The sequence below is a fragment of the Buteo buteo genome, chromosome 26, assembly GCF_964188355.1.
Source record: "Buteo buteo chromosome 26, bButBut1.hap1.1, whole genome shotgun sequence".
NCBI classification, from domain to species: domain Eukaryota; kingdom Metazoa; phylum Chordata; class Aves; order Accipitriformes; family Accipitridae; genus Buteo; species Buteo buteo.
Genome location: NC_134196.1, coordinates 6,130,260 through 6,252,155, shown reverse-complemented (window position 1 = coordinate 6,252,155; position 121,896 = coordinate 6,130,260). Strand labels below are relative to the sequence as shown.

General features: G+C 40.4%; 1 protein-coding gene across 4 annotated transcripts; it reads right to left on the bottom strand.

The window, feature by feature from the left end:
* Positions 1-541: 541 nt before the first annotated feature.
* On the bottom strand, positions 542-62,795 carry ATP2B1 (ATPase plasma membrane Ca2+ transporting 1). 4 transcript variants are annotated; one of them, XM_075058169.1, is made up of 22 exons: positions 62,689-62,795; positions 34,922-35,332; positions 29,769-29,966; positions 28,649-28,903; positions 28,437-28,562; positions 27,922-28,065; positions 24,937-24,975; positions 23,720-23,881; positions 21,812-22,026; positions 20,450-20,692; positions 17,739-17,980; positions 14,700-14,937; positions 13,724-13,903; positions 13,553-13,640; positions 13,107-13,213; positions 11,031-11,222; positions 10,616-10,829; positions 10,274-10,485; positions 8,261-8,368; positions 6,166-6,348; positions 5,762-5,848; positions 542-1,528 (listed from the first exon to the last, which is right to left on the bottom strand). In XM_075058169.1, the coding sequence occupies exons 2-22, from the start codon at positions 35,124-35,126 to the stop codon at positions 1,217-1,219; spliced, it is 3,750 nt and encodes a 1,249-aa protein (XP_074914270.1). In that variant the 5' UTR covers positions 35,127-35,332; positions 62,689-62,795; the 3' UTR covers positions 542-1,216. The 4 variants fall into 4 exon arrangements, with proteins under 4 accessions (XP_074914270.1, XP_074914269.1, XP_074914271.1 ...); XM_075058168.1 differs by lacking the exon at positions 62,689-62,795 and adding an exon at positions 62,364-62,583; XM_075058171.1 differs by lacking the exon at positions 62,689-62,795 and adding an exon at positions 62,364-62,586 and having other exon boundaries at positions 1,293-1,528; positions 5,695-5,848.
* Positions 62,796-121,896: the final 59,101 nt, after the last annotated feature.

The window sequence follows — 121,896 nt, the reverse complement described above, 5'->3', positions numbered from 1 at the left end:
AAAAGAGTACTTTTCAGTGTTTCCAGTGAAGGAGCTGAGAAAAAAATCTGTAAGAAACCATTGCTGCAATTTTATTTTAACAAAAGGGCAGATTTATTCATGTTTACAAACAAGTTTCAAAAACAAAAAGGAGAACATGTATGCTACCCACTAACAACCTTTCAAAATGCCAACAGCCCTCATGCTGCATGAAGGATTCTATAGATTAGAAAAAAGAAAAAAAAAAAAATCACAGTTCCACTCACAGTTCACCAAGACAGCACTAAACTAACATGTTCAGACAAAAACAAAGGACTAAGATTCTGATGTATTTTGATTTAATCCATTTTGCCCGAGATAACAGAAATATTTCAAGCAAGTTCCATCACATATTGATGTCCTGCATTAAACAATCCTACTAAGTTCTGAACAAAAGTTATTCAGTAAGTTTCTCAAAATTTTTAAAAATTAAACAGTTGTTTCAAAACCATTAAGTAGTAAATGTATTTAAGAAACTAATTAGGACAGAGGCCATAACTTCATTAGAACACCACTGCTCATGTTTTTACAAAGCATTAGTGTTATCTATTTGGCTATTAGTATTAGCAATTTATCTACAATATTTAACAAGGTAAATTGCAGGCAAAATTTAGTACAGTTTCAATAGAAACACCCTTTTCCTGAAAATACAGCAGTATTTGAAGGACTAGTTTTTTTGTTGTTTTTTTTTTTTTTTCTCTGCATCATTTATAAGGAAGCTTCCCATCTATGAACAGGAACAAAAAAAGTATCTACAAACCTTGTAAACAGATCTGTATCATTTATAAACATAAATAATCCAAATTATTAACAGCCAACAGCAGAAATTAAAGTATCAATTCAACGATCCAGGGCCTCCTTGCCCTTCCCAGCCTTCCCCTCAGAAAAGGATCATGATAAACTAAAGCTCTGCTAACACACTGTTCAGGACCATTCTTAAGTACAACAGATGATCCACAGGTCACTTATGCTGAGTTACTGTTTATCTGTCAGAGTTCATTATTACTCCCACCCCCAGAAAAGCACCCTCCAGTCTGGCAGAAAGCTTTTTTTTTTAAAAAAATAAATCTACATTCGTACAAGTGTGTCTTCTGTTGAAGTCCAAGACAAGAATATCATCTTGTCCATCATAATGTGTGAAGAGACCCAGTTTCAATTTCTTTACAATGCAGCTAGTGTGTTAACATTCAGCTTACAATCAGAGTGATGTTTCCAAACTATGTAGCGGGCTCCCTGGGGATGAAGAGGTAGCAGACTTGTTCATGTCTGTTGTAAGGTGAATTCCACTGTCAACCGCATTGTTATTTTTATTGGGAGAGGGTGGGGGAGTAGAGTTGCGTTTTGTTGGAGCATCGTCTTCAGCATCAGTATCATCAATAAGGGGAATATGAGGCTCGGAGTCTTCTATTCTAAACTCAGGATGCGTCATAAAATTGTGAATTGAACTTCGTGTCTCAGGTTTCTCTAGCCCCTCGTACAAGGAGCTACGAAATGCATTCACCACTCGGATCTGTAAACAAAGAAAAAAGGTTGTTAAAATGCTGCAGATTTACCGGTAATGGCATGGTTCTTATGAGTTTGAATCCACAAACAGCTAGACATGAGTGAATCGAATTTGTATGTGATGCAGTGGAACTTGCAATAAACTGTAAAAAATGAAGAGCGTTTCAGTAGAGCACTGCCAGTCTACACAGTAGGAATAAAAATTGTAAAAGTACTGCAAAAAGCTGAAGGGCCTAAAAATTCAGACGTGGCACTAGAATGGTTCGATTATTTAACATGGGCTAAGCATTTTTCAGAAGTGAGGCCAACAATTATTTACTTATTCACATATTAAATAAATCTCAGTGAGGGCTTTATTGAATACTTGGGGGAGGTGGGGGGTGGGAGAAGGGGGGGAGAGGCTGAAAATAAGTTAGAGGATAAAAGGGTTACTAATTCTCATGCTAGGAATTAGGATGTCAACTGACTATGAAAAAGCCAAGCAAGTGTAAGCCAATGTCACAATGACTGGACATTTACAGAGAGTCATGCAAAAAAGGATACCACTGTAACAGCTGTAAATATTCGAGTATATACCCATTTACCACACTAGAGAAAGTTCCTTACTGAATAGTGCTTTGGAAACTTAAGACCAGAACTAGGAAATTTAATACTGTATTGTACAATTAAGTAGCCACGACAGGTTGTAACTTTGAAGAGACTATTCAAGTAGCACAAAGTATGAGAAAAGCAGGTGATCAGCCTTTGCTTGAGTCTTCAATTTACATTGAATTCATGGACAAAATTCCCAGGCTGAGTATTATTTCAAGTCCTTTCATCGTTTAACTAACATTTTTCAAATCAGAAAGCTAAGTTTATAGAATTCAAAAATAAACATTTCAGAGTGAAATTAGATAAAGTACAGCTTCATTTTGCAAGTTGTGCATGTTCAGGTTGCCTTGAATTTAAGCTTTCCACGTTGTAATTTGAATGATGAAACCACCCGCCCGCACCCCCTTCTCCTCCCATGCCCCACACGTTTCCCTGATCAACTACACAAATTCAGGATTTGTTCTTGAACTGATAAAACAAATAGGGTTAGGCAGAAGTCAGTGACCCCTTTGTCCAACACTTTCGTCAAGACACAGTTTCACCCTTCTGTTAGGTCCCTATTCAATTCTCAACACCTCTACTCTGAGTAAGTCTCCAGCAAAGCAGTTTCAATCCCAAAGCTCCTCTGTTGTGTAGTAAGCAGCAGAGCAACTCTGTAGTAAACAAGAGCTTACTGTTACAAACAGTAAGTTCAATTTTAAAAAAAATTTTTTAGCACATCCAAGATGACTTGTTTCAAGCTGAGAAATAAGTCATGACTAGTGCTTCCGTAGAGTTCCTTGATAGTAAAAATAAAGCAACTTCTAGGTGAAGGAATGAAGCTGGAAGGTCAAGCAGATCAAGAGCACAGACTCTGAAACAGCTAAAATACACCAAACCACCTCACTCTAAACACAGAGAAGGGCTCCCCCAAAGCAACGCATTATCAGATTTGTTACCGCAGAACCACTGCACGTGATAAAGTCCTGACTGTGTTCCTCGACCTCTAGAAATAGCATTGCTCCCCCACCCCTACCCCCTCAGAGCACTTGCACAAAGAATTTTACTCAAAAGCTATCATGTCCCCATTTTTATACTGCAGGTACACAGCTAAGCCCCATTAACCATGGAAATGGGGGGAGTGGGGGGACACGCACGCAAGGGGAAGGACCTGACTGCTGATAAAGGGAGGACAGGGAAGAGCGTGAATGTGCTTGAGAAGTAAAAGACTACAACAGCAGCTAGTACTTTACTGTTCATCACATGAAAAAATTGAGCACGCTGTTACGGACTTGGCATGTTACATGGGCTTTAAACGAGTCCAGCAAGCTGCCTAAACTGTCTTGGCACTTACCAAGAAAATCGGTGGTGACAATGCTAGACTGAAAGTTTGCGATGCCTTTATTTGGCATGTTGCATCCCACTGTGCCACTGATTTATGTGGCAAAATGGAATATGACTGCCTCGTGGGACTGGTTTTTCATTGCTTACAGATGGTGAGTTAGAACATAAGCGGTAATGGAAAACAATTTTTGGCTTCACAGGACAGCTGTAATTATCATAGGAATATAAGCATACCCACAATAAAGGCTTGATTCCCATGCAGAATGCATACTAAACAAGTAGTCTAGACGCTCCTATGAACCCAAGACCCTCAAAGAGCCCGGCTATGAAGGCAGAATTCAGACTATCAGCATTTTAAGTATAACTTAAAAAAGGGAAAATCTAGCGTTTTGATGGTTTTATTTTCAACTACTCAAGATAATTAGACGAGAGAGGCAACTATAAATAAATTGCATAAGTGAGGAGCAAACAAGACAATTTGTTACGTGTAATTTATACTGTCAACAGGCCTTCCTCATATTAGTACCAGAATAGCAAGGAATGCAGTAAGCACTCCAAATCCTCCTAGCCAGATGGCTGCTTAAGAGTTGTAACCTCACTTCATAGGAACAGCTGAACTATTTTCCAACAAACAGCTCTGAAAGAGAGACACAATGAAATAACACATCTGCTTCCCATTAATACATATTGGTTATCAAAAGTTGTTCTCCTGGAGGGTGTAGCAGAAGGCTGTACTACTTAGTGAGGATCAAAAACTCGTTCTCTGCTATTGTAGCTCCATGTCTGCATTGGTCATTTGATGCAATGAGATGCTGCAGCGCCCATTAGATTCTGCTGAAATGGCAGCATGGCATGAAGTTGCTCTCTAGAGAATTCTGAATGTCTAATTAACGTTCTTGAGTGTAGTTAGGGATACAGGTTACCAATTAGCATTTTAACTAGGAGATGCAATCCTGTGCATCCTTACTGTTAAATCTACTTTTCATTTCTTGTTCTTGAGGCACGCGAATTTGTGAGCCGAGCTTCTCAATACTACTGCAAGGTAGGGAAATACCTGTCTCACCAATGGAGAACAAGTACAGGGCTAAATACTTGTGCAAGCTCACACAGGAATTCTGGCCAAGCCAAAAAAAAAAAAAAAAAATCAGAAGAGAATATTTCATTTAAGACAGCTCCTGAAATTAAGGGTCTTCATCCATCTGGTAATCTGAAAATTTAAAAAGTAGCAGGGGAAAAGCAGCCCTCTCAGAGTTATTGTAAAAAACCAATTATTTAACCAGTGTCTAGGAAGTTAGAGAAGGAAGTGAAACATGTAATATATAATTAAGATGGAAAACTCTTTCAACAATAGATATTAGCTATCAGTATTCAACTACAACTGTTATGCATCTCCAGGGTCCAGAATTTAAGCCTACATACACGAGTGATTAAGTCTCTAGACTCTACAGAGAGGAAGGCTGAAACTGAAATGCCACTTAGAGCACAATATAAAAAGGGCAGAATTAAGGCGAGACAAACTTTACTTTCACTGATGGCTTATGAACTGTTGCCAGAAGAACCTAGAGAGGAAAAAAAACCCTTCAGATTTGAATGAAAGTTTCACCATTCAATGCTTAAACCTTTGTTTTCCTTTTTATATTAGCTAATTGAATGTTTCTTCTGACTTGTACGCGTTTTAGAAGCCTTGTTTCGCCACCTGAATCCTGATGTTGAGAAAGTTGTGTTATTCAGTAAAAAAAGTCCAACAAAAGCCGAGATTCAGAAGTTCCTTACAGGCTACAAAGAAAATGCATTTAGTGCTCTATGTTCTAACTACATTCATATTTTTAACATACCATTTGCTTTCCCGTCAGCTTGTTTACCTTAAGTATCATTTGTGCTGCAGTGCAAGACATCTATTTTTGTCGACCTGGGTCCATGATTATACAGTTAATTCACTTATTCAATGTAAGTCACCCTGAGAGGCATATACTCGAAAATTTACAACAGTTTTCCCGTTTTATCTTAAACATCCCTCTGTACACGAATGGATGAAGGCACAGGATGTGCAGGCTCACAGCTTTCACATTAAGGTCTTTTGTTGAAACTGTTCCACCTGTTCTCAGCCCTCTAAGAAAAAAAAGTCTTGAGGACTCCACTTTGTGGAAGAGCTCTATAAAAGCCTGAACGATGATTTTAAGTACTAAGGAGAAAATGAGAAACGTTAGGTACGTGAATTAGGAAATGTTAATTTCATGCACTTTAGGAACACACACTCACACCCCACAGTAGTAGAAGCAGTAGTAGAGGAAAACACTACATGTGTAGGGGTAGAAATATTTGTTACATCATGGTGCTGGCTGGCGATGGAGGGTTGCCGCCTTAGAGCCCCCTGAATGGTACTTCCACTCTGGAAAGCATTCACTACATCCATCTGCAAGGAATCAGAGATTGTGACAGCTTGCTCAGCAAGAGAGAGAGAGAACAAGAGAAAGGACCATCCCATCTATAACACACAAAGAGTAAAGAAAAAAAGGCACTTTTTTTTTTTATAGAGCAGATACACAGGCAAGAGTTGCTTGCATTTAGAGCTGAAGAAAACAGAGGACCCTGAGGGATTACACATCCAGCCATACCCCCTTTTGACAGCCTCAGCCACACCAGTTAGAACTGCCACCTTAGTCAAAGGACTGGAGATGGAGAGATTTCCCTCATAACACCCACTGCGTCCTACCTTTTTCAAGACCATACCTGAGTTTGTATCCTGTTTAGGCCCCTAAACCACAAGATCTGACCGCGACGTAATTCTCTCTCGGCATGATCGATCTCCTCTACATCTTCTGCTAGTTCTTCTTCAGGAATCTCTTCCTTTTGTGTTCCATGACCAGCTTCTTTAAGGAATTTCAGACGGCTGGTTGGAATTGTTGAAATCAACTAACGGTGAATGAAAAATATGAATCAGGATTATTCTTTTTTTTAAAAAAAATAATAAATGTAATACCAGGCTTAAGGCTTAACATAATATCCTGCATACGAATAGCAAAGTTGAAAAAATAATTATGTAAATGAGATGAGTGCACCAATGTAGAGCAATCACTCCAGCTGAATAGCTGCAAAGCTGTGAATATCCTTACCACCCTATCTGAGGTGTGGAAATTCAACTTGGACTACAAACCTAGAAAACAAAACACCCTTGCCAGGGCAAAAGAACTCCACTTATAGTTTACTTGACTATGCCAGGAAGGAGCGGTACCGAAGCTACAAGAGCCATTAATTCTGTAGACTGTGCTTGTATCTAGAGCTTTCAGAGTTCCCTCAGTTTGACAAGCATGACGTATTACCTCAAGTGAGAACCACATCATTTAATTAAAGCAGCCACAGTTAATTCAGAAGTACAGAACAGACATGCATTCTTTCGTGACCTGGAAGGTATCAATCCATTTGCAAGACCAGTGATGTTTCCAAAACCCTCAGCCCAGACTGTTACTTTGCTACTTGGTGTACAGTAGTTCATCTATCTTAAGCTAAACAAAAGCTACATATGGCTGTTCCAGCTTTCCTTTTCATCCCCACCTTCAGGGCTATTCTGGTGAACTATGTAGTTAAGGGGAGTCATCGTTTGATACGTCCCATCTAGCAGCTCCAGATCAGTTCCAAGACTGCTTTCCTTGATCATCACAAACCTAGAAGACCACTTCAGCAGCTGCAGAGGAAAAAGACTGCTCCAAAAGCAAGATAAACAGCCCTTTATGCTGAAATTGCTACTGTGAATGCTCCCAGATCACACTTCAGTTTCTACTATTCTCAGGAAGTCAAAAGCTCTTTGACTTTAATGAGATGCTAAAGCAGCATGAACTGCAGCAGGGAAGCTTTGCCCTTGCAGGACACTTTGGGTCAAAGGTATTTCAAGCCATCTCGATTCTCTTCTAGTCTACTTCCAACCTCAGAGTGACTCTATTTGATTTTTTTTAAATAATTAATTTTCCAGACAACCTTATTAAAAAGCTTATACCCACTTCGAGAATATGCATCTATGTATATTTACAACTAAAATTCACCCTACCAATTTTATACTGAAACCTGAAGTGTCTTTTACAAAACAGAAGGAAAGAAACTGCAATGGAAAACTCTTCATGTGGTATGAAAAGTTTAGACAACTATGTCATTAAATAATGGAAAACTCCATAGCTCGAAAGTTTCATGTAAATAAGCTTGCTGCTTACAAGCACTGTTGTGCATGCAATAGTATTGAAACCTTAAGGGGGGGGGGGGGGGGGGGATAAAAATCAAAATGCAATAGCTCAATAGATGGGAGAACTTTCCAATTATTTCATAATTATGCAAATGAAGATTAAAGAGAAAGTTGTTTTGAGTTTCGCTGCATTTCTTGCTACTCCAGGAAGTTTTTAAATCAAGAAAATACTACCAAGTTTAACAATTCTGATTTTTCAAGAAAGCCATTCAACACTAAGGTAATTATATTTCAACATTAACATGTTCATTGCATCCGTATTCTTACAGAACTTCTTCTAGTACTTATCTGGCTAAAGATAATTTCATATTTAAAAGGTACCTATGCCTGCTTCTAGTTAACTTACTAAACATAAACCAGCCATAGCATCTAGTTATGAAATGTAACTAATGGACCAAGTCAGAGTAAGGAATATCCAACTAAGGACTTTCTAGCTATTGAGCTAGTCAGTTTTAATCAGTACCTACTGTTAATCTCCATATATAAGTATAGTCCACTTGAAAGATCTGAATGCTAAAGTTATTGTATTTGTATTTTCTGCATAAAGTATTCTGATGCAAGTAGATATTTAGCATTTTGAAAAAGCTAGTTTACCTGGCCCCAGAGTAGTGTTCCCATGCCCAGGAAAATGGACCACAGCCACTGTTCAATCGAGAGTTCTGAGCAACTGAAAGGCTTCCCACCAAACTGCACAATAATTATCTGTGAAGAGCAACATCGTTAAACAACATGTATCAGTGACCTGTTACTAGAAAATGCCCTAATGCTTCAAGATCACTACAGACAACTCTGCATTAGAACATAGCATTTCCCATCTTACTAAGCACACACCTCCACTGTCTCAGCAGTTTGAGCAAGTTTCCAAGACTAAGTCATCTTCTTATGGCTTTCAGCATTTCAAGAACTACCTATTTATTCTTTGAATGTCACACTCTCAAAAACCTGTTGACTCCTTCAGTTTGTTTGCAGTTCTTTCCCTTCATTTCACAATTACAGCATGTATTTGATGCTCCAAGTTTACAGCGATTATTTATCATATGAGCACCCATCTCAGAACAAAGTTTATTAATCAACTTCTATTAAGTCATAGATCAACAAGACATGAAACATTTCAGAAATAATTCAACAGAATATTACTACGTATCCCACCACTGTTAAATGTCAAGACTTAAATCATGACAGTGTAACACCTATGTAGTAAGTCTTGGGGGGAGGAGGCAGAGAGCTCAAAAGCTGAATTAAATGAGCTCCTACTGACTTACCTATTACAACAAGCTGTACAGGCCCTAATGAGCAAGGTATCCCTCTGCATAGGAATTATATGCATGAAAGTCTGCCCTGGAGAATCAACAATTCAAGTAGCAGGGCAGGTGTGAAAAGGAGACAGTATTGACCATTAAGTAGGACACCTGACAGCTGAAAAGCCCAAGGGTATCTTCTTTTATTAACACAGAATAAAACACTGAGATGACAACCCAGGAGTTACTTATTTGGGAAGGCATTCAGTCCGCCGAGTTTATAAAGGGAACACAGTTGCAGTCAGGAGTAATTTCTACATATTTGGCTTTGTTGCACAACAGTCGGTCTGCTGCATATGCAACCCTAAAAATAACAGTAGCTTCTGAAGAAGTGTCATCTAAAAGACCCTAAACCTGGGAGAATAAGTGAACTAACTTTACGTGAAGCAGAGGTGCATACATTTGCATTGCTCGAACCACTATGAATGTGGTCAACTTCACAGAATCCCGAGTCTAAGGAGAAGCTTAAGGCATAGGTTATATCTTAAGTCCAAAATAACTTAAGTCAAAATGAAAGAGTTCTGAAAAGAAAGTAGTTTACTGATTTGTTAGTTATTTCTTGTGATGAATTAAAACTAAGGCCATTTAGAAGGTAAAACTATTTCATGTAAACCATTTCCTTTAGATTAAATTTTGACTCGGTGTTTCTCAACACCAGTGTGTTAACCCAATCAATTTCAGATCATTTCATTTGTTAGCATATACTGAGGTAACTATCTAGCTTTTACAAATCTGCCTAGATGCACCAACAGAAGGTCCCTAGACATCAGTGTTTTTCACCTAAAACAGCAGCATCTATATACAGATAACTGTAAAATATATACCAACACAAATAACTGGTCTATGCATCAGGAATATAAAAACTGATACTTAAGTTTCTAAACTTTATTCATGTCCTAATCGCATTAAGAAGATATGAGACATTGTAACTTTTTTGGTAATTGTTTAAATGGGCTCTCCTTCAGAGGCACAGGCACATACTATGAGGAAGGGTTCCGACTTGGGAGGGAACATACAACTTCACATTTTGTTATGAGACTAGAACACTAAGATCAAATTGAAGGACTAGAAAATTCAAAAGGTAAAATACAAGTACTTCTACATTCCAATTTTACCAATTTCAAAGAGGTCTTACCTGAAAACCCTGTCAAGCAGCACTTCCAAGTCATTTATAGCGTGTTTGACACTGAAGGTTTTTCCACATTGCAGAAATGAGATGCCTGGCACTACCTGATTAGCATTTCCAAGGTAAGCAAGTACATCAGTGTACTAAGTGCATTTTCCCCCCACCCTCCAAGAATTTTCTTACCTGCACAACAAATGTCCCCAGAACAATAGAACAGAAGATAGCGTTGTTAAAGATTCCTTCAAAAACGTTTCTTTCACCATGAATTTTTCGGGCATTAATTTCATTAAAAAGCTGCATCATCACAAATGTGTTAAATACAATAGTATAATGCTCTGAAGGAGGAGCATGCAGAGGTGCATTTCTTCCACTATCGATATCAAAAATTTTCTCACCTGTGTATAGAAGGCATTTATCAGAAGCTTAATTGGTGTCTTTACATATACACTACAACAAAAAACTAGTTAGAAGATCACATCTTGGTACAACATTTAGAAAAACTTTGTAAAGCCTCAGTGTTCTTACCAGCAAACAGGAGCGTGAAGACCACTACGAGTTGGTAGAACGCATGACCCAAAATGTTCTTCATCATTGTACGAGAAATCAAAGGTTTGTTTCTACCATAAGGCTTTCGCAACAGAAGAGCTTCAGTGGGTGGTTCTGTTGCCAGGGCAAGAGAAGCTAATGTGTCCATTATGAGATTTACCCACAGCATCTGCACAGCTTTAAGCGGAGAATCCTATAAAGATAGATACATAAACCCTCCAATATAAGTGAACAAACTGCAGCTATTAAAGGCATTTATTACACAACATGGGCATGTTCTGAAGAGCATTATGTTCTTTGGACTAGTATTTAACTGGAAGTTTGAATTCAAGAGTTAATCAGTCACGACATTTTCAACCTTTATTAGCTGAAACAATCCACCACCAGTACGTACTTGTGTTATGCATGCTCCTGTAAAAGCAACAATTACTGCTACTACATTGACAGTAAGCTGGAACTGAAGAAATTTGGAGATGCTGTCATACACATTTCGTCCCCACATAACTGCTTTAACAATACTTGTGAAGTTGTCGTCTGTAAGGATAATGTCAGAAGCTTCTTTAGCTACGTCTGTTCCAGCAATACCCTGGTAGAAAAAGAAAACCACTATGAAATATAACAGGACACACTGACTTATGTAATAGAAGCTATTAGTACATCCTTGGTCAGCACTGACTTTGATGTACCATGCCTGAAGGACCATTTTAATGTAAGCACCTAAAGTTCTACTGAATCAAGTTTCGCTTGCAAGTTCTACTCAAGCATGGGAAAAATATAAACAACAACAACAAAAAAGGTAATGTTGCCTTTAAAATAAAGACCTTAATAAAAATCCTCAATTAAGACAATAAAGACTGTGTAAGTTCTCCCACCAAAGAAATGTTACTGAACCCTGTTCAAGTTAAAGGCCACCAGATGGTGCAGTACCTACAGGTTAGTCTATGTCCTAAGCCTTTGCTATATGGGTTCCCGCAGCAGCGCAATGCATGTGTTCATAACACAGTAGAACGATACACATTACCAAAAACCTTTTGCAGAAGAGCATTGACATTGAACAGTAGAATATGTAATATGACATTCTTAAGTTTTAAGCACCTGTAGTCTCCTACAGTATCCAAACAGTTAATCTGAGGTCTGTGTAACACCTACTTCCAAAATACTTATTTTGCTTTCAGCATTTCAAAAACACTAACTCAAGAGCAAATTTAATGATCCTTATTCTTGATGCATTATTTTGCCAAGGAAATGAGTCACCTGCACAGTATGTGTATACCTTAAAAGGTACCTTTAAATATCACGTAGTAGGTGGTATATTATAAGTGCTATTTAGATAAGAAGTTAGAGAAATTAGTTTCTTGCACAGATGAACATAGACAGCAACTGCAGGAAACATTTAAGTTCTGGAAGATAAAAATAAATCTGCCCCTGATAACACCAACTACAGCAGCTATACAACAGCAGAAAACAGATACTCGTTAAAACAAGACTGTTACAGTCTAGAGAACATTTCATGTGTAGCTGTCAAATTTGTAAGTTATGCTTTTGGAAAATGCTCCTTGAGAATGACAAAAGCTCTTCCCATTTTTTCCTTCAAGATTAGCATCTGAGTCAGTGCATCTGCATGTGGTGTAGGAGGAGTGTGGTCTTCATTTTTTTTTTTTTCTTTCAAATGCTTAGCACCAAACTGTACCTTTTCAGCTTAAGGCTGAGGAGGAATCTATATCAGTGTTTTGAAAGAGACAAGAGAAAGCTGAAGCCTGCATACTTAAGGCATGAGTCTGTCTAGTATTAGCACTTAAAGCCAAGACTTGGTTTGGCTAACCATTTGAAAGGGTAGTTGAGAATTTAAACTGAGAACACCAAGTAATCCAAGGAACCATCCAGACAAATGCAGATCCTAGATTCCCATTAAATGCTGTTACTTCAGTTGTACTAGAGGTGTCCCCTAGTATAGCCTCCGAAGCCATTTTAAACATTAACTGGCAGTCTCTCTTATTATAATCTCCCTGTTCCTATGCATCGTTTCATGGAGAACAGATGAATAAGCTCATTCCATATTGCATATAAGCTTTACTCAAAATCAACATAGCATGCTATTTACCACCTAAAGTCATCTTGCCTTATGTTGAACAGATCTCACTTCAGAAATCTTCAGTATCAGTAATTCTGTTCCTACATTTTGCAACAAGCCTTTGTGTAAAAAGGTTTTGATTTACAAGTAACTGGGGATCTGTGTTGAAGTTCTATTCAATGGCAAATGCCACAAGGACATTTTCCATCAAATAAAAACATGGAAGACTAAGGAAGGAGGAAAAAGTAATTGGTATTAAGTGAGAGAGATGTTGACTCCATTAACTTAGTTGTATATTAGGCTCATGAAACAAGCAAGGTTGTTTAATATTCTTAAGTGATAAGTTATTTTATCAAAATAGGTCTCCAAAATACTGAAGATTAAAGAAAAAAATCATACCATAGCAAATCCAACATCTGCCTTCTTCAGAGCTGGACCGTCATTGGTACCATCACCAGTTACTGCTACAACCTGCCTCTGTTCAAAGACAGTGCTGTCAATTATACCTAAAATAAAATGATATCTGTGTTACAGTTCAAAATTGACAACACAGCACATTAAACCTGCAAAAGAAACCCAGTTTTTGTCTTCCTCAGTCATAAAAAAAAAATTAAAACAAAATTCACAACAGATAGTTCTACTTGGCTCCATTTCCAAGCAGGGGAAACCAAACCAAAACAAAAAACCCCAACAAAACCACCCCCCCCCCCCCCCCCCAAAAAAAAACCCAGTTGGCAAATGAAGACATCCTCATAGGTATTACCCACTACTCAGTCCTAGATTTTTCTCTAGGAGCAGAAAAAAACCAACAACCTAGCTTACTTAGAAGCTCAGTTTTTACTTACCTTTTACTAGAGTGTGTTTGTCAGTGGGAGAAGATCTTGCAAGAACACGAAGCTTTGGCCAAATTTTATCTATTCGCTCTTGCTCTATCTGCAAAAAGAGCACTGGTTATATTTTACAGTTAGGAGACCTAGAATATCTGCTGATCTACTTTACATAGTCAGTATGCTTACCTCTCCTTTTTCATTGCGTATTCTCCTGTTAAAGTCTTTGCCCTCTAAACACAAGAAGTCTTCGCCAGGATTCAGAATACCACATTTTAATGCAATAGCACGAGCAGTGTTAATGTTATCGCCAGTGACCATACGTACAGTTATGCCTGCACGTTGACACTTTTTTATTGCATCAGGTACCTATAAGGAAAAAAAAAAACAACCAAACACCTCAAGACTGTGTACGATTCTTTTCCTGCAAAACACACACATGAGAATTCTGGCAAAGAGGCTTTGTTGTTGTTAAGTCATGTCCGTCTGTGTCCCGCCATCCCCCACGCTTCATTTTTCAAATACTGCAGTATTCAAAAATACCACAAAAATCCTCCGTAGGCTGTAGTATTCAAAGGTACTGAGTACTGGCTTCTTATTTATGATTATGTGAAATAAACTACAGCTCACACTCTACTACTACACCCATGACTTTCAGTGTGAAGTGATGATAGCGCAGGTCAGACTGGAGTTCCACTTACATGTGGTGTAAAAGCTTTCACTATTGAAAAATACAGCCCTCCTTAGACCTCAACTGCAAGCTGGACTCCTTCCCTCAGTCCTCAGGTGACAAACCCTCCTCTCCACCATTCCCTATAAGAAGCTGGCAACAAGCACAATGGCTAATATTATCCTAAACAATACTCCTAATATTCCAAGTGGTAAAAAAATGACAAGTTCCATCTACTGAGACCCTGCACAGTAAGCGCCTTAAGTCATTAGTTTGTACAGAGCTTCAGTAACACAGCATAAATGACCTTAAGAAGTTTTAATCTGCTTTTACAGCACCATTAACTCTCCCCCCCAATAAAATAGATTTTCATTCATCAACTATGCTTAAGGCATACAATAGCAATTCAGTTTCTTGTACTTTCTGCATGATGAACAAGAACAAGAATCAAGATCCACTGTAACAGAATCACTGCAGTTTAGTCAGTGACCCTACCTCAGGTCTCACAGGATCTTCAATCCCAACAACAGCAATGCACGTCAGACCAGTAACAATATCATTTTCATTGTCCCATTCCGGCTCAGGTTCCCCTGCTGGGAAGTCTCTGAACGCCAGGCAGATGGTTCTGAGCCCTTCAGAAGCCATTGGCTCAATTACAGTTTTCACGATATCGTCGCGGTCCCTAGGTCTAAACACCTTTGGTTCTCCATTAGCACTCAGTATTTTGAAGCACCTGAAAAGGAAAGTTTAAAGAGTTATCAAATTTTAACCAGAAGTTCAGCCCATTCAATGGCTCATCAGTAAAATCCAGTAAGTTTCCAGAAGGTTTGTTTTCACTAGACCCACACACGCAAAAAAAAAGCCAGTAGCAGCACCTCTAAGGTAACCTCCTCCATGTACACTTAATCTCTTCCCAATTGCAAAACATACTAGCTGTAGAAAGTTAACTGAGCCCGTCATCCTAGGATGAACATAGTGCCCAATGAATGTAGGACACGAACATTAGTTACCTCCTAGAAGTATCCATTTCTCCACTGCATGTAAACAGACTGGTGTCTGTGCTGGTTGAGTCAGTCCGGTTTCAAGTTCAACAAAATAATCCCACCTTGTTAACAGTTATACAAGTCTCAGAAGTACGGTATGCTGCCAGAACATGCACGTGGTGCTTAAACAGCTGCAACTTATGGCACTAAAAGCAAACTCTGGTACTGCTATACTTTAAAGTAGTAAGGCTTGTCATCCATTCCACCCCGCCCCAATCTAAGTCCAGAAAATTCAGAGAGCAATAGAGTTCTTAATGTAAAGTATTAAAATAAAAACAAATACTTAAATTGGATTTAAATGTTTGTATAAGAGATTAGATTCAACACAATGTACTCTAGCATTGCAACACATGCTCTTTTAGTTATGTTTCTTCATGCCAAAGATGACACTGCTTTCCTAGACGGCATACATAATTAACCAATATTGATGCCATGAATATAATGCTACCAAATATTTTGAACAATAAATTTAGTCTTGTTCATCTTAGCAAAGTTTTTCCATAAAGCAATGCCATAAGCATTTGTTTTACAAATTAGTACTAAAGTGGCACTGAAGAAAATATAAGAATTTATGACTCTCTTTAAAATATCAAGTTCAGACCTGGCAGATCTGCTAAGATGACTACTGCTACATTTAAGTGTTTAGTCCAAGGGTTTAGGGAATTCCCAGTTGCAATACATATAAAAAAGTTTCCACTTCAGCCAGGCAATGGAAAGGAAGCAGTCCCTTAAAGCTTCATAGTATTCATCACAGCTGAAATTTGAAGTCTATCTGAATTTCCTGATTTTGGTTATCTTTTCAAATGTCAGCAACCACTAAGGATATCTTGTGTTACCTGCAATCATAGGGCTTGTGATAAATTCAAAGCATTCAAAAATGACTTAAATGGAAGCCAGTAAGCTTTATGCAAAGATTTCATTGAAACTCACTTCAAACATTTGACTTGATGGCAAGGAAAGAAGAATAAAACTGCTCTGCTTGAAAAATTTTACTGCATTTCTTCTATACTTATTAGTGACTTGTTTGTGTCTTATAAATATTCATGTTTAAGCTTTCAGTGCTCAAGAATAGTCATACATGTTATAACAAAGACTGAGCAGCACAACTGACAAAACAGGTTACAGGCTCTGAGATTAATTTCTGGCACTGCATAGGTAGTGGCTAAGGAAAGTGGCTTATGACGCCGAGACTTTTTCCTAGTCGGTGCATACTCTGAGATAGTTTTGGAATTACAACTATTCCAATAGTATCCAAATCAGTCTAGGCTTTCTTATTCTTTGCCAAATGCCCTTATTATTTATTTTCTTATCTCAGTTATGAAGCCAAGTGGACCACATGAGTCTGGGCTGAATGAGTTCCAGTAACTTCTACAGTTCAATTGCTCAACAAGATAATAAGGTACAAAATACTTCTGAAGGTAGAAGTAATGCAAATATAGGCATACTTGTTCACTGACGAGACTTGGCTTAAAATCTAGCTCTGAAAAAAATGGCATCTAAATCTAAGTTCTGTATCAAAAGGAACAAGAGTCCTTTAACAATTGACCCTTTGTTGTCAGCACTAAGTTGAGGAGAAGGAAGATTTCATCTTTTTTTTTTTCTTTAGTGCATTAGTACTTTCCTAGATAATAATTTGGGGGGCTAGTAGTGAGCAAAAAGGTAAACTGAACTGATGAACATTATCTATGCACTACTCGGACTAGAAATAGTCTGACATTAGAACCAAAACCAGACTGGCTACCACTGCTGTTCCTAGAGAACATGACACATACATGCTTGACTTCTCTCCTCACCTAGTTAGGAGTTACCACAGCCTTCTTTACACCTAAAGGTTTGTCCCAGTGGTGACTAATCTCCCGCTTACAGTCTAATCTCATTCTAATAAATCCTCTATAGATGGGCAGGTGGATAAGGAAGCAATTTCCTTTGTCACATTAAAAACCCTCAAGTTTCTCCATGGGCCAAGTTCAAGCTCCTGTTAAAATGATCAACTTGGACACCAACTTGCACAGTCTTTTGAAGCTAAAAAGTAATCACTTTTCAAAGGCAGGTCCTTCCTGGAATTTAGGCATATCACCTGGTGGGACATTACTGGAAGATGGGTGCCCATTTTGACCAACCACACCTAAACCATCAAATAGCTTAACTAGAGAATAGATCAATTCATAGATGCTTTCCTGTGTCAGAGCAGAGTTTGCAAGTTGAAATTAATCACAACCAACTCTTTTTTGGAGGGCGGGGCTGGGGTGTGGGAATTAAAGTAACTGAAATGTTAATTGCCCATCTTACTCTAGAAAGTCAAACAATTGAGGGAGGCAAGCTGGGAAGCTGGCTGCATCACAAGAGTATAGGACTGCTGCTCTTGTTGGTGAAAAGGGGACAGAAATATATCACAGATTATGGCACAATGTTGTTTAGCACTTCAGTCTCCTCACCTATCACAACATTTAGCCAAATTTAAGTGCTGAATTACAATAGTAGTTGTTCTTACTTTTTAAGAACTATCTCAGAGGCACCTTTACTGAATATCCGGAAACTGCCATCGGAGTTTTTTAACACGGTACTCATAGATTTTCTAACAGAGTTGAAGGTGTACACTTTGTACAAATCCTCTTCTGGTATCTCATTTCTTACGTCCTGATAATCACGTTTTAAATCCAAGAGCAATCCCAGCAAGGCACATTCAGTTTTATTTCCAACATGACGTGGTAGGCCACCTTCTTTTTCAGGAGGCTGCAAGAAACACAAGAACCTTCACTGATTAGGAGGTTAACTCACGAACCACTAAAGTTCAGCATTTAGAAAACAAGGAAGCTAAGGCCAAGCTTAGCTCTGGGATGGGGAAGTTTCACTTTCACAATGATTACTCTACAAATTCCTATGAGTCATGAGCCAAATTCATACTGCTGGCTTTTGTAAGTAACAACTTCTGTACCTATTTAGGATCTTTCAGTCGCCTTCTCAGACTCAAAAATCACCCATTAAGTTGTATCAAAACCCAACATGACCTTTCTAAAAGGCATTTTCCATTGTTTGAAATATTTATCTGACCAATTGAGTGCAGTCCCTGAATAATTATTTTGCATTTTAAAAGTACAGACAAGTTTATTTAAACTGATTTAAAGCAAGCTAAATGGCATTATTTCTGCTAAATTAAAGTATCCTCTCCTGTAATAACTCTTCCTCAATGACTTAGACTACGATCACATCACCTGTTAGCCTTCTACTGAACAAACTAAGTCTTTAAGCTTCTTAAGTCTCACTAGAAGTTCCGTTTTCCAGGCCATGGCCTATTTAACTGGAAAGAATTCAGAAACAAGTTTCCAACCCTTCAATACCAGGACAAGTTTCTTATTTCAGCAATGTGGAATATGCACGTACTAGTGCTATAAGTAAAGGAGTATTTCTCTCAAGATTTTTCTGAGCTTATATAGCTATAATATTGCAATGTAGTCTGTAGCAAAAAAGGCAGAAGCCCTTAACTCAGCCTGATGTGCCTCAAGCAGCTACAGGTGAACTATATTGATCAGAAGTCAGTGATCCATTTTCATCATTCAGAGCTGGAAGATCTTGGATTTGGCTGTTCTGAATATTCACACTTTCAAAATATTCACTTTAATGTGCAGTTTCAGATGTCCAGTTCTGGGCTTCCCAGTACAAGAGACATGGGCATCCAGGAGCAAATCCAGCCACGGGCCACCAAGATGATAAAGGGACACCACAAAGATGATAAAGGGACTGGAGCACCTGACATGAAGAGAGGCTGAGAAAGCCGGGACTGGGCAGCCTAGAGAAGAGAAAGCTCTGTGGGGAGAAACTTATCAGTATGTATTAAATGCCCGAATGGGGCAGGCGGTGGAGCAATGGTACAGAACGCCAAGCCACACTTCTTAGTGGTGCCCAGTGAGAGGACAAGCAGCAATGGCTAAAAACCGAAACTCTGGAAATTCCATTTGAACAGAAGGAAACACCTTTTCACTGTAAGGGTGGTCAACTACTTGACCAGGTTGCCCAGAATTTGCAGAGTCTCCATCCTTTGAGATTCTTAAACCCTGGCTGGACATAGCCCTGAGCAATGTGCTCTGGCTGACCCTGCTTTGAGCAGGGGGGGTGGACCAGAGGATCTCAAGAGGTCCCTTTATGCCCTCTGAGATTCTGTAAAACAGACTCATTCTGCCTGCATTGGAAGCAATTTGATCAAAATTGTAGTAGTAAGGGACCTGGTCAGTTTACATGGAGCTACTTTTTTTTATTTCTATAAAAAGTTCTTTAGAAAATAGACTGTGAAACTCCTCACATACTATAACTCATTAGTAGTGTTTCAGAGAAATCAGTGCTGGTGATCTTGATGTGCCACCTCAAGTACTGCTATCGAGGAAATTCTTGCAGAGGTACCATCTTTGTTGGCTGAAAAGTAGTTTTTGGACTGAAGTTTTACTGCTATTCCTCTACAAAGCATTTGTAGTGGAGGCTTCTATTAAATCTTGAAGTGCTGATTTATTTATTTTTTAAAGCTAAATCCTAATTATTATTTTTACTGCCTTAAAGAATATAAGTTATGCAACACATTGGAATAACTACAGCAAGGAATCTATGTTTGGAGTTACAGAAAATGATGCACAGAGAAGTGCTAAATAGCCCAGTATTTAAAATGCATAACAGTCCATTATTCTTTTTATTTCAAAATATTTTGGAAGTCTCAAAGAAGGTATGAGGAAAGATGTTACAGTTCTAAAGGCTACAAACTCATACAACAGTATCTGGAATAAAAATCCATCAAAATCCTCATCTGTACTTGCATTTATTTTCTCATTGCATTCTAGCTAATGTTATGCTACTCTTGCATGTTTACTTTGAAGTAGCACTCAAATCGAGCCAAGATGCTCTTCAAGTAAGGTAAACAGCCCCACTTATAAAAATAAATTTAGACACAACTGTGAACTTAAAGGAAGTTATCTTCCTGAGATTGTATCTTTGAACTATCAGTTCAAAACCTAAATTATCAGTTCTAACTGAAATAAGTTATTTTTGAAATTTAGTCTCAAATGAACGCTTGAGCAATTTACAGTAGGTACAAAATACCTTACACTGCATTTTGCCACACACTTACACTTAACTGCCTACCATGTGGCCACCAGACAATTTGCATCTTTTGAGGAAGTTGTTGAGTTATCTTGATTCAAATGGAAAAAATCCACTTACCAGTATTTTGGAAGTATAAGCACAATTAACAGAAATTCCTGTCACAAGGTAAGCCATAGTTTTTTCTGGAATAGCTTCTGGTTCTGGAATTTTTTTATAATGTTTTTCATTGATGTAGGCTTGGACCACTGTCATTCTGTTCATGGTCAACGTTCCCGTTTTATCTGAGCAAATAGCTGTTGCGTTACCCATTGTTTCACATGCATCCAGATGTCTCACCAAGTTATTATCTTTCATCATTTTCTAGGGAAATAAAAGCAGTCAACAGCTATCCATGACCATTACATCACATTTCAGAAATTCTAATTTAGGATGTCCGGTCTTACACAGCAGTTTCAGAAGATATTCAGCCTTTATCTGGCATCTTACAGAGGAAGAATTTGTAGCTGCCACATTGTTTATTATGTCACAGGAAACTTTATTTTGAACAAGGTTCATAAATACATACTTAATCTCCTGTATCTGCCTGTCACACTGACTACTGATACTATTCAGACTGTTACGAGCAAATGATTTATCGTGATGTTTTGAAAGAGAGGAGAGGTACACGCTGAGCTTTACCAGACACAACATTAAAAAAAGTCTTTCTGCTTACAAGAAAGATCAGTTAACATCAGATGATATATATTTCAAAGATGCTAGAGTCAGACTTAAAATCAAATACAAACTGGGAAACTAGTGTTTCAGCTAAGGTAGTGAGGACTACACAAGTTTCATAAGTCAAATATTGCTTTAAATTCTTTACTTAACAGGTTTGGATAGTATTTTAACCTCAAAGAGGCAGAGTAACTTCAAATGATACAATCCTAAGGCCACTACCAGTTAGTGCTGTAAGTTATTAAGTTTTAGAAAACAACCTAAACAGCCATTGTCTTTACAAATAGATTTTCAGATCAATAACCAGTCCCAGCATGCTGAAGCAATAAGAAAATTAAGAGAACAAAGAGCATGAGTTAAAAAAACATGCTGTGTAATAAATAGGAAGCTATATGTTCTACAATAATCAGCCCTCAAGGAGAATCAATCTGGAAACTTTTGTGGTAGTTGCTTAACACACCAGTTAGGTAGAAGTTCAGGTTTACGGAAGAGTTCGTTATTTGCAAACTCTAACACATCTATTTATAACAAGCAAATGCTACAATGTTATGAGCTAAACCCTTTCATCTTTAGTTGGTGACAACAGGCTGTCACTGCTCACTGTTCGAGTTAGTGTGTATTCAGAGACTAAGAAAAATACTGTGGCAGGAAGGGCTTCTCCCCAGTCTGTTACATATATGTCACACAACATATCTCAACTGAGATTTTACAGCTGATGAGTATGCCCACCCGCCTTTAAAATCTGTTCCCCATCTATCCACTTACCTTAACAGAGTAAGCCAGAGATATAGTGACTGCAAGTGGAAGACCTTCTGGTACTGCCACCACCAAGACTGTAACTCCAATAATGAAGAACTTCACAAAATACTGAATATAAATTGGTGTACATTCAGCAAGCCAAGGTCTCTTCTGAACCCAGAAGGTATCAATTACAAAATATAACACAAGGATAATGACTGTGATTGCAGACATCAACAAACCTTGTTAAAAAGAGAACAAACAGTTTTCAGAAATTAATCTCAAGTATTTGGCAATACAGACTGTGGATAAATCAAGTGCAAATACTTCTGCCTTTATAGCAGATAGTTCTTAACTAAGACTTTAAACAGGCAAGTCAGAAACATTTAGGTAGTTCTCAAAGGTGTTCCAACTTCCAAAGCAAGTACTCCCTCATGCATTTCACCTAGAAACTTCTAAATTTTTTATTTTAATTCCCATTTAATTGAAAAGTGTAGATCTAATTATGAATAGGGCAAACCAATATGTAAAGTCAATTGACTAAGGCAGAATAAGAACTGAAATAATTCAGCAGGCCTTCAATGACTGTACTACTGACTTACTCAGTAGAAAAAGCTGCTGACAGCCTGTACCCTGCTTCCTGCTGAAGGTGGGATTGAATATGGCAGCTAAGCACAGTGTTAATGAACTGGGAGTAACTGGGAAGACAAATCAGAACTGCTGTGAGCAAGCTGAGTGGCAAATTTAAGACACCACTGAAGGAAAATGGACCTGGCTGGAATAAAGGAAGAGAAGTCACTGAAGTGTCAGCCTTTTACAGAAGGACGCTGCAGTACGTGTACTGTCCCAAAGCAGCAGGACAGAAAAATGCATGCATGATGTAGATGAGCATTAAGGGTGCGTGGGGAATTACAATGGGTCAAATGGTGCATAAACGAAAGCAAGACCTCTTACTTATGAAAGATGTGAAAAAAATTGTTCAATAACAACAGTATTTTACACTAAACATACCATGGAAGCTTTATTCAACATTTGTTAGTACAAGTTTCTCTGAAAAAAATAACATTGCTATACATAACTATGGAGTGCTAAAGCTAAAAGTTTAATAGCTTTGTCCTCACACTGTAACTGTCTTATGACACAGATGCTGAAGTCAGCACTTTTTGAGCTGTGGGCTGGGCTACAAGACTTCTAGAAGTCCCTTCTAGCCTAAATCTTTCAACATTTCTACATGGACCAAAATAAATCCTGAAATATTTGAATTAAACCTCTACAAATGAGATGATAGTATGATACCTAGTATGATATAGTATGCTATCTACATACTAGGTTATAACTAGATGTAGCCTAAAATTTACACTGAACTTCACTGTTGTTTTAGTCTGCTTTCAAGAAGCAACTGTTTACCAAAAGTTTTGACAAGACAGCTGAGTATTAGCTGATAGAAGAGTAACAGAAGCTAAAGTATAGTAGAAAAGTCAATAAAAATGTTACGTATCAGTGAGGCATGTTAAGTGGAAATTCCTAAGCCTCTGGAAGTACCAGAGATAACCTGGTCAACCCTACCACATTTTCCAGACTTAACTCAATTTATAGTTCTCTAGGTACATCACTAAACACCATATCTTATCTAAAAATATCTTTCATAACAGTTGTCCAGTGTTTGAAGTTGGAATTTGCTCTCCCAGAGCCTGACACTCTAAAGCCTGAATCTATTTAAATCAAGGAAAAATAAAAGCCATCCACATGACACAGTCTGAGAAGCCATGAGCACACTCAGGCACAAAGGCATACTTGCACGCATTGGAATTTTGCACTTAAAATAATCAAACCGGTCAAGGCTAGCTACTTAACTTACCCCCTCACAAACCATGCATGTTCCAACTTTATTCAAACACGTTGCATCAACATAAGGAGGGTACTGATGCATCATACCTGCTTTGCCAATCTGAACTGCGAGCTTTGTAAGTTTGCCTTGAAGAACCGACTTTTCTTTCTTTGGCAAATTTGCTCTCTTCTTGTCTTTCTCGTCTCCATCCCCACCATCCTCACTCTTCAGTGGTTGCATTTCCATGGCTGCACCATCCTGAGCTTTAGCTAGAAGTTAAGATTAAATGAAGTTTAGCCATTGGGGAGTCCCCAGAATCAATGACACTTGAAAAGCTTAACGCCAGGCTCCCCTAAACACCAGTACTCTGTAGTACCTTGTATCCAGAGATGCCATACTACACGTGAATGTTTAAATAAGTGTATTGGGTGTAGGTGCCCAGGTGCTGGCAGCAGGGGAGCTGCAACCTGTGGTGAAGACCACGGTGAGGCAGGCTGTCCCCCTGCAGCCCAGGGAGGACCACGGTGGAGCAGATCTCCACCTGCAGCCTGGGGACGACCCCATGGCACAGCACATGGATGTCTCCTGAAGAAAGCTGAAGCCTGTGAAGGCTCCGGGCAGGAGCTATGGCCCATGGGAGGGGGCTGCACACTTCTGCAGTTTGTTCCTGAAGGACTGTGTCCCGTGGGAGGGACCCCACGATGGAGCAGGGGAAGAGCGTGAGGACGAAGGAGCGGCAGAGACAAATATTATGAACTGACCAAAAAATCCTATTCCCCAATCCCGCTGTGCTCCTCAGAGGGAGGAGGTAGAGGAGTCAGGACTGAAGCTGAGCCTGGAAGGAAGGGGGGGAGGTGGGAAAGGTGGTTTTAGTTGGTTTTGTTTCTCACCATCCTACTCTATTTTTAATTGGTAATAAATTAATCTTCCCCCAAGTTGAGTCTGTTTTGCCTATGAAGATAATTAAGTGATCTCCCTGTCCTTATCTCAACCCACAAGATTTTCATCCTATTTTCTGCCCCATCCTGCTGAGGGGGAACAAGAGAGCAGTTGGGTGGGCATCTGGCAGCTGGACAAGGTTAACCCGCCTCAACAAGACAGCTTGAAAATCATTGGTAAAGTTTACTATTGTAGTATCTAGCTATGTTGAGACTACCAAGTTCATTTAAGCATTTGCTTTGTGCAGATTCACTTGTGCCATCTTTAGCATAAGCACTGTGGATTTAAGTATTCAATGTGCATTTTCAAGGGAAAGAACGTATTCATTACATACACTCTCAGAAAATAGGGACTTGCAAGAAAGTATTAGAGAACCTTCATTTACCTTTGTTACGGTTTTCAACAGCTCCATCTTGCTTTTTACCTGTCAGAGAGGGGAAAAAGTTGTGTTTTAAATTGCCAGTGCAGAATTCATTTCAGTGTTTATGTTTATATATAATGCATACATTACCATATGCTGAAACAAGCAACTGCCTTTTTAAAAAAAGTGTAGAACAAACTGGAGACAGAGGGCTGACATAACTGAGGCTTTAAAAACATGTCAACCCACAGAAACAGCTCCTATCAGTTTTTTGGACTTTACTTCTCCCATACAAGACTGCAGCAGTGTTATGCTACCATAGTTAAGTTTACACAAATTACTGATACAGACATTTATTGCCTGTGAGGAAAGCTTTTAAAAGGCTTGCCTAAACTTTTTTCTAGGAAAGAAATTCGTGACATTAAAGTGATTCTGGTGGCCCCAGTCCTGCTCTCTGTTCTTCCAACACTCAGCAACTGGATCTGACTACTACTGTAAATGAACTGTAGGATGTCACTTCCAGAATCTGTGCTTTTGCACAACACTGCAGAAGCTATTGTAGTATAAAATATTTATAAATCCACACCAAAGCTTAATGGAGGTACAGTGCTGGATTACTGGATCTATGCTAACCCTGTTTACGCAAGCATGAACATAATCTGTTGGCAACATACCAATATTACACCACTAAGAGAATAGTTCAAGTTCATAATGAAATATTGCTCCTACCTCTGTTCAGAAATGGGGTTCAACAAGAGATCATAAAGGACAGTGAAATAATGAAAGAAATCAATGAGCAAAACATTAAAGGTAACTAAAAGATTGACACATCATGTGTAGCTTATTGGGGCAGGGGGGCACACTACCTTTTTTTCTTTGTGTTTTCATGTAAAAAGGTTTAGATACTACCTTGGCAAGTGACAAACTTTTCTCCTAAGTAGAGGAAGCAAGGGTTATAGTTACTATTTGCAATGACCTGAAATAAAAGCACAAAACTGAGGAACTCAGAACAAAACCTAGAATTTTTCAGTATCACTGGAATTCGTTAAGTCTTCAGCCTTAGGTTATGTAGACTGAAATGTACAAGAATACTCAGGTAGAAGAAAATCAAATCATCAAGCAGCCTGTCTGGCATGACATTTAATACCTCCACTACATTATTACTGTGGACAGTGACACAGTCGGATTTCTATATATAAGATTTGTCCCCCTGCCGAGCATCCTCAGAACAGCCGAGGAGAAAAAAAACCACAAAAAACAAAAAACCACCACTACGTTTACCTTCTAGAGAAGATGCCACGCCACTTCAGACTTCTTAAAAACTCATCATTGTCTCCTAATTTGTTCTTTCCTAGCTCCCCTTTCCCTCTTACAAGAGCAAAGTTCTTTTGACACTTGAGTTACTTCTAACTCCTTGTACATACATTTGCTTTCACTCTGAACCAAGCCATACACAGCCAACTAAAAATAGCCACTTTAATCTCCTTAACATTCACAGAGAAGCTAATTTAGTTTAACCTGAGTTTTACCAAGGAGAATCTTATCAGACACCTAACTTAAGGGAAAGAGGAAGTATTCTATCTTGGCAGACAAAAAACCGACAAGTGTTCAGGCCCTAGGATACACCAAAACACTACTCGTCAAAAAGAATTCTGCTTATAGAATAATAAACACTGGCAGAATATTAATAAAAGCTATGATCTTCTCCATATATCCTGTAGCAGCTGGTACTGTTGCTTGCTTCCTTCTCCTTCCTCTGTAAGGGGAAGGGCAAAGGATGGAAACTGTTCCACACTAACCCCTGGAAGTGTTGCAGGTCAACTTTTACCCTTCACTACCAGGCTGGAGCTTAAAACTAATTTTGAAGTTTCAATTCTTCTTGTAACAATTCTTGTCACTTACTCCTGAAGGAACTTACTACTAAAAGTTTCAGGAAGGGTCAGAATTGTAAAGTATTTGTGGATTAGGACAAGACAAAAAGCACAGTTCAATCCTAGCTCCTGCACAGAGCACACATTTCAACAATTTCCTCTTTAGTTTGAGAGCCACTGAGATTCCTAAGCACATTTCTGTATGGCTTTCCATTATTGTTTCATATTCCTCTGATGAAAAAAAGTGTATTTTTCTGCCAGGAATCCTCAGGCTCACTCCCATCCAGTAGACCTCAATAGTTTCTAGAAAAGTTTTTGCTGTGGTGAAGCTCAGACCTGAACATGCCTTGTGAGAGCGAGTATCAAAACATTACTGGTTAACACTTCTAAGCTTTGATTCTCAGGATAGCGGCTGCAGCTTAGATGAGCGACCTTGTAATTCCAGCTACTGAGCAAGTCCTTCAGAATAAGGAAGACAGCCCATTTCACACTTCACAGAAAGGCCCCTCATCCCTCCAAAAATAAAGTTTACAGAAAAGTGCCACTAGGGATTTGGCTTGTGTATATCTCTGAGCATTCAAAGTTTCAGCTCTGGAAGAAAAGCAGTGGCAGAAGCAGCTGTCTGCTCATCTTTATCAAAGTCAGTTTAATATATGCTTAAGATATCCACAGACTCAGCAGTACCAATGACACAAGCTTTTCCCCTACAAGTGTCACAGAAGAACTCCCTACACAGGTCGTTTTCTATCTGTCAAAAGCAGAACTAGATATTATTAGGTTGAGTTATTGGTAATAACCTGTTTGCCGTAAACAAATATTTGCTATTAGACATGAACATACTTTGCAGTCATACAAGATGGCAGTTTAACAATTGGTATGGCTGGTTAGCAGTTGCAAACTTTCCAACCTCTAATTGATCAATGAGATCTGAAGTTTAATTAAAAATCGATGTGACAAGAGTCATTAGTAGTGGTGTACTCTTAGGTCACCAGACCCGAGTTTTTTTCCTGTGAAACCTACTGATAGTATGAGGTTTAAAAAACAATTTCTGGCTCCAGATGACTAGAACATGTTTTTACCCAGTATCATTCAGCACTTCACCCCTCCCTCCCCAGGGCTTTAAGATTATTACGCCTACTTTTCTTGTCCTTCTTCTCTTTTTCCTTCTCCTTCTCCTCTTCATCTCCTCCAGCCCCAAGTAAGGTAAAGATGATTCCAGTTTGAGAGTTCACACCTACAGCAGTAACTACCATTCTTCCAGAGCCTTCCATCACATGTGTACCTGAAAGATTGGATCAGGTTTTCCACTGAGACTTGAGCAGTTATATGGCAGGGCACAAAGGAAATGAGTTCTCAAACTTCACATTGACAAAACCTTAAGATGTGTATATATGTACCACTGTGTTCCCCTAGAGCTTTAATTGCCAAAACTATCTGGAAAATAAAGCTATAAGCAACTACACAAAATGTTTGTCAGTTTTAAGAGTCTGCTCATTTTGACAAAGTTTTGTAGTAGTTGCACGGGTTTTGGATACTTTTAGGAGTCAGCCTAGGTAAGGTCCAGCTTGCCAGATTTTAATCTCAAGATTTTAAATAACCAGCTTACCCCCAGAAACAAACCACTTCCTTCAAGAACTGTCAAAAGCTACACACCTGACAGCAGCATAGGATCTCTGTCCAGAGATTTCTTTACATGATCAGATTCTCCAGTCAGTGAGCTTTCATCAATTTTGAGGTCATTTCCTTGAATAAGTACACCATCAGCCGGTAAAAGATCACCTACGAGAGACAACTGGGTATGTTGATTGCAGTTCTTTTTTTTTTTTTTTAAGTACAAGAAAGTTCAACTTTAAAAATATGTTTACCATATTTCACTTGTGCAATATCTCCAACAATTATGTCAGCTACTGGTATTTGGATGACTTGGCCACCTCTGATGACTGTGAATTTTTGTTCTTGTTCAATACGGCTCTGCAGTCCCCGAAATTGTTTCTCTTTACTCCAGTCATTGAAAGCTGTTACTAATACCACACAAACTACAGATAGGAGGATTGCTGCTCCTTCAATCCAACCTGCTTCAGATTCCTCCTCTTCTTCACCAACATTTACTGATCCACATACTGTAGAAAACAGGTTTTAGCTTTAAGAAACTTCACACAGACAGTTATTTCAACAACAAAAAAGTTTTGCCAAACAGAAGAAACTACTAATAGTTGTAAACATTTTCCCTGCTAGCCTTCTTCGCAATTTTACGTTTATTTTCAGTACACACAAAGAAGCTAAAGAACCTGAAAGCTAGAGCAGCTCAGGGAAGTTAAACCACCTAGAATTTACACCCCTGCTTATCTGAACATAAGAGAAGTTGATATAGAAAGTTACCTGTCCTTATTATCTTGTTAAATGATGGCATAAGAATGCCAGACTAGACAATTAGTTAACCACCTTCTGCTTTCTCAACATTTCCCACTTTACCCTTATCTTAACAAGCCAGATATCATTGCAAAAATTCAGTTCAATGAAGGCCAGATCCCTTCGTTTTCCATTTAGAACTATAAATATAGTTTCATTTCTTAAATTAGAAAGTTACCAGTGTCATATTGCAAATCAAGGAAAATTTAAGACTTGCTGACTCCCCAAAGAAAGCACATGACCACAAATTATAAATTGCTTAAATATTTGAGGCAAAGCTAAAAAAACACTTGCACAGAAACACAACCGAGTCTAAGAGAAGTTCTTGTTCCTGCTGCTTGCGCTTTACCTTTGGCATTATTTTGGTCAGAATGAGACCAGATCATGACCAGGGAAATCTCATGTTGCCCTTTTAAGGCAAGCTAGAGTTTTAGTAGTGTTCTCTTAATAAGGAATAATAAGCTGCTTTTCCACTGACTTACTGTCTCCCACCAGATTTACAGTATAGGCATGTGGGACCAGGGAAGTCAGTAGTATAATACAGGTAGATACCTACTTTTTAAAAAGTTTACTTACATGATTCATTTCCTCCTGGAGGCTGGTAAAAAGAAAGGCCCAAGGATACTACGGCTGCAATTTCTAATATAATTAGTGTAACGTCCTGTAGTGCTTCCCATACTAACTGAAGAAATGTTTTTGGCTTTTTAGGAGGTATAAAGTTCTTCCCAAAAACTGCTTCTCTCCTTTCTATATCTGCTGGATTTCCACTTAAACCTATTTAATAATAAGACAAAGTTAGTGATGCTTATTTGCATTTCACCCTCACATTAGACATGATTGAGGTTTCCCGTTCACGGAGTCAAGTCCCACTCCATATTTCAGTAACAATACTGAAAAGCCATATCTCAAATATAATTACAGAAGTATTATGATTAAATCAGAGTCACTATAGAAAAACAGCTATATTTTATAATTCATACTTTGCCAGTATAAAGTAAGCTGACGGTCTACCTACTTGCACTTAATACGATATAGCAACAGAGTAATAGTAACAGACATACCTTTGTACAAAGTAAACAAGTTTGCAAGACAAGATCATTAGTAGAATTACTACTATCGAGACTGAGTAGCACCATGCAGCTTTAGCAAGACCACAGCCTGTGAAGCCAGCTCTGGTTCCCACTGTAGGGATTCTGTATTCAGAGATAACATCCTAGGATCCTACAATTAATGTAACATTTATAATGAAATATTTAATATAATTAATAATATAAAATACTATAAATATTGTATTTGTGTAGTAATTATTATATAAGAGACTATAAAAAGCTGGTGAAGCTCTCCAGGCGTCACGTGGAGATAGGCAGCCACTTAATGACGCTGCTTCCACCCGGACAGCAGTTGCTTGCTCTTCTGAAGCTTCACTTTCTATCTCTTCTCACACAGAGAGAGCCCATATTCAGCACTGCGCAGGGTCTGTCACCTCAGTTTCGTACCTATCTTCTTTCTTATATGGCATATTCCTCTTCTCTGTCTCAACTCTTGTACCATCCTTAAGAGACACTAGCAGGCAAGAGTGAGGGGCCTTCACTAAAAGGCACTGCATGCTTCAAGAGTTAGCCAAGTCCTTAAAAATAAAGGAATACCAAGTATATTCAGCGCAAGGTCATGCACTCAAGGTCTTCCATAAGTACACCTCCTGTTTACTCCTTCAACAGTTTCCAGCTGCCTAACCCACCATTCAGAATTTAAGTCACTAGCTCATTTTTCAAAGAGAAATGGCCAAACGCCCAGCCATGTTCAGAGCAACGGTCTGGATACATCAACCATATTGCCCCCAAGGTTATGATTAGCACCTGCTTAAAGACAACAATTTTCTTAGTAGCAGTTTTTTTAGTAGTTAACCCAACTGCTTAGTGATAAAGGCATTGCAAACACTCTAGGTAATCAATAAGAACAGCGACCACTGCAACTGGCTTTCATAATAAGTGGGGTATTTAACACCTCTAACAGATATTTCCTACAACCATCAAATAATATTTCAAGACACTTTGCAAAGACTACTGAACTGCAAAGCTCAGTTTTAAATGCTAACAACTGCTATGTAATCACTTAACTGAAAAACAAAATATTACATGCATATCTTTTCAAAAGTGAAATGAATTAAACACACTCTTAGTGTATATAATAAATTATATTTATTCTAACACTCTTAGATTCACCTCGAATTCATGGCTTTGGAGGTTTAATACAAAGGAGCTATGCTATTTTACTGGTTAGCCAAAAAAAAAACCACTTCTGGAAGTTCAAGCTTTGAGGTGCTTACTTCTCTCAACTCAAAGAGCACTGCAAGACCATTTTCAAAAAATCAAGCTATATGAGAGGATCTAGAGAAACTCAGGACAGCTTGGCTATTCCAAATGGCCAGACCATATTGCTATTTTGCAAAAGATACCATTTCTCTCTTCCTTTTAGCATGGCAGAGTTTGGAAGATTATTTATATAATGTCAGCAGCACCACTTTCCTCCTCCCTTCACAGGGTACGAGGATGCAGAACATCAGAAATATATAGCAATGGGCTTTGAAGAATTAAAATTGTTTTCCAATAAGGCTACATAAAGTCAAGCTACTATCAGAACCACTTAGTGAAGATTAGTAAATAAGCCTAGCAAAGACAAAAAGCATTTGTATTTTTAGTATTCACCATAATACACCAGGCACCATTATTGAACTTGCTACATTTACCACACAGCTGGCAATTTCATAGTTCACAATCTACCGTCCTGAGGTTGAAACTACTGCTGTTATATTGTTCATTATGTGTCTTAACTAGGGTAATTTATGTTATTTGGGGTAGTTTGAATAATATTAGGCAAGGGACAAGTTAAAGCTTCATATACAAATTTTATTAGAAATCTAGATGTAGCAGTTACTAGACAATCAAAATTATGTAGACCTGTGGGAATATTGGTGGTGGCCCATCTCTCTAGAATATAGGAAGGACTTCTGCTACTACAGATATGTCAAACATTCACATTTGCATACATTTTTATACATGTAAAGGACATGATAAACATTAAATACTAAGCAGTGAAGTCTGCTCAGTGTCTTTTTTTAGTAACACTGGTAAAGGACAGTTACCATTTCTCATTTCAAATCAGGTAGGTCTGATCCACATTTCTCCTGAAAACAGACATTGCCTTACATTGTCAACAACTTCAAAGCAAGAAATTATACAAGCTGAACCAACCCACTGTGTAGCATTTTGGAACTACCTGTACTTTTGGTGTGAAGCCACTGGTAATTACACAAGTCAGCATTTCATATCATAAAGAAAGCTTCTGAATAGGAAGAAGTGCCATAGGGCCTTGCAGGTGTACACACGAGATTTTAGAGAGCTACAACTAGTATAACACATCACAGTTTTCTGCATAGATCTTGCCTAGATTTTCTCCATTAGAAATGTCTCCATTTCTATACTTACAACTTGAATTTGACAAAAGAGAGCTAGTTCTACTTTTACAAGAGCTCTCCAGTACTACCTCTGAGAAATTTATTGCAGTTTACCCGACTGAGAGGCTGATTCTCTAAAGTTTCATGTAGTGATTTAGAGCTGAAACGAGACCTTTGTAGAGGACACTGCTCTATCTCATCTTACTTAACCTTTTCTGAGCTAATTACCACGTTTGACTATTGAGGCCTTGCTGCGTTTATGTGCTGCTCTCGCACTTCAAAAAAAAGATGATGCCCTTTTATCAGGTTAGTGATTGTATTTAACTGATTGCAGGACGGTACCTCTAAATGTCAAATCCTTTTGAAATGGAAAGGCCTTGATCACACAGTCTGCAGTACAGCAGAATCAATCTGTAGGAAAGGGCATCTAACCCTTTCTAGTTTTAGTACGCCAATACTCATCATTCCCGTGTGTTAAGCTGCTTGTTACATTAAGGGACATAAAGTGAATCCTCAGTATACCAGGTATTTGGTGCTTAGTGCATCATGGCTCTCTATAATCGTACGCCCACCTATCTTGCAGTAATAATGCGCCTTAAACCTTGCAGATTACTGTAAAACAGGATTTGACTCTCGTGTCAGTTCCAGATTGTAGAAAACTACAGCCCTTTTCACTGAGAAAGGAAACGGCCGTTCAATACTTTGCGACAGGTCAGTAGGGTAACCAGAGGCTGCTGCTCCTATCTAAGGGGTGTTACGCCGCTGGTACACAGCAGTGCTTCACACACAGGCACTAAGGTTTACAACTCTGTTGATGCCAAGGAACAGAAGTTTGCACTCATGTTTTACAAATTTCTTCTTCAACCTAAAACTGGTCTACACCCGTTCACTGGCAGGTCAGGGATGAGAGCTGGCTACTTTCAGTTTGGTAAGAACAACACAGTTCATGTACTGGAATAATTCCACAAGTCTGGAAATCAGGAGTCTGGCTTCAAAAGCAGATCGAGCCAAAATGTGCTAAATGCAGATGGACCCAGAGATATCTTAAGGCATTAGTAGGCTGTTCTCGATCCAAGGAGACAAACCTTTCCATAGCATTTCTGAAGAACAGAAAGCAACAGCTCTCCAGGATTAAGACAGCAGGTAGTTTACTGCCACCAGCATGACACCACATTGGTTAAAAGCTATGTGAGTGCTTAAATGCCCAATACACCACAGTTCGCCAAAATCTTGGTTTTGGTACTTCTCAATCACTACCGACTGCAGGATTTCACATTAAGTTTGAGTTAATGTTAGACAAAAATACGTAAAAACATTTTTACAGAATACTACAGTTTAGATATCTTAAGCAATACGACTTGCATCTTTCTTTCACAAGTTAAAGCTTATAGTTTCCATTTATATTGGAAGAAAGTAGCAGGAGATGGCCAGATCTTAAGAAAAACTTCTGGAAAGCTCTCAGGAAGGAGACTTGATACATTTATTTCCTTCTTCACATTTGTACAGTCTATCTTGGAGTAGTATAACTCTAGAGAGCAAAAGCATCAATCAGGTAGCCACACTTCACAGAATGCCATCAAGTCCAACATGGGAAAGACTTCTTCAGAGATGCTTATTTCTAGAGAATAAGATTGTGTGATCACTTTGCAAACCTTCTACTAACAGTGACAGTACCTCTTAGTGCCTAAAGCTGTATTGATAGTTATTTTGTATAGATCAAATGAAATCTACAGAAATACTATAGATTTAAAAACTAGATCCTGCTGTTAAGAATTCAATGTAGTACAAATAGAAAACAGATGTCACCAGTTTTAAAAACTGTTGCATTAGGGAATACAAGAACTAGGTAGCAACACAGATGCATTAATAAGCCCTGCATTAGACTATTAAAACCTTGTGTTCTATGGCAGCATGATCTGAATTGTGAACTATAGGTCACATGAGCTATTCACAAAACTTACACTTTCAGAGTAAGTTAAACATTGCTACGTTGCATTACTGTTTTATACGTGGATGCCTACGTCTATGAACTTTATTCCAAAGTACAACTTCACCACTAATCCAATATCTCACATGCAGTTAGACCAACTGAAAAACACTCTTGCTTACTTATTACCATTGAATACTTCTGCCTGAAAGTAGTAAGAAGCAATATTTTACTCTGGTAATAGAAATACTTTTATAAACTTTATTATGTTAAAAAAAGAAGTGGTTTGCTTGACTAAGGTTTTTCCTAAATGGAGTTTCCTCAATCATAGTGTTAAAATTGACTTACCTTCATTTGGTGAAGTTTTCAATTTTGTACAGATGCCATGTACATCTCCATAGCATTCCTGTATTTTATGCAGTGCATCTGTAGCTCGAAGTTCCATAAGAGAACGGAGCTCTGCAAGAGTAACTCCAAAATCTCCATGATTAGCTTCTTTTACGGCGTTTTTTACGCCACTATATGCAACCGAGTTGTTTGCCATATCACCCATGATGCGTGCAGTCTTTAGTGTAGACAATTTCCAGTAAGGAACAAGATTTCAACTTCAAATATTTCCAAAAGGAAAATAAATCCTCTGGGTATGAAGACAGTCAGGAGAGCAGACACATCACCCAAGTAAGAGACCCCGTCTGGAGAGATATCTTTGAGGTTGTCCCATGGTGCTTTCTGATCCCGAAGCCAAATGGCATGTACGGTCTAGGGAAAAAATAAATACACATTCAGTTACATAACACTATACTGAAATACATTGCAAGACAACTCTGCTCTTCATATTGAGGTTACGGAACGAATTCCTGCTTAAGGACAATTCTTAAATCATTAACTTCTTAGAACAGCTGTTGCCTTTTTGAGTCTTGCATTTTGCTTGGTACACCCATATGATTCATCGTCAAGAGGAAACCTTTAAAAACACCTGGAAAATGGAGTTTGAAGCATCCACCGCTCACGTCACATGGGGTAAGAACACGCTCAAGGTAAAAATCCCGACTTTTCACCGAAACTTTCACCTCAGAGTTTAGGATGAGCAAGCTTTTGTGTTTTCCCATGAAGTCATTTGTGCAAACCTCAAGGAAAACAGTTTCCACACTAACTTAGCCCAAACATGAAGTACTTTTGTAGTGCAAGTAGGAGTATATCTTCAGGCAGACCTAGGTCTTAATGCATTTTCATGTCCAAACAGTTTTAATCTCCCTCCAGACCATTTCATCATAACTCAAGCCTTTCACAGTATCTGCATTTAATTCTTTGAACAGAAGGGAAAATTGCACAATACCACCTTCCTACAGAAGGGATGGGGACGCTAAGAGCAGCTCTTCTGGCTCATTATCAGAGCACTGTAGCTGAGAAATTAACATCTACCCGCAGGATTCTTAACCTGCACAGGCACTCTGTATTTAATTCCCGCTCAGCTGACACATCTTGCATGTACACATGTATCTACACAACAACATAGCGAACGCACAAACACTTCGTGCTTATATAAAGACCTGCTGTGTGCAGAAGACAGAAGTCTGATCACGTAAGTCAGCCTTATCGACATAATGGGGCACGGTGAGCACAAGTAACAACATATTCCCCCATGAAACATTATGGCTGCCAGGCTCAGATGAACAGTAACTTGGACACTTCCAGGTCAACAAGACCCTCAGGTGTCATATGCCTAGCAAAGGCAATCAGTAACCACTGACTGCATTGCTTTACAAAGACAGAGAGTCAAATAGCAAAGAAAGGATTTCTGGCTTTTGCCCTGCCAGGTTAGAGGACTGTTCAGTTGAACCACTGTGTCCGTGTTGAGGTCCAGGTATAAGCACCTAATTACCAGAAATTTAAGGTCTTGGTTCCAGGAAAGTCTCAGTTCTCTGCTCTGGAAACGATCAGCTTCAGCTATAGTCAATCTACTGTTTTGAACACCGTGCCACAGTACTGCATTTGCGCTGAAGACAACCACTGATGCTGAAAGACCCTGAAGTGATGTCACCCAACCACAAGTGACAGTCCCATCTCCAGCAGAACTACAACTGCTCTTCTCTTCCCAGCACTAGGAGATTCTGAGAAAAGCACTGTCTATGGCTCTTTTCTGGAGAGCGACAAAAAGCATAAAGCAATCAATATTCATATGCACAAAACTTCAACATCCTATAACATCAGCAAGGTACCTAATTTAAAAATTCATTTTAAATCTTCGTTTTTTTCTCTGTTTCTTGCAAAAAAAAATATCTTACAACAGTTGAAGAGTCCGTGACGATGGTGTTAACCTGCATGCTAGGATGCAGCCTGATTAATACACATTCCTCAGCTGACTATAACATGTTCTGCTAGAGTATCCTGTAAGTGAAGAAATTCATGCAAATCATATATGAAAGAGTGCTCTTTAAAGCCACACCACATCTTTATCTAATGCCTAAAAGCTGGACGTTGTTGGCCAACTAGTAGCCTAGGAAGATTTATCAATTGGCATCTGATCATAAGCTATGACAGTGTAACAAGAAGCAGATCACGCAAATGAGTTTGTATAGCTACGGAGAAGATGCTGCAGCTGCTAATTAGGCAAAAATAGACCAAGCAGAATGCCCCACAACTAATTGCATCAAACGTGATTCAATTTTAATTAAGAAAAGCTCTATTCCAGCCTCTAGCAAGAGCCTTGCACTTGAGGGCCAGATACACTCAAATCCAAGTACAGACTTGAGGTTAGAAAAAGCTACGGCTCTAGTCACTGCTCACTTGACATTGAAAAGCTTTGAGACTGACTATTGAGCCGGAGCAAGACTTGCTTTCACGTGCAAGTAATCTTCAGAGCAATAACATTGCTTAATCGTTGCTCACACGGTGCTTTGAATCTATGCATCTAGGTCCATTTTTGTTAAGACATAATAGTCCAGTGATTAGCTATTGCTAACAGTTTCTACTGGAAGGGGTTCTCAGATGTTCTGAAGTACCTCAATGGTGTCCTAACGTACCAACGGACCCTTAGGGTTCACAGACAAGTTCAATAAGCTGACAAAAGCAGTGCGGTTCTGCAGATGAGCTCTAGTAGTGTTACAGACTATTTGACACATCCATGTTAGGAAATAGCTGTGGAAAATTGAGAAGAACAGTGTGAAGACTTCAAATTCTGAATACTGAGCATGAGCAGTTTTACTCCAAATCATAAAAACTTGGTTAAACATTAGCAACTGTTACACCAAATCAGACCAGAAAGAATCTGCTCCAGTAGCCCATTTTCACCAGGCATTTCAACGGACAGTACAAAAGCCTCTCAGCACATGGGTACAGAATGGACTTACCTGAACATAGTTTCTTTGCCAATTCCTACAGAAAAATCTCGCTACAAATTTCTTTAAGAAATATCCTTAATGCAGTTTTCATGTCAAACCTTGCAACATTCTATTGCTTCCTGTTACAGCAAGTTCCAACAGTCCACTTTTGTAACAAAGCGGCGAAGCATAATGCAACTATAAACAGCGAAATTCAAGTATCATAAAAAGAAAGCTCATTTTTAAGCTGCATAGATCATCTAATAATATTTATCTCTTCAACTAGTGGAATATTTTGTTTTCACCAGTGTTCCAGTTCTCAATTCTTGCAGCAGCCATTTGAGATACATTATCTGAGTAGCACGAGCTCTGAAGCAGTATAGTTAAAAGCAACTCACCTCAAACTTTCAATCGTCTAATATCTCAAATTTTAAATTCAAGAAACAGTTATCATACTAAAAGTCACTTACACACCGTTGCTGAAGTTCCAGCTTATCTAAAGTTTAATTCAGTTAAAGTTATGTTAATGTCCAGCTTAAACAAGCTGCATACAAGATGATTAAGTCTATCTTTCATTAGGCACATCAACTTTTGGATAATCCCTTGTTTACATATCACAGAGTAGGACCAACCTTAAAGCTATTGTCTGTCACACCCAAATGACTAAAAATCCTGCACTGCAGAGGCACCTTACAGCAGCAGCACGTTCTCTCACAGGCAGGATTCAGACGCTTGTGCGAATCTCTCTGAAGAGACCCTGCTGCTCTATGACTGTAATAGCTTCACTGACACCTCGTACCATCGCGGCTGCCTATGAGGAGTACTGCATCTTAAACTCCTTACCCAAATCAAATTAATATTTATTGCTAAGTGGGCGTGCTTTGTTACCAAAGACATTAATTCAAAACCATAACCCATGAAACAAAGGTTAGGTAATTTTACCAGTGTTAGAAGTTCAACAGCCTTGCAAGCCTCTGTAGTTGGACTGGAAAAAGGACAAGCTCTAAACAGAAGTCCACCTGTAGAGATGTGTACCAAAGCATGCACAGACTATAGATTACAACTCTAGTGCCACCAGAACATGCTGTGTTGACCAAGCTAGAACAAGCTGTAGCATGTTTCTTGAAGTGTTCTTGTAACAACACTTTAAATATAAACCCATGGTATTCCCCTGCCCCAGGGCCAAAAAGCAGCTACTATTGAGGCAGCCCTGAACATCAAGTACACTTCAAAAAGGACTCCAGAAACAGTCCTTCATAGGTGAAAGTATTTAGTAAATAGTAATTTAGTATTTAGTATTTCCCTCTATTTGGAAGAAAGCTATAATCTGTGTTCTACATTCATTAAAATTAAGGCTACCTTGTAGTGATAGTTTGCAGTGGCCGTGCACTGACAATCAAATGTGAACGGCCGAGTTTAAGAGTGGCAAAATTACTACTGCCCAGATGCACAGGACCTAGCTTACCTTAGACCCCTATCCAAGTCTTTCCTATTATTGAATTTGCATTTAATACATACTTCACCAGCTTACTGGTAATGCATTTTAATATTGATCAAGAAAATTAAATCTTAAAACACTTAAGCAAACTCGTACCTCAAGAGTCAAAGCTCCAGCAGTTATATATCCTGTGTCATTCAATTTAATTTTTACATCTGCTTGAGCACTATGCATTCAGATATTAAGCATTAGCTGGTACTAGCATTTGACCTTCAACAACACACTAAAGCTGGTTGCTGTAATATAGGAAAAGGCTTGCAAAGTGATTATCTCAGGAAAGCCTTTGTTTAATCTAATTAGTTCAATGAAGACTGGACAGTTCTACATACCAAGAGGCTGCAGTGATAAAAACTGTCCCCATATGTTTCAGTTGTCATGTCATGTTAATCTGTTTCAAAAAACAACTTTTGAGATACTGAAAAATAAGCCTTTGCATACTTTAGTTTGAAACCCACAGCACTGGGTATGTTCCACAGCTTCAAACCATCACATGACAGTTTTCCTTGGGGGGGGGGGGGGGGGGGGGGGAAACAGTTGTCTGTAATATTATTATAATGGAAAGTAATTGTAACTGAGAAAGTGACCTGGAAATCACACTGAAAAAGTCTGAGGTCTTCTGCTCTAGAGGGTCAGTTTTCTTACTTTCAAGTAGGTATGAGGGTCTGTCTCTTAAAGGCTACAGAAACTCACCACCTGATTCACAAGAAATACGAATGAATGCTAATAAAATAAAAGGTTCATTCAGAACAGTGTGCATTTACAGGTCACTATCCCGTAACAACTAGGAGTTAAATCAGTTCAGTGGCATGCTGTTGTTTTAGAGGAAGCATCTCAGAGAACCTAGTTTATGAAGAGGCAATTACAAACAGATTGAACAGCTAAGAGAGAGAGGGCACAACCTGCAACAGAAAGTTTTTAATACGGCACCTTCAGCCATAAATGTGCTCAACAGCGGTGTAGTGACAGATTTCCCTTATTACAACTCCTGTGTTATAAATGATAAATTCAAAGGTCACAAGTTTCACTGAGTTCCCAAACAGAAATCTGACTTCACTCTGAAGCTTAATCTCTTGGGAGGCAGATGTACTTGCCTAACTGAAATAAAAACTGGCTACTGTTCCTAGACTCTGCAGTGGGTGTAAACACTGGTATTTATCACACTTAATCTAAAGGATTGCTGCTGCCTACTGTGATTGACACTTCTGTAGTAGCAGTTTCATCCAACGGTAGCCTCTTTGCTTTAAGATCCCAAATTATTTCTTATTGAAATGATGGCTAACAAATTTGGACTTCAGTAGTCTGAAGTCAATTCGGTAGTACAAATTAGCAATGTTCACACAAAGGATTCCTGTATCATTTCCCTGCTATCTTGGTAGCAGCAAGGGAAAACGCTAACAGTCTTGAAGGTGAGTTATTACAGCATGAAGAACATGACCTTCTCTTACGAAGCAGCTCTCTCCACAGCCTCTGCAAGATGCCCAGCAAGCGAGCAGACATTGTCTGACGGCATCAACCACCTGCCCAGGCCAGCACTGCCCTGCCTTTTCCAAGCCATGGCCTTCCCACGCTCACGAAGCAAGTCAGCTCCTACTGAAGTGACAGCTGGATTAAGAAACAAGATCAAAAAGTGCTGTACAGAATACTCTGAGTAGAAAAACTATGTTATCAAAAGCTTAAACTAATCATTAGCTTTCTGAATTTAAGGTATTTTAACTTGAATGAGAGAACTGAATAGATACAAGAGACTGATCCAACAAGTAGGGCTTCAGAAAAACCTGCGAACACTTTCAAGGAACATCAGACTTTGAGACATACTGGAAAGCTCTACAGAGTAAAACCAATGTGATCACCATTACAGAACGTGTCAAGTGTCCTGTGTATTTAAAATACTAGGCTTTCATACTCTCCTATTTCATATTACAATGCCGACTTGTCCACAAGAAGCCAAACCCTTCAAGACATAAACCCATGCAGGAGAGTTGAGTTTTTAACTACTTAAAACACTCTTCTAAAAGCAGAAGTTACTCATTCCAAATATCCAGTAATGGAGCAATGTCTTGAAGGGTCTCCTACAGTCCACGGCTCTGATCAGCACTCAGACAGCTTCTCCCTTCTGACCCACAAGCCCTGAAGCTTCATTCTCAGTACTTCCTTTTACTAGGCTCATCTACTTTTTGCTCTGTGATGACATTGTAGACTGGAGAAAAAAAAAAAAAAGGCTAAATATGACAGGACTGCTTATAATACCAGGTAATTCCAAGTTAAGACTATAATCCCAGAGAAAAAAGTTTTAACATCTAGATATGACTCTGTACCATTCGACATTGTTTCTAATGTGTTCAAGTACCTGCGATGAGATGAGTGGAGCTGCCGAAATTTGGACTAAGGCAGCTGATGGCTGAAGTCAAACCTGGGATATCACAAAGTTCCACCTACTAGTGTTTAAAATGCAAGAAAAAAAAAGTTTGCCCAATGACCACCAACATTTTCTTTATATCCATTGAGTCCTAAATAGGACAAGTGAGAATTTAAAGTCTCTTAATCCTGCACAGTTCAGGCTAAAAATGTTTATTTGGGATAATTATGCCATAAAGTAAGTTCTATTAACAGGTCTGTCATATTAATAACAATATAAAACCCTAAAAGTAGATACATTGGGTTTGTGCCATAAAGCCATCCATTCACATTAATATGTTCAGGAACAACTTACCATACTTTTCCTCATCAATATCTATCAAAACCACATTGACAAAAATTACAATAAAAAAAGCTGGACTTTTTTTGAAAAAAGAGATAGTAGTATGTCATGCTACTTATTAAAATTATGCATCATAAGACTACAACAGAGTTTACTTGCATTCCCAAATTACAAGATGCATTCCAGTCACAAAACCTGACAGGCATGCGTTACATGAGGCATACGACATCATTATATGCAGCTAAGTTTCAAGTAAAGGGAAAGTGGGATGGTACCAAATTTCATCCAACAGAGCTGGAATTGGATTCCTGGATTTCAGTCACTTGTTGCATTTAGATTTAAAGCTTAGTTGCATGCCTGTAAGCAATGCATCCAGTTGGTCAGTTCTGACAATAATTACGACTAGGAGCAAACCAGCAGCTGACTTCCTCATAACAGTTATTCCTAGAGGTATATTGCTTGTCTTGAGAAATCTTTTTATCTTTTTTAACAAAGCCTCTAATTTTTGCTGTTGCTCTTTAACTCTGCTTCCGATACCTTTTGAGCTAAACACATATTTCAGATGTTACCTTTATTTTTACTTCTATCTTTCAATTCCCACAATACCATACATGCATACCATTGAAATTGCTTTAGTCAGTTTGAGCAATGATTTTATTCTCTTCCCATGTCATTAGACAGTAAGTAGCATTAGTGGAATTTTTTTTGCTCTAAAGCTCCAAGTCCACTTCAGTTCTTCACACCAGAAACTTTGTTTCAGAACATGTTGCACCCATTTAAATTAAAACATGTTCAAAGCTGAATTGCATATAACACTTCAGCCAGAACCAGACATTTACTATCTCATCTTGATTTAAACACTCCCCTTTTTTCTTCCAGAAAGTATTCTTTCATATTAATATCTAAGCAAAGCGGTATGCTTTAGACTGTAACCATGCTTCCTGATATCAAAGAGATGCCAAAAGCTCTTTAGAGCTATGAGCCTTCCTTCAGGCAAAGGGCAAAAGGCCATCCCTACCTGATGCTTGTTGTATACAGGAAACCTTGAAAGAAATTTAAAATTAGTCTTAAACCTACTAGGAAATATTTATGCCCAATGAAATTAAGCTTAATTACTTCCAAAAGTCACTCTGCATATGACTGACTCCTTTCTATTAGGGCAGTAAAATTAACTTAGTAGGGTAAGTTTTAAGGGTAAGTTTAAGTCTTTTTGCTACCTTGGACTAGCTTACTGCTAAGTAGAAAGAGTACTACAAAATACATGCTCATTGAACTGTAAACACATAATATATAAATAGTAGTATTTATGTGGTAAATCATCCATTTATGATCCTCAAAATCGTCATCCCCAGCAAAAAAAGGAAAACAAAACCCCCAGCTCTGGTCACCCATCTCAATGAGCACACACTATGATGCTAAGTTGGATATCTGTTTTGTCATCTTGTGGCCAAAGTTTAAGCAGCTTCCCTCTTGTTCTGTAACATGCCAGTTTAAGAGCCTTCATCTTCAGATTTTTCAAAAACCTTCTGGAAATACAAGAACACAGTTTATCCTTATCCTGAAACCCTTAAAAAGCCCTACCTTGAAAAATTTATAATTTGAAAGCGATGCTAGCTTCCCCTGCATTTCATATTAGTCCCTGCCTGCCAGAAATACACCAAGTAAACTGGCTAAAGAGTCATTCTGAGAAAACCCCTTCCAAAAATTGCAATTACATTTGCCATCTTCTATTCCTAAGGAGTCAAAGGTTTTAATTCAAATATCATAAAGAGTCTACATTTGAGTAGCTCTTTCAGACCTATTGCACAAGTTTGCTGCTCCTGCTGGTGGTGGCAAGAAGAGCTTCAGGGTTTGTGTTTTGTGGTTTGGGGTTTTTTTTGTTGGTTTTTGTTTGTTTTTTAACCACAATATTTGAATTTGAGAATCCACGGTATGGCTTTGCAAGAAACACAGGTGTGGAATCTCTTGCAAACTTCTTCATTATGATTATACTGATCATCCCTTTAGATCTTTTTGATGAGTTTTGAGAGCTTAGCTCACTAACCCATTCTAGTGGGCCTCCTCTTTCTGGTACAACATAAGAAGCAGCTTCAGTAAGTTGAGCCTTATGGTATTATCTGATATATTTTACCATTTAGTGAGGCTACATACTGCTTTATCCTTCAGGCATATCCTCCAATTTCAAAACTGGTCCTTCCTCATGATAATACTTTTTGATCTTGCTGAAGTCTGACACCCACTTAAAGGCTAAGTTCTCATGCTGCCTGCACTGTCCTGCTCTTTTAGCCACTCTTTTTAAAGAACTTTCTCATTTATTCAGGGTTGGTTGCTGGTTTGGGGTTTTCTGCATACATTTAAGCATTACTGCAATATAGTTACTGGTACCTGTCCATAGAATGATGTTGAATTAAATGTTGTGTGATCAGTGCGAGTTACACGACAATCCCTGGTCCACTATTCAATACAAGGTAATAAACCCTTCTCTTGGCAGTTTTCTTCCTTAACATAGAGAGGGAGTGTGTATGCACTGTTAGTAGACAGGATGCACAAAGCCGAGATTCCCATCACAGCAATTCCCAAGTCTAACAAAGCAAGCAGCAAGTCTGTCACATCCTCAGGTGACCAAAATTATGGCTGTGATACAGTGTCGAGGCACAAGACTTCCACCCACAGAGGTCCTGAAGCAGCTCTCATTATTTGACCCTAACAACACTGCGACTTACACCTGCCACCCTTATCCTTTTGCAGTGGGAAAAGCCTTAATTGGCAACTACCTTAACAAAGTAATAGACTGTGTGAAAGCCTGCTGCCGCAACGGTCACATAGGCAACCCAGGGCTCAGAATAGTAACTTCTTGTGTGCCTTTTTACTCTTCTCTCGCAGCACCTCAGCCACTGAGAGACAGTACTTTGGTTTGGGTCCTGCTCTAAGTCCATCTCTCATGAGACACACAGCACTCTGACCAGTTTTAGCACCCCTTCCTTTACTAATCCTTTTTTCACTGCTCTTGCCTTCTCCCTGCATTTCCATGATCTTTAAGAACAGACAATTTTTTTTTTTTTTTTTTTACAGCAATGCTATCTGCCCTTCTGGATCCAAGGAGATAAAAAGCACCATGTATGTTCCCAAGCCTCCACCTTCCCACTAGCTGTGATCGTAGCCCTGCATTTCACTTCCCTACAGTCTAAGAGTGGGCTACTCGCAGCAGCAGAAAACAGTCATCCAAAAAGCATTTCCCTCTCCTCCCCCAGCCACAAAATAAAGCCAAAAGATTTAAATATCAGGGTTTCTACTGGCTGAACAAGTTACCACAACAGATTCCCCAGAAGTTTTTCCACAAGATGCCAGAATAGCTGATTTATTTGTAGAAGTCATAAAGGCAATGTGGATATGCCAACACAAGAGACACACATTCAGCTAATGCTGTGAGCATCTTCATCATGGAACCATGTTGCTGCCACCTTTCAGAAAACATTAATCTCCATCCAAGAAAAGGTTCATTTTCCCTCTGTTATTTCAGGTAAAGTGACATGCCACTAAATAAATTGCATGATACATCACTTTACTGCCAAGGCTAGACACCGTTTGAACTGAATAGCAAATTCACCAGACCATCACACAGCAGCTCGAGCAGCTTTAGTAAACTTAATTCATTTCTCAGTTTTGGTAGGCTATTTAATAATTGCTGTACAAATTGCCTATGCACAATTAACAACTGTAGCTTCATTTCTGAAGTCTTCAGGTGTGAAGATCTGTACTGTACATAACTCTTTAGGTTTCTGAAAGCACAGAGTCATCAGTTGCATGATTAATTCATTAGAAAAAAGTGACTGGGGAAAAGAATGCAAATGGAGCCATGCTCCCTGATATTTAAAAGTCCTATTCCACCTAGTAAAAGAAATCCCTCCCCTAGTTTCCTGTAAACCAAAGGTCTTAACTCTTCAGTAGTACCAGTGGATCTTATCAATTTGTAGATGGTTCTGCTTCCAGTGTAAACAGCAAGGATTCAGATTAGGAGGTGAACTAGGTGTCTATTTAGCTCTGGCACAGTGCTTATTCCTCTAGGTAGGGAAAGGCCATGCCTTAAAAAACTTCATAGCAACCAGCTGGACCTATTCAGCGCTGAGGATCAGATATTTGTTTCCTTCACTCCTCTGCCCCATCGAAGCACAAGGCTATCAGAAATGACATGGTAAACCAGCAGGCACTCAGGTGCCTAGACCATGAGTACCATTGGCATACACAGTGAGGTTTCAGTCTCCTGCTAAGGCAGCTCTGAATCCTCAGCAGCAATTCCTAGTAGCTACTTCAAAAAGGGTAATATTCCTCCTTCCAAAAGACAGCATCTGAATCGGGAGCCTACTGCTATTAGTTCAGCTGCAGCTGAGCCTCAGGGCTGAGAGTCAACCCATCCATGAAGATTACAGATTGTCATTCTGACTCAGCTAACTCAGACCTGTTTTGTTCCTTCTACATAAAGGCACTTCCCACAAGCATTTGTCTATTCTACAGTGGCGCATAGTAACATTCTGCAACTTCTGCAATCAGGTTGTTTTTAGCAATAGCATACTATCTCTCTGAAGAAAGGGAATTGGGAAGGGCAGTATCAGCTCCTCCACTCAAGGGACAAACTTCAAGCCACCTGCTAAAGTGTTGAATTTGTGCACATTAAGACTAATTCCAACTGGCCAAGGCACAAACTCTTAAGAATCAAGATTTGTATGTCCAGCTCATGGTTTCCAACAAACTTCCTCAAAGGGCCATTGCAATTACACATCTGACAGTAGCACATCTCAGCTCAGAGCGAGTTTCTTTCCCCATATAGCCAAGCAGGGCCTCACCGACCAGCCCTGGTAAGTCAGAAGCTAGTTAAATTTTCAATCCAACCCCTGCAGCCCCCAAGTTTCCCTTACTGCAGCAAACAGGTAAAGCAGAGCAGAGAAGCTGAGAGCTTCACTAGCCTGAGGCCAGCAAGACTCAGAGAAATGACTGTTTCCCCATTGCAGGGAAGTGACTGCAGTGCATCAGCATATCATGAAACAAGAGTGACACAGCACCATGAAACAAGAGATAACATGAATTACCAAAACTCCCACAGTTAGGGACTCAGTCTTTCTAGAGGTAATTTTGGAAGATGCACAGAAATTTCTCCCTCTGCCTCCCAGTGCTCCACAGCTAAGCAGTCTCCTGTATTCCCGTGTTCCTCCCAGAACACCATCCCCTGGTTTCCCAGCACCTTCAATAGGCTCTTTAGCTTGAAGGACACATAGCAGTCTGTCTCCATTTCTAATGGAGAAGAGAAAGTAGACTGCTAGGAAGCAGCTGTGCTAGGACTGTTCTCCAAAATGCTGCTTATTATTTCAGTCCCATTAAGAATGGCTTATTTCAATTTGTCAAGGGAAGCACAGGAAGAAGCCATCTGAAAAACTTTATAATTAAGGATGACTTTAGTAGCATTTCCAAAAAACCTACCTGAGGTAGGCAAGACTTAGAAAAAACTGGTGCAAGTATGAAGTCTGCTAGTAACAAGTAGCAGACTCATTTTTCACACTTTCAGACTTCATAATTTTTCCCTAGGCAGGCTACCAAACACTGGTTAGGAAGTCAAACTTCTTACTGAGGAGTCCTACACATTGAAAAACAACCATACACCTCATTACAAAGTTATATTATGAATTTGGCTCATTTAAGTTATGTGCATATTCAGGTCTGTACACTGTGTCAGGCAGGTTGACAGCCAAGTCCTACTGTGGTCTCTAATCTATGTTTAGTTAAATTCTTAGTATGATTCTACTTCCAATATTTTACAACATTGTTTTCTGTTTCCTCCTTTTCTGGAGGAAAGGGATGCTTTAAAATAGACACAAATTTATACCAACAGAATCCTGAATATCCTTCATATGTTTAACATTCACAGGTATAACAGTGCAGCTTATAAACAGTGCTTCCCATTCACCTTCAGGAGAAACACGCATTTACACTGAACATTTGTGTAGTTTTGTATTTTGCACTTGTAGACTCAATACCAGAAGCTAGTAGCTTTCTCTAGACTGGTAATAGCAAGTTGATTCTTGGTACACTACCACTCCTGCTACAGGCATCAGATCTTTGCACATGTATCCATTCCTATTGAAATCTTTCCCTCTAACCAAATCAGCATGAAATTGGGGTGGTGATTGGTTTTTTTGTTGTTGTTTTGGGTTTTTTTTGTTTGGTTGGGTTTTTTTGCGGGGGCTGGTGGTGGAATATCTTATTTTGTTGGTATCTGAACACAATTTAGAGCAGTTATGTAATTAAGGGAACTCAGCAATGTGATCAAACAGTATATGGTCAGAATCCAGAACCAAACTAAGTGTGAAGGAACAAACAATTCTAGGCAGCTACACAGCTGTCTGTCAAAACCACAATCTGGTTTGAGGCATGATGCTTTATGCACATAATTAAGACTAAACAGCTTTCGAGACCGCTTTCTTCCTTAAAACTCAAAAAGTAGGTACTTACTAAAACATTACCTTGTTGTTGAGCAATTACTATTAAAATAAGCCATTAGCTGTCAAAAAGTATTTTTTCACTGAGCAAATACTTTCAAGTATTTAAACAATTGCCTCAGCAAAATTGCTCAAAGAAAGCTTAAACCAAGCTATTTTAAGCTACTTTATTATTTTAAGCTATTTTAGGATTAGGAATCTCTAACTCCTTAACTTGGAGGTTTCTAAAATACACTGGGCTTTCCTAGAAAATGGAAGCATTTCCCTCTGCACTGAGAATCCTCAGCTGTTCTTGCTTGACAAAATTAAGGTTCAAGGCAGGCATTGCTAAAATAAATTTGATGGCCTATATTTTGCAGGTCCACAAGTTTTGGGTTACTTGTCAACTAACGTGAACATTATTAAAATACAACTTTGGACATTAAAACAAAAATTATTGCGCATGGCAGTAAAACTCTAAATTCTGATCATAAGTGGGGGATATCCAAGTCATAGGGCTAAACTTCAAGACCTTAATCCACAATAGCATGCCCAAAGGGAAAAACTGGAAGAGCAGAATATTTGGTAATAGGAACACACTTGCTGTGAGAGGAAGACTTGTTCTAACCTTTGTGTGAACACTTGGGCAACTGCCTGTTTTCATACAGCCAAGCAGTCCCTTCTCAGTACAGCAATGCCTAAGACATCTACAGACAGCCACAGGTATACCCAAAGAGAAATCTAACAGGAGGAACCACAGAGGGTTCGGCTGCACCAAATTCTTAAATCGGGTTTGCACAGTAGCTTTCCTGTTCCAAAATATTTGACAGTCAGGAATTATACAAGCAAGCATCCGGACAAAAGACTGCGCTTTCCAGGAAATGCACCTTGCAGGCCTGAAAAGCCAGAAAAACATCCTCAGATTTAGCAACCAGAAGCCAAGCTCTCCACATCTCAAGGCTCAGGGGTTCTTGTTCAGAGATATTCTGAACTAGAAAACATTAAAAAGGCAGTTTGGCTTGTTATTCCACTTATCCAGCTTCAGACCAGTTACTGACCAGAATAGCAGGGTAGGTTATTCTCTCAGTCCTCTGAAACTGTTAAACCATCCCTAAATTCCAGAAAGCAAAAATAGCTAGACTAGTAGTATAACAGAGTAACAGCATCAGAAAACAAGAACACATAATAAATTGCATTGGCACGTAAATATGCCTGTTGACTTCCAAAAGCAATTGTTTTGATTATGGACATAACACCTTTCTATACCAAGACCTCATTCAAGGCCTGAACTTCTTCCATTCTGGCTGAGAATTTTTATATCCAATATCTCTTCACATAGGAAGAAACCAGTAGTCTCAGAATGAGCAAATAAATGTACAGAGCACTGTAATTTATGGAAGGAAGTTCTCTTACCCCGTGGAAGGCTTCCAGATGTTATACCTCTTTATGTACATACAGCACACAGTACCTATAAAAATAGGGCTCAGATGTATGACTAGATGTACAAGTAGTTGGTATCTTAATTTGCATAGCCCCATCCAAACATTGATACACAAAAACAGACCAGACTACAATTACAAAGGTATATACAACACCAGTGCTTACCATTATAGCAGGAGATAGCATCTGAGACACCTGATTAGCTTTCAGTAACTATTTGTTGACCCATTTTTCAGGAAAATCCCTCTTCCATTCATTAAACTGTTCTTAACCCGGAATTTCACACAGGCATTTTTGTAAGAGGTGCTATTCGACTATTTAAGCTCACGAAAGCTATTTTTGCAGAGCCAGCAGAGGGAGTACAGACATCATTTTACTTATCAGCTATGGAAAAGATACTCACCTTGTAAGAAAGCACTAAAAGAGCTGTGCCTGCAAACCTAATGCGGTTACTTTAAAGCATGCCAAGAACTTCCTCAGGCTTTCGGAGACATGTATGTCAATGGCCAGGAGAGTTGGTGTTTTGTTTCTGATCCCCACCCAGCAGTCACATCTCAAAGTCTGGTATCTGACAAAAATGGCAGGATCAACTCTAACAGTACTAACAAGTACCATAAGCCTGACGCTTCACATGTCAAAACCAAACATTACATAGCTACAGTTCAACCTAGTCAACAATTTTTATTCCTATGGATTCTGCTGTTTCTCAATTTCAGAAAAGCTAAACCCTTTTGGCTGTTCATTTCTTAAAAGGCAGCTTCATCTGGAAAAGAAGTTGAGAAACTCAGATTTCAAGAAGACCCACTAGCAAAAGAGCCAGGAAGGTACGGCATGGTGTTGGACTGGAAGGTAACAAACAGCTAACCTTTCTGCTGGCATTCCCGGAGGCACACACCTACTGGCAAATCTGGTTTTACACATCCTCTGAGGCAAGAGCTCTGCTGCTTTATTTAGCATTTCCATTGATCAGCCTGCTTTGGAGTTGGTAATTAGGACTGAACGGTGTTGACACAGCAGCGGCTGTGGAAACAGTCTGAAAGAGCAACAGGCTTTAGGCAGACAGATTGATAGCTTTTTGCCATCTCATGGAGGTGAATACTAAGCTCTAGGCCAACACAAGACAACATACCTTCCTGGCAAAAACTTCATAAACAGACACACTCCTTGCTTGTTTAGACTGCAAAATTTTGACAGGATTTTTTTTATTTTTTATTTAAAGTCAGTATTTCCCAACTTCTTGGTAGAAGGCTAAACTAATACAATATTCTTGCCAATCTTAAGCATTCATCAAACTATTTTATCGGGTGGCTATTTCTAAGTTTCACTATTTAGAAGTTCATATACGAAGAGGTCACACAAATGCAATGAGCTCCTTAGTCTCAAAATTTCCTCTAGAAGAGCAGCAAAACACTCTCCTCCTCTCAAAGAAAAGATAAATTTCCATAATCTTAAACTTCACATGAACTTTAAAAGGCTTTGACAGCTTGAATCATTAGTTTTTGATTACTACCTATTCAAGAAGAAGAATGTGCCTGTAGCTATGGAATTTAGCCTTCAGTTGTTTCAAGTTCTGAAAATAGAAGAACCACCCTTTGGCAAGTTAGACGGCTGCTTCTGCTCCCCACTTCCTACAGGAAAGTGGCGTTCGCTTCTCAGCTTCATTTTCACATAGCAGATTCGCTAAACGAGTAAGTCGATGGGCCAAACTGGTTCCCGTTTTACAGACCTTATGGTTGAATATTGTATAGCTGACTACAGTTTCTCCCCTAGCATGGGACGAGACCACCTCACCGTTTTGCTGTTGAAATTCAGGACTCCAGCAGCATCCCTGGTTCCCAGGACTCCGACCAGGCTGCTCAGTGTGCTTTATGTAGGGCAACCCCAGCAGCAGAAGCCCTGCCTCTTCCATCACAAACATGATGATGCCCAAGTATCAGGATGTGTCCCGACCACTCTGATCATCCTGCCCTTCCCCAAGTTATTGCCGTCTCTTGTGACAACAGCAAAGTTTCTGCAGATACACGAGAAGCTGATCCAGATAGGAAAAATGCTGTTTTTCAGGCAGACTGGTTATCTAACCGGACTCACCACACAGATAATCCAATACCAGTGCCAACTCAGAACAGGGCACAGAACTACAATGAACCTGCTTGAGTCAAGCAAACGTGAAACCGTGCTTGCAGGAAAGATGCATTTGTCAAAAGACGTGACTGAATTTATGACAACAAAGTCTTGAACAGGTGGTATAAGCAAGGTGAATGCCAAAAATTCACAAAGCAATTTATTGGTTGAGTATGATACCACAACTCTAATTCATCCTGCAACTGGAGCCTCATTAAGCTCCCAAATAATTATGTTTATAATACCTTTTACATCTGAGAGACTGACATTAGGCTTCTAATCAGCAGGTTAAAACACGTGATCTATTTATAGAGAGTAGGTAGGGTGGGGGGAAGGACTGAAAAGCCCCTTGAAACATGAGTATATTTGGAGCACTTTTCCTCTTGGATAAGTTTCTACAGCAAATTCCACAGAATTTTACACTTTAAAATTACTACAGCTGCCTTTAAGGATCTACGAAGGTTTGTTGTTATCTCAGTTTTTCACCTGAAAAGTTGAAGACCTTACATTTAGAACACAGCCAAACAATTACTGATTCCAGTATTAATCACTCCCTGAGATTTAGTACTTCAATAATTAGCAACAGACAGCATGGCAGCAGATGCGAGAGCTTTTTTAGAAGCCAATGCTGAAGTTGTGCTCTTCCCTAACCCCTTCTCCTCTCACCACCTGGAGGTCAGAACTGAAGTTCTGAAGCCTGTTTGCATTCCACGGGTTACAAGTTTACATTCCTCCCATCGCACCTGAGATTCACCTGATCAAATGGTAACAACTATATCTAAGGTAGGCACTTCAGGCTTTCTATTTATTTATTTATTAAATAAGCAATGGGTACATAATAGCTTCTCCGCGGAAAGATTAAATTTAGCCTCCTAGGACGCGATCTAAAATAGTCACGTGAATCTTATCTTAGATGCGCTTGCGTCTCTTCAACAACAGAAGAGGCCCGGAGTGACAAATTTCAGGTTTTTTTTAAGGTGTTTATGTAAGTGGCCAGGATTGCTCTGCTGAATTTAAGCGCAGTCGGCTGAACTCGCCTATCAAGCAGCTGCACTACCATGTCAGAGCAGGCACATGCAAGAGGAAGGATGTGGTTTCACAGTTAGTTTAGGAATATCCGAGCCTCCGCTACTGCCTGAAGGTACAGTCCTGCGCCCCAGCCTGTGCCAGCACCGACGCTCACCCGACCTCAAGGTCAGGGGACAGCCCTCGATGAGGACCAGCGATGAGGAACCATGCCGGCGGTTCCCCCAGAAGGTCACAGGGGCGATGGGGACTACTCCCTTCCAGGCCTCACCAGCCCAAGTCAATCGTGGGAGCTCTTCTCCTCACCCCCACGTTCATCCCGGGACAAAGAAGAGCCTGGCTGCACCTTCTCTGTGAGGCCCCGCTGAAGACCATCACCAGGGTCCCTCCTCCCTTCCACGTCAAGCAAAGCCGCCTTGCCCATCCTCTAACCGGCTTAGTGACCCTCTGCCAGCCTCTCCCTGTCAGGAGAGGTGCAAAAACAGGACGCCGTTCTGGATGCGGCCTCGCGAGCACGATGGAGGTCGAGAACCTGCCGATGTCCTCGCCAGCACAGGAGAACCCTGCTGCTGACTCAGGCTCCCCTGTCTAGCCAGCGTGGCCAAGACCTTTCCTCCAGCCCTCCTCTTCCTCCTCCTCCTCCTCCTCCAGCCCCAGCATACCCCACTTTCCTGTTCACCCTCACCCCCAGGGATCTAGACCCCCCCCCCGGCAGCCCTACCACCACAATCCAGCACCCACGCACCGCCGTTTCCAGCTACCCCTGCCCGTCACAGCGAAGAGGAAAGCCCTTCGTTAGGGTTTTTACTTTGCCAGCTCAGTAATGCTCAGGAGGGGCCTTTGGCAACTCCCGTCAGGAGCTTGAAACAAGCCTGGTTTATGATTACTGCCTCAGAGTAACATGTATTTACTTCGTCCAGTTGAAAGCGTTTTGCCTGTGGTTATATATAGCTTTATTCTCCATATTCATTTCTCTAGCTTTAGGTTTGACAATAGCATGAGAACATTAATCTTCCAGCCTATGCAAATTCAGTGTTTCAGTTTTGGAGTGAGTAGTCCACTTACCAAAAATGTTACTACAGTATCCTCCCAGAAAATAAAAATAAAGTACTCCCCTCAAGCATCTACCCCTTGTATTTTTCCATCTGGTAAACTGATTTCCTGTGCTTTGAGATAGCTTAATTTCACATCGCAGCTTTAGGGCGTCAGACTTTGCATAACCAAGACAACCTTTTCTGAATGGTTTTGGTAATACAGCTTGAGGTGCTGCTGTCCAGTGCCCAGCAACACCAGGATCAACAAGGAAAAAAAATAAACCACACGTGAATTGTTCATTCACAAGCAGACAATATCCTTAGTAAGTACCACTGCTTTATATGCTGGTATTTCATTTTTGGAAGTGTGTGTTTGTACTAAAGCTCTTTCAAAAGGTCCCTGTATCCTGGTAGGCACCATGAGCAGCCGTCTCTCATCTGAAGGATAGCTCCGCTACGAGTGCCTCCACTAACAGAAACCAACTAACATGCAAAAAAAAAAGAAATCTGAAAGGTAAGAGACCATGCTTTTCTCAAGTCCTAGATAATTTAGTGCTTTATTACCAAACCTCTTTCAACTCGCTTTAGAAGCACAGCTCCAGTTTAGAAACAAACCCCTAGATCTGCAATCACCGCAGCCAAATCTACCTATCACCAGCAGAAAGTCTGAAATCAGGCTTTGTGTAGACGTTAAGACATTTCACTATGCAAAGCAAGCTCATTGCAGAACGCGAAAATCGCAGCCGCTGTTAACTACATGGATTTCAGAGCTGAAGTAGGTGAACACAAGCTGAAATGATTGGAGCTGTTAATAAAGCAGAAGTAAATCAGTTGTGCTAGCAGCGGTAGAGCACCTACCCTCTCCAGCTGTCAGTCTCAACTATGTACATTTGAAAGCTGTCTGGCACAGATCCTGCCAGCCAGTTTAAATCATTTTATGTTTCACACAACCTCACCAGAATGAGGCTGCTAGACACTGCTCTAACTTATGTATTGATTTGCATTGTTATTCCATAGGCTTCATGAAGTTTTGCACCAGCTTCATTCCTGAGCGAATAAAAATTGGCAGACCCAAGTGACATAAAGCAAGTTAAAGTGCAATATCAACAGTGATAGCAGTTGCACCTAGATGAAAGTGAAAAAACTCCTGCTCAATATGCATATTACAATCCTGCTTTAGTCTCTAAATAGCCAGGAGAGGTTCAAAAATACTACCCTTTCACAAATAATTTAAGGTTAGCCATACCTGTCATCTTTTCTACCCATTTCTTGTTACTATCTCCTCAGTCTTACCCACGTAGAAAACCTCAGAAAGCAAGTCTGGACACACAATATGACAAGCAACTTTTCATTTCCTCCACTGCTGCAGTATCAGAAACCACCTAGGCATGTAGCTAATCTGTTGTAATATTTTTTAATATTTTACTTAGTGCAAAGATCTCTATGCATAGATCCAAATCATCTTTTCTGGAGAGCCATTAGTTGAAGGCTGGCACTCAAAACTACTCTCCAATCTACTGTCAGAAGAATAACTTCAAGTTCTACACGAAAAGGTTAATACTCTCTAGGGAATGGTTTCACGTGATGACCACGCAAGGAAGAACGTTCCCACACCATCGATCCGAAGACTCGTGCCGCTTCCCTCCTACGAGCCTCGCCTCCCGCCTTGGAGATCCCAGTCTGTGCACAAGGATTGTGTAACACAAATCATCTACTGGCGCAGCAAGGAGATGCAAAGGAGCAGAGATGGAGGGGGAAGTTATTGAGCAGCCCAGGACAGGGTGAAATGAAAGTAGCTACCAGGCCACCTCAGCCACCCCATGAAACTTTCCACTCACAGTGACAAGCCAAATAGGCAAGTACAAACAAAGCTGTCTCGCTGTCCTCGCAGTCTCTTGGACTATGCTGATCAGCACAGCAGCTTCAGAGGACCATGAGAAATGTGTGCCATAACTTCAGAATATTAAAAAAGCAATCAAACATCTTATATGAACAGAAGTAACTAGCAAGTCTTCTGATCAGGACTTGAAAGACTCACATCCCTTGAAACACCTACCATATAAAACCAAATGTTTTCCAAGCTTTTGGAGAGTCACGGTGGCCTCTTCACTTTTTTATAATATTCTACAAGTATTCATAAAATAAGCTTGCAGTAGCTACAAGACTACTTTACTGCTAGTGACTAAGCTCCTTATTTCAATGAAGAGCATAGCACTATGGTCCTTCCTTTCTATGGTGGAAAAATTCCACCAAACACAGCTAATAGCTCCATACGGGAAAAGGAGGAAGAAGAGACATCAGGGTTTTTTTATTGGTTTTAAATCCAGATAGATATTCCGATCTTATTTGCAAATGAAGTTTATTCTCTCATACAGCTATGGGGTGTCTTTTTTTTTTTTTTTTTTTTTTTAAGAAATTTGTTATCACATAAGACCCAAGACGCCTCAATTTCATTAGAAATGCAGTAGTTCAGGAAGCCAAAGTACACACCGCAAGCAACACATCCTTGTATTTGCATAGACGCAGAAGCAATCCTGAAAGATCCACATGGACAAGCCACCAGTCACTTGTCGAATAACAAGTGCAAAAATGGTTGTGTGATCTCTATGTAAGAGCACGGCACAACTGTAACATTCCAGCGAAAAGAGCACTTCATTTTTCTTCCACTGGTGCATGTATTGTGAAGGTGATAAAGATCACCTCGGATTCAAAAACCTTAAAATGAATACCAAAGTTTGCGTTTCGATGAAGACCTAAGACAAACAGAAAAAGAGTACACCACTGTGAACCTTGGGTCGAGTCCCACGAAGTTAGGTAGTTACTGAAAGCAAGAGCAGCCGAATCATCCTTTCTGCCTTGAGACGGGGTTTGTCGCTATCGACTACGCAGAGAACGGTACATCCCAGGCCTCCTCTTCGTAGACCAGACACTGTACACCAAGTGGTCAGAACCCAATAGTGTTGTATTCCCTGCTGCCACCTTATCTTTCTGTGAATATAAGGGCACAAGTAAGGGTAGCAGATTACAAGTGATAGGCTCCACAGAAGTGTGTTTTAAGAACACGGTGTTTCCTGTGCTCGCTGGGAATTAAGGCGGCATCCAGCTCGTAAGCAATATTAAAAAAACTGAGACAGGCAGACCACTGAAGTTCAGTGTAAGTAGGAGTCCATGCAGGAACTTACCTAGCTCTCTCCTCCAAAGCAGTATCAGAAAATAGCCAGCGATAAGCCAACACTACCCCCACTGCTGAGACCGGTCATACTTTAAGTGGCAAAACCAGCCCGACTTAGTAGCCGGCCTCAAAGCTTATCAATGAGGCTGTCATCCTCAAAATGCATCCATGCTCTCCTTAACTGCACAGTACAGCTGCAAACAGCAGTAAGGGGAGGGTATACCCTCTTCCTCAGTCCATTCCCCTCCAAAGGCAAGGCAGATGTTGCTTGTCTGTCTTGTAACAGCAAGTTACATCTTATCTTTTACTGGACAAAAAGAATTTGGATTTATTTTCAGAGCTATTTCTGGGCCTTTTTTTTTTTTTAAAAAAAAAAACCCGCCTCCTACATTTTCTTTACATTTCTTCTCCCACCAGACCTTTGAAATACCAACTGAGAAAGACTCATGTCTACTTTGCAATTCAGCAAAATTAAACTAATAACACCTCCTGCTGTCATCTGTCAGTTAGAATAAGATTTATAAGTGGCAGCAGCAATCACTTTCATAATGTTTACTGGAATATGAATAGCCTGAACAGGCAGATCCCTCAAATTTACTGTTCGTATCAAGTGAAACCTGTCATGAAAACTAGAAACTCATTTTTATAAACTGTATTTGAAAGCCTGATATTTTAGAAATAAAAGACAAACCGGACGATACCACGTACTTGTGTTAAAATTACATTTGGTGTAAAAAAGATGTGACTGTTCCAGGATGGGTTAGTCTAATATTTTGCCTGTTGATTTCACTGTACATGTCACCCCACAAAAATCCTCCTTCTATACTGCTTATTATCATTGCGTCCATCTTCTGTATGCAGCTGCCCTATTTCAGAGGCACTTAACACCTTTTTAGTTTTTACATGCGGATACAAATGTGGGGGGGGGCTTCACGAACAAAAAAATCCTTCCTTCCTTCTTTATTTTTTATCACTCTGCTGTGCAATTAGTGAACTAGTTCTTTAGTGAATTAGTTCTTTATTTGAACCCAAAGCTAGGGAAAAACTAACATTAGTGACAGTTATTTAAAAGTGAAGAAATCTAAATCTAAAGACAAACTATTTTGAGTTAATCCTTAATGCTTGTGAGAAATACCCATCCTCTACATAAATCATCCTACGTTTACTTTTCTTTTTCAAACGGGCAACTGTATCACCTCATGTCCACTGCCCTCCTTGTTCTTCCATCAGTCAACTTTGTATGGAGAAATAAAAATGATGCCTTCAAGAGAAAATTCAACAGGTTTGAATAAAAAAAAAAACCAACCTGCTTGAGACTGTTGCACACACTATAGCAAGCCAGCAGGCAGAGCTAATCTTAGCTTTTCAGACACAGTACTGCAACCCCTAGATTTTATCTAATTTTTAATTAAAATACTCTCCAGAGCAAGATTATTATCTCCTGAACAGCAGCTTTTAACAAGTTTTATTATTATTATTATTCATTTTAAGACAAGTTGAGGATACCAAAGAGTACAAATTTAAGAATATTATTGCAATTTTATTGATCCTTTTGGAGGAAAGTAAGCATGCTTTTCTATAACAAAATCTGCTATAGATTCAAGTAGTCTTCCTTATTTCTCAGAATATATTTAAATGCCCTGGGCTAATCATGGCTGTTCATTATCCCGCGTTAGATTAAATTTTGCTAACTGAAACCTGACTTCATCTCCGAGCAAAATGCGCATCCTTGTTGCACTAGTGTTATTTCCCCTTTAAAAACAGAAGAGAACATATATTAAAATAAACAGTTCAAACACTGAAAGACATCACTGAGGTCACATTTCAGCGGTAAAGAATGCTCAGTGCCATTAATATTTAGTCTACCTTAATGGAAGAAATTTGAGTTAGAAGATACTTTAGGTTATCTTGTCCACCCTTATGTCAAGGGAGACTTGCTTGCTATGGCATGTTATTGATTGCTTTGCCAGGTCCATTTTGAACTTGTCAGTTAATATTGAGTTCCCAGCTCTAAATCTTAAACGTTGGCAAAGTTATTACTTCCAAAGCATCTGTTTTGGAGGTGGCTTCAGCAGATCCAACCTACGTTTCTTCCTTCTTAATACCTTCATCTTATAACTGTCTCCAGTTTACCATATCCTTTTCTGAATAAACTCAAACAGTAAAAAAAAAAAAGGTAATTACTAGACCTTCTTGACTGAGCTGCAGAACATTTACAAGCCTGTTAGCTTCCTGTTAAGCTTCCACAACATGGTTTAGAGGTTCTCGATTTTAACAGCTGACAGAAGTTCTCTATATTGTGGTCCATGAAGGAGACGCTTTCTAAATGAGATTCTAACATTAGATTGTAGGGCAGTTTAATTGGTAGGATCGCTCACAGATTATTAGCTGATTGTATATTACACGAATGGGGTTCTTTTGCTTATACCATTATCTGTATGCGATGCAACTTTGTAAGAAACCAATACAGTTTATCCAACGCTAGCCTGTTTTCTGCTTTAAGTTCCCAAACACATCTGCTTAATATGCAATAGTGAGTCACTGTATGTGTGCATACACAGTACAGCCACAATTCCCTTTAAAATTAGTTTTGACTTGTATCATTTTAGTTACCCACATGTAAGCAGCATTTTTCTTTGAATGAACTGAAGCAGTAATGTTGCAATTCAGCACCGAGATAGCAACATTGATTGGGAAAACCTGCACGCCTCTGTACACAACACAGGATCCCCGTTTTCTTCATATAACCCAACCTGGGTGGGTTACCGTAACGAACAGAAAGAGCAGCAATACACCGAACGACACAACGATGCTGTTCCAGACCGAAAATTTCACATTGAAGTGTACGGAGTTTTTTTTTCCTCGCTGAATTCAGTGACCACTTTTTCCACTGACACCAAGAGAGTTTCCATTCATTATGCCATAAGTATTAAAGTCCTAGTACATTGGAAGCTATTCCTGCCAAAAGAGCCAATAGTTTAAAGATACCCAAGTTTACCTCTGTTGGAATTCATGATCTGTGGTGTTTGGAACAAATCCTTGAAAAGCTCCAACAAATGCATTGGGGGGGGGGGGGGGAGCACTAGCTATAGCTACTGTTACCACCTTCTGAATACACTTCACGATGAACCAAGGAGTTGGCAAGTTATCTAGCCAAGATCTTTTCAAGCACCTAAAAAACACAATTTCAACTCAAATTCATTGGGACCCACAAGTGTTTTAAAGATGCAGCAGCTTTTGGACAGGCGGCGGTTTTCCAAAAGCACGCTCTACTTCTCCCCTCAGCAAGTCAAGATTGTCAGTCGCCAAAGATGCAAGACATGTTTCCCAGGTCCATTTGGCTTGGGACATCACTTCCAAGAAGGGACACGTTAAGGGACAATGATTTGGGTATTAACCTAGCTAGTCACCCCTCAGACACTGTTAAGCCAGATACCAGCACAAGCAGAGACTCAGAAGGAGGGTTTAAGGCAAGGCACAAGGCGTTATCACCAGTTCCTTTTGAACAGACCTCGAGATGAAAGCCGCAGCACCTGAACTTACACATTTAAGAATGCTGTATGTAACAGGTATTTAAGGACTTCTGTAATGGGGATCTTAAAACGGCAAGAAAGAAGCCCCCGAAATCTTGTTACTGTGCATCTTCCCCCCCCCCCCATGCAGTTTAAAAAGCGAAACGTAAAAAAAAAAAAGACATTCATGTATTACTAAGGGTCTGCGTCGAGCGTGGAACACGCACAGCACTGCACAGCCTCCTGTTACAGCCGTGCAAACAGGTTGCCCCTCGGGCTGAAAAACCCGGGACAGACTCACCCACCGCTCCCGATTTCCAAACTCTTCCCAGAGGGAAGAGGGGGCTCGGGCAGACACCCCCCCCCACGCCACGCTCCGGAAGACCCCACGACCTTTCCACGAAGACCTTCCTCCCGAAATCCTAAATCCTCCCGACCTCAGCCTTTACCGACAAGGCTCGGCGGGGGAAGCCCGGGCGGCGCGGACACCCGTTCCGTTCCGTTCCTTTCCACCCGTGAGCGGCGAGCGCTCCCTCCCGCGCCCGGCGGCCGCCAGCCATCCCCCCGGCGGAGGCTCCGGCTCCGGCTCCGCTCCCGAACTCACGTGGTGCCACATCCAAAGGTTACGAGCACCGCCGGGACGAGGACGAAGCGGTCCCCGCCGCCGTCGGAGCCGCTTCCCACCGCCGTTCCGTTCTCACCGGCGGTGCGAAGCCGGCCAGGGTTTTTCTTTCCCGGTTCCCGCAGGGACGCCGCATCCCTTCCCAACCCGCACCGGTCGATGAGCAGCCCGGTCAGGCATCGATAAATCAAAACAGCCCGCCCGCTCCGACGGGAAAAGAACCGTACGACCCGGCCGCGGACAAAAACACCGCCCCGGGGGCGCGGCGGGCGGGCGAGGGAGGGAGGAGGCGGCGGCGGCGGCGGGGGGGGGGGGGGACAAGACGACAACGGGGACTGCACCGGTGCCGGGCTCCCGGCCCCCGCGGGGCGGCGGAGAGGCTCCCGGGATGCCGGTGTCGTGCAGCCGCAGCGGGCTAATCCCGGCTACTTAACCCGGCGGGGGCTGAGCACCGCCTTAATCCCCCCGCCGTCCTCCCCCCCCCCCATCTCCCTACAGTCTCCCACCCACCCGCCACCACCGGGCCGGGGGTCTGCGGGGCCGCGGCGTGCCGGCCCTGCCCGCGGCCGGTGGTTGCGGTTCCCACGGGGAGGCTCAGCCCCGCATCCCGCTGCCCTCAAGGTCACGCCGCGCCCCGGTTGCACGGCGGCGGCCAGGTGAGCGCTCCGGTTACCTGCGAGGGGAAGGAAAAAAAAAAAAAAAAAAAAAAACCAAAAACCCAAAAAAGCAAAAAAAAAAAAAATAAAACCGGTGAAAGCCCCGCCAGCGCTCCGCTTCCCCGAGAGAACCCCGACCACGGCCCGCTGCCCAGCGGTGAACGGAGCAACGCTGCACCTGCCGCCGGGAGGAGAGACCCACCGCGCACCGCCGCCGCGCTTACCTCGCTGCCGCCGGGCCGACCCCGCCGCCGCCGCCGCCGCCCAACCGGGGGGGGGGGGGGGCCGGGACGAGGCGCCCGTGAACCTGCCGCCGCCGCCCGCCCGCCCGCTCGACGAGCGCACAAGGTCCCCGCGCTCCCCGGCCCTGCCCACGGCCCGGCCGCCCCCGCCCTGCGGCCGCGGAGGGAGGGAGAGGAGGAGGAGGGAAGCGGCGACCGAATTGGGGAGGGAAGGGAAGGCGGGAGGGGGGCACCGGGGGAGGAGGAGGAGGAGGAGGAGGAAGGGGGGGGAGGGTGCGGACCGCCCGCCCCGCCCCCGTCGCCTCACCGGCAGGAACCAGCGATCCGCCGCCGCCGCTCCCCGCCCGCCTCCTTTTTTCCCCACCCCACCCCCCCCCCCCGGTCAGCACCGCCGAACCCCCCCCCCCCCCAGCGCCGCAGAACAGCTACAAGGAGCCGGGCGGGCGCTACCGGGCCAGGGCGGAGCGGAGCGGGGAGAGCAGCGAGCCCGGCCCGCCTCCTTCCTCCGCCCGCCCCGCTCGGTCGGTCACTCACTCGCTCCCGCCGCCGCAGCCCCCCCCCCCCCTCCCCTCACCGCCTGCGGAGCGCCGGTCACGTGACGGGGCCCCTCGCGCAGCCGGTGGAGGTGGGGGGGGGTGGTCCCGACGTGCGGCGTCTTCAATGGGGGGGGGGGGGGGGAGAGGGAGGGAGGGGCTACTGATAGGCGACGGAGGGGCGGGGCCCAGCGCTTCTCCCCGCCCCCTCGCCCCCGCCCCTACTGGCGGGGCGGTGGAGGCTGACGCGCTTGTTTCCATGACGTCGGTGGGCGGGGCCGCGGCGTTTGATGGAGCCCGGCGGGCTTCGCGGGGGTCGGTGACTTTGCCACCCAGCGGCTCGCGCGGGGCGGGGCGGGGCGGCGTGAGGGGGGGGCCCTGTCCCCCCCCCCCCCACACACACCTCCCCACACACACACACCCGTGGGCCGGGGACTGCCTTGAGGCGGGGGGGATCCCCCGGCAGCGGCGGCGGGAGAGGCCTACCTACCTACCTACCTACCCACCCCCCCCGGCCCCTGTGAGGGGCGGCCCTCACCTCAGGGCGGGCGGCGGGGCCTTGGGCGAGGCTCTTTGCCGCGGGGGGGGGGGGTGAAGCGGGAGCCGTTGAGGTGCGGAGCGGCGGGAACGGGGCGTGTGAGGAAGAGCGGGGCCGGCCCTTGCCGTCGGGTTTGGCCGCCCCACGGGGGAAGCCCTGGCAGGTCCCGCGGGGAGGACGGGGCCGGGGTGGGCCGCAGGTTGGGGGGGGGGGGGCACACCTCGCCGTGTCTGCAGCCGGAGGGTCTTCGGGAAAGGACGGTGAACGGGGTGAGGAGCGTCTGAGCCCGAGGGAGACGCTGGGAGTGAGTAACGGGGCTGGGAGTGGAACTGGAAATAAAAGACCCCGGCTGCGGTTCTCCTCTCCCAAGGCAGTAGATCCCCCCCCAACCCCCCGGTGAAAAATCCCCATCCGTAAACCACGCGTAGCCCTCTAGCCCGTTCGTGTGGTTTTTCCAGCCTTGTTTTGACATCCTACCCGCCCCTCTGATGGGCATCTCGCTGGGGTGACCGGCCGGCTGTGCCACAGGCTGCTCAGGTCCTCCCAGCCTGCCATCAACACCCGGCTTCTCCCTCCTCGCCGCTCGGATCCCACTGCGGGCACAGCCGGGGCTGCGAAAGAAAGGGGATGGGGAAGCTGGCGTACCGCTACTGCTGCAGACCCGAGGTGGTTCGGAGCCTAGAGGGTTAAAGCGACAGGATGAAGTCAGCACAAAACAGCCCACAAGGACTGGCAAATAAATAAATCACCCTAACGACGTTATTATCGTGGCTCGCCTGAGCTTCATTGTCTCTTTCTTTCTTACCTGAGTGCCTGTTACATTTTTCTCCTTGTTCAAAGGGAGGCAATCAAAAGAGACTGCCGGCTCCTGCCCGTTTTGGATGTTGCTAAAAATACTACCTTACCTCTCCGTATCTAGAGGTCAATTGAAAAATCAAAGTACTGAGGTAAGCAATCCCGCAGACTGTTCTGTTGAGGAGATTTCTCGCATTTCTTCCCAGAAGGAGAATACACAACTACCTGGACACATATAAAACAAATTCTCTTACATTCTGTCTGCGGTTCAGCACCCTCCTCTGCGCTGATCGCTGTAGCTCAGCGAGGCTTCCCCAGGCACTTGGAAATTGCATTTCTCGATACAGCTTTATAAGACTGGCAGATGTGTTCTGCACAGTTCTGTCATCTCTCCTAGCTCTCAGGCAGACAAAATTAGCTTTGGTACAGTTAAGGAGGAGATGATGTGTTTAACGCATTGCAGTTTGGGTACGTGTCTGTACCTGCTTCCTTTTGTCTTGAGGGAAGGTAGGCAGGTTGTGCTTCAGTTCTTTGTCTATGAAATGGGAATAATATCCGATTTTCTTCCCAGGAAGGAAGCAAAGGTGGGAGGGGTATGTATCAACATTCATTTTTCGAGATACTGTTGTGGTAGAATTCTCAAAGTAGATACATTTTTCAAGGCACAAAACAGTTACTATTTAACTGTTGCGCTCTTGCCCTGTTATACCAGGATAGCACAAAAACATGCTGCACATTGACCAAAAGTAAGAAGAAATTTCTTCTAGCGCTACAGAATCTTCTCCCTGAGGATTTAAAAATGTTTTCCAAATTAATCCTCGCGCTACAGCAACTCTTCATGCTTTTTGTGAGAAAATAGGCACTCCTCCTACTTCTAAAGGTTAGGACATGTGATGGACTAACAGAAAACATTCCATGTAATGTAGGTCACCAATCGTATAAAGCAAGCAAAACCAAGATGCACAAAGGAATATTTCTGGAGGTCTTTCATTTAACTTTTGAGGAAACATTACCATTTCAGGAAAATTCAGTGTGGTTCGCAGACAGTTTGGAAAGGCCAGACTTGACAAATCAGTGACAATAGCTCAACTCATTCTGTGACCAACACTCTAACAACAAAAGTATCCTAACAGAGGCAAGAAAATGTGTCGCAGAGAATTTAAGTGGGTTGCCTGAACCTGATCTACTTACTATGAGACTTTTAACATAAAGAGTCAAAAATGAGTCAGGCGGCCAAGGTCTGAGTGACCACCTCACCGTCCCGTATAAAATAGGGGCCTTTTGGCAAAATCACATGATGGGCTTGACCTGAGAAGAGAAAGTAGAAAACAGACAGTGCATAGATCTAAACTTTATTTCACTTTGAAACCATTTTCCTGACTATCCTGCTAGTGCTGGTCCTGTTCAAACTCGGTCAATGAATTAAATTTGATGAAACTGGAGACCACGGAGAAAGCGTGGGAGGTTGGGCGAATATTTGTGTGTGAGCACGGAGGGATGAGTGTCCAAAGCTTCCACGGGGCCTGCAGAGCCAAACATTTTCCATAGCAGCTACACTTCCCCCAGCCAGCTTTCTCAGTCCAGTAGTATTTTTTGACCACTCTCCGCAGACCACCCGGGAGAAGACTCCCGTTCTGCCTGTTCCCTGCCCTGATTCCTCCTGGGCCGTGGAGGCTGCATCTTGTGATGGTTCCAGTATCCTGAATCTTAACAGATCAGTCTGTTGCCTAAAAGACCAGACAACCGTCTAGATAAGCGAACAATTGACCTCTTGCTCATCTTGTAGGTGTCACAATGACCAAATGGCTCTATCATCCACCCATGCAGCCTAGCAATGACCTTGTGAAACAAAACAGTATCACCCTGAAATCATCCACCCCTCCCTTAGGAAAGAGGCCTATCTGTAAACATTTACATTTTTATCAGCTCAAAATTCTTTCTCTTGACTGTTTGGGAGTTCAGGTTTGTGCATATTGTGTTTCCTGTTGTAAATGCATATGTTAATGTAAAATACTTGATTTTTATTTCTTTCCTCTATTCCATTTCCCTCACAACACCTTTTGCTTTATATTTTTTTTTCTCTTAGTTTTATGTTCTTTTACTGCGATATGCAGGATCAGGAGAGTGAAAGATGAAAAAGAAATAAACAAAGGAATGTGAGAAGCAACAGTTATTGCACAAATCACTTTTTCATATATATATATTATATTTGAAGTATGCAAGAAAAAATACATTGGACTTCATTCCTTAACTGTTTCTTCTTTACACCTTCTTTTCAGGTGCCACCACAGCACAGCAGCATTACAGCCCCAGACCAGATGAAAGAGTGGAAAGATATTTCATGAACAAAGGCACAACATCTCCATGCAGAGAAAAAAAATTAACAAAGCATAAAATCCTGGAATTGATGGAGACTCTGACCGATTAAAGGACTTTGATTTGATGTGAGAGAGAAGAAAAAAAGAGGAGAGCAGGGTAGGATAACCATACTTTACACTCCTATAAAGAGGGGGGAAAAACATGTTTGGGAAGCTTTTCATGGTAAAACATAAAAAAATAAAACCAACCATGGATGTAATGAGACAGTATGACCATGGCTGCCTCTTAGAAAGTGAGAAATGACTGGTGATTTGACTCTGCAAATAGCTGACTAGTAGCGCTCAAAAATATATCCAGCGAGCACCCAGCTACCTCCGCTGCAGTGGCTTTTCCTACGCAGCACTTCCCCAGTTTGGAGCTGATACTTTCTCCCCATGGCCAGACCCTTGCTGCTTCATTGTTGAATTCCTAAGGGATGGCCAAAGTCTCAAGCAAGGTTGTCCTGGAAGCAATTCAGTCCAGTTCCCTAGGAGGGTGTGTTAAAAATAACACTGCTGTTGCTGTCTCCCTGGAGCTGCTATTAGCCATCATCTCTTGGTGCCTGCCCTTGGTATGGATATGTATTGGTCTGGCAGCTCACCTCATTGTACTTACCAAGGTGCAAAAGTGCTTTTGGGAGTTCATGGTATGTACAATTCTGGACTGAAATAAAAAATGTTAGTTCATTTGATTTGTGCTAATGTGGGTGCTTTCAGATGTGTTGCTTTTTAAGGCTTCTCTGCTGAACTTGTCTGATGAAGTTGTTGTCTTACCTTTGAGAGCCTCTTGTCAGCTGATGTTAGTTTGTGAAGCTTCATTGATTTCACTCTTTTTGTGGACCTGTTCCAATTCATGCTGACTGAATATCTGGTTCATAAATTGTAATGTTGTGACCCTCTCCTCTGTGGTCAAGTGACAAGGGTTTTGTTTATTTTTCCTCCCTCCCCAAGATAAGAAGTAACATGGGTAACCGAGCTGTCTCTCTCTGAGGCTAACATCAACATCAAAGACTGGTCTGAGTCATGCTCCTGACTCACAAAAATTAGTTTTAGGAAGAGTAAATGTAGCCCCTCCCCTCTCTCATCAGTGCTGGGTAATTGTCTTGAGGAGAACTGTAAATTGTTTCTTAGCAATGCTACTTCAAAGTCCTTTGGATAAGAAAATGGATAATTCAGTTAAGGTTCCTTCAGCAAACATCAACATTTCTGCCCCTTGGCGATTGTTCAAGATGGTTTTGAAACATTTAAGAGTCATTAGAGCTAATAGCTCCCATTCTGCATTTCCTTCTAGGGGGAGTATCAGAAAAAATGCACTACCTTATTCCTACTACCTTAATCAAGAATTAATCATTCAACTGATAAACAATGACTGGAACATACTTGAATAAATTATTTGTTTTCTTTGTTGATCAGATACAGCTCTAAATCATCTTGGCCGTTTTTAAGGCACTAAGAAAAATATGCCACCTACCTAAAATTGCATTTTAAAAATATTAATAATGACCTATTTCACATACACAGTTTAAAACTCTGGGCTCAGCCTTGCAAGCCTTATTCAGGAATAATCGTTTCCAGATTACAAATAACAGATCTGAATATTATCAAGATCAAAATTTGGGTATCTAAGAAAAGGTGTGGGTATAAAATATCTCGTATCAAAACCTTAAAATAAATCACTCTTCATAGTAGTATAAATTAGAGTAAAAGTATTACATAAAATATTTATACTCGTGTATATATAAAATCAAGTATACTTAGAGTGCTTAAGCGTAGATTATGGGCAGTCAAAAGAGGAAAGTCTTGACTAGGGCATTGTCTCTATTGTCAGGTAATAATACAACTATAAATATTAAGGTAAGTAGGAACAAACTTTTTAAAACAATTTAGAATGTTGCTTCTTAGCTCATAAAACCGAGGAAAATTAACTGAGTTCTTGTGACTTCAACCATATTTCTATTATGTACTAGTAGAAAAGATCAATAGGATTTTCCTCTGCCTAAATTCCCTTTTATCAATTGGATAACATGGCAGCCTTGTATTGAACCACCAGAGTTTAAATATATCGTGTTATGGGCACATCTAGTAATAGGACTGCTGTAGGTTATCTTCAGGCTACAACATGTTATGCATCAGTAAAGGCAGTTTGATTTAGGACAGAAGTGGATTAAAAGATGGAAGAATATTTTGTACATGACAGCAGTCCAAACACTGACAGTTTTGTTATCTTCAGTTCTGACTGGATTCGGTGAGAGCTGCACACACTTAATAATTACTAAAACTGACACCTATGTTACTAAAAATACCTTGGATTACTAAAAGGGATTTAAAAATTAATCCCCATAAAAGGCTTTTAGATCTATTCGATTTCAGATTTACAGTAAATCCTAAATTTGTTTATCTTTTGTGTTTCACTTAGCTTGATGTTAAAAACAACCAGGTCCGTTTCACTGTTCCAGCCAGTTCTTGGTGCCTTTCCCGTTCAAGTCCCCAAGCCCCAGCAGTGGCTCTTGAACTGCAAGCCAGACGCTGAGAACCGTCCTCCAGCATGTCAGAAAGGGCCCACAGCTCGTCTGTGGGACTATAGTTAGGGGTAAATGTATGGATGTCCTTGACAGCATATGTAGTGGTCTTTAAAAGAGTTAAGGGCTAGTGATAATCCACTGGTCCAAAGCATCTGAGCAGCACCGCCCTAGCGCATTTGTGCAGTTTTTGGCTATATACATTGAAAACACGTATTTACTCACAGTTAATGAATAAGTCTCTACAGGGATACTTGCTCTACAGGTCGCTGCAGAAGGACTTGTAATGGCACTGGAGCGTGGGAGGTTTAAATCAAGCTCAGCTAGAATCGCCTCTCCCCATTGTCTGCTCTGGACTAAGAATAGTAGAGGGGAGACTTTTGTTTTATAATGGGGGTGACCCAAGAGTTCACACTTCTCTGCTGTACCTAGGGAAAATACAGGGGTGAACCAATCAAGAATTCAGTCACATCATAGTGCAGTTTCAGAAACAGCCGAGGTAGGCATTTGGGGTCTTAGAGAGATCTTTCTCTAGGACTTGCCCAGCCCTGCGCCTAAGTGCTGAGCCACACTCTTCCACCCGCTTTGCTCCTTTGCATAACTCCCTTTGCTTCTTCTATGTACTCTCTCCTTCACTTTTCCTTCAGTTTAGCTTATTTTCCCTAAGTAACACCTTTCCCACCCTTACTGCCAACGAAACCAAGACAAACCCCAAGAACATCACATGGAACTAACGCATCAGATGATGAATTTGCAGTTTGTGCTGTTGGTGTGTGGCGTTCCTCCCCTTGCCAGTGGGATGGGACTCATTTGTCCTTACATGAGCATCTAAAAGGGACACATCTAGACCCGTACTCCTAACCCTAGGCTCCTTTTATAGTCAGTGGTGAGGAGCTGCAGCCTCCAGAAGGCAATGTATGTCTTTCTAACTTCAATGGTTAGGATAATTCTGTAGTTGTCTCTATTCTGGAAGTAAATAAGGGTGAGTAGTTTAAATTTAAATGTCTAATTCTTAGAAGGTCAACAGTGGGTGTGTGGGATGAACCTCTCTTTCAGACTGCATGATTTTCTGGCTGCTCTTAATCTACTGGCCATTACTTTTAAGTGGCCACTGAACCAGAGAATGCCAAGAAATCAAAAGGAGAAAAATACACTAGGAGAACCAGGTTTTAAAAACAATCTATTGTGATTTTTAAAATCAGTGATTTCTGATGAATGAAACTTTTTTAATTAGTGCAACTTTTGCTGACAACTTTTAGTAATCAGAGCACGGAAGCTTGAATTGAAGTGAATAATCCTTATGAAGTAAATAAATGACATGACCTTAAGTAACAACATGAGTGGAGTATGTCTGAGTCCAGTGGAGCTATCTGTAAGGAAAGGGATACTGGCATGCAGAAGGCTTGCAGGGCATGGCTCCTGGCTTGAATTCCACTGAACTGGTCGGTCGTGGTCCTGATTATAGACTCGGTTTGGACTAAACTCCCCTGAGCTTGTGTACTTTGTTGCTAGACTAGCCAGCCATGGGAAGAAAATGACTGTGTGTCCCATACTGGATGTAGCACATGGAGTTTCTTAAGAGTAAGGTTTGAGATGCAGGGTGGGAGTGCCAGCGCTATCACAGCCTATTTTGAAAATGACACTGAGACTTGAGCGACACTGAGACTTAAGCTTTGATCTTTCTCATCACTATATGTTTGTCTGCCTCCTACCTTTACCATGGTTCTGCTGAAGTCTGTGATGCTCTGACAAAGTGCAGGGAAATGGTAGCACTTGGCAAAGTGTCGAGAATCCTCCTCAAAAAAAGAGTGTTGGTGTGTATCAATACATATAAAAATATACATATACATAAAGAGAACTTGCATTAGAAGGATACTGTAATCTAAAAATATGTCCAGCTAAAACTCTAAACCAAAATTTAAACATTGTAAACCAACAGTAAAATGCCCATGAATTCTGTTGCTATTAGAAAATCCAGCTTGTTACTTAAAACAAAATTGTTCCTTTCCTTATTACTGATCTTTTCCTCATACTTATCCCCATCCATTTTAATTTTGCTAAGAAGACAAGTAAAAACATCCATGTTAGAAAAAAGTTAGGAGGTCTGACAGTTTTATATGGGAACCACACCAAATTTTGTTCTTTTTTTTTAAAAAAAGGAACCAGAACACTTATGGTAAACAATGGATGTTAACCACAAGAAATGAAAACAGCAAGAGTTAATTAAGACCTCTAAAGCCAGAAAACAGATAGTGTTGTACAGATAAGGTTTTTTTCCCTGATCTCTTCCTCTTTTCTAAATTGGATAAAAAACTACATGAAACATTAATTTGGCAGGCAAGTAAAGCTAAGATAAAGTACCTCTCTCAAACACATAATGCCAGGAAATTCAGAGATGAAGCTACAACATTACTTTTATGCCATACTGCAGTACTTTTGGTGTGTGGAGTTTCTCATTGGTGACATAATACTGAGATAGGTAAGAACACAGATATTTTTTTGCATTCCCTCAAAATTTTTTGTTTTGAGATTGAGGGGTAGGGTTTTTGAATAGCTTACTACAACATTTCTGTTTTCTCCTTCAGTGCGTTGTGCACATTGGAATGTATTCTGATTTTATTTTTGGTTTTATTATTGACAAAAGTAAATGAAGTTATGTTAGAGAAAGCAATGATTATAATATGTATCTCATACCTGTATTAGATGAGGGTTTTTTTATTATTCTCTTGCAAGCTCCAAACAGAAACATGTATGTAGATTAAGTTAAACTTGTGCAAGCCTTTGCAGGTTTAGGATGTAAACTGCCTAAAGGAACTCATGAAAATATATTGCTTGTGTTGTATCAGGGAGTTTCTGTATCTCTCTCAGTATAAGAATGTTTTCCATTTGCAATATTAAAAAGCATTTACTGGAACTCTAGTCTGTTCCTCTGAAAATTTAAACGTGCACTTTCTTTCCATTATTATGAGAATAAGGAATGTGTTTTTTTCTTAATATATTTCAACTTTATTGCACTCCTGAAAAACATCAAAGAAGTGTCTGATCTGAAGCCTCATAGTGTGTATCATTTTCAGCAGGGTTACAAGGATCAGCAAGGATTTTTAAAATAGAAACCACTGGGCAGGTTCAGTTTAATTTGTTGTTTAACTTTTCCCAGTTTTCACCCGTGGCCCACTGTGTGGAGAGGATGAACGACTTTGCTGACTGTTCACCTCTTTCAAGAAGTGGTGGGAGGGAGGGAGGGAGGAAGAAAATTAATCAACAAAGTCCTGGTTCCACACACCCCTTCTCAGCTACCACTTTGTATATGTTGACCTATTACAGTAGAAAGACATTTATTAATTCTTCAGAGTAAGGAGAAATCAGAGGGGTAATGGATCTCAAACTTGAGCCTCTGAGTCACTATATCTTAGATATTCGTCCATGGACTGGTGCAATCTAGCCATCTCCTATTTTTCAGGGCTGTCTTTAGAGTTCCTCTATCAGTCTACAGGAATTAATAACTACCTGAGCACAAAAATACAAATCATTAATCATATAAAATGCATTCACCTGTATTCCAATTCCTTTAATCTGCTTTTTGAACCATCAGTGAAATGAGGTGTAATAAATCCAAACCTATCTAAATTATGTTTCAAAGATTTTTTTTTAGTGTTTAAGACAGATACTGCATTTTTATAGCATAATCTATATAAACATCAATGGCATGGTCTGTTTCCGCTTGGCTTTAGTCACACAAGTTATTTTTTGTTTTATTTTGTTTTTAAACATGACTCATGATGTTTCCAATACTTCTTCCTTCCTGATAATGCCTTTTTGTTGTCTATTTTTGGCTTGCTTTTCCATTATTATCTCTAAATTATGTACATTTAGCTGATGACTGGAGGATGTTTAATTAATGCAACTATTACAGACTAGTTACCATATTTTGCTATTTATTAAATGTCTTCGAAGAAACAATTTTTAGTATTTGTTGCTCTCACTTTATTCTTCTACAGAGTTCCTATACTACGATACATTCTATGCATTAATTATGATTTATCTGATTACAAAGCCAAAAATAAGTTTAAAATATAGTCAGGTTTCTCTGAAGAAGGAGAAGTTTCATGTTATCAAAATCAAATGCAAGAAGGAGTGAAAGGTGATATTTGTGTAAACTGTGAAGACTTATCAAAGGTTTATGAGGATTCAGATGAGCTAAAATAATGTTCGTGTACATTGATACAATATGATAACTTTTTATTGTGGTTAAAAGGGGAACAGCCTTCTAATGGACTATCAATGCAACAGCTTTTAGAAAAACTAATTCACTGAATGTCAAATAGTACTAGTTTAGTAGGCAAATAAATAAAGCAGTATTCACCCAGAATGAGCATGGCAGAGTCAAGCTTCTAACATCCTAAAGAACAGCTTGGGGAAAGGTATCCACATTTTATTCTTGTCTTCCCTGATATTTGCTTTCCTCCAAGTTAATATTTATCTTAACGACGGGTTTAATATTGTTTCGAGAAACAGATGATATAGTGAAAGAAAATATGTATCAACAGTGTATAAGATCTATACGCAGTTCTCTAAATTTTACAATTCTAATTTCCTTATTAAAGTTTACAATCCTTATTTTTAAAGATAAAAACTAATCTACAAAGAGATATTTGTTATCGTTTCATACACTATAAGCTTCATATATTGTTCACACATTAAATTTCATTTTACAAGATAATAACAGGGATATATTTTTATGAATATAGTTTGATATAATTGCTATTTAATGATAGTATTACCTTGCAATTAAACAATTTGCTTTACCCATACAAAAGGTTTCCATGATATATCCTTTTCTTTTGGTCCACTGAATTGCTGCCAATTCTTGTGTGAAACTACTTGCCTTTTCATCACACTCTTTTATCCTCTTATTTAATGCACACTTAAGTGTTCTCCTGAACTCTGGATGTTTGATGTCAGTTTTGCAAGGTTCAAAACATTTCACTTGTTGGGTGATGTCCTTTGGAAATGGAAAGCACAGAAGAAAAAAAATAGTGTTGTCTCTGAAGACTTGAATGGGATATAAATTGTCTTTCATAGCCAGTATAAACCTATGAGAGCTATGCCTCTGCAGGATAACAATGAGAGACTATAAAGAAGAAGAATTCAAGTTTCTATTTTTGATGGATGGTTTTCTTCCTTTAATCGTACTCAACTTATTTTATAAGTTATGTAGTTTTCTACGACTAAGTTATGTAGTCTCTCGCTACCAAGTTATGTAGTCGTTCAAGAGTTCTGCCTGTAGTATGGTGTCTACTCATCAAATCTGTAATCAGGCACCACTTCTACCATGGTTTGAAGTGCTGTGATGCAGCCGAGCTTTTCTATCAGCATTACAGTCTATCTGACAGAAACCGCTGCACAATTTGCATATGTTTATCAGAGACATTCTCTCCAGGTTTGTTGTTGCTGGAGCTGCTTTATCCATGAAATACCTTTCTCTCACGTAACAGCTTGAAAATCCTTTGAGCATGTTCTCCTTAGAAGAGGGGACGGGCACACAGTGTAATGACAATATCCATCAGCTCTTCTTCAGAAAAAAAACCCACAGTGTAGGAAACATGGCACTGAAGTGCTTTCAGGAAAGTCTTCACTAAAAATTATCTGCCAGATTGTTTATGCTGTGCGGAAACTGGTGGTAGGGAAAAATAAAGCCAGAATTAATGAAGCATAAAGCCCCAAATCTTATAAATGTAAATCCAGTATCTATCTATCTGAGCCATATGAGGGGAAGAAACTACCTTCTGCTTCAGCCTTAGCTTTTCTCAAAATGTCCTCTGCTAAAGATGAGAAGGAAAACTCACCTGTATGTCTATTTGACCATACCATTTGGTTTATTTATAAATTCATCACTCTTTTACTTGCACCTATTCATATTTGTAGTTCTTCAGTAGCTGACAAGCAGTAAAGAACACACATATGTGGCAGCACAGCTTACCTACTCCGGCTTGAAATCCTGGCTAATGGCTAAGCCAGGTTCTTAACGAAGTTTTTCAGCCCCTTTTTTTTTTTTTTCCAGTTTTTACATCAAATACTGCATATTAGATCCAGATTTTGATAATGTAAGGCACCACTTCAGCCAAATGGCCTCTATGAGTAAGGCAGAAACATTTTTTATTTTCTAGGGCAATTAATTAGACATCCACACTGTCACTCCCACACTTAAATTAATCTCCATATGTTCAGTTATCATAGGAAAAAAAAAAAGAAAGAAGAAGCTGAAGGGAAAACTCACAACCACATCTCTGCAATGTTTTTTCAGACACCTAAATTTCTGTCAGCCTGTTGGGAATTCATAACCTCATTATTACATGCTTAACTAATCAGCACACTTCATAATTTCCACACAAAAAATGGCCCTGCCACTTTTCATCATATGTTTAAAATAGAGAAGGAAAAAAAGAAAGAAGTCTCACTCATGAGACTTTAGTACTTCTATTACATGCATTTTAGGACAGTTACTATTTACCTGTGAAATACTACTACTGATTTAAATAGCATTTCTCAAGTTACTTGTTTTGTGATATATTGTCTTCAGTTCATTTAATTTGTTGTTTCGTTTCCTCGCTAATTTGAAAAAAACCTCCATACTTTCTTGGTCATTTTTCTGAATTGCCAAAGTTCTAATAGGTCTTGTTGGAAACCCTTTTAGATCACTTTTTAAATTAACTGTCTTGTGTGATGGGTGCTCTCAGGTAAAAAAAGAAATATGAAAATCACATCTGAACTAGTGAAGCACTTTAACATAGGACGTGTTAAGAACTTGCAGCTAGTGAAATGTAGAAATATAATCTGTAACAGCTGATGTAGCCCTGGCCTGATACAGTTGTTTTCTCTATGTAACATTCCTGTGTTCTAATACATTAAAAATGTTCCCAGCCAAAAGCTTCCACCCTTGCCCCAGCATTTCAGTTGCACAAGAGGCAGTCTGACTGATCCGCACGTACGAGGGAACAGGCTTTGCCTTTGTCTTGGGTCTGGCTGAGACGGAGTTAATTCTCCCCACAGCAGCCCTCATGGTGCTGTACTCTGTCCCGGTAGCTAGAAAGGTGTGGATAACCCACCGGAGTTTTTGCCGCTGCTGGCACAGCATCAAGGCTGTCTCTCCAACATTCCCCCGCCACCGGCAGCCTGGGGGTGGGCAACATCTTGGGACAGCCAGGAGAGCTGACCCCCCCTGACCAAAGGGATGTCCCAAACCACACGGCGTCTGCTCAGCAATAAAAGAGAAGAGAAAGGGGAGTGGGGTGGGGGCATTCGTTATTATGACGTTGTCTCCTGGAGCAACCGCTACACGTACTGAAGCTTTACTTCCCAGGAAGTGGCTGGACATCGCCTGCTGATGGGAAGTAGAGAATAAATCTTTTGTTTGCCTTTGCTTCCACACGTGGCCTTTGCTTTTGCTGTATTAAACTGCCTTTATCTTGACCCACGGTTTTTTTTCCATCTTATTTTCTCCCCCCTCCATCCGGCTGAGGAGGCGAGTGATAGAGCCTGGCATCTAGTCGAGGTCAACCCACAACAACCACACGGGCACAAACCTTTCATGCAGGGCTGCACAGCTAGCAACAGACAGCCTGGTCCCCTCTTTTAGGCTGGTGCACACCAGTGTTTAGAATGCTTACCACATAGTTCTGGCCATGATAAGGAGCTTTTGTCTGCCAGCTTTTAGAAAGGAGTATGACAAATGAATCCAAACCCCCAGCCGAGGCTGTTGAACCATGCCAGTGCTATCATCCTTTGCTCTACAGCACGTCAAGGCATAGGAGGTGCTTGAAACCCACAGTCTTAGGAATTTGTCAACCTGCAGGATTTTACAGTCTCAGTAAACAAAACCAGATTAAGGAGGAAAAGGTTCAAGCCTTTATGTAAAGATCTGCTTGATATGCCTTATATTAGGTCTGTGACCATCCTGTCTTTAAGGCTTCACTTTCAAATTCTGCATTTTCTTGAATCTCAGGATCTCATTGCTTGCTTGGTTCAATGTTTTCTTCCAGCCACTGCCTACTTGCTTGCTTTTTTAATTCCAGCTGGGTTATTCTCCATGTATAGCTTTAGGACAGAGAAGATTCCTTAGTTATAGCCACCCCTGTGCTTTTTCTCTTTTATTTGAGGAGATTAGAGAAGGGTGTTGGAGCTTAATCAGTTGTATTCAGTAGCAGAAGGCCTCCCTCCCTCCCTCCATTTCTTCTTTTCCTACCTTTCTCCCTTCTTTCCCTCCCCTCCTTCCTCCCTTCCTCTCTTCTTTTCTTCCTTCTCTCCTTCACTGTCCATAGAACCACTAAGGAATTCAGTGAGATTTCTCAATTGATTGTAACTATATAACTAGACATTAAAATAATTGTTCTTCTGTGTAAGGGCAAATAAAACAGGAGTTTAGTGAGAAAATTTCCATGGAAACAATAGTTCAGTGACAATGAAAAATATTTCTCACCACAATGTGCTAAAAATAACTTCACAAATAACTTTATAAAACAGGACAATTTTTTATTGATAGCATGGCAGGCAAAACCATTGTATTTTTCATCTGGAGGATAATACGGGTCATTCCAAGTTCTGCATCCTTAATTCTTGAATAGGATAACTTTGCATTTGCCAGCCTGCTTTTTTAAGCCTATTCTGATGTTAGATATTCTTATTCATCTAGATACAGGGATTACAAAGCGAAGTGGGGTACATTATGTGCTCAGTTGCTTGCCACTCCCCAAATTCTTCTGCATTGTTGCCATTTCACAGCAATACTAAGATCAATTCCTCAGGAAAAGAGCAAAGACCTTGGATCTGCACATTCTTCACTATTGCAAGAAAGCTGTGTCTTCTTTTACCTTTCCTACAATTTCAGAGAAAGAAAGGATGATTGGCAGTTCCTCTACAAGGCACAATAGAGCAGTTAAATTGGATAAGCAGTCCTCCTTTGTGAGAACCGCCACTGTAACTTATATGCTGCTGCTTCTATCATTGGGCTTATGAAATTCCCTTTGGGATCTCAGTTTTATGTTAGTATCTCGAATAGTCATGTATGTCCTTGGGGTTTTTTTCTGCATTTGGTTTTCAAGTACAACTATATAAGCAAATATCTGTGATGATTTGTGTATTTAGCCATATCTAGTTGATTGATACTGGTTGATGCTACAAGGTATACACAAGTCGGCTGCAGACTGCAACTCTGTTTTGTCTGTAATGGTTGTATGGTCATACTTTGTTTTCCCATGGTGTTTCACTTTTTTAGTGAACTAAGATTTCAGTGGAATTTTCTGTATAGGTTGGTTGGTTTGTTTAGCTAACTGGAACGTCGTAGTCATAGAGGAAGCAGTTAGTTTCTATGAAAGGAGCTAGAACTGTACAGATCACTTGGTCAACAGGTTTGTCCAGCAGGGTTTTGTGATCATCTGATGGGTCTTGACTGACAGACACACTGGAAGATTTGTAACAGAAGGAGCTAAAGTAAATACATACAGTTTTTCATTTTTGACAGCCTACTTAAGGACAAACTGTCTGCAAGAGCAGTTTGAAGGAAGAGGAAATATTCCTGTCTTCTTGCTGACTGTGGGGCCCTCAGGGCTTTCAAGATGAATGGGCTTAGAAGTCCTGTATTTAGACTTGCTACTTATAAAGCAATTTCTGACTATCTTTGTTTTCTCCTTTGAGTAAATGAAACTGTATGCTTGAAAAGGTCATGCAGAAGTGCAGTTGCTCATAATTATTGTGGGTTTTTTTCTGAGAAAAAGTATCTCTAGTTTATGGTGGTAGTTGGAACTGGATTCTACGTAGACATAGCCGGAATGTGGGTTTGGCTCTTAGGAAAAACGTTAGATAGTTGATCTATGTTCTCAAATTGAAAAGTAGCACTTGCATTCCATCCAGATGGTGGAGGTTTCAAAATGGGAGTCAGTAACTGAATCTCCTCAGTTACGTGAGAGTATCCACAGCTGGGTGCTTTATTAGGTATTGCAGTGGTGAACAGTACAGGTTATGTTCTCATGGTGTCTTCTCTGCCAAGGACCTGCTCCTCTATGTCTGTGAACCACTCCCAAGAAGAAGTATGTCAACAGCTTAAGTGCCTTAAGAAATGACTTACAGAAAGTTAGGCAAACTATCACAATTCAAATATGAAAACATTGAAACATGAACAAAGTCTTTAGTGGGCTGGGGTCAATACACCAAGATTGCATAGCCTCCTCCAGTCATATGATGGTAAAGCAAATCTAATGCTCTTTTGAACATGAAATTCTGAAAAAAAATAGTTTGAGATGTAAGGTGGGACGTGCAATGATAAAATAATGGCAGCTTTGTCACATTGATGAAAAAGAATTCTAATGGTCAATGTATTTTTCTTCAATGATTTCTCCATCTATGTAGTAGGACTTACTTTTAGATCAGTGCAACTTAAAGTTGAATATCTGTGACGTATTTATGTGCTGGTGGGAAAGAAAAAGCCTAAAATTTGGATCCTGAAGAAGAAAGTCGAGACAGAACTCTCAAATGAATTTTTGACTGAAAGAACAGATTGGAGGGGGAGGACATACTCCTTATTTACAACTTTGAGGCAGAACAAACACAATAGCTAAGATCACTGAATAGGGCCAGTAGAGAAGTGCAAAGAAAATGAAACCTGTCTTAAATGGAATTTCTAGTTTAGGTAAGGACAGCATGAAGCCTTGTTGGCCAATCTGCCCAGGGTTTTGTGGCTGACAAAATGGATAGGGCCAGGCCCCTCCGTCTTGACTGTCAAAAATGCCTCTAGTCTACTAGTGGCCTTTTCTGGAAGAGCAAAATGCTTTTAAAACTAGTCTTAATATGCAGGTTTTATTATGCAAACGTGTTCTAATTAGGCATCTCTGCATTGATTGAGTGACTTTAACTTCTTTGTGCTTAGAAGTTTTGTGGCAATCTCATTAGTGTTCACGCTTAAAAATACTTGCTTTGAGTAGACAGTCTTCTCTGCACAGTGGATCTAATAAATACCCTGAGCTTCAGCATTTGCAGTCAGAACACCTTTTAAATGGATTTTGGAATGTCAGATTGAACATACCCTGCTGCCTGTGATCCAGAGCAGTCACCCATGTGAAAGGTTTTCAGTCTCTATTTGTTTGTGCTCTTGGCTCCACTGGCAGTGTAGGTCTTGCACAGTCGATTTAAGCTGACCGTCAATAAGCAGTTTTCTTTGCTACCTGTTAAAGGTACTGCTAACAGCTTTTGCAGAATATGTAGACTGTAACTTGAAAATCTTCAACTGAAGAAACTGTTACGCTACATTATATGACATATTAAATAGCATGTAGTGTGACAGACTTGAAATGGGCTTGTAGTAATGACCATCTTATGCAGTAATTATTTTAACTAGATCCCTTTATTTGCATTACCTGAGCCCAGATCCACAAAAGCATATATCTATATGTGTCTTCACTGATAGTTCAGTTGACCCTGATATTGACCTCCAGCCAAGACTTAGTAGCCATTTATCTTGCATATATCTAAGCTTTACTCTAGCATAGTCTAGCTTCATCCTGGAAGCTCTGAACATCCTTCCCCAGGCTAAGCCTGTTCCTGTGGAGTTTGGAAAATGAATGCATGCTGAAGTGCCATTTATAGGCTGCAAAGGTAGGTAATTCATTCCAAAATATGGAACTCCAAACTTGGCATCGCCTGACATGTGTGTTGAAATGGTTTTGTTTCTATCAGTAGTGTTCCCCAAGTGGGCATAGGTCTGACCTGAGGGTGCTCAGAGGCACTGACAAACTCACTGGGCTGAAAGAGTCACTGAAATGCACAAATTAGGCATCATCTTCCAAAATGTGGATATTCAGCTAACCCACTGCGTGCATTCAGAGACCTCCAGCTGAAGAAAACCTACCCTCAACCCCAACTGTGGTGCTGGAAGAAGCCCCTTAAACTGCTAACCTAATGGTTAAATCTCTCACCTGTTAGATGGGACACACGGGTCTGGTTTCCTTCCATAGGCGATTTCAACCTGCTACTTCCTTGTGAAAGTCTGGAGATCAACTGGCAGGATATTCTGGGTTGGGCTCTTGCAGCCTTTTCTGATGGAAGATGAGAAAGAAAAGTCACTGTGTGAACACACGGTGTTCATCCAGGTGAGGCCACATCCAGGGTGCCAGCAGCTCCAGCGGGTGCTTGCACATTCGTTGTGACCTTCCTCCCAGGCTGGTCCTTCTGCTTGGGCTGCTTCAGTTCTTCAACTCATCCATTCCTCTCACAAAGGGTGTGAGGCTTTCTTCATTCTCTGTTTCCCAGAAGTGGAATTGGCTTTCTTCTGCTCTTGTAATGAGGAGAGGATTTTTTTTATTTTTTTTTTAAAGTATTCTAGCATATAACTACTATTTGGGATAGGTTGGTTGTTTTCTTGCTGTTTATATAAATAGGTTGTCAGTATTTCATTCAAAACCAAAATAAAGCTGAGAGAATTCACAGTCTAATCTAAAGGAAAGGACTGCAGGCTCTGTTAAGTCTTCTCCAACTTGGCAGCAGATGTTGCTTGAGTGAGATGGGTCAAACGTTTCTAGAGATCTAACTCTCATCGGCACAGAAAAACGTTGCAAACCTGTCCCAGTGCTGCTAACAGTTGGTTTGCTCTTCAGGTGCTGGCAAGGTTTAGAGCCTTGGGGTAAACAAAGCTGCCAGCATTTTCAACATTGTTATCTACTTAGAGCAGGCCTGATCAACGCTGCTTAAAATGTTAGAAGCCGTCTGCGCTTTGTTTATGCTGTGGCTCCCAACTTTGCTGATAGTAGGGGACACAATCAGTGAGGATTTTAGGTGTTGCCATGGTTTAGAGGCTTATCGTTCATTTTTTACTGATGTCTGCTCCCAAAGTGCAGTGTCCACTCTGCTTCCACTGGGCTGGCCATGCTGTGCAAGCTGCCTTTGCAGCCTGGAGATGTAGTAACACATTTTATCTACTCCCCAAGAGCTGGGATGCTGGTGAGAAGTACAGGATGTTCTGCAGGAATGCGAGAGGTGTCATGTGGTGGGCCTTGGGGAAAACCTGCTCGTAATCTTGGTCCAGGCAGGAGGCTGCCGTTTGAGAAGAGCTGCCATCAATTGTCATCAGTGATGTAACACAAATCTTCTGTTATAGCAGAACAAAAATTCATTATATATATATGAATTTCTTTTTTTCAGTTAAAAACTAGTAAATTAATTTTCCTTCCTAGCCTTAAGCTAGATAATGAACCAGACAAGATCAATATAGTCCTTTGACTTCAGTTGGATCAGAACACACTTTCACAATATTAAACTGTAGATGACTCTATTAAAGCTTTTTATTTGTGTTCAGTGGGTCAAATTCTTAGCTTCTGTGACATAAATCACATTTTGATCTTGTGAAAGCTCACATATGGTGCTTTGCACTGTAAATCACATATGTTTTTCAATACACATTGTACTGCAAAGTAGAAAACATCTTTTTGAGAGCCGGAGGTTGGAAAAAAAGGTTGATACAAAGCACAACTGGAAAACTTCACAGTGCCTTTTACTGTGCCTTCCATGGCATAAAAATATATTTGAACATAGGGTGATAAGGACAGAAAGCTCAATGAAGGCCCTTGGCTATTTTGGTGACACCTCAACTGTCTGATTTGCTATGTTTGCTTTGGTTTTGCCTTGCCTTTACTGAATATTTCATATTTTTAAAGTGTTCATGTATTTATCAATGTTATTTTAAGCTTTAGTTTCCTTTAAGTTATTTGTATGTATATCAAGCTATATTTTGTCATAGAATTATCAGAGTGTAGACTTTAAAGGCTTGATTGGACTTCATTCTTGCTTGTTAAGTGAGAGTCTTGGGGAGACTCTCAGTTCATTTCAACTGCCATTTCTCTTTCAAGTTTTAGGATAACATTCCTAAAAATGGAGATTTAGACTACACAGAAATTATTTGTCACTGACCTTTTAAATTGTTACTCTGCCAAGTTCAAAGTACTGTAGATTTTTCTTTTTTTTCTTTTTTTTTTCTTCAAGTTTAATTTGTTGCTAGGCTCCCACCACCGTATATGGTGTCATTGTTTCACTTATTCTATGTATTTTTGTGTTGTGACTAGATTTAGTGGAATGACTGAAAACAGAAAAGTTCTAAGCATGCTTTGTGGGATACTAAAGCAGTATTTCAATTCTGGCAACATGTTGTAGGTATTATCTCAGCTGTGTTGTAAAAATACTTAATATGGGTAGCAGGAAGGAAGAGAAGAAAGAGGCAAATCTTGCTCTCCCTTACATGGTTTTAGAAGACAGTCAGGGGTGTGGAAGGAGCAAATAACATCTCTTTTATAGCCTGTGTAAAGGTCTTGGTAAGATCACAGGGTAACTGCTGTCAATTTGTCCATCCTGAAATAGACTTTTTGGAAGACAATGGAGAAGAAGTAGGAAAAAAGGTCACTAGCTGGTCTGGATGAGTGAATATTGTACCTGTCAAAAATGTGTACCAGCTGACTTCCCTTCCTCCCTTATTGACACAGCAGCATATCTCAGGAAGATGCTGTGAGTAGCGGAATGCTTCCACAAGAAATCCTCACGCACCCCAGAAGGTTCAATAATTGGTTTGTTGTTCCATGCTTTGCAAAAAAAGTAAAATTAAACACGGTTTCAAGCACAAAGATCTTTCAAAGGTCAGCTTTGGACAGCACAGAACATGAAAAAGGTTCAGGAAGAGGAAGGCATGAACAAAAATTGGGTAAGTTAGTAAAGGTGTATTGAGGTAGTGGGTTTTAAATAGGGCTTGAAAGCAAAGAAAGATGCTTGGCTGACAATGAGTGGGAGGCTTCCAAACATAGGAAACAACATTAAAGAATGTAAAAGTTGAAAGAGGCAGAAGGATAAAAGAAATGAAGAAAGATGCCAAAGCTGAGGGTAAGGACACAAAAGGTCATTTGAAGTTTTTCAGTTCTATTAGACTTTCTGTTTATTTTTTTCCCCCGTCAGAATCTTCATCTCTTCAGTTATCAAACTTTTTAGTGGGTTTCTCTTCTTTTCTTTCCTTTTGGAATGAGTTATGTACTAAACATTAGTTTCAATGTATTTGTGTTTAAAGTCACTGGGCAGCATCAATTCTACTCCCTCTTTTCCCTATTCCGATAGAGGAAGAGAACTTAAAAACACTTTTTTCCATCTGTTTGTGAAGCCAAAATGAACAAGATTGAGATCTGAGACTTGCTACTCAGCACCTGAATAGCAACTCCTTTTTAGCTGGAAAAAAATACATTGATCTGAGACTTGGCTTGGCAGGTTTTACATTTTCATTAAATATTGATACTCAAACATCATCTTTGTTTACACTGCATGCTGCTTCCTCTAGGTTTTAAACAAGGTGGTTTTTTTGCAGAGAGTGTTGAAGTCAGGAGTTCATAACAATTTTACTAATTAATATGTGATAAGAGTTTATCAGTGTGTATTGAACAGTATGGATACACTCAGGTTTGTGAATGGTGCTTAAAAGCCATGGTTTTTGTGATATCAGGTTCCCGACTCCAGTCATCTTAGAGAATGCTTTCAATTAAATCCGTCATAGTCAAATAAATAATCTGCATAAATGTCATGTTAGGTTTGATCAATGCACTAGGGTGTGAACAGCAAACTTTAAGGATATCAACATTTGAAATTAATTTAATCTGCCATCTTGTTCCAGTTGTTTGTATTGCATTTGCTTTCTGGTGATTTAAATGGAAAAAAATTGCTTGTGTGTATAGTCCTTTAGTTTCATTTTCCTGTTTTCAATAAATTATTACCTTTTATTCTGTATTTGTCTCAGGGTTTAGGGAAAGGCAGAAAGAGGGCTGAGAAGAAACAATTTAAAGCTGTTTAGTAGTAAAATTTTGAGATACTGTGAAGATAAGCAAGGCCCCGCTTGTGTGTTTAGGTTCCCAAATCAGGGTCAGATCCTTCTCTGAGGTCATTACAACAGAGTAAGTGGCTGCTGCTGGTTATTGCTGCCTTGTGGATGGATGTGCAGGGATTGCACAACTGCATAACCAACAAGTCACTTTAACACGACTGGAAGCAGATTTCTCTCGGGGTACTGTGGAAAGGGGAAGGGCTGCCTCCATCTTACTTCCCCATACTTCTCCCTGACTTCTCTTCTAATAAAATCACAAGAGAGAGAATTAAATCAGCACTTTTTCCCTTGTCAGGGATATCAGTACCCTGCGAGTTCATGGGAATGGAAAGATCAAGGTATCTGCAAAGTCAGTGATTCAAGAGGCAGTGGATGTGGCCTGGTGATAAAGTTTGCATGTTGCTACATCAGCCTAGATTTAAGCGGTCCCGACTGCCACGCAGAGCAGGTGAGAGCATGGAGCTGTACCACAAATACCTACTACAGGGGTAATGTAAGATGACAGCATAAAGCATCTTAGAAGGCAGAACGTAGCTCCTTCTCACATCTTCCCATAGCCACCCGCTCAGAGCTCTTCTTGCTTCCACTCCTCGGGTACAGTAATTTAGGTTTACCCTAGTGTCACCTGCAGCACCAGAGACGCCTAGGCTACATTACTGTCATATCACATATAACCACCTCTTATCTATGAAAGATCTTGGCAGATATCATCTGCTTGCTAAAAGGAAGCTGGTTAAATCTGATGCAGTCTCGAGTTACCAAGAAACATCCCGATTATACAACCACGGCCCCCCTGCCATCCTCCTTTCGGATGGCACCGGGGTTGCTGAGCCCATCGTCCGCTTTCTGCGCTCTGCTGGGCTGGATTCGCTGGTCTTCCCCCTTACGCCGCTGACCCTCAAAACAAATGTAAAATAAACTAACTCAAGAGGGCAGAACCAAGTGTGTCCGAGATAGAGAGCTCTGAGCTGCAGATACACATGAAGCAAGCCTGATGGACTATTTGAGTAATTTATCAAAGGATACAGTGGGTCCTCTGTTCAACCCTTACAGACTGATTTTCTCTTTCATAGAGATACTGTAGTTCAATCAGAAGTTATGGGCTTCATGCAAAAATTAGTTGGATTAAAACTGATGACCCAGATTATCACTGTGAATATATTTGTTTTGCAAGCAGAGTCCATGCAATAATCTGCTTATATCTAGCTGCAAAGAATAGGTAGGCATTAACATAATTTAAGGAAAATAAATCTAAGCATAGATACAAACTGGAAAAACATCCCTGAAGTCAGTAGAGCTATTCTGATGTAAACTGGCATTGGTTCACTGTGAATCACAAGCAAGGCATAAATACTGTTTTGAAAGGAAAGAAGGCATATGGAATGTTAATATCTTAAACAAAGAGTAAAGGTGAGTTACTATCACTGGCTCATTTTGTTTATCATAGTAACGACTGGCTATGAAGGGAAGCAATTATTTCATAATATTCCATGAGTAAGTTTTTCCATCGTACCTTTTATGCCCACACACAACAATCGAAGATGCAATGAGGAGTTGTAAAACGGTTTCTGAAATTGCACGCCGCTGGCAGGCTCAGGTTGGAGGTAAATGGGTGTCACAGCCAGCTGTCGGGGGGTTCCTCCTGCCCCGAGCTCCAAACTGGGCCTTAGGACCCATCACCAGCACCCAATCTGTTACTGGGTGTTAACAGGAGCCTGGCGTTTGAATGCTGATAGTGTCAGTCAGCAGATCTGAGAAAAGCAAGTGAAAAGAAGAGGACGGGCTGAGCGAAGCCTAGGTCTTCTGTGCCAGCAAAAATGGGCAATAAATGAATTAACCTTCACAAGAGGCACAGAAACCTGGGCATCCAAACAAAGAGGGACTCGATTGTCGAGTCAGTCTTTCCACAGGACTAAATACCGATAGAGAAAATGCTCCGAAGACCACGGCCGTCCCATCCACTTGGTGGTGTGTGTCTGAGAGGGGGAGAGGGAAAGGCAGGGTGAGAGCCGGACTATCATGCCCAGAGCCAACACATCTAGCTTGTCTGACATCCATTTGTGCCTGCTGTGTTTGCGTGTTAGTCTTCAGCTCGGGGTTCACTAATGAGGTCTTTTTTTTTCTTTTCTTTTCTTTTTTTTTTTAAATTTTGTTTAACACTTCTGTGAGATATCTTGCATCTGTTTCTTAAGTTGAATGTTTCGCGGTGAGCCAATCCTCTCTGACTGCATGTAACGTGCAGACTCAGCAGCTCAGCTTTTCTTCTCATGCTTTCCTGAAATGTCAGGCAGCAGCATTTATATCTGTGCAATGACAGGGCAGGAATCAGCCTGAAAAGAGAGTTTCGGTGTTGGTGCAGTTCTAGTTTCTTTTCAGCTGAGTGGAAAAAAACTGGCTATTTTTTGGTCAGTTTTCATAGTGAACTAAACCATATTTCTGTATGTGCATGTGAATTGTGCCACTCTGACAGCAGCAAGGTGTGGAAATTTATGTAGAAAGCCAGCTTGACCACTACGCTTCAACAGTACAAAAGTGGTTAATTAAGCTGGGTTTACACTCCTTCATATTGCCAGATAAAATAAAGATAGATTTGGTGAAAACAAATACATCAGATTATAATTCAAAAGTTGTAGCCAAGACAATAATTCAAAAGTTGTAGCCAAGACATGTTTTCTTGTATTATCTTATTAATTATTTGCATATTTCCCTGCTCTCAGAAATGTATCCTAAGCCACGTAGTGTGATGGCAGTGGGAATTTTGATTCCTGTGTGCATTGCTGAAGAGATTGTATAATTTTGTTTAGACTTGAGAGAAAAGAGTGGTGAGGAAGAAGTGCCAGAGTCAAGAGATTATGAAAAATATATTTATAGCAGTTACATTTGACTGGCATAAACTCTGTCTAATTGATCTATACTCAGGGGGAGCACTCCCTTTTTCTGGCATGATTTGCATGTCATAATAAAAGCTAAGAAGAAAGAAATGAGACTTGATCTAATACAGAATTGTGGGCTTGAGTGGCCTCTTAACGTTCAAATGGCTTTGTCTACAACAGTATACAATAATCATATTTAAGCTAGTATAATTTCTTGATTGTAATGAGATCTCTGATCTGTACCATCAGACATAAAGTCCATGGATTATGGCCTCTCCAGGACAGAACAGAGGAGAGGAGAGGGAGCTGAGTATATATGTGTGAGGAACACGATGAAAATAAGACCACACTGCATGCTCATAAGCCAAAAAAATTGAGTTACTAAGAATCCAAGAGCTTTAATGGTTTCTTTAGTCCTGAACGCTGGTGCTAGAGAGAACTGAGAAAACATGCATCGACTGAGAATTCATTTTGCAGATGTGTGAACTCTTTTCTGCAAAATGCTGTTTGATCAGTTTTGACCACACCTTTCCTGTCTTCTAAAAAAAACCTAAAAATATAAACGAGGACTTGCCGTTAGAAACTGAGAACACTTGTTTGGTTGCATGGTTACAGGCTCTAAGAATATAATATCTGTTAGGGTAAATGGATTTATGTTATTGTCAGCTCTGAGTGTTTTGTGAGGTTGTTTCTAGGTACAGTCCCAGAAGCTGTTGTGCAGATCAACAGAGCCTTAAACAACAATTAGTGTTTTGCTGAACAACTGCTGAGTTTGATCAAAAAGGAAAAGCAATGACTGAAATAATAACAAGTAAAGTTCTATATGCTGAAAACGAGAATAATGTTTACAATTTACTGTAATTTCATGGGAGGATTGATGGGATTTGGCTTTGCATTTTTGAGGGGAAAAGGGGATGAAAGATTTCTTACAATAGCAGTTGCAGAACATAAACTGTTCAGAACTGTCCCTAAATATTGTAAGTATCTTGGAGCTTGTTTACAGGGAAGAGTTACCACATCTTTAGAGCCTACCTGCAGTTTAGGTTAACCTGGTTTGGATGTGCTTAGCATGCAGTGTGCATGGTATAGCTGCTTCCACTTACAAGCATTTTACAGCCTGAAAATAAAGTAAGTACCTTCCAGAAAATGGGCACAAAGAGCAGTATCAGAAGTAGAAGCCTGGCTCTTGAAATGCAGTGTAGGCTTAGGGTCTCTATTCTAAAGCATGCAATCTTTAAAGTAGAATAAAATAAAAGAAATAATATAGAAATAGACCTGAATGACCTGAACAAGGTCCTTAAATTATTGAGGAACCTAAGTTTTCTGGCAAAAGTCCCTTGCAGGCAGTTTGGTGGTTAAGACAATATCCTGTGAGGGGGAAGGAGCTACTCAGCTTCTGCTCCCTACTGGGTATATTGCAGGAGTAAAAAGTAATGTAAAATTCAGAAAGTTTCCTGGAAACAGATGATATAGTAATCCTTCAAGCAATGTGTTGTTGATTTAGAAGCAAATGGGGCAGGAGCTGAAATGGAAGTGAGGCAACAGGACAAAATGTCACAAACACTGTTGTGGAAATCCTAATAGTATTCCCAGATTGTTCTTACCCTCATTGCAGTCACTGATAACTTTGCTGGTTGCTCTCAGAAGGCTGAATAGATGCGACTGGGTGTGTAAGTACTGAGCCTGTCTAGCAGAACCTTACTTCTACACTGGCTTTGATTTATGGGGTTTGGGCTGCACAAAGCCTCACTAGATCCCTAAAATTAGCAGGGAAAATGCTGACTTGTTACCCAGTTGTCATGACGCCTTCAACCATACAGCTACCAGACTTGGGATGAAGGCATCGATTCAACCTGTCTGTGGAGAGACAGTAACAACATGGCACTCTGCTAGAACTATCCTCTCATTCTTACTAGGGACAAGCACAGTAAATGGAGCATAAGACCTCTCTGGGACAGTCCAAAAAGGCCATTTTTTGCAGCAGGGTGCTATACTATGCAAACTGGCATTGCACTCATTGACTGAAATGGAAATAGGCTGATATATACAGGAGGTGTCATTTGAAAAGGAAAATCTTCTTGCAAAAGTCTGTACTGCTGCTAAAAGTTGTGGGAAAAAATGCAAGCAGGCCCATGGAACAAAAAACCCACAACTTTTAAAGATTATTACATTAATTTTACAAAGTGTCAATATACATACTACTAAGATGTGTTGTAAAAGATGGGCTTATGGCAAAATGATATATTAGATGATGGAATTAAAACTAGGTGCTTGCTACATTAAGAATACTTGATATTGCATGACCATATATACATTTACCAGCACTGTGACCGAGATGGCACGTAATTTGCTCCTGAAAATATTCTGCAGTCCTTGGGTCTTCAGAAGCCATTAAAGCAAATTAGCAACAAAAGTCTAGAGATCAAAGATAGGCTGCCAAATAGCTGGGCATGGATTTTCAAACCCATACATATAATAATACCAGATAAAAATCTTAATGTGTCCCTGCAGTTGTAGTCCATGGCAAATGACAGGTCTGGCAATGATTGTACTGTAATTGCAATTTTTTTGCCTGAAAAATCTATGCCTTTAATAGACATTACACATTAAAGTTCAGTAAAAGTATATATATTTTTTTAAAAAGTTGCAAAGTAGTTTTTGGGGGTGGTTGTTGTTTTTTTTTTTAAAAGCCATCCAGCTATTACTGATGGTCTTAGCAGAAAATGGACGTAGTTTAGGAAAGCTTGTCTCCTGAATCTAGCTCTCGTATATATAAGCATGCAGGCTTCATGTCTGTAGAATCTGCAGTATTAAAGACAAGAAAAATGTTTGGCGGACAGGAATTACCTGAAAGGGAGGTTAAAGACTGCATAATGCTGGTAAAGTAAGCTCACACTGTTTATGTCCGCACCATATGGCCTATGTATAAACACAGTAGTTCAATACTTGTTGCATTCTTACCCAACATTCTCTTCCTCTTAATCTCATCTTCACTTCCTTGTTTATTTTTTCTGTTAACATCAACAGCATTGTCCATGAACTAGGCAGTCATGAGCACTAGAGTTTCATATAAAGCTGTAATTTCCATACATGGCTTTTTTTTTTTTCCAGTGGTCAGCATCTTGAACTATTCAGAAGGGTCTACAACCCTTAAACATGTGAACATAAATTCCTCAAGTCCAATTAGTAGCTGAGTTCATTGGAACTATGCTAAAAGGGAACCTGACCACTCATGCCTAAAGAATGAGTCCAGAGGAACAAAGAAATATTGTGATAGGTTATCACCGGACTGGATTGACAGTGACTGATTGGATGTTAAATGGTCAACAGTGAAGGTCAACAAAACCATTCTCCAACTGAAACAGTAACCACAAGGGGAAGATGGACACGGGTTCGACCAAATCGTGTTTGCTTTAATTGCTTCTAGCTTGGCTGATGATACCTGTTGCCAGCCAATGGAATAATGAATTCCCGTTGCTGCTGCAGTTACCGTCGTCTTCCTTTTCCATGCCTAAGAGAAGTTGATTATATTTACTAGCTCCACCCTGTCTTATATCAGCTAGTTAAGATATGCAAGCAGAGACTGTTTCCTATTATCTTTGTGTAATCCCATGGACCTTCACTGGCACAACTGATGCTGATGAGAGAGGCAGCATTGGAAGTAAAAGCAAGATGGAAACCTGTGCCTTTAAACCTATATGTGCATACTTGTTTTCATATTTGCATATACATGCTGGCCTATATGAGACGACGGATCAGGCTGACAGATGAAAACATATGTAGCAACATCAAACCAGTAAGGATTGAGCATGAGCCAGCAGCGTGCCCATGGCTGCAAGGAAGGCCAGCAGCATCCTGGTTGGGCTAACAGGAGCACAGACAGCAGATTGATGGAACTAATTATTCCCCTTTACTCATGAGACCACATCTAAATATTACATCCAGGTTTAGGCCTCCCAATACAGGAAAGACATCAGTGAATTGAGCAAGCTCGGCAGAAGGCCACCAGGTTGGTTGGGGCCGGAGCATTTGCTGTGTGAGGAGAGATTAAAGAACCAAGGGTTGGGCAAAAGAAGGTTTCAGGGAGACCTAATAGCTGTTCTCCACACCCAAAATGCCCCATACCTACAACGTACCAAGTAGACAGAGCCAGGATCTTCATGGTAGTGCATGGCAGGTAGACAAGACACAGTGGGAGTAAATTAAAACAAGAGGGGTTCTTACATGATAAATATTTTTTTTTTACCATGAGGACAGTCAAGCAGTGGTTGTGTACAGAGATTGTGCAGTCTCCATCCTTAGAGAGTTCCAAGACCTGACTGGATAAGGCTCTGAGTAGCCTATTCTGATCTCAAAGCTGGATCTGCTTTGAGTGAGAGTTTGGATTATAGACTTCCTGAGATCCCTTCCCACCAGAATTATTCTGTGATTTTGTGATTCTATATGGAAATGATAGGGTGATGGAGTCTCGTGTTTTCCAAGGATGAACACAAGCTTTAGTGCTGCCTGTAATTTAGCTAGTGATTTCAGAAGAGCAGTAGTGTGTTTAACGGTGCTATAATTCATAGCAGTTATTGAAGTAAAGGTGGCAGAACAGTCTCCTGAGCAAAACATATCTCTGAAAGTGTTTAGCCCCATTACAGAGTTTGATATGTTATCTAACGCAGGTTAACAAGCACTTTTTTACTTTCTGGAATCCCAACATGCCTGGGTTTCCTAGGTCCATCTGGACTGTGCAGGACCTGGACATGAAATGAGGATGGTAGATGCAGTTGGTACACCTCCGTTATGGCTCCCAGCTTCCAGAGGTACCTGAGAACCATTCTGACTGTCGTATGTGACCACTTCAATCACAGGTCACTCTGGCGACAGAATATATAAGGCATACAAGCGTTCTGGAGGCACCCATTTTTTCCCCCAAAAATCTAGGCTTACCAGCTTGTACTTATAGATCTTTTCTTGGAGGAAATTTCTTTCTGATCAAACATCTGTATTTATGTGCTGCTTCTACCACTAAAACAGTAAGAGTGACGTTAAGTGCTCAAGGTTGCACAAGAAATCTGTAGCAGAGGGAGATAACTCAGATCTCTTGGGCCCCAGTCTATGCTGAATTTAGCTGTGAAGACACTGGACTCACAGGCTGTGAATTCTCTTATTCTATAATATAACCATTTGTGGTCAAAATGCCCCACTGAAAACAACCAGCTTTAACGAAATCTGTTGTTTTAATAGAAAAAGCTTTCATTCCTTTTTAAAAAAAAAAAAAAAAATGCATAGACTGACTCTGCAATAGAAATTTCCCTGCTGATCAAACCATATTCTGTTTTAAAGAAAGGCTAACTTGTTGTGCTAATCATTCGTGTACTCTCATTTATGATAGCCCTATCATCAAAACATTGCTTGCAATTTATTCTAGCTCACGGTCAGAATCATTTTTATTTATGGTTAGTACTACAATAGTAGGTGCACTCCAAACAGAATTGGTGTCTCATTCTATGTAGGTACAAACACATAGAAAAGATTGTTCTGCCTGTGAAGAGTTTTCATTATTAACTAGATGTCTTGTTATTAGAGAAACACAATATCTGTATTTCAGCTAAGACAGGGCTTTAAATTCATTAGCTGACATTCCTTAGATGTGGCTCTACACAGAGGACTTTGGGTTCATGCATACAAACCTCTGTTCAGTTTCAAAACTCACTGCAAAAACCCTCTCTTCACCTCACACCCTCAGAAAGCTACATGTAAAAGAACGCAACAAAACAGGAGTGGGATTGTTTCTTGTTTATTAACTGAGCCCTCTCTTTTGATGTGAACCCCCTCTCTCTTCACTGGGGCCCCAGTAATACTCACAGTGTGCTCAGGAGCTTTGAATGAACTAGCAGGGGTCCTACGTCATCTTGTAATTTACTCCTTGTAGTATGGAGTTGTTAATTTCCTCTTTCGGCTGTCCTTATGTCAGGGACTGATCACCTGACAACTATTCCTGTCCATTTTATTTTCATCAGGGAAATAGCAGATGATATTATTGATAGTATGTTGGCCATTTCTGTTCTGACCCGAATCTGTACATCCTCCTCCTACCAAATGGTTGGCCTGCTGAGATCATCTTGAAGGTCTTTTCCAACCTAAATGATTCTATGATTCTATGATTCTATAAGTAAACCCTAGTCTGCAGTCATTTCTTCTTCTCATTACAGCTAATCCATAACACCTACTATGCTGTTGTCCTATACATTGCCACAGAATGAGTTTTCTTCTATTTGCCTCATGAGATATTTGCTCCTCTTCTTGTAAAACCTAACACAGAAGCACAGAGCTCAGAATAATCTAATTACCTTATCAAGAGGCCGATGCTGAGCTCTGTGCTACTCTACTGAGGTGACTACCGTCATCTAAGCTAGGTAGTAAGTTAATGCCAGCTTAAACATACGTTTTTATAGGGCGGTAGAGATCCTCTGCTAATGTATGTCATGTCATTCGATACCCAAAATACCTGCTGTGATCTTTCTTTTCTTTCCCAGTTTGAACAATGGCTGTAACCCAAACTGTAAAGAACTCTAATACAATTACATTTGGTACCACACTTCATGGCTTCTGTCTTAGAAATGAATAAATTATGGAGAACTATGCAAAAGAACTTCACCATGTCCTTTTCAATATGCTTGCAGTGCAATATAAGTTCAAAGTTACAATTTCATGTGCAAACTGGTTGATTAGATTAACCACTCATGCAAACAGCTGTTTGGACAAAATAAAATTTGCAATTTAGAGGCTTTTTTGTGTATATGCACTTTTTCACAACAGGAGAGCTATTGTCTTGATTTTGTTACTGAAAACTTGCCTTGAAATTCAAATTAAAGATAATGTGTAACAGAATCATATTGTGTTTAAAGACCACTGAAAGTAGGAGAAATGATTAGAATGATCCTGGAGATTACTCTGATATCCAGGGCAGGGGGCAGGCTTTGTTTATGTGGAATTATACACATTGAAGAACTCCCAATGTGACAGTGTAGCTAAAAGCCCTGGTGTAGCTCTTAACTGTAGAAACAAAACCTGTGAGCATGGAGGCTTTATTACCTCTGTGCTTGTGAAAGCAACCTCTGCTGGAATAGTGTGTCCATTTCATGGGTCCAGAGCTCAAGAGAAGTATTGAAAACTGAGAATGGGTGAAAGGAAGAGTTTTTGGGAGTAAGAGAAATGCGATAACAAAGCAGTCGTCAGCAGACGTATTGTCTGCATTTGAAGTAAACCACATTCAATCTTGAATTAAGGAATATGTATGGGGTTTGGGTTTTTTTTTCCAGAAAAGATAATTAGATATCAGAGTCATTTACCAAGGTGGATTCTTCATCAGAAATGCTTAAATATAACATAGTTTGGGGGGGGTTGTTTGTTTGTGGTTTTTTTTGTTTGTTTTGGTTTTGTTTTTTTGGTTTTTTTTTGTTTTTTTTTTGTTTTTTGAAACACATGCTGTAGTTCAAAGAGGAACAATTTGGGAAAAGTCCTGTAGCCTAGTGGAGATCAGAAGCTGACTGATGTGCTTTTGCTAGTCTGCATACCTTCTAATTATACTAAAGAGAAACGTGGGGGCAGAGATGTTAATCCTATTCCTAACTATCTCAGCTCACAGTGATGAAACTAAAGAATAAGTGAGACGAAACATCAGACACTAATTACCATTACTATAAAAGCAATGGCAACTGTAAATATTTTATCATGTGTCTGAGTGACATTGGATGTTTTTTCTTAGAAGTGTAGTTCTTGAAAACCAATGACTGGGATTTTCAACTTTCCTTAAAACAGAAACAAAAAATCTTCCTAACCTTCTCCCTTCAAAGAGAAACTTGAAAACAAGACACAATCTCATCCTGAAGGCTCAGAAAGTGAGAGATAAAAGCATGCAAATATATAATTAAAAAATAAAACATCATGATTTTTGGAGAGAGGAGTGATTCATAAATTTTACATGGTTGAGGTTGGCATACTGTCACTAATGCACTTGAGTAATACACCAATCCAGGTACCCTAGGCACTACGTCCAGTGCTTCACCTTTGGAGAACGTGGAGAAGAGCAGATACAACCCAGTTCAAACCACGAGAGGGACATTGCTGTGGCTCAATGAAGTAGTCCTTAATCCCAAAAGCACTTAAAATTCCTGTTTTCTTTTTAATGCCTGTGAAAGGCATTCAGTTGCCAACTACAGAAAAAGGCAAGAGCTTCTAAACTATGTTGAGGCTACGAGTAGCCGATAACAGCAGGAGGCAAATGATGGATGCTAACAGAAGCGATAGATTCCTTCAAGCAGTGCCTGCTTCCTTCCACCACCTCCTGCCCCTCTTAATGCTGTTGATATCACCTAGGGCTTGCAAAAAACTCACACACAGCATTCATTACGTCTGACGGGGTCCAACAGTTTTCACTGCCTGTTTGCTGCTTGTGCATCAACCTGGACTCATAAACTAATGCAATGGCTTCCTAAGGATCTTTAGTAAATTAGCAAGCAGCCAGTTGTTAGGAATGTGGGCTCCTCAGATGAGTTAGGGATCTAAGGGGTCTATGTGTGCTTAATTCATAATCAAGATGAACTAATGATGAGACCTGAACTACAAATACCTTATTTGGTCCTTTGCTGTTGTTGTTAGAGAAAATATTCCTTGTCTTAATTCATTGAGGTGACAATGCATTGAATTTTGATGGTGTGACTCTTAATAAAAGTAGATGATGTTGTTTCTTTTTCTCTTCTCTTTATTATCTTTGGATATTAAGTAAGACATTTAAAGATTTAAAAAGACATTTCAAATAATTTTTTTTTAGGAAGGGATACAGATTCAATTTAATTTCAGTTTTCAGAGTTGTTAATTTCTGAATGTTTTTTCTGAATGTTTTGGAGTTATGTGCAAGCTTGCTTTTTGGAGTAGACTTTTCTTTTGGATGCTTGTCTGTTGTGGATAAGCTCTATCTTGGTATATTCAGTTAGCTGCTCAGAGCTAACAAAGTCTGAGCAATTGAAAGATTTATTTTGTACCATTATTCATATAAATATTTTTATTATAAAAATAATAATTATTTAGTAATTGCAAACTAGTTTATACTCTAACTGCAAATGTGTGATCCCTAAAAAGAAGACTGGTTGGCAGATAAGTGACAGCTTGGGACTTACCAATTGACGATACAAACATGAGTTAGTCAAAGTGAGTTAATCAACTTCTCTGTAAGGTACAGTACAATATTTTTAAAATATGTTCAATCTTAAAGTAGCTCCTTAGTCAACCAAGCTTGTGAAACAGCTGGGAGGAGAGAAGCAGCGGTCTTACACAGAGCAGTAATTGTAAGATATTCCAGCTTGCTCAAAAGTCAGGTCCCTGGCCTCATGTTCAATCGCACTAAGGTTCTCAAGCAGCACAAGGCAACGAGGAATCTGCCCTTAGTACAGTCAAATCCCTGTTATTAGAGACTTCTCGTCCCTTCTCCTTACAGCCACGCAATGTTAAATCAGGAATACACAGCTTTTACAGCACTCGTTCCCATGATTCTGCCTAAGAGAACTATTTTAACTGGAGGTTTGTGTCGTGAGGGAAGTTGAGCCACAGCTTTATGGACTCACCTCATTCCGGACTGGCAGAGTGGTCCTCTTGGATCTGCTGTAGCCAAAAGCCTATGGAGCCTTGGGCAAACTGAATTATTCCAGATGTGTTAATCCCAAGGTGGTCTCAGATTGAGGAAGACCAAAAAGGAGATTAAAGAGTCCATTCCTGTGAAAACCACGATCACAGATGGCTCAAAGTTCTTCAACAATGTACAAAAATCTGAGTTGTGTTCCCTGGGAACATTCAAACTTGGACAGTTATTCCATGTGAAGGCAACATGCCAGAGGAGAGCTTTGGAGAAGTCAGTGCACATTTTTTTTTAATGCAAGGAGTGTTAAAAAGTGTCAGTTGTCCCAGTGCCTGGTTTGGCCAGTGCCCGATTCTGCCTGGAAAAGATGCCACTAACCTTCTTGCTCCTCATCACTCGTTCTGCCACCCTTTCATGGTTGTAGCCACAGCTGACCAGCGTACTCCGACTCTTCCTTCTCAGCAGCAGCTGCAGACCTGGCTTTCTAGGGCTCAAATAGCCATTTGCTATCCCTGGCTCTACTACTGTGGACAACTTACTCCTTTACCTCTATCTAGAACTTGCTCCGACTGTAGTGCCACTGAATGTCCAGGCTGGACTCTTCTAATTCTCTAAGTATTTCTAGGCCAGTTGAGAAAGCAGTCAGCATCCCCCCAGTACACCTTACTCCATTGCTATTGCTTTTCCAGCCTTTTCCTGGTGAGGTTCTTAATTTTGTGAAAGCAGAAATTGAATGCTTTTGGTACTAGCTGACCTTGATATTATCTAGACTAATGTTGCTTCATGCCTCCATTTCCATGGTTTTCTCCACATAATTGATATTAAAGGTCTCTGCTGATTATTGCTGTCACCTCTTCCTCTATTCATGTTGTAAAGGTTAGTCTAATGACTTCACAGAAGAGAGAGAATTTAGGTAGCTGTGTGGGAAGAATTAGTTCAGAGAGAGAAATCTCAGTATGTTGAAGACAAAAAGGATTCCTCATATCCTATCCTGCATAGGATTCTTGTTTTAAGAGGTCTCCCAAGGCAGGACCTCACTTCATCACACATATTGTTCCCAGGAATATATGATTGACTGACTTACCCCTGCAATTACGCTCTGACTGCAAGAAACCTGTTAAATGACTATGAGAAATGTCCTTGTTTAACTTTGTATGTTAACATGAAACATGGCACAAAGGCAGCTTTTTTTTCTGTGTAGAAGACAGTTGAGCTTCTATCCAGAAATGTCAGAGTTTGGTTTTGAAATATGTATTTCCTTCCTGTACTGGTGACACGTGCTGGATTTGGAATTCATACTGACAGAATCATTTGTAAATGTGTGTATGTGCAAATGAAGATATTCATATGCTTCTGTGTAGTGCTGGAATTATAAACCTTGATACAAAGGAGGCTAACAGATTTCATTGTACCTAAGTAATTATTGGAATGTTTAATTCAGAATTTAAAATTTCCAGTACTAGCTTATTTTTAAAAATTAAGTCTTTTGTGCCGTTATTGGACGGTCAACTATATGGAGCTAAAGTATTAAAGAAGCAACAGGACTTTAAAAATGGAAGAATGATCCTGTTTATACTTTTGAGGTGACTAATTTCAGATCCTTAAATAGATCTGTTTTTTTCAGAGTAGATCTTCATCATTTTATGGAAAACTAACATCTGTAAAACTTCTCAGTGTGGATATCAAACCACTGAGCTATCCCAAAGCAGCAGTTTCAGCTTGAGTAGAATAAGTGCCCAGAAAATCACTGCAAATAAGACTGTATTACAATCTTGTTCATGTAGCATTGTATGTTGTAGTAACAACAAACATTTCTAAAGTGTGTTATTTACATTCTGCTTTTTTACAGTCTTTTTACTTGATTTTTTGGTAAAATTTTGTATTGATTCTAATCTGTCAACTGGATTTAAATCACTTTGTTCTTATACCTTTCTTAGAAAGTATATCAACATTCACAAAGAGGTAAAGGTATATCTAGAGTGAAATATTTGCAGAACACTTGAGGGGATTAATTATCCCACCACATTGAACTCAGTTGACTGAGGTGAAGTAAATGGAAAACTTCTACATCTGGAATGTTTAAAGAAGCAGAAATTTGAACTCCTGGGTTTATTTGCATTTGACCCATGCTTAGAATTTGCCACTGTAACTGAAAATGTGATAGCCATGAAGTGTGCTAACTGACTTCCATGCCTTGGTGCTATAATAAGCACTGTTCTGTTTCATGGCCAAATTCTCTTCGTCAACAGAACATTTTGAAAGTTTCAATTGCAAAATTGTAACAACTTCCATGTTGGAAAAAATTTAGTAAGATGCTGGTTATAGACAGCTTCATATTTCCTGGCAAGTAAGCAAAGCAGGTTGAAATATTTCTACATGAAAAATTTTCCTCTTGGAAAATGTGGTTTTGCTGAAATAAGAACTTTCTGTGGGAAGAAGTCAATTTCAATGCACATTTTTTATTTTACAATTGGGGTAATGAAAACAAAGCCCCTCACATTTTAAGGTGACAGTTTGAAACAAAGATACTTTTCAGTTCCAAATAATTATTTGAATTTAAAAAACAAAACAAAACCAAACCAGATCAAGTTATGCTGGAACTTTTGTTCCAAACACAAGTTCCAAGCACTTTGACAATTTTCTTTTGAAATTTCTCATAGTTTTTTGTACTACATTTTTGATATTCCAATTTTTCATTCTGCTTTGAAGTAGAAACTAATTTCCCATGGAACAGAATATTGCTTCCCAACCAGGTCTACAAGAGACCAATCAGTGAATATTTTCAATAGGAATAGGGGAGAAATAATTTATCAATATATGTGCATCAGTTACAGTTACCTGTCTGATCTCCCAAGTTGTTTTCAAACATCTCAGGTGAAAACGATGTCATTAGTAGAGGTAGAGCTCCTCAGAGTACCTTTATAAGCAACATTACACATGTGAAACTGTTTTAGATTTTCCTTTGACTGGGTTACACACATAAGTTCTTCAGAAACCATCCTTTTTTGAATCAGTTCAGAAACATTCCTGTCACCAAAGTCCATGAGAACTGGGGACAATTTTTCCATGTGAGAAGGAGGTAGAGACCTCACCAATACTTTATGTTCCACAAAGGACATCATCCTGAATGATCAGTGCCCTTCTGTCTAATTGCTTTTTATTATCTCATGAAATTATATGTGTTAGCATGTGCAGTCAAGGATCTAACAATCTGAAAAATCATATCTGAAGAATCACGTCCTTTGATTTCCCCTCCACTCAATATATAGCTCCTTTTATTCTCCACAAGACCTTCACAACCACCTGCTCTGTCATCTTCTATGAACAATGATCTACTCAACAAATACTATGTAAACCATGCCTGAAGAACATTGCAGATAACTGGTTAATTTATTATTATAACTGGAGATGATCAAGTGTTCTGTAAGAAATAAAGTATTCTCTAAACATAGCTTTTACTTCACCTGATTGCTTCTACCTAGACTTCACTGTCTGGCTCCCAGAAATACAGGATTCTTTTTCACTTGAGTTTTAGTCACTGATGTTTTGAGAATCTAGATATGCTGCAAAAAATGTATCTCTAAAAATAATACATCCATCTCACATATGTTGGTGAGATGAGCCAGAAAAACTTTGGAATTCCACTAATTATGTTATTGTTTATGATTTTGACTGTGGTGGTAGCAGATCAGCACCATTGTGTCTAGGAAATAACATCTAACAAATATCTCTTCCAGCACAGAAGTGATGCTAGGAACAGTATCAGTAAGCCTGGAATATACCCAGTGAGGTGGAGTGCTGGATGTTGTTGAAGAAGAAAATAAATCTGTCTTTGTTTCTGGAGGCCATACAGTTAAAAAAAAGTATAACACTATAAACAGCTTGTTTCAGAACAAGAATTTTCATTGCAGAAGATACGCGGTATTTTTCTCATTCTTTCCTGATTAATTCTGAGGGTACACTTTACAGTATCATCTAAAAAGACTGCTATTAGGCATAAATAACAAGGATCTGCTTCCTTAATCATATCATAAAAGTCAACAGTTTGATTAGCCAACATGTGTTTAACAGAATGAATCAGCAAGACGGTTCCTTGCAGATAGAACATGCTCTTAAGAAAGGACTTTGGGAACAGGTTGTGGGACTAAGATTAAATGTCTTATACACACATACATGCCCATGCATCTCGGCTATATCTCAAGATGCAGGATGTAATCACTGGAAAACAGTCAGCTTTCCCGAAGTGTTATAAGATGGAAGTGGATATACCCAGTTCCCTGATGGGCAAGGGAAGGAAGCCTCGCATAAGCTTCATAGTTTACAGCGCTGTGGCTCTCAACGTATGGCTGGGCAATAATTCGTGTAGCTGGCTCTCAGTGATAGCATTTATACCTGGACCCAGCCCTCCACAGAGTTCATGGACGTTTTGTTTCAGTCCCATCACAGCTGATGACACTCATGTGTTTCAATTCCTTGTCTCAGACTGGGATGGTCAAAGACTGCTTGAGCAGAGACCTTTAAGAAACGTGGGATCTGCAGGAAACGAGATACACAACACACTTCTTTCTGAGACCTTCCTACTAAACCATATATCTGCTATGATTCTGTGAGGATTTTCATGTTACTGCTGGCCTACGAAAAGTGCTCAGCCTCTTATACCATTGGAACTCTTGGATCTGCCCCAACTCATCAGCACTGCTTGAGGAGGGGAGGAACATGAAGCTCAGGTTTTACTTGGATGCTCTCTTCCAGGATTTCCAAGAGGTGCCAAAGTTCAAAGGGGAGAAGTTATCTAATTTTCTTTTTCTGTAAATCTTAGAAAGAAACTGTCTATACGGAGTAAACCTCATCTATCAAATAGGAGCTCTAAAGACAGCACAGGGTTGACGTTTCTTTTTCTATCACAGGGGTGACACTATTCAACAAGCGGTTAAACCCATTTGGGAAGAAAAAAACATAGTTCCCTGCCATAATGCAGTAGGCTATTACCCAATTAAAACCGGTCTGATAAAAACACTTTTTAACATTTGTCACATTTTTTGCCTGTTTGTGATCCAGCCAAAGAATTTCTATCATCTTCTGAATGCAATCAAGATGTAACTAACTGTTGCCATATCAATAACTACGAAGAAAAAGAACCTCCTCCACATGGACTACCCACACAGATCTGATGGGCACAGTTTGTGAAATGCCTCGGGAATAAAATGGTGTGGTAACTGGTGCTATGCACATGGCTGCTGCAGTCGGATCTGGCCTTAGACTTACATGCTGTGTGTATGTGTAAGTGCATATGGTATAAATGTGAATCACCGAGGTATTGTATCTGCTCATGTTCCCAATCACATCTCCCATTTAAGTCACTGGCTACTCTTTTTTTTCCCCTCAGTCTGTCAAACTGTACTGGGTCAAAGGAGATGCAGGCCTGAGTCTGGCTGTGGCTCTCTAACAGAGAAACTCACATAATCCTCACAGCAGAAAAAGAAATTAGATTTTATTTTTTTTTTTGCTCTAATTTGAAGACAGTTTTGCCGATGTATCGTCTTAAGTTCTTTGATGTCTATGTGTTCAGTGATACCTGTTCACTGACACTAGACGCTGAGACATTCATGTGTAAAGTGAAGAAGACTCTATACACTGCAACTTACACATATTTTCACTTTTAATAGGTCCGCTAAATTTCCTTTTAAAGCAGCATTTTTTCCCCTTCCTTCTCTCTGTCTTCTTGGCTGTTAGATTGTGAGTATCTTGGAATAGCATTCAACTATTTCTGGATGATTGCAGTGGGCTTAACACATTTTGAAAACTAATACATGTATATTTTAAAAAGGATAAGAGTCTGAAGAAGTGTCTGAGCTACTTATTTCTCATTTATGTTATAAACCAGCAAATAAAACAATAAATAAATCTCTGTAGTCCATGGAAAACAGCCAGTAGAAAAGAGAGAGCAGAATATATAGTTTCTTAAACCTTTAGGCTCTCAAAGATATTGAATTTACTACTCAGCTGTTATCTTGTAATGCCAATGTTGTGATATGACTTACTGTCATGAATAAATATAGTCATTGAACCCCCAACATTGAAGAAATAAGGCCAGTTCAAGTCAAAACAAATTTTGCATGAGAAGAGAGGATTTCTGCAAAATGAAAAAGGAAATCCCATGCTGCTTCATTTTCACATTAGTCAAAAAAAAAGCTTAATCTGAAATAAAATATCATTTGGTTGTAAGCTATTTAAGACTTTTAACCCTTCCTTCCTTATTTTAATCTACTATGAAGAAATTTATTTTGAAAGCATAGAAAGCAAAGATTTTGGCCTTTCTAAAATGAAAATTGTAAAAATGTTTTGACATTTAAAAAATTGCTGTGATTATTTTCAGCTAACATTTTTTGTTGGATACTACCCAGACCTGTAGATAGATTCTGCCATGTGTGCCCCTTCCCCTCACTGAAAATGCCATTAAAAATAATAGTAACTTCACTGATTATCAAAATCACGTACCCCCATTTTAACAATGGAGTCATACTTTTATATACACTTAAGTCTCTGCAAGATTTAATAAATCACATTCCGATGCAATATATGCAGTCATTTTAAATGTGTCTAATGCACTCGTTATTGAATTCAAGCTTTTATCACTCACAAATCTGTCTTCTCCCTTAAGACTATAGGGATTTTATGCAGTGCTTTGTTAATAACAGGACTATTTTCACTTACATTTGCTAATGGAAATGTTTTCTGAGATATTTGATAGGAAAAATTCAGAAGTTTAGGCTGGATCTTCCTCTTTATATTCCTGTCTCTTGGCTCCTCATTTCCTACTTGCTGTGTTTCCCACTGAGAGAAGACAAACTTATTTGTTTCTTTAATGTAGGACAGGTTCTTGTCTATCTTTGCAAGCTGTACACCATGTCCTTTATTTGTCCAATGTCTTCTTTGGCACTTTTTGTAAAAGGATAGACAGGTACCTTTATAGAGATATACATGTGAATGTCTGAAGAATATAGGATACGGTGTATGGCAGTACAAGCAGTTAATGGTTTCCAGGTCACAGAATCATAGAATCACAGAATAGTTTGGGTTGGAAGGGACCTTTAATGGTCATCTAGTTCCAACGCTCCTGCAACGAGCAGGGACGTCTTCAACTAGATCAGGTTGTCCAGAGCCCCATCCAGCCTGGCCTGGAATGTTCCCAGGGATGGGGCATTGACCACCTCTCTGGGAAACCTGGGCCAGGTTTTTACCACCCTCATCTTAAAAAATTTCTTCCCTATATCTAGTCTGAATCTACCTTCTTTCAGTTTAAAGCCATTACCCCTTGTCCTATCGCTATAGACCCTACTAAGAAGTCTCTTCCCGTCTTTCTTATAAGCCCCCTTTAAGTACTGAAAGGCTGCTATAAGGTCTCCCAAAAGCCTTCTCTTCTCCAGGCTGAACAACCCCAACTCTCTCAGCCTGTCTTCAAAGGAGAGATGCTCCAGCCCTCTGATCATCTTCATGTCCCTCCTCTGGACCTGCTCCAGCAGGTCCATGTCTTCCTTGTACTGAGGACCCCAGATCTGGAGGCAGTACTGCAGGGGGGGTCTCACCAGAGCGGAGCAGAGGGGCAGAATCCCCTCCCACAACCTGCTGGTCATGCTCCTTTTGATCCAGCCCAGGATAAGGAATTGATCTTCTAGTATAACTAGACATCATAGAATTCATCCACTTAGATCCACAGCGGCTCCAGCAACTCACAATGGAGAAAACTGCACAGGGCATCTTATGTCAGATTTGATAAAACTTCAGCTAAAGCATCTGTTCAAATGGGTCAGAAATTTTAATGGTAAATCTATCAGACTAGGGCATTTTTTCTGAGGTCATGAACTTTGAAGTGTTTGTTCCCTGTGGCTGTCAGTAGGTCTGTTCTGGAAAATAAAAGCAGTATTTAGCTAAGGATCCAGCTCTCCTCTGGGACACACACATACCACTTCATCCGATTTCAGCGAGGCTTACGAAGTTGTACCTGAGGACTCAATGAGCCCTCTAATAATTAATAGTGAGGATTTTTAGGTTAACATCAACCTGTGCTGTTCCAGTTAAAAGTCCCAATGCAGAACCTTTGACAGCAGCAGATTAAGTGGTAGAAAGGCATCAGTCTCTTTTGTCACCTGGTATAGCGGTCACAGATACACGCAGAGCAACTCTCTGCTGAAGTTAAAGGGGAAAAAATATTAAATATAATTTCTCTATCATCTACTCGCTGCTGTGCTTGTAGGAAGGCTGGCTTTGGTTTTCCATAGGAAATTTCAGTTCCAGTGGAGCCAGCATCTTCTTGCATCTCTACAAGGCCTTCTAAGTTATGCAGACATGGATAGCAGGGGCCAAGAGCTAAGGGAAAACCCATCCCACACTACACTGGAGTGAATCAGGATCAATGATGACAACCTCTTCTGCTGTTTGCTGCACCACAGATGGCTACATGACATCTGTGTGTCTGTTCTCCTAATGGTGCACACAATTGTATAGATTGGACTACAATCTAATCTTAAACTAACTTTGCACAGTTAATAAAAAACTCATGTCGTTCCAGTTACAGTAACAGGACTTTATTGTCAATGCACAAGTATGTCCCTTCAAAAAAAGTGAACTTTATAATGGGTTCAGGGTTTCAGCAAATGATCCCTCAAGTTCCAGTCCTGGTGTTGTATAAAGTACTTTAATACTCCTTCATGCTGACTTTCTGTTTACCTAATGGAAAGCTATTTAGCTTTTGGAACTTTACAGATTTTGGCACACTAAAAGAAACCAACCTGCTTTATTAAATTCATGATTGAAGGAAATCACTGTAAGCCTAATAAGATTTACATGTTTCCATTCAGTGTCAGCAGGGAGTCAGATTAAATCAAGGCTGAAGGTCTCAGCTGCATTCGAACCCTTGATCAAGCTACTAATGTTTCAGTTTGAAAAGTATGACAAGATGATTAGATGATTTAAATAGCCCTGTGCTTTTTGAGATGGCTGATATCACTAAAGCAATTATTTTTGCAGTCAAATTATGGATTTCTTACAGTCATATTAATAAAATGTGGTTTGTCAAGCAAGGTGGTTTAATGAAAAGAATAATTTATTTTGTTTCTTTCATTTCACAGTTACCTGTTATACAAGTTGTCTATTACTAAAAACATAATAACTGATACTTATATAAAGTTGTCCTCAAAGCCTTCTACAAAAGAGGACTGTGTGATTATCCTTTTCTATAGGTGTGAATGCAATATCTTTAATGTTAAAGTTGTTGGATGACATGCCAGGATTTCAACATCTGTGCTGATCCAGAGAGATTAGGGGTTTGTTACCTTTCGAGGTCTTACCCATAAATAAAGTTAAAACAGATCTAAAAAGAAGGAGTCATTTAACCTGCATTGAGTGTTTGGAAGAATTTTCTTGTACCACCTGAAGATTAAGTAGTGTTAGTTGGTATCCTTTCATCAGGGATGGTCTAAAGGCTGGTGTGAAGGTCTACAAACTGACTTGTCCCCTGTTGCTACCCATAGCTTTCATGAGACTTGTAGTTAAGGATGGATGTCTGAAATTTTCAGGACCATCTGCTGGATTTAGAAACACATCTTCTATCATTTTAAGCACAATAGGCTTGGACTTTGGGCCACTAGTAGCCTGCTGAAGAAATCCAGGGACATGAAGTGAAATCTTGGGAATCTTATTTTCATGAGCTGCATGTGATGAAAGCATTGAAATCAGTCAATCAAACTATGGTTCTGATAAGGCACACACTGCAAAAGCCAAGATGATTAATATACCTTTTGCCTCAGTGTCTGCAAACCAAAACTGTAATCCCTGACAGCTAAAAACTGTAGATAACAGATTCATTTGTAATCAAGTCAAAAGATAAGCCAAGCATTAAGGAAGATGGTGGATATGGAGGGTTACAAACTCACCTAGATTAAGTTCCTTTCTAAACCATGCTTTTCTTCCTGCATGAGCTGAGTGGTCTTTGCTGGCTTTATAGGTTTGCAATGCTGTGCAGCTTTTGCCAAAAACTGATCGGCACTGCTGTAAAATGGATGCACAAATCAAACTTGGCTTTGGCAACAAGGTATATCCTAGTCCTTACTTGGATTAAATGACAACCTGGGACACTGAAGGCTGGCAGTAAAGCAGTTTTTAGACATTCTATTATAGTCTAGGCACCTTTCTGAAATTTTAGCCTGTATCCTATACTGGACTTCATGCACAGGCATCAAGCTCTTGTACTAGCAAATGGTCAAGGTCTAACCATGCGGTGCTAGACTTCTTCTGTAGTAAAAAAGGTAATGGGAAACTGCTTCTTGGGTTCTCATCCGGAGTACAGGGAACCCTACCGCTCTGCCAGGCAAGGTCGATGTGGCAGGTTAGGGAAGATCACGGATTGACACTTCACCGGGGTAGATAACTTTGTGGGAAAGACTTAGGCCTACTAGATTAAGAAGCATCATTGTTGATAATGTCATGGAATTGTCTGAACTGTAATCACACTGCACTTCGATAGCCTGCGAGATAAGTATTTTCCCTTTACTCTTAGCAAAGTGATAGCTGAGAACTCTCCTTATAATGTTTCGGGTCACTGAAAGCTATTTTCCCCTTAATGAACACCTAAAAAAAAGTGATGAGCAGATGGACAAACTGATTCTTCAACATATATCACTCAGGACTGTGTAGTCAAGGATACTCTAATGAAGCAAAATGTTGTGAGCTGAAATAAACTGTCAGTCTCGTCCTCTATTGCTACTTGCCAGTTTGCTGTGGCTGTATAATGTTATCAGTCTACTGTACTCCGAGAACGCTGATATATAGAGATAAGAAGTTTCCGCTGTTTATCCCAATCAGATAAAAGTAATGGCAGTCTTAAATACAAGTCCTCCCTCTACTTTCAAACTCTATGGGTACACAATTTTGTTTGATTAATGTGGGCTGTAAAAATTTCAAATAATGGGCCGACTGAAGCAAGAAAACACAAACACATTGCATACTAGATGCAGTTCAGTGAGTACTGACTGACCAATTGCAGCTCCCTGGCAATAAATTCTATATGGTTCAGGAGTCTTAATTGCAGAAGTGTCCTAAAATATGCAAAAATGTCCTTTATGAAATGCAAGCATATATGAATGATTTATTCTAAATGTAGGAAGCAAGAAATATATATGTATAGAATGCTCAGTGTGACTGAAAAAGTGGCAAGGGTAAAGGGACATGTGTTGAAAGGAAACTCTCTCTTTTTTGTGAGTAAATCAATAGGGGAGCATTTTGCAAAGCCATCCAGTGATGATTGAGCTTTCCAACATTGCTGTAGGCTACTGACCACAAAACAAAATGCTTATGCATCTATTTTGTTACAGGCTGTGCAACGTCGCATTTGCGTAGCATCTGTTTAATGATAAAGGGCCTGGTAGAGGAATTTCGCTTCTTCCTGCATGGATTTCCTACGAACAGAAACACCTTTTCTCAAGCAGTACTCTTGGCTAAGGCTCTGGCCAAGCTCACACAAGTGAGATAAGACAAATTCGGAGTGGCAGGTGTCATCGGCAGCTGCGCGACGTGCGGCTGACATGGAAGGAGCAGGCTGGCTGGCAAGACCCCTGAGCAGTGATGTGTTCGAGGGATGTGTGAAACGCTGAATTCGGTGCTTCGGTTGCGGGGCTGCTCCGACCCGTTTTGCGCTCGCGCTTGGAAGGTGTCTGCAAGTACCAGAGATAAAGCCGGAGCGATGTGAGACCGAGAGGCACATGTGCATCCACTGAGCGCCCTTAGAAAACTTGAATGGACTCCAAAGCGAGAGGAGCTCATATCTGCTGCGATAAAAGTGCCAAATAACTAAGGGCTACACTGATAACTGGCAGTGCGGAGGTGCAAGGTGGGCTCTGACATACTCGGTGGCTACCATAATGCTAACCTCTCTTTTCCACAAGCATGGGAACCCAGTGACTGCCGTGAAGAAATAAAGAGGAATCAGAGTTTGTCAATGACAATCCTGTTTCTCTCTCTTCAGATTCATACAGACACTCAGGCTCAGTGGTCAAGAGGTTTTCAGATGCTAACTGCTAATTTACAGAGAGACAGGAAACTGCTGTGACTGTCAAATAAATAGCAATTACACAGATTCTAATGCTGCCAGGCCTTAGCTTCTCTCTGGGACTTGCAAACTACTGAGCGGCACACGGACCCCCAGAACACATGCTGCGTGCTCCCCTAGCCTCTCTCTCCTCTGCTCTCTGCTCTAAAGGATCGTTAGCCTGCCTTCTGACTCCTTGAGTGTTTGACGTTTTAAACTTTAATGTCTCTACACGTTGCTTTTTTGTGCATAGTACCAATGGCAATGGATGAAATGTCTTTTTTTAGTAAGTTACTGTGTTTGTTTATGCAATACAATATCTGCGTGGGACTGCTCTGAATATTTGTTTTTTTCTGCTGTGGAAGAACAAAGGTCATTATTTACTGGCACGTGTTGTCCACCATGTTAGTGGAATCCATGAATTAATAGTCTTATCCCTAAATCCAGAAAGCCTTATTCTTCCTTTGTTTTTATCCTAATGCAGAGCTAAGACACCTTCATACTTGTGCAAAAACAAAGAAGGGAATCCTTGTCTGATAGTGTTCACCTCCTTCCAGACATTACTGCATGGTCCATGTTGGCAGCTATTGCAGGTTAGCTTGTGGATACTTGCACAAGCTCCACTCATATTGCTCCCGAAGGTGGCTAGCTGCTCTTTGAGGCTCGCCATCCAATGTTTCTGAAAGCATTGCATTTATTCCAGCAACAGTAATTTTGCTGTGCAATTGGCCTGTTATTACACTTCATCTGTTGGAATAAGCATGCAGGTGGAGACATGCTGCAGCTCTTCTCTGTGCTGAAGTAGGGTGAGAGGGCAAGTGGAGGGAGAGAAATTGCTATTGGTTTTAGAGTGTTTGCAAAACTTAGGAAAAAAAGAGCCATATGCTCAGATAAAAGTTGAAATCTCATTAATTCAAACCAGCATGACAATGAGGACATTGTAACCCCATCACCTACAACTTTCATACAAAGTGAGCTGATAAAACATGAAGGATAGAAAAAATGCTATACATCTCCTTGTTTAATCACTCCTTCCTGCAGCTCTGAACGCAAACTAGACCTGTTAACATTCAAAGCAATTCTTTCCCTTCAAATGTTGCCTGAAGGAGATCCTGCAGAGAAGCTTTCTTTTTCTATGGAAAGGTTCAGGAATGTTACCGGCTACTTGGATACAAAGCTGAGGCTCCTTAGTGACTGTAAATCAGTCCCATCTTGTTAATGTCAGCAAGGCTATGCTAATTTATGCTTGCTAATGTACTCAAACCTGCCAACAGGCACCTGGTTAAATACGTATGTTTAACCTGCTGGAGTTGCTCAGAAGCAATTAAAGCAGCAACCACGCCATTAGATGTAGGAAGGGTTAAAGTGTCACCCAGTTCAAGTCCATCTCTCACTTCAACGTCAGGGGCACGAAGGTCCCAAGGAGTATCTTCCCAACATCCCCTTCCCACTAAAACCACTAACGGAAATATGAAGTCAGAGGATGAGAGATACCAACAACGTGCTCTAGGAGCAGTTGAAGAAGGAAGATAAAGACTTGCTGAGACTTTGTCCTGCTGTGCCCAGTGCTGAACGATGGTATGATCCAAATTTCCCCTGCTGTTGCCTTCACAGTCCTTACCTCACTTTTCCCTTCTTGACCTGCAATATATCCTTGGTCTTTTTCCTTCAGTTCTTGAACATATTTTCTTTTTGTTTATCATTACTAAAAGGAAAAAAAAAAGAAGAAAAACCACCTGATGTTTGCCACTGCTGCTAACTCTGCTTACATACTGCATGCTTTTCCTCTCTTTTGTATTGTCTACTAGGACTGTAAACTCTGAGCACTGTTTTTAGCTAAGCGCTATAAAAATAATGGAGACCCAAACTTGGTTTGTCCTCAGGCATTACCATAATAAGAAAAGCATTTCAATTTAGTGCAGCATCGTAAAGATGTGCCTGTCCTTAATGAGACATTGTCTTTCCTAGCTCCTACCAATACAAAGGAAAGAGAGACCAGAATACTCATTATGAATAATACTTGAGCACAATCCTGCTATTTCATTGCCTTCTGTGGTCTACCAGACACTTCTTTTCCTTACAAAATGTACCTGTTTAACAACAGCTAAAGTATTATCATGAAACTGAGCAAAAAGAGTTATTCTAATGTGGCAAGATGTGCCCTTGCAGGACTGATGACAGAAATGATAAGAGAAACATATCAAACAATTAGATTAATGTTTAAAATAACATGTCACATTAAGGAATAGTCAAAAAACAATCCTGCAAACTTAGAAGTAACTTTCTAGACACAAGGCAGTTTGTTTTTCTGTTTCTTTTGTTTTGTTTTTGTTTCTTTCTTGTTAGCATCCACTTTTCTGTTTCTATATGGGACATTACTTCCATACAGTAAACGTGAACTTTTGGTGGGGTTTTATATGGGTGGTGAGAGATCAGAGAAGATTTTGATCGCTTGAAGGCAAAGTTTCTTGTTCATGCCAGCAGTTGCACTGCTGTTCTCCCAACAGCAAATTGTTTGTGGACAACTTTAGCCTGGGAAATATGATTAAAAAACCAATTTAGAAATGCTAGTGTAGTCACTTACATGGAAAGGGAATGTGAGTGTGGAAATCAATGTAATTCTGCTATCTTCCTTAATTAGATGGAGATATGGGACATCTCACCTAACTGTAAAAACCCACACTGTAGATATCTCCTTTGAGCAAGTCACGCTACTCCTTTTATAGTCAATGGAGGGAATTTAGCCATTTCCTTCAGATGAGATAGATCATGCCCTCTAAGTGCCTCTTTCTCCCTCTTGGCTCTAAAGACCATCTAGACTACAAGCTCAGATGGGGGTGTTTGTAGTATAGATATTTGCATGTGGTCAACTGAGTCCTTTTCTTGGTGTTGCGCCTGTAAGGAGAGAATAAAATGCATCTTCTGAAAGGCTTCACTAAACATGCACCCACTGCTCCTTCAGTGCATCCCAGGCTCGGACCAGAGCTGGGTCATGGCTTCTGAGTTTGAGGCAAAATTGAAAATTGCTGTGAATGGGAAGGTTAGTCAGACCAGGGTCTGCAGCACAAGAAGGAACAGGGTAAGGATGGAAAATCTAGAGGACTGGGCTTAATGGTCCCATCTCCCTCCTCTCAGCTGCTCTGACACCTCCCTTGGCTGCAGCAGGCAGCCTGGGCTCCAGCCCTCGGCGCAGGGAAGCGATGCTCCGAGCCCGTGGCCTTTCTGACACCTCTGCTGCTTCTGGTGTCTCTTACATGAGCTAGCTTTGGCCTGAGAAGAAAAAGAGGTATGCTTCCAGAGCAGGTGTTCTCAGGGATAAATCCTCTTCCCTCATTCATCTGTCCAGCTGAAGGTTTTATTTGCCACTTATTTGAAAGACTGTGATAAGTAGTAATTGGTACAAGACAGTACAGGCAGGCGCCTGCCTCCCATAGTAACAAAGGGGGTGAAATATTGTGAAGGAAACTTTCCCTTCAGAAACTTAATTCTATTTTACACACCTTCCTGTCATTTAAATAACTAATCTCAGGAGGTGGGACATGGCTTGGGGGTCATGGGAACAGTTAATTCCTGACTGCCACTTGCTCCTTGTGAAGAGTAAATCCTTCATGGTTCTGCCTCTCAAAGATGACTGAACCTAATATAATGACGAACATTAAGGATTATATCCTTTTCTTTGAGGTAGCGGTAGGCCACACAAAACCAAGGCAGGAGAGGAATTATTACTATTTTGTGTGTCTGTGACACACAAAAAACTATGGTAATTTTGGTGGGAATTTAATGATAGGTCAAATTCACAGATTAGTCTCAGAGGAGATAGAAAGGCCCAACATATTTGTTTCAACATTTAACGAATACGTCACCTTTCTAGTCTGAAAAGGTTTTTTGTTTTGCAATTAATTTATTTTAAAGATTTTTTTTTTCAAAGTAAAGAAGTTCCCCAAACAAAAATGAAAACAACATATTTGGTTTCTGCACCAGCCTGAACCAATCTTTTTCACCGAACCTAAAAGGCCATTATTCATAAAATTGTGCTTAGAAAAACTGGAGACAGATGAGAGAAACACTTTTTCCCCAGGCTCCTTGGAGACCAGTGAAGCTGCTAGTAGCTTGCTTTAATGCAGAGCCGGAAAAGGGCTCTGCCTACCCACACAGTATAGCTGTATTTATGAACGTATTCCTATTACTTTGCCTTGGATACAATTAATTATTTTGTACCTACTCTGTTCTGTGGCACACCATTACATCACATTAGCCATGAGTTTGACATCAAACTGATGCCATGTGATACATTAGGAGTTTTATCAGAGCTGTTTTAATTAGGCAAGATATTTTATTCACTTAGTGAATATTTGCTTTGGGTTGCCTGTAAGAGACCATAAAGTACAAGCACCTAAATGCTCCCAGCTAAATGTCAGATGGGGTATCCTGCACTCTGCTGATTAATTACATAATATTTAGATCATTTAGCTAATCTGCTGAACGCATATCACATAGTTAATGAAAGATTTCAGAGCTGCGGGCAGACTGAAGAAATGAATCATCGTGTACAGTACACAGCCTTCATTACTCACTGCAGAAACGCAGCATCCATAGGTACGAAGTTTGAACCGGGAAAGGTGCAAACAGCAAGGTTACCCTGCCAAATGCTGCTTGCTGTTTATTTTCTGCCTACCTGAGGAGTCACACACAGCGGGATGAATAGATATTCTGGCTTCTTCTCAGTGGAGGAGAGAGTGATCCCTGCGGTACTGGTGAGGAAGGGGACTCATCAGTATCGTCCTCTTCTCTGGTGTGCTGCAGCCCCTATGAACCGGGCTCTCCCCTCGCATTGCTCCTCGGGTAAAATTTTAAGGAGATAAAGGAATGGTAACGCTTACCCAAGCAAAAAAAAGTTCTGGGAGGTGCTAGAGATTGTGCACACCTGGGGGGTTGGTTTGTTTTCTTCCCACATGCAGGGATGTACAATGATTAGCTAACAAAAGTTGAAAAGTCAAAATTATCATCACCACCTACTGTCATGGCTTGAGTAGCTCATTCCATTTTCCGGGTGTTTTTTTTCAGCATATTAGCAGCAATTAAAGGTATCAGTTGACTTCTAAAATGACCGTGAGGTTTTTTTTCCATAACTCTGAGGGTTAAGGTTTATTGAGTTTCTCTGGGATGGTGGAGGAGAAAAGGTTGCTTGGGTTTTTTTAAGGAAAAGATGTGGGAACATGAAATGGAAGCTTCACTGAACTCCAGCTCATGGATATTCTGTGATCCAGCTCATTAGGTCTGGGCTGGAAGCCTTAGGTTTGTAGCAAAACACTTTATGAGGGCTTAGTAGATGAAAAGGTGAAAAGCAAATGAGAAATGGTAAGGAAGAAAGGCAGATAGGCTGAGAAGACAAAAATGAGATCTGTTTAGTTATTATGATTTAGCTGATCGGGCAACTCCTCCCTGACAGATTGCCTGTGGAAAGAAATGACATGAATGGCATGACATACTAGCACAAACAGATAAAAAAACAGTAGAAACTCTCCTCTGGGATGCAGCCAGGAGACTCCAGAGAGACCTTCCTCTCCACATCTCCCTCACATCACTGTTCTGCACCGTTATCAGTGCACAGGAGCACTGGGGCTATCCTGCCCTCGGCTCCCTCGGTGGGAGGAATTGTGAGTCGCCTCGCTATCTGACTCAGCCAAAGTCGGCTGGGGTAGCTCATATCCATCTACTCCTGGTTTTTAAAACTGGCTGTGGCTGAAGCAGATTAAGGACCATTTGCACTATCCCTCTGTCCACTAGCCCTCCAACGAGGGGTGGGAACAAACGTCTGAGTTGAGAGTGATAGTGTCTTATCCACTCCAGCCACTTTCTGAGTGAATGTCCATTCGGCGTCTGGGAGGTATATAGCAAAAAGCAGAGTGCATCTCCTCCCCGTGTTTAAAAAATTCCTGTATGTGGTCAGGACCTGAGTTTTGTATCTCATCAGGAAGATAACACCTCCAGGAGAGCATCTTGGGAGAGCAATTTAGTACTGAGTCAGAGGGAAGAGAATGAGTCACTGCAGCTCTTAGATTTTTCTTGGAAGTTTCTCACTAAAGCATTGACCCAGCCTGACACTGTTTAGTCGATGACATCAGAGAAGACTAGAGTTTATGCTAAATTCAGAGTGGGTAAAGCCTAGGATCCCAGGAAACTGGTTTGAAAAGAGTGGTTAATTTTTTGTGGGGCAGTTAAAAAGTACTTAAGTGGGTACATTCAATATCCACTTACTGTAAAGCCAAAGTAAACAACCAAAAAAAAAAAAATCAGAAGGGAAGACTGTCTAACCAGAAATCTCGAGCTGTTAAGTAGGATACAGCATGTGTCACGTTACAGACTGTTCCTTCCTTTAGCAATGGCACACAAAGTGAACTCAATTATAATTGAATTGTATTTGGCTAGAAAAAGTGCTGGTCTTTTTTTTTTTTTTTTTTAATCTTACTATGCAGCTACCTGATTTTTGCAGTAAAGCTGCCTGCAATCCTGTGAAGGATCCCCTCATCAACAGCAAGACATCAATGGCAGTGCCAGGTTGTCATTGTGGAGTGGTGCTCTGGTGATTATCAGTGAATTGACAATGATTAGTGACTCACTGTTGCTCATTCTTAATCCAGCCCACTCCACCAGTGCTTGTACTGCCTTGTGGGAAGCAAATCTAAGCACATGCACAGGAAGAAGCCGTGGTGTTATTTTGCTGGCAGCCTTCCAGAAACCTCCTTTGCACTATAACTGCTTATCTTCTACCCGAGGAGTTTGCATTCCAGCTAAAGCTTTTCTTCTAGCTCTATGGGGACTTCAGAGGGTATACATCTACATTAATGCTGAACAGTGGAAAAAAAAAAATTATTTAAGCCAGTGATGTATGAGATGTGCATGTATGTAATACAATGCTAGCGTGTATGTGAATGAAATGTGGACCTGCTGGCAAGAATCACTGCACTCAGTCTCCTGAGGAATCTCCCTGTGCTGAAGAGATCCCCTCCCGTGGAACGCAGAGGTACCTACAGTGGCATCTTTAAGAAGGGACCCAAAACCAGAAAGGTTTACTTAAGCTTTTCTGCTGCTGCAGGCTTGAAGCCACGCAACACGCAGACAACTGTAGGTGTGCAAAAGCTGTGTTTGCTGTTTCTTGCCCTCCGTATGCTACTCCAAGTCTGTTCAAAATGCAGACCAGGTTGAAGTTCCTGAAGTGTGGTTCCTGCCTGGCCCATGTCCCTTGGCTCAGGCCAGTTAGTTAGATAGAACAGAACTTAAACAGCCTGTAGGCCAGAAGTCCCCTCACCCGGTACCACAATGGCATGAGATCAAGAAAGGTGGAGTGTAGAATGGTGCGTCAGAAACCAAGGGGAGTTCAGCTGCAGAAGCAGGACTTTTAACAACCTGAGCTGGTGAAACTGGAAATGAACCTGCCTGTGGAAGTATCTGAGACTCACTGTGGCTGTCTCAGCTCTCTTAAAATGCTATAAAGTCTGTCCCTTTCCTACTATCCCTTTATGCCTCTGTTGTACCAAAGTATTTCCTCCGTGAAGCTGGCCAATAAAACCTGAGCTTCCTCTAAGATTAAGCACTCAAGGTGCAAGCAAAAGGAAGCCAAATATATTTTCAACAGGCTATTCTTTAAAAGCTGGAGGGAAACAATAGGTGCCTATAAAAATAACAGTCTTTCTAGTCTAGTGCTCATATTTGAAGCAATAATTCTCAGAAACCAAACTGAAGGCAAAAACATGCTCAACAGCTATATGCTCAACAGCATTATTCCTGGAAAGGAAGAACATTTCTGGTACTTAAATGAATTTATAAAACAAGGCAAAGTGTTTTACGATTGCTTTGAGAAAAAGGGGTAGGTCTGCTAGGGTCTCTAGTCTTTGACTTTGCTTTTCATGCCAAACATATTTTGTCACATTTGCTCTCATTGCTTTGAGCTGTTTCTGGCAAACCAAGCAAGTTCTGCTTACTGCAGCTATACATCTTGAAAAACATGAAGTTGTTTATACGTAATGTTTTGACGGATGGAATGAAAGCTGGCATTTCAAGGCACATTTCAAGTGTTTGCATCCAGGGTTCTTGGCACACTGGTGCATCCTGCAAAAAAAAAAACGGTTCTGCCTCAATAATATGGAAAACGTCAGCTATATTTAATGGGTGGCCACAGGTAAGGTGGCATCCACACAGCTGTCTGCCAGCTCTGTCCAGGTGTCCAGGCATGCACCATACTGGGCAGCATGTCCCCTTTACAGAGCAAGGCATCTGTCTCTGCCTGAGGGAGGCTACGCTTGCTAGGCTGAGAAGCAGATCTGTTATTCTAAAGACGCAAGGATATCTTCCAGAAGACTTTTGGAGACCACTCTGGTGTCTTTATTTAGGTTTTGACTTTGTGTGGTTACCATTAGAGTGAAAAGGGACCCCCTTACCTTCTGTCCTTTCTCTCACTGAAGTCCTTGTCCACATGTCTTATAGGCAAAAAACCAACTAAGATCTACTCTTTTTTATGCACACTACTTTCTTAAGCCTGCATACTTCTGTTTTCAGGAGAGAACTGGACTGTTCGAATTTCTTATCAACTGAGGCATGAGATAACATGGGACTGGGTTGTGTGACTCGCTGTGTACCTGGCCTCTTTGGGCTCCATGGCATGGGATGTGACTCCAGGGACTATCCCTTGTGCCTTTCTGGTTAACACATCCTTGGGCTATTCCGTAGTGCTGTGGTCTTCTGCTCGGTGACACCAGCACCTGGTCAGCAAGGCACGGACTAGGCTGATCGGCAGTGGCGCAGGGTGTTGGAGTGAGGTGGAGACCTTGGCTTTGGGCTGCATGAATGGGACAGAGCTCATCGTGTTGGTAGACAGGAGTCAGTCGCAAAATTTGTACGGTGTGTGAGGCGTGAGGGGTCTGCCGAAGGCTATCGCTGCTCGCCATCAGTATCTGCTCCGTGGTTCTTCCTCAGCAGCTGCAGTGACTGAGAAACCTCGGGCTCCTGCTTTTGACATCGCTTTCAGGTCACTGTTTCCACGCACCAGGCTGCACCAACAAGCATCCCAAGGACATGTGCCGCGGCCGCGTCTGTGCTCCTCAGGCTTGTTAGGGCAGGCTCTCCTCCCGCTGCAGTTGAAACCCAGGGACAAAACGCCCATTGAGCTAATGAGAACACGGGTGAGCCCACTTCCCATATGGTGCCTGTCAACCACGTGCTTAAGAAACATCTGATATATTTTTATTCTGATCATGTGTTTGGTATAAAGATTGAGGCTTCTAAGTCTGTCCTGAGACTGTAGACCATAAGAAATTCCGAAGTTTTTTATAAATATCCAGCTTTGTTCTTTTGTGAGAGAACCACGTGCTAGCATGAGAACTCATGATTTTGGGTGAAACTTAGAGAAGCCATCTGCTTTAAGGTACACTTACAGCACTCAGTGGCAAATCCTGTGACTCCTGTCAGTGCTGCATTTGTTTACACAAACCTAAAGTGGCAGATCACTTTGAATTTCTGATGACTAACTGAGAAATATTAAGGCTGACCCTTATAATTTTTTTGCATTTCTGTGGCTTTTGTATGGGTTTAGGATATCTGCCACCATGGCAGCTTAGTCATTGTGAAGCTGTAATGCTATCACCTTCGCTGTAAAATGAACTTACACTTCCTGTTTGAAACATAAACAGAAAAACTTTTATACAAGACTTTAGCCGAGAGCATCACCGTTACAGTTAAAATACTTCCTGTAATAAAGCTGCTATAACATAAAATCATTGGAATGATATTAGGTCCTGGTATCTATTCTTCACTGATTAATATCTTGTTAGGTGGTTCATTTCAATTTAAGTAAGTCCCTGAACTTCAGGTAGATGACCAAAATTTTAATATGACATAATAGTGGGCAGGATTTATCTGTTATGAAACAAGCTTACTGTTTTATGTCACCTTGACTTTGAGCAAATGCATCATATTATAACTGAAATTGTTCAGAGTACAATGGAGCATAAAAGAAAAATGATTCTGAACAAGACACAGGCACAACTTGACTTTCATGCTTCCTAAGGACAGAGGCTCAAGGGAAGTGTGGAACATCATCTTTGTTGGTTTGCTTTTACTCTCCCGAGTTGTCTGGGGAGTCCTCCAAGACTCATGGATTGCACTTGAGTGCGCTGGACGTAAATAACATATGGCTTAAGAAAGATGCAAAAAGCAAAGCTATCTTCCCAAAACTTATTTCTATTGCAGTAAATTGCTGACAGTGTCACCAGAGCAGAGACCATCTTATATTTTCTTATGCTAACAGTAACAGTCAGGAAAGTTTTTCTTGTTTTACTGTTTCATAACAGCAATACTTCCTGTGTCAATCCTATTTTGCATATTAGTTTGTGAGCAAAAAAGGGCTGATAAAGGAAAGGATTAAAAACATGCAGCAGCTATATGATTAGTAGAAAACCAGAGTGAATTTAATACCATGTATTCTATTCAGGATAAAAATCAATATCTATCTCAAATGAGTAAGAACCTAACCTGAGTGGACAAAAATCTTCATTTACTTCCACTGCACCCACAGTGATTTCCCACTCTGCTGCCTAAAGCTCATTCTTCACAGTTAATAATAAACATCATTGACTAAATGATGACTGCAGTTCCTCTGCTAGAATCACAAGTCATCGCTTATGTTCCAACCAGTGCTGTTCTTCCTTCAGTGCATTCATTCACAGCACACTCTGCATTACCAAACCCTCTGCTTGATCACCGGCTTCAGCCCCCCGTCAAACTCACTTAAAGTAAAGCCGTAAACATTTTCCAAGTAGTTGTGAAACACCTAATAAACCTGTGTGTTCTCCTTGTGCTTCAGTTAGTCACTGCCTATTTACCATAAGGAAAAAAAAAGGAGGACTTTGACCTCTAGAATAGAATTTCAGGGACGATCTCATCCAGAACGTCTGAAAAATGTGTCACCTCAAGCCACTAACCAATTTAACCTTTACTATGTTTCATACTTAACAGGGGAAACAATTCCCTCTAACAGTATCCTAAGGGTACTGGAGAGATACTGATATCACTTACAGTGTATTCTGGCAGATAAGGTTTCATTTTCATCTTTGGCATTCAAAGATATTAAGTCTAATGACACTGTATAAAAGTGGTGCTCTCTTCTGCATTAATTTCCAAAATGCTAATTTAGTAATGCAAAAGGTAAGTGGTGGTAAGCTTCTGAACGTGGTTCATTTGTCTACTGTTAGTTTAAAAAATGTTGGCTTGGCTTCTTAATAAATAGGCGGCTGAGTTAAGTCCTGGAGTGTTAACCAAAATAGTTGTTAGTAATCTGAGAAAATCTAAAGGTTGTTTGAAAGACTTGTGCATTATTTTTTCAAAATGGATTGGAACAAACTCTTCATGTGCTGTATGTTAGTCCTCCAAATAGTATAAAATGTCTGTAAACCCTGAAATACTGTTTGAAGTGTTTCTCAGGGCTATGGTTACAAATCATCTGTTTTAAAAGTTAATGTTAATCAAGGCTTAGTTATGAATGACACAATACCATGCCTGAATAACTACTCAGTATATGTCCTTAATCTAGATAGCTTGTCTCCTGCTTCTGTTCCACTGAAAAGATATCTCCTCCTGGATTATTTTCTATTTTCTTGTCATCTAAGAAATATCTTACCATAGAGGCAATAAACTTCCCATGATAAATGCAACAGGAAAAGTGATTCAGTTCCAAATTTCTTTACCTTCCTGGCAGTGCCAGGCACACACCAGCCATGTATTGTAATAGAACGGCATCCTGCGCCGCAGAACGGGACTCGCGCGGGGAAGCCACGCGCTGGTCGTGTAACGCCTTGAGCACGCTCCTGTGCCTACCTGCTGGTATGGAGTCTGCGCACCCGAAACACTGCACATTATGTTTCTCTCTCGAGTAAGTAATTAATGAAGGCTGAAATAATTAATGATGAAGGTAACAGAAGTACAGTGTAGGTACTGAGGTTAACAAGTTTATCTTGTTTCCCACCATCCGTTATCTGTGCATCTCTGATATTAATTGAGTAAACTGCCAAATCAAGAATTGGGTAAGTATAACCTAAACTCTATGAGTCCTTCAACATTCCAGTTACATTTTTGGCAATGTGAAAGATGTGTGGTAAGTCATCAGACCGATTACTGAAGTGAGAGTGTTGCAGGTAACACCAGAAGATCCATCCCCTGAGAATAATTCTATCTTTATGGCTCCCTATTATTAAGCAGCAATACTGCCTAAAGGGCAGCAAAATAGTGATGTTGTTTTAGTTCAGTCTGGATGCTG

Excerpts from the sequence above, each read along its gene's own strand:
- ATP2B1 (XM_075058169.1), bottom strand. The coding sequence starts at position 35,126 with ATGGGTGATATGGCAAACAACTCGGTTGCATATAGTGGCGTAAAAAAC. Across the intron at positions 20,693-21,811 it reads CTCTGGCTTACTCTGTTAAG|AAAATGATGAAAGATAATAA; the intron begins GTAAGTGGATAG and ends TTATTTCCCTAG. Across the intron at positions 5,849-6,165 it reads TAAACAGGATACAAACTCAG|ATGGATGTAGTGAATGCTTT; the intron begins GTATGGTCTTGA and ends GATTCCTTGCAG.